The 144,179-nt window shown below is 49.4% G+C and overlaps 1 protein-coding gene across 1 annotated transcript; it reads right to left on the reverse strand.

Annotated features, from left to right (window-relative positions):
- Positions 1-16,241: 16,241 nt before the first annotated feature.
- On the reverse strand, positions 16,242-103,190 carry BMP7 (bone morphogenetic protein 7). The gene is made up of 7 exons (XM_027558980.1): positions 102,226-103,190; positions 69,494-69,686; positions 45,479-45,627; positions 27,192-27,389; positions 21,956-22,032; positions 19,999-20,109; positions 16,242-18,280 (listed from the first exon to the last, which is right to left on the reverse strand). The coding sequence occupies exons 1-7, from the start codon at positions 102,641-102,643 to the stop codon at positions 18,131-18,133; spliced, it is 1,296 nt and encodes a 431-aa protein (XP_027414781.1). The 5' UTR covers positions 102,644-103,190; the 3' UTR covers positions 16,242-18,130.
- Positions 103,191-144,179: the final 40,989 nt, after the last annotated feature.

Here is a 144,179-nt window from a genome sequence, read left to right on the forward strand (position 1 = left end):
TCCTCTCCCCAAAATGAGGTAGAGAACGTTTGAATCAAATAAATACATACATGGGGTCCAAGATTCAGAAGATTCAATACAAGATAGAATCAGAAAGAATCCTGAGGACACAGGGGACCCAGGCCAAGAGAACACTGAACCCACCTTGTCAGAGAAGTCTTCAGGAGTAATTTCTTCAAGAAGACAAGCTTAACAAAACACCCAATGTCCCTGAAGATTTTGAAAGGAGACTTAAATAAATAAGTGTTTGGATTTGAATTACTGTTATGTATATAGAAAATTCAACCAACATAAAACATTGAAAAATCATTTCAGTCCAGGAAAAACAAGATACACTGGAAAAGACAAAGTAATCATAATATACTACCTTTGAATATGGTTTACCTTTGAATAGACAGCATGCTCTTGTTTAGTTGATAAGTCGTGTATGACTCTTCACCATCCCTCGGACTATAGCCTACCAAGCTGCTCTGTCTGTGGGATTTTCCAGGCAAGAATGCTGGAGTGGGTTGCCATGTCCTTCTCCATCATTCACATTTTTTTAGATAAGGAAACTGAGGTTCGGACAGGTGGGCTGACTTGGTGTAGGGAATTGGCTGGTCTGGGAGCTAATCCAGCTCTTTCTGACTGTAAAGCCAGGGAGGTTTATTTATTATTTACTCTCTGCCTTTATATTCATCATTGCACTTGATTCACAGCAAACCTGTGAGTAGGTACTTTCATCATTTCAATTTCTGGTCAGGGAGCTAAGATCTCACATGCCTCATGGCAAATATATATGTATATATACATATATATATAAAGCAGAAGTAGTCTTGTAACAAATTGAATAAAGACTAAAAAATGGCCCACATCAAAACAAAACAAATCTAAAACCACAACAAAAAAGGACGTCACACATCAGCACAGATACCCCTGTTTATTTTAAATTGGTACGTAATACTATGGTTTTTGAGTGCTGACTCTATGCTGAGTGCTAACAGAATATACTGTTTAGCTTAATCTTTCAAGCACCCCTGAGAGGAGAGTACTACCCATGAGCAGATTTAGATGCAAAATTGAAGACTTGGGGTTCTGTCACCAGCTATGGCCACACAGCCCTGAGAGTAGGAACTGGAGTCAAACCCAGGCACCCACACCCAGAAGGCAGCCACATGGAGGCGCTCCCTGGTCGATGGCCACAGAGCTCTAACTCCTCCACCACGGCCTGTGGCTGGTGGCTGGGGTCTGTGGGTGCATGGCGTGGCCCTGTATTGTCCCTAGAGACTCATGCCCTGCACCAGCACACCACCTCCACTTTTAAATGTTTTTCAAAATATTTAGCAACACACAGCCTGAGTGTGGTGCTGGCTGTCCCACTGGGTGAATGCTGTCCCTGTAGACGTTGGGCTGGGGGAAGTGCAAGAGGCACATTCAAATGGCTCTTTGCCGACTTGCAACTTTTGGCTGCAACCAAAATGAAGACCAGCTCAATTCTTCTTCAAGAGCAGGCAGGTGCCAGGATTTCCTGTGTCTCCCCAGGTGCTGCCTGCAAGCCCTGACTCCCAAGCCTCTTCAAATGCAGAGCCTCAGGCGGGAGGACAGAATCTGGAAGATGCTGGGATTGTGAACAGCTTTGGAGAAGTAGCCAAGGGGATATGGGTTGGGATGGGAGTAGGGGGTAGGCTCTGATGCCTGGCCCTCCATGTGCAGGGCAGATGCAGGACGGGAAACAGGAACCACATCAAAGTGGTGGGAGCCCAGGCCAGAGTGGGTGGGGGCTGAGGAAGTGTACAGCACGCTGATAAAAACCCAAGCCCCACAGAGCCACCTCCATCTGCAGGCATGGAGCCTGGACCAGAGGCGTGAGCCCCAGTGATGTCGGCAGGTCCAAGATGGCACTGAGAACTCAGGCTTCTTGGTCAGGGGGTCACCATTGCCAGTAAAGGAGCCCGAGGGAGCATGTCCTGCAGGGGTTAGGATCACAGGCTGTGGATCCAGAGGGCCTGGGCGCAAACCATAGCTCAACAAATTGCTAGGATTGTGGTGATGATTGCAAAACTCTGTGAATATACTCAAAATATTGACTTGTGTGTTTTAAGTGGGTGAGTTGTATGGATGTTATGTTTAAAAGCATTAGTGACTCAGTCATGTCCGACTCTTTGCGACCCCATGGACTGTAGCCCGTCATGGTCCTCTGTCCATGGGATTCTCCAGGCAAGAATGGTGGAGTGGTTTGCCATTTCCTACTCCAGGAAATATTTAATTATACTTAAAAGGTGCTTTTTAAATTCCAAAGTGCTGGACAGTGGCTGTTATGATGATGATCACAGCACAGCACTCACATGCATGTGCTCACACACTCACATTCACATGCACACACACAGTCCTGGCTGCCTGAGTGCCAGACCTGCGCCACTCCCCTGCTGGATTCTCCCTGTTTATTCTTCATCTTTAGGAAAACACATCTGCTGCCAAGTCCTCCAGGGAGAAGCCCTGAATAAATACACCAACTAGGAGGAATCCTTCCTGCTGCAGACTTCATTCTGTGATCTGCAGCAGAAACTGGTCATCAGGAGTCTGGTGGGACACGTGATATGGACCCTCCAAACTCTCCCCAGGGCAGGGACAGCTTGCTGACCTTATCAGGAGGTGCACAGCTTTCTTGCCTTGGTTCAGGCTGCAGATGACTGCTGGCTGAGGAGACTGGTGCCCAGATACAGGGCTCCCCAGAGGAGTCAACATTCAATTATGTTGCGGAGACTCAGTTGGGGGCATCTCTTCTCGTCCTCTCTCTTTCTCCCTCTTACCCCTCTCTCTTCCCTCAGTTTTTGTGTGTGTCCATCTCTGACCCTCGGATTCTCTTCCTATCTTTTCCCATTTCTCCTCTCATCAGCATGTTTGTAGCTACTTTCATAGCTACAAAATGGCTGCTGTACCTCCAGACATCACACCCACATTCCAGGCAGGAAGGAAAGGCAAAAGGGACATTAAGCAATGCCTCAAAATATTTTGCAGGTATTTATGACAGAGACACAAATCAGTAAATGTTTGAATGCTCCTTCTTTTACCTAAGCACCCCAGAACCACCACCACTAAGGAAGATTTTTAAATTTCGCTTGCTCAGTGTTTTCCTTCTTCTTTCCTGCTCTATAAAGTGCTCAGCCTATTCCGGGGCTTCTGTGAAATAGAAATGGAAGAATAGATAGAAGCAGAGGAACTGGCAAAGCAGGAGGCACAGGAAGGGGAGAGGGAGGGACTGACCCGGCTTGGGAAGTCTTGGCAGTTGTGACAGTTCTGGCACTAAAGCCCTGTGGGCTTCCACCAAACCTGCACTTACCCCACCGACAACCAGCATTTTAGCTCATTCATTCATTCTTTCTTTCTCTCAATCCCCCATTGATCTCTCCCTTACTTCAACAAGAACTAAGGGGTTCCTCTCTCAGATGGTGATGTGATAACCTTGGACTTGTGAGCCTCCCCCAGAAGACTGTCGGCTCTTTTGGTTCCTTTGAGACTGGGAGTCCAGCATGCTGTCTGTTAGACAAATGAAGGAATGCAGGGATGTGCCACAGTGCTTCTCGGAGAAGGACCCTGGGTGAAAAAAAAAAAGCTCAAATAGTCAGAAATTTTCTCCATGTCCCCTTGATGTTGGAATCTTGCTGTGATACTCTGGTCTGGTTCTCCTCTGTGGTCAGGACCCAGGAAGCCTGATTGGACCATCTTATAGCACCTGTGCTGTTACAAAGCCTGGAGCATCACCTTGAGGGGATGGAGGCAGGTAGACATGCCTCCACACTGGCCAGCCTCTTCCCTCCCACAGGACCTGTGGGGCAAGTCCTTGCTTGGTCCTCATTTGTTACTGGATGTCAACGTGTCAGTGCTGGGGGAACCAGGATTCCAATTAACTGTGGTCTCACTTGGCTGAAGGTTGGCTAAAGACCTGCTCTTTCCTGTACCTCCTGTGTCAGGTGGTGGCAGTCTACACCAGGGCGGGGATAATTTCCACCTTGAGCAGGTGGGTCCTCGAAGAATGATAAGCCTGATAACTGTAATAACAGCAATAATAACACCAGTCATCATGTACTTATGAAGTTCCATACTCCAATGTGCTAAGCACATGATATTTATTTTTCTTTTTAATTTTCACTCCAGCTCTATGAGATAGATGCTAATAATTATATCCATTTTGCAGATAAGGAAACTGAGGCTTGGGGAAGCCAGATAACACAGCCAATAAGTGGGTGGCGGTGGGACTTAATCGGAGGCGTATCCACCATCAAGGCACACGTTTTGGTCCATGCTCCCCACCAGTCACCCTTCTGCCTGCCCTCTACCGACTGCCTGGTGTTGCACTTTCCTTGCTTTTCATGGGAGTTAACGTACTCTAAAGCTAAGCTCAACTCATACAAATATTTACTTTTTAATTTTAAATGCTAGTTTATCCAAATGCATATGTAGTTGGTAGAGTAGAGGGTGCGGACGTGTGTGGTCAGTCACTTCAGTCATGTCGGACTCCTTATGACCCTGTAGCCTGCCAGGCTCTTCTGTCCATGGAACTCTCCAGGCAAGAATACTGGAGTGGGTTGCTATGCCCCTCTCCAAGGGATCTTCCCCACCCAGGGATTGAACCCACATCTCCTGCGTCTCCTGCATGGCAGGTGGATTCTTTATTGCTGAGCCACCAGGGAAGAAGCAACTTACAGAGTAGTAGTGACCAGACAAAAAGGCACCTTCCCTGTGTCAGTGCCCAGGGATGAGACTGGGGTGCAGAGGAAGACCTGCTGACTCCCCTTCTGTCTTACACAGGCTGTTGCCCTAGAGACAGTGAGAACATCACTTCCAGCTCTGCTAGGTTGTGAGTAAGCCCTTCCAAGCTCTTCCATGGAGACTGTTCCTCTCCAGCCCTAATGACCAGCCTGCTTTCTGCATTTCCAGGTCTTGTTTGGACTGGAACAATTTAAAATGCTCTCTCGTAATTACAGAGGTTGTGCAGGCGGGGGCTGAGCCTCCGGGAGGCCACTGGACCTGCACGTCTCCGCCACAGCCAGCAATTTCAGTAATGATAGTCATGCCTGCCGTTTATCTTTGGGGTTTCCAGAAATACAGGGACTTCTCCAGACACTTGTGACTGTCTGTGATATGAGTGATTCAGTCTGCGTCATCCTCTGAGGCCGTGAAGACCACCGTCTGGACAAGCCAGAGCACTTTCAGTGGCCATTCAGGGAACATCAAACTTAGGTGAATTCAGACAATTGACAGGGTGAATAAGACTTCAAAGCTGCAGCTGGAGAAAGACAGTTTTTCCAGGATTCAGGGATTTCCTGGGATGTAGGACTTCCAGTTTTAAAACCAAGAAAGTCCTGGCCAAAGCAGAATGATTTTGTCACCCTATTCCTGGTGAACCCAGGGAACTGAACATACATTTTTCTTTGCTCCGTCCATAAACTGTGTTAAAAAGGTAAAAATAAGTTTTAAATAAAGATATGACTCAGATGGTAAAGAATCTGCTTGTAATGTAGGAGACCTGGGTTTGATCTCTGGGTTGGGAAGATCCCCTGGAGAAGGGAACGGCAACCCACTCCAGTTTTCTTGCCTGAGAATTCCATGGGCAGAGGAGCCTTGGCGGGCTACAGTCCATGGGGTCGCAAAGAGTCAGACACGACTGAGTGACTGACACTTTCATATATGAGAATAAAGAGCTGAAAGAGTGAAAAGAAAGAGTAGTTTCTTCTAGAAGGCACTAATGTCCAGATTTAAGGTGCCCATGTCCCCATAACAATAAAATTCAACGTGATGAGTATTCAATTCATCTGTATCCCCACTGCAGGTAAGAGCCAGTGCTGAAGAGGTGGGTAGGTCACAGCTGATCTTTATTATAAATCTGGTATTATAGTTTAGCTCTTTATTTACCTCTGCACTAACAGAAGCTAAATTTAATAAGTAATAAAAGGAGAGTTTTCTATGGATAAGAAAAGGAAGAAAAGGAATTGATTTTGTATACATCTGCAAAACAGGGGGTGGTGGCTGTGTGGTCTACTTTCAAGCACAGCTGGATTCCGCAGCTCAAGTGACGTCACCAAAGGCTAGGATGGCTATGCAACCCAATTTGGGACGTTTGTAGTTTTAGCCCAGAAGTATCCACACTCCAGGGAAAGCTGTCTCTCCCAGGCACGCTGGGCCGGTTGGTCACCCCTGCAAGAGCCCAGGTTTTCTGTCTCTCTGCCCTGCCCTTCTTGGGGTCGGCATCTCTCAGATCCCACAAGGCAGCCCCTCAAACGTTTGTGTCAGCCCATGCCGGGTGTCTGCCTCTGTTAATGTCACTACCTTTTTTTTTAATATTAAAAAAACCTTCTTACTCCAATTTTATTTTAAATCTTCCTATTTTTCGTGCATGTAAGTTTTTTGTTAAGCTTCCCAGCAAACCTTTTTTTGGGAAGCAGTCCATCTATAAATCCTAAGTCAATAAATACATCACTCTCCTTCCCACAGCTGTCCTGGTGGAACCAGTGTTCACAACAGACCCGCCAGGCTTCCCAATGGGATGGATGGGACCCACTGAGCAAAGTGAACTCTAGCCTGAATGATTGCATTTGCTCCTTTAGAGCAGTCAGTGAGCAGGACATTAGATACTTTTGTGTGATTGTGAATCCCTCTCAAAAAATTAATTAAAATTAATTTTGAATTAAATATTAGTTCAAATTAATTTTAAATCCATTCAAAATTAATTCAAAATACCAAATTCAAAATTCAATAGAATAGCTCATCAGCATACGTAAAAGGAAAAAAAAAGATATATCAAATATTGGTGAGAGTGTCCAAAAAATGGGATTCTTACCCATTGGTGGGGAGAACGTAGCTTCAGTCACCTGGCAGAATCAGCCAGAGCAGAGGATTCACAGATCCTGTGACCCAGCTCTGCTAGTCTGTTCCTAGTGGGAGACCCACCAGAGTTAAGAGCGTTCACAGCAGCATTTTCTAATTAAACAGAAACTGGAAACTACCAAATTCCCATCAACAGCAGGATGGCTGGTCACACAATTCAATATTATATAGCCACGAAAATGAAACAAACTGCTACTAAGCACAGCAAGATGGGTCATAATGTTGAGAAAAAGAGGCCAGTGTTGTGGAACAAGTATTATACTATTTTGTTTGAATAACTTTCCAAAACTGGCAAAACCAACCCATGGAGTGAGCGTTTCAGGCAATGATTACTCTGCGAGGTGGGGTGATGATGTGAAGGGCACCTCTAAGGATCATGATCCTATGGCTTGATTGATTTTGGGTGCAGAGACTCACTTTTGGTTCATATTGTGACTATCCTGCATAGCTATCATACTCCAGTAGAAAACTGAAAATAACTACATGAGCGTAATCTTGATCATGTTCCCCTTGTCCAAGGGTTGTGGGGACCAGGCTGAGAGTGACCCCCCCCCCCCCAATTATCCCATCTCAACTGAAATGTCACCATCACAGCCCCATGAATTCTCTATGGACCCCGTCATTATCTCTCTGGGGGGTGCTTTCTCTGGCTGGTGGGTTGTCACTCGCTTGTCTGTTTCCATTGGTTGATTGTGTTGTCTCTGCTTTGCCTCCTCGCCTATTGAGCGCGGGAGAAGAGGAGGCTGTCTGTCTTCCTCCTGCTCTGTGCTCTGTTTCCAGAACAGTGTCTGGTGCAGAGGCAGAGCTGAAGCTGAAGCAGTCCTTGTAAGGGCTGGATGTTGAAAGAACTGGTCAGGCATCTGTCCACAGAACAGAGGCACGGAAGTGTGTGCAGTGTTTATATCCAGGGAGAGGAGAGCATGGAATAGGTGGGTGATGTTTCACCTTTTCCCGTACGCAGTTCTTTATTTTCAAATCTGGGATCAGGAATAATCACTGTTAACCAAAGGAGCATTCTGAGGATGAGTCATAGGCAGCCAGAGAAAGGCTTAAGGAATGACATTGATGGTGAGCACCCTACAACCAATAGTAGGGACGGGAGGTCACAGCTGAGCAAAGGCTGGGAAGAAATGCCACCTGGGTGAGTCCATCCTGTGTCCCTGGCACTCACAGGCCCTGTCTGGTTGAGGATATCTGGGCAGGAGCTGTGGCAGGTCTCTATACACACGTGACTTTCTGTGGGTGTCACAGACCAGGCACGACAGACTCTGCCAATGTCATGCCTGCACACGCAGGCCTCCAGCCCGCCAGACTATTTATACCCCTGGAATGTCACTGGGCCCCCAGGAAGCAAAGACCCCATCAAGGTCACGGCCGCTACCCTGTCTCGGCCCTGGGCATCTGAGAAGCCCCACTCAGGGTTATCACCAGGCCCCTCAAGATAAGGAGCCTCCGCTTGGCCCCACTAATGGTATTATTTTAGGGACCACTCAGAAGGACAGGCTGGGATGGAGGCCCGGGTCATCTGTCATCCTTGCCTTCATTAACACGCAGAACAAGAATGGAACAAAGACCAGTGCTTGTGTGAAGGGCTGGAGAGGCTCCGCTGAGCTGGAAAGTCATTCTACCCAAAGACACTTGGGAAAGACATTTGCTTAGAGCAACTCTCCATCTGCCCCTGGATGGCCCCACCCCCTACCCACAGGCCAAGTGGGTTGCCAGGTGGAGGGGCAAAGTCATTGCTTCCAAACTCAGGGCTGGACAAAAGGCCTAAGATGATTTCTGCTAAAACATCCTAAAGTTGATCAGATCTGGATTCAGTTAGAAGGGTCAGAGCTCAGATATGTAGTTTCTCTGTTGGCTTTAGCTATCCAAACCATTTTTATTCAGCATTTCTATAACTTCAATAAGTTGGACATGCACACGCAAGCATCAAGGACAAGGACATGGGCCTCTGAGCAAGTTGTGACAACATCTCAACCCCACCTTCACCCCCCACTGTCCCTCACTCCCACCCCACACACACGCACAAGCTTTTCTTGGAAATTATTTAGTCTGTTAGTCAGCTCATGGCATTAAATAATGACGTGAGTTTGGAAGAAGACGGATCTGAGGTCAGAGTCATCCTTCTTAATCTCCCCCAGTCCCTTCCTTTCCCAGAGCAGGAAGAGAGGAAGAAACTTGAAAATCAGAGAGTCACTTTCAATGCTCCATTAACACATGCTCCTGGGCACTCCTGAGAAAACATCTCACAGATGATCCCAAATTGTGACCCAAATGCCAAAGAGGACGATCAGGTGGAGCTGACAGACAGCCCCCAATCTAATCTTGATCTGAACTGCCAGGCCCCAGGGGCTAGGGTTAAAGCCCTCTCCTACCAGGAACAGAACCCAAGTCTCCTGATTCGCAGCCTGTTAACAACATTAAAGACATTTATTCACCAAACCACGTCAAGGAAGCTCTGCTGTGTGTCAAACCTTGGGTTGGGCATGGAGGACACCGCAGCAACCTAGAGACCAAGATGGACAACAGCCACATAAATAAGGGAAGCATTCAGTTCGTCAGGTGGTGATGAGCTTTACAGAGAGAAAGCAAGCAGGAAAAAAGACAGGGAGGGCCAGGGCAGAGACTGTAAGTCACCCACAGGCATCAGAGGAGGCTAGCAGGCAAGCTGATTTGGGACAAAGACCTGAAGGAGCTTAGGCAACTGCCTGCAGCTGTCTGGAGGAACAGCTTTCATGGCTGGGTGGCAGGGTGGGGTCGGGGGTGGGTGGTGGGGAGCAGGCACAGCCAGTGCAAAGACCCCGAGGCAGGAGTGCACACTTGGCATGTGGAGACTGGCAAGTGGTGTGGGGCACCTGAAGTGGAGTGTGTGAGGGGAGGGGCAGCTAGCAGGGGTTACAGGAGGCTGATGATACCCCCCCAAAGATGGCCAGGCCCTAAGCCCTGGAAGACGCAAATGTATCACCTTGTAGAAGGTGTGACATAAGTTGGTTTGTATCAATTACTTTCCCTCACAATACTTCTGACACCAAATGTATGGAGGGCTGGAGCGGTTTCTCTCCACATCAACCAGTTCTCCAAACCTCTTGTTGTTCAGTCACTGTCGTGTCCAACTTTTTGTGACTCCATGGACTGCAGCATGCCAGGCTTCCCTGTCCTTCAGCATCTCCCGGAGTTTGCTCAAACTCATGTCCATTGAGCCAGTGATGCCATCCAACCATCTCATCCTCTATTATCTCCCTCTCCTCCTGCCCTCAATCTTTCCCAGCATCAGTCTTTTCCAATGAGCTGGCTCTTCGCATCAGGTGGCCAAAGTATTGGAGCTTCAGTTTCAGCATCAGTCCTTCCAATGAATATTCAGGGTTGATTTCCTTTAGGATTGACTGATTTGATCTTCTTGCTGTCCAATTGTCTCTCGAGTCTTCTCCAGCACCACAATTCAAAAGCATCAATTCTTCAGCGCTCAGGCTTCTTTATTGTCCAAATCTCTGGATATCAACAATTCAATTCAATTCCAACACTATCTCCCCAGAGAGAGCACAGACCCCAGAGTTTAAAGATTCAGGCACCAATCGGAAACCCCAGGTTGTCACCTGCACTTCTATAAATCAGGGGTTCCCACAGCCCCTCTTTGGGTTCAATAATTTGCTGGAATAGCTTTTGCAGGGGTCCCCAGTCTCCGGCCCACAGACTGGTACCTCCTGTCAGGTCAATGGCAGCATTAGATTAGAAATAAAGTCACAATAAATGTAAGGTGGTTGAATCATCCTGAAACCATAACACACCTCAGTCCATGGAAAACCTGTCTTCCACAAAGCTGGCCCCTAGCGCCAAAAAGTTTCGGGACCACTGGGCTACAGAACTCAGCAAGGTGCTTTACTTACTATTACCAATTTATTATAAAGGATACAGCTCAGGGTCAACCATGGGAAAGAGATGCTCAGGACAAGGAGATGGCGGGGAAGGAGCACGCGGCCCCCAGGCCTCCTGAGTTGCCACCTTTCCAGCACCCCCATGCACTCACTCACCTGAAAGCTCTCCAGCCCCTCCTCCAGGTCAGGGCCGGGGCTGAGAGTTCCAACCCCCCAATCACAGGGTCCTTTCCTCTGCTCAGTCTAACTAGCTCATTTGCATAAACTCAGGTAGGGCTGAAAGGAGCCAGTTATGAAAAACCTAAACTTCCTATTCTTCCCATCACTCAGGAAATTCCAAGCCTCTTACAAGCTGTGTGCCAGGAACCAGAGACCAAATCCAAATATTTATCTTTTATTATGTCCCTCCTTGCAAAGGATAGAGGATGTTGAGATGGGGAGATTTCCTAGGTTGTGTGGGTGAGCCCCAACGTAACCACAGGGTCCCTGGAAGAGGGGAGGAGGAGGGCTGGAGAGAGTTGTCAACAGATGCACAGATGTCCCAAACGTCTTCGTTGAACAATGACAGTGGCAGAGGGTGAATCAGACCCTGGGCAGTACTCCTAAGTTCTCGTTCTGTCCACTGGACATGGGGCCAGCTACGGAAGCCTGGGGACCCTGAGCAACATGGAAGCACTCAGAGCCCCGGGCTGCCACCCAGGCCACATGCCCTCCCTGGGGGCAGCTGATACAGTCTTACAGCACTGGCCACCGCTGCTAGGACATGACTGTGGCCACGCTGCCATTCTCGCAGCCCTGAGGCAGGACCAGCCCCGGGCCTGCATTCCATGGAGTGGGGGGCTTGAGACCTGGCTCCACTCGGCTACCTCCTCTGCCACCAGAGAGCCGTGGCCAAGATGGGGCGGGTTGGAAGGACCCAGCGCCAGGGAATAAGGCACTGCCCGCCTGGCCCAGGTGCACTTCGCCTCTGTCCAAACAGCTGTCATGACTCCAGAGACTTTGGAGAGCTCTGTGTTTTTCCCCTTCTATTTTTATTTCCTCAAATCTAAGCCCAAGAGAGGCCGGTGCCAGAATCCTGGAGGGACGTGAGCCAGGAGGACCCGATCCACAGGCAGAGGACACCGTGTCTGGAAGAGGTCACTGTGAACATCCCTGGAAAAGATGGATGGCCTCCAACCTGGGGCTCCGAGAAGGCCTGGGTCCTGGGAGAGGGCAGGGGAGGTTGCCCGAGGGGGAAGACCCTGCAGCTGATTAAATAAGGGAGCTGGACTTTGAGCTGGTGCTGACTCCAGGCCCCTCTGCCCAGAACACACGCCCTCTGTGTAATGAGAATTCACCCCTTCTCAAATAAACATTGGTAAGAAGGCAGCCAAGGTCTTCTCCCAGGGGTGGTGAGAGAGCCTGTTCTCAGCTGCCTCTGTGTGTCACCTTGACCAGATGCTACTTCCATCTCAAAAGTAAGATAGAGAGGTCTGAGTGCTCACCCCACTTCCACCTCTGCATATGAGGAGCAGAAGAGGATCACCTGGGGCAGGAAAGATTAAAATGCCACTTTCTCTTGGAAGCCCTCCCGTATTGCTTCATCCAAGCCCCTGTCCTGGTCTTCCTATCGCGTCCTCTCTTGCTCTCAGCATGTTCCATGACCCTGTCGCAAGGCCCGTTTGCGGTTTTCAAAGCCTTTATCTTGCTGCCTTCATTGCTGCCTGACTCACTCTGCTCTGGCTTCCTGGCTGTTCCTCTAGCCTGGCAAACAAGTCCTTCCTCAGGACATTTGCACACGCTAATTCTTCAGGCAAAAATGCTCTTTCCCCTGGTGACCCCATCGCCTTTCCCTGACCACCCTTTCTGAGAGCCTGGCCGCCGACACCACCCTCCCTTCCCTTGCTCATCATTGTTGTTTTTAGTTGCTGAGTCCTGTCTGACTCTTTGTGACCCCAGGGACTGTAGTCCACCAGGCTCCTCTGTCCATAGGATTTCCCAGGCAAGAATACTGCAGTGATTTGCCATTTCCTTCTCCAGGGGATCTTCCCGACTCAGGGATCGAACATGCATCTCCTGCATTGCAGGCAGACTCTTTACCACTGAGCAACCAGGAAGCCGCTGCTCATTATTACCACTGAATGGGAGGCACACCAGACACTATGCTCGCTACCCACAGTACTCTTAGGTGCCTACAAAAAATACTTTAATATTTTTTAAGGAGAAGATAAAAATATGATGCAGCCTGATTTATATTCATCTTGATACCAACACAGTCATAATGGAAAACCTGTGTTATTTTGTTTGGAGGAAGAAGCCCAGGTGGCCACGCTGTGGTGCCAGACACTATTGGTTTCCTGTGGCCCCGGAGGACACATGCTTCCCTAAGCAGAGGCTGTGCTTTGCTCCTGTAACTCCAGAGGACACACAAGGAACTAGTGAGTGAGCGAATGAAGGCTTCTGGCCAAAAAGGATGCCTGTGCTGCCCTCAGAGACACCTTTGTGCCTGCAAAGGGAACTGTGGTGTGGACATTTTTGTTTATAGTCTTCCCTCCACTCCACAGCTGACCAGCCTTTCCCCTGTGCTGCATCTGGGTCCAGCATGCCTGGGTGAAGGCTTGGAATGGGTGGGGGAAGCTGGGCTGGGCTCCGACAACACCCTTCCAGTCGTGGGGCAAGGAAGGAGCTGCAGGGCTCGCACAGCAGCACTCACGGCAGCTGGGGGCACAGTGAGGACCACGGAGGTCGGCCAGGATGCCCAAATTCTGCAGCAGGAAAGCAGGTCAAGGTCTCAGGAGAGGGACAGGCAGCTTCATGATGAGGGCTGAATGGTGGTCCCCTCAAAAGACACATCTGCATCCCAATCCCTAGGATATTGGAATGTGACCTGACTTGGAAGAAAGGTCTTTGCAGACGTAACTAAGGATCTCAAGGTGAGATCATCCTGGATTATGTGGGTGAATCCTAAACCCAGTGACAAGTGTCCTTCTAAGAGACACACAAAGGAAGGAAGGACGCAGAAACTTGGAGAAGCCATGTGAAGACAGTGGCAGAGACTGGAGAGGTGCAGCCACGAGCCAAGGATGTCAGCAGCCACTGAAGTGGCAAGAAACACAGCAGGTGCCTTCCCTGAAGCATCTCAGGGAGTGCGGCCCTGCTGACACCTGGCTGACACTTACAACCTTTCAGAACAGTGAGAACACATTTCACAACGGTGAGGACACATCTCTATCATCCTTTGTGATGGCAGCCTTGGGAAACGGATACATTCAACTTCTCCAAAAGACATGAAGAGAGGGAAGGACTCAACATGTACAAGTGAGAATTTTCTGAGCACATGGCCCCATAACCACTGCTAACCCTCCCAGCCTCCCAGCGAGGTCCACATATTGTCATCATTAGGTAACAAAGCAGAAATCAGGTCAGGTAAGCTATACTGTATAGCAGGTGGGGCTATTGGGCCCAGCCAGCAGGGAAGCTAAAGGTTCATCATCATATTCACAGATGAAGTCCCTCAAGCCACTTGGAAGTGGAAAGGAGACCCAAAACCTGAGCTTGTGGTCCAGGAACTCAGCGTGCATTCAGAGACAGATGCAGGGAACTGGGGAAGGTCATTTGGAGAGTTAGGGCTGGGGGCCAGGCTTCCCCACATTTCACAAACAGACCTAGGAGGCTGTAAGATAAACATAGGGTCAAGCCTAGGTGTTGGGTCCAAGCAATTATTATCTGGTGACGTTGAGTAAACACCTTCACCTCTTTGTGCCCTCTTAGAATGGACACTGACAATATCACGCCAAGTGGTGGGAGCCATGGTCCCTGACACAGGTGCTCAGTGAGTGGCACGAGGAGATGAGGCTTCAAGGTGACAAAGAGCAAGAGAGGTGGGAACCAGGAGGGAGTAAGGTGCAAGCCAAAGATGATGTCACCTGCGGCACTTCAGCCAGACACACCTGCCTGTAGGGATCCAACTGGCAGTCTATGGGGAAAGTGAGCCAGAGAGGAGCAAAGGCTTGTCCTCTTCCCCGTGAAGTGTGGCTCATTCAGTCCAGCTTTTTAAAAAATTACTTATTTATTTAATTTTGGCTCCACTGAGTCTTACTTGCTGCATGGGCTTTCTCTAGTTGCAGCAAGTGACAGCTACTCTCCAGTTGCAGTGCAAGGGCTTCTCACTGAGGTGGCTTCATTTGCAAAGCAGGGGCTCCAGGGTGCACGGGCTTCAGTAGTTGTGGCCCAAAGTCTCAGTAGTTGCAGTTCCTGGGTTGTGGGGCACGGGCTTAGTTGCCCCATGACATATGGAATCTTCTTGGACCGGGGATCAAATCGATGTCCTCAGCATTGGCAGGCGGATTCTTAACCACTGGACCATCAGAGAAGCCCTCAGTCCAGCTTTTACTTTCCTACTCTTAATAGAGACATGGGCACACATCAACAGATAACCTACACTTTTAAAAACAGCAGCTGATGTTTGCACCTTCCTGAGCTAGACAACAGGGAGCAGTGAAGACTGCGGCTATACTGCGCTTGGGCTCCAGTCGGAGCCGCCACGCAAGAACAGGGCCTGGGAGAGGCCAGATCTGCCAACTGCTCAGAAGCCAGAATTTGAGATTTTTTTTCACCCCAGCCTTCTGATTTTCAAAAACGTGTTGGCAACGAATTCACTTTTTAAAAATGTATAAACACCATGCACGCAGGAGGAATAAGACACGTCTGCAGGCCGCATCTGGCCCTCTGGTGTGCGGCTCTGGTCTCCAGCCTGGAAGCAGAACAAAAGCTGGATCACGCATCGGGACAATGACAAGAAGGTTTGGAAACCAGGGGCTGGAACTTGTTAGGAGCGGCTGCTTCATTTGAGGCAACAGGGAAAGAGCAGGCAGCCGGGCCAGGGAATGGGCCCAGATTCTAACATCCATCAGGTGACCTCAGCATGCACTTCAAAGCGGAAAGGGACCCGAGCGGCTGCTCCACACCGCATGGCTGCGGGCTGCTGCGTGCTCAGCAGGCCCCTGGCTGCCTTCGCCAGGCCCGCTGGGGGCCATCCATGGCTCAAGCCGGGAGCCAACAGCAGCCCCCAAACCACTGAAATAATTTGCACTGGACAGTGCTGGGCTCTGGGGCCTGCGCCGCTTTAAAGTTTTGGGTGTACACTCCCCCACCCCCATTACTATTTCTTTTTCTTTCTTTGCCTCTGTTTTATTGGGATGACTAAATCTTTCAACTATGTTAGCAGTAAACATAGCTAATTTACCCCCTGCCTCTTTGAAACAGCTGCTGACAGCTGCACTGTAATTCAATCAAGGATCTTTGTAGTCAAGCCTACCAAATTCACATTTGTTGTTTGGTTCCATCTCTCCTGCCCGGAGCCCCGCACAGCTGTACCGAATACTGATGAGCGTCCCTTTCTCCCCCAGGCCTGGATGATAAACAGCGTGTTAATGGTGGAGGCTAAGGCAAAGAGTTCTCAGCAGACCAAGAGAACTCCAATATCCAGGCATCGAGAGAAAAAACAACACAGACATACACAGGCCCAAAACCAGAACCAAATGTCTCCTTTTATTGCAAAGTCAAAACCCTTTTTATTTTGTCTATATACAGCATTTTCTCTGAGGACTGCTCTATGCAATGGCTGAAGGTACATCAGTCTGACCATTTAATAAATAGTCTTAAATAAGAAAATAAACAGGTTGGAGGAAAGCAAGCTTGTTGTCCTGAACAAGGGATTGGAGAGGGTCTAAAATGAGCTTCAGATGACATAAATAATTTCTTTGTTTTGTAACAGCTATTTACAGGTTTCAGTGTACAAATGATGCTAGGGGTGTACGTGGTGTGAAAGCTTGCAGCAAGAGGGAATCTCGCCAAATCCCCAGATCTGTCAACAGACAAAACAAAATGTAACAAAAACAGCGACTCTTCCCCACTGACCAGGCAGAGTGAAGGCTGCAGCCCAAGCTACTGAAGAAGAAAAAATAAAAGAAAATTAAAACAGGGCCCCGTGTTTCCAGGAACTAACTTAATCAACATGGAGAGACAGTTCTTCACTAGACCAGATCCAAGGGGCTGCAGGCGTCACCTGGATAACCCTGTTTTTTGTTCACAGACAGCCTGGTGGTCTCCAGGGCCCATGGTGCAGCTGGAGGCTGGGGACCTTCTGGCTAAGGTGAGAGAGGCATGTGCCGAGGGCCATGTCAGAAACGGTACCTTCCAGTCAGGACACTCTCAAGACAGCTTCCTCAGCCTTCCATTTGAGATGCATATCTGCACATCCTGCTCCCAGCAGACCTCCCACTGTGTCACCTTTCCCTTGCTTCCAGGGGCTGATTCTTTTGCAGGGTCCTCCCGTAGGGGTCTGCGAATGAAAATCGGTGACTACAGAGGCCCTCATCAGAGCCCAGACTCTAGGATGCTGCTATCAACGGCCAATAGAGGAGTCTGCTTGGGGGATGGATGACCCTCCTGCCCATCCACCCGTTAAGAGCTAGTGTGCTTCTTAAAATAGAGCTATGGTGGCCCTAACTCAGGATTGAGCTGCAAGTTTTGTCCTGACTGCTTTTTTCCTCCAACTGCCACCTCTCACTGACTTCCTACTGGGGGGAGAGTTGGAAAACCAATTCCAAGTGTCTGCCAGTACTTCACACACTTATCTTAATTTCTGCCACCAGGCACCTGGCTGAACGATGGAACCTATTTATCCTTCAAGGTCAACACACTCCCAACTCCAAGGATAAATTTTCCCTCTCCTTCACTGGACAAATCTTGGCATTGGGGTGAGCCTACATAAACAGTGGGCCTGGGCAAGCCTCAGAATGAAACTGGAATGGCACAGAAAGGGGGCCTCCACTCCCTCTGCCAGCTACAGCTTCTGTTTATGAAATCAGAGTAAACCAAGAAATGGGGATAAATTGTTTAGGAAAATATATCTGTACCATCCTAACCATTTTCATTCATTCGTTTTATTGTGACATTTATTACAGGGACTTCTGCATTCATCTTCCTCTCACACAAACAAGAGCATGCCCACCCCTGGCCACACCCCCTTCCTCCCACTGCTGGTGGCCGGGCTGAAGGGTGTCGTAATTACCCCTGGGAACGAGTTGGTGCACGGCTGAGACTTCACAGCCAGTGATCGGGGCCCAGCAATTTTTCTTGATATATATATATTTTTCCTGTTAGGTTTTGCCTGCAGCAGCTTGTAGGATCTTGTCCGTAGGATGCTGATGAAAATCGGATCAAAAGCCATCTGCCTCTCAAATTCCTTAACACTCCTACAGCATTATAGTTGGGGAGAGGGAATGGGAAGGCCTCACAAAATGCAGGTGGTCTGCTGGCTCCTCGCCCAAGAGGTGGGAGGTGCTGGACGGTGAGAGACCCAGGATCCAGAAAAACGTGACTCGAAAGCGTGTGACTTCCGGGAAGAGCTAGTGGCAGCCACAAGCCCGGACAACCATGTTTCGGTACTTCTTCAGGATGACGTTGGAGCTGTCATCGAAGTAGAGCACAGAGATGGCATTGAGCTGAGTCGGAGCACAGCAAGGCTTGGGCACTGTTTCCGGGTTGATGAAGTGCACCTGAAACACACCCGAAAACGGTGGTGGTGGTGAGACCTGGAGAGTCACTCCTCCCTGGCCTCCGTATTCCTGTACGGAACAGGTACTGCTTGGACAGAATCCCCACTGGTCACACTCACTGGGCACTCCCAGTTCTAAGCACTTGATGGCTAACTAACTCAGTTCCAGGGTTATCCTGGATTTACAGATGAGAGAACCAGAGCATACAGGGTCACATGGCATACAGCTAGGAAGATACTGGGGGCCGGGTCATTCTCCCTCATGAGGCTGTCCTCTTTGACATTCCAGGATGTTTGACAGCATCCCTGGGCTCCACTTCTAGAAGTCAGAGGCATTCCACCCCCACCCCTCAACTGTGACAACTAAAAATGTCTCTGGACGTGCATGTCAAGTCGCTTCAGTCACCTCTGACTCTTTGCGACCCTTGGACTGTAGTCCACCAGGCTCTTCTGTTCATGGGATTCTCCAGGCATGAATACTGGAGTGGGTTGCTGTGCCCTCCTGCAGGGGATTTTCCTGACCCAAGGATCAAACCCATGTCTTCCGCAGCTCTTGCGTTGTAGGTGGATTATTTACCGCTGAGCCACCGAGGAAGCCAGACATTGTCAAATATTCCCTGGGAGGCAAAACTGCCCCAAGTTGAGAACCCCTGGGCCAGACAAGGGTCGGCCTGCAGGTCAAACCCTGCTCTGCCACATGTTTTTATAAATAAAGTTTTGTTGGCACACAGCCACACCCATTCATCACACAGCGTTTGTGGCTGCTTCTGCATTATAACAGAAGAGGTGAATAGCTGCAACAGAAACTTATGACTCTTAAAGTTAAAAATATTTACTATCTGGCTGTTTTCAGAAAAAGATTGCTGGCCTCTGGACCAGGCCTGTCCTGTCCAAGAAAAACAAATGCAAATCACAAGTGTAATTTAAAATGTTCTAGTAGCTATACGCTACAAAATGAAAAAGAAACAGGTGAAATAAATTTAAATAATATAATTTAACCCTGCATTTCAAAGCTATTATCACTTCAATATATACTTAACATAAGTCATGAATGAGATATTTTATATTTTTTTATACTAAGGCTTCAAAACTCAGTGTGTATTTTATAGTTGCAAAACATCTCAGTTGAGATTGGCCACATTCAAGTATTCAAGAGCCACATATAAAAGTGGGTACCATATCGGATGGTCCAAGTCTAGGCTATATTAGATGATTCTGCCTCAATAAACACCCTTGAATGGCTGAGCCATGAAATCAAGGCTAGGAGGCAAAGATGTGAACTCTAGGAGGGGACCAACTCTCAAGGCTGCCTCACCTGTAGGAAGCCCAGACATTGTGGAGCAGGGGATGGGGGAAGCCTAAAGAGGTAGATGCTGACTACCAGGAACAACCCAGACTGAGGCAAGGCCAGGGCAACTGCCCTTAGGCACAGTGTTGTTTATTTATGATACTTTTAGGAACTATTCTAGCTGCTTTTAAAACTAGGAGAAATAAATGCACTTCAGGGTTGAAGATCATACACAATGATTATACTTATATCCTGTTAAACATACTTTTTATGGAGGAAGGGCCCAGGAAAGCAATAGGGCCCAGGGCTCCAGAAACTCATAACATGTTAGAGACCTGCTGTGGCCCCAGCTTGGAGGGACATGAGGCCGGATCTGGTGGCCCTGCTGCAGCGGCGGGCCACACCCCGGACGGCACGCAGGCCACACTCACCAGCGTCTGCACGATGGCATGGTTGGTGGCGTTCATGTAGGAATTCAGAGGGAAGGCGCACTCCCCCTCACAGTAGTAGGCGGCATAGCCTTCGGGTGCGATGATCCAGTCCTGCGGGGAGAGATCAGAGAGCATGAGGAGGCATGGTCAGGTGAGGGGCGTGGTCAGAACAAAGTAGGAACGGCAGGGTCCCACCCTCCAGGCCGAAACCCTCCTCCTGTGGGCCAGATTCCGAAGCTCCCAGAGGTCAAAGGCATAGCCCACCTCCTTCTGGGCGGCTGGGGCTTCTGCAGAGGCAGAAGAAACAGGAGGCAGCCTTTCTTGGTCTAGTGCGTGAGTGCTCAATCGCTTCAGACTCTGAGACACTATGGACTGTAGCCCTACAGGCTCCTCTGTCTGTGGGACTCTCCAGACAAGAATACTGGAGTAGGTTTCCATGCCCTCCTCTAGGGGACCTTCCCAACCTGGGGATCGAACCCGAGTCTCCTGCATCTCCTGCACTGCAGGCAGATTCTTACCTACCCATTGAGCCAGCTGTGAAGCCCTTGTCCCAACAGACAGTAAAAATGAGGGAAAAACCAGGGGGCTGGGCTGAGCCCAGAATGGACACTGGCTCTTCACTGGAAGGTGGCACAGACAGAGGTGACCGAGGGTATCAGTCTTACCCCTGCTATGTGGTAGCATGGGCCGTCTGTTAACAAAGCCTTCAGACCTCGCTTCACGCAGCACAGTGCCTGATACACTGTGTGACTCAACAAAGGATGCTTTGTGGTCAGGTCAGCACAGAAATGGCGCTCTAGCAATGACTACACCCCTCAGGGACTCAGTGCACCTGGGGGCTCCATTCCACACTAGGACGTGAGCAACCCCTTAGACTGTGGATGGTATCCTAAGAGTGAGGACAGAATCCCAGGAGGGCTCCAAGCTGTCTGTGTGCACAAGAGCCCTGAGGGCGTATCTGGGAACACTGTACTATCCTCTGGGAAGAATCTGGACCCTCCCACGGAAATACAAGCTCTGTGAGGGGAGAACAAAACCATGGCCCTGGTAATTTCATGACAACACCCTTTCCAGGGATATTTGGGCTTCATGAAGGCAGGCACCTTGCTATGCCCAAAGCTGCATCTCCAATGCCTAGAAAAGGCCCAGGAGGTCATAGAAACTCATCAACAGTTGAGATACTGTTTTTCTAGGATTCATCCCTTGCCCTTTGCCCTGCTTCAGCTAAATGGTTCCAGAGGGGGCCAGCCATGGTCCTAGGACATGATCCCAGCCCTACAATACCTGATTGGTTCAGGAACAAGCACCTAGCCTAAGCTGGGCCAATCAGCCCCTTCCCTGGGAATCTGAAGCACAGATGGGGGAAGGAGGGGCAGAAGGCAGACAGACACCACAGAGGGTGGGGGCCCGCCCTCCAGGTGGCTGGATTCCAGCACATGGACTCGTCCATATCTGAGGGAAGCAGCCAGTGCAGGGTGCCAATGGGGTTCACGCGGAGAATGAGGTTCACAGTCCACAGTGTTTGGGCTTCTGGTTCTAGCCTGAGTCTCTAGCAGAAACCAGGTTTCTGCTCCTGGGTTTCATGAGGCATCCCTGCAGCCTCTAGTTAGAACATGAGGCTTCCCAGGTGGCTCAGTGGTAAAGAATCAACCTGTCAATGCAGGAGACGTAGGTTCGATCCCTGGTCAGGAAGATCCCCTGGAGGAGGAAATGGCAACCCACTCCAGTATTCTTGCATGGGAAATCCCATGGACAGAGGAGCCTGAAGGGCTACAATTCCATGGGGTTCAAAAGAGTTGGACACGACTTAACGATTAAACAGCTGGAATCTCAAGAGATGAGAACCACGGCTCACTGCACATAGGGGACCCAGTCCCACCGCCATGGTGGGGAGCACAGGGAAGCCCATACCAGAGGTTCCCAACACCGGGGCAGACCCAGCCACCCTCCCCCTTACCTGCCAGCCCAGGTCCCGGAAGCTGACGTATAGCTCATGCTTCTTACATGCCTGCCTCTGGTCGCTGCTGCTGTTTTCTGCAGTGATGGGGAGCAGAGGTGAAGTACCATGGGGAGGAAGAGGAAACACACGCATTAATGCTTCCTCAGTCTAAGGCAATGGCACCCACTCCAGTACTCTTGCCTGGAAAATCTCACAGACGGAGGAGCCTGGTAGGCTGCGGTCCATGGGGTTGCTAAGAGTCAGACATGACTGAGTGATTTCACTTTCACTTTTCACTTTCATGCATTGGAGAAGGAAATGGCAACCCACTCCAGTGTTCTTGCCTGGAGAATCCCAAGGACAGGGGAACCTGATGGGCTGCTGTCTATGGGGTCGCACAGAGTCGGACACTACTGAAGCGACTTAGCAGCAGCAGCAGCAGCAGTCTAAGGCAGTGGCGTGACCCCAAGCAAACTTTGGGAGCTGGACACAAAGGTCATTCAGGCATCTGTAGCCTCAAAACTCATTTCTGCCCCCTGAAAATGGCCTCTATAGGGGTGGTACCAAAGCCCCCATCTCTCACACAGTCTTAGTTCACAGCTATCCCTGGATCCTCCTGTGCACGCTGTTTTCTCTGGTTTGGTTGCTGATGTCTGCCCAGATTCCACGTGGGAATCCATGTCCATCTGCATCCCGTCATGCCTGAATGGGGGTGGGGTAGGGGGGTGTGCTGCTTCCACTCAGGCTCACACCTCGAGATGCTCAGCCCCATGGAGGGAGGCAGGAGAAGGCACAGACAGGGCCTGGGACAAAGCTCCCACCACCGAGAAGACACGAGAGGGCAAAAAGTCAAGTCCCATTGACCTTTCAGAAAAACACAACACTGAGGTTCCTCTGCGGAACGAAAATTATGCGCTGGGGTTTTCCAGAAGTATGTAGAGTTGGTAGGAATTTGGGGTTTGTAACTGAGCGCTTGTAAACATGCAGGAATATCTGTTTCTCTGTCTCTCTCCTTGTGTCTATCTCTTTCTCTGTCTCCCTTTCTCTCTGACACAAACACATACTCTGCTGCCACTGCACAATCTTCCCTGTACCCAGGAGCAAGAGGGATTCATTTTTTTTTTTTCTTAACCACAATCTCTCTCTCTTCCATCTAAAATTTCCCATGGGCTTTCTATTGGCTTTTGTGAACATTCCTAATTTTACACACATCTTTATATCTAGGGTTGAGAGAAGACATTTTCAAAAATGTACAAACCAGTGAGGAAATGACAATTGATTATGACAGAATGGCCTATAAGTTTCTAGGAGGGAGGGATCCTGGCCCCTAGGAAACACTCAGAACCAGTGAGATGATCCCAATGAGGGCGGCAGGGAGCACCGGGCTTTGGGTGTCTCAGGCCCTCATTACCTTGGTGCCCAGTATATCATTCATTCATTCATTCATTCGTTTGTTCATTCCCACAAACTGTTACAGAGCATCTATGGGTTTGCAGATACTGGTTTGGGCACTGGAGCTACAAGTGTGAATGAAGCATCGAGGGGCTTATCTTCCAGCAAGGGAGGCAGACGATGACCAAATGAGTAAACACCAATTACGTTCCATCTAGACGAGCATCGAGGAGGAACTAAGGGAGGAGAGGAGGACAGGAACAATGTGCTGGGGGCTCTGTGCTGTCTAACCAAGAGCCTTCAGAGGAAGTGGTGCTTGTGTAAGAACCAAAGGAAGTGAGATGGTGGGCCAGGTAGGAGATTCCAGGATAAGGACAGGGTGGGATGGAGAGGAGGGTTAGAAGTCAGCAATAACCAGGACAGGAGTGGTGGTGGGCAGAAGGATGGGAATGAGGCGGCGATGCTGGGGTCGGCGGTTGGCAGCGAGGAGGGGAAAGGTCCGCACTGAGCTCCACTGCTGGGGGTGAGGGAGGTTAGGGAGGATGGAGCAGGAATGGGAGTCCTGGGCCCCTCTTCCTCACCTCAGGACCTAACCTGAGGGCTGAAAGAGAGCGAGAACGCCAGCTATGAGGGTAGCAGGGCTGCTGAGGGCCCGGTGGTCATTCATATGCAAAGATCAAGGCCAAGGGACCCCTCAGAGGGGAACCGAGCAACCTCCTGGATCATTCACACTGTGCCATCTGGAAGGCACAGACACAGCGGAAGTCCAGGAAAGCCTCCATCGCTGTGACCACGCCTGTAACCCCAGGCAGCAACTCCACAAGGCTTCTTCCCCTCCTTCCCTGTAGACAGGCGGAAGGGAGATGGGAGAGACAGGAGCAACCTCAGCTGTGATGCTGTGTGAAGGAGCCTGAACAAGACAAAGGTCTGAGCACTTTAGCCTGGGCCAGGGGTGTGGCAAAGAAGCTGTGTGTTGAGAACTAACATTGCTGGCTGTTTGGTGCCCTGAGTAAAGAAGAATCTGAAGGTACGTGCAGGCTCACTGAGAAGAAAGTGCCTTAATTGATTAGCAATGTCTAATCAATTACGAGTAGGGGCCTCAGTGCAGTTTCCCCAACCCTGAAAACAAGGCAATGATATTTGGCTTAATGTTGAAGCCCAAGGCCCCACAGGCCAAGGCCAAGAGCAGCTCCTGAAGCTAGCTGTGGGCACGCCAGTATGGGCTGGGCCCTGACTCTGCCCTCAGGGACCTCAGACACCTGGCTCCTCCAGCCTCCCCTGGAACACAGCTGCTCTGGGAGGAAGTGGTCAGAACTATTTCACTCTGACCTCTTCTTAACAGAAAGACAAGGAAAAGGAAGAAGAGATGCTCAAAAAGTGGACTCCCAGCTGGCCTGCCCTCCTGCCCTGCCCCACCCGCCCCCAGCCGAAGCGGGCAGGCAAGCAGGAGCTGCTTCATCCACCTCCACAAGCCCCGCCTGAGCAGCTGCCTGGACTCAGCTCCCACCCCCACGGGTCATCTGGTGAAGATGGCTAATGACCAGGGGAGTTGGGTCCAAATGGGGGTGGGAGAAGGAAGTGGAAGGGAAGTGAGGATCCCAGCTTCTCACCCCAAACCACACAGTCTGAAGAGCAGTTGAAGGCCTTTGGGGGGCAAGGCATGTCAGCAGAATATGTCCAGTCCCTCCAGCACACACAGGGCTCCCATGGGGGAGAGGCTTCTACTCGTGTGCCCCTGCAGCAGGGTTCTTAGCCCATCACGGGAGGTGTGTGTGTGCTCAGGCGCTCAGTCGTGTCTGACTCTTTGTGATCCCATGGACGCAAGCCCACCATGCTCCTCTGTCCATGGGAATTTTCCAGGCAAGAATACTGGAAGGGGTTGTCATTGCCTCCTCCAGGGGATCTTCCCGACCCAGGGATTGAACCCATGTCTCCTGCATTGGCAGGCAGATTCCTTACCACTGTACCATCTGGGAAGCTGTTATGGGAGGAGGTAAAGCACTTTCAATGGGAATGTGCAGGCAAACACACCCTCCGAGATTCTGGTTTTTTAAGACTGTGGTGGGGCCCAGGCTTTGGTATTTTTTTTTTTTTTTTAATTAAACTTCCAGGCAGGATTTAAGTGAACTTCAAACAGGACCAGGAAGTAGAAATCTAGAGCAAGAAAGCAGATCCTAGCCAAGGTAGAAGAGCTGTCATGTGCGGTAGTGAGGGCCCCGTCCTGGGGGTTATGTAAGTGGGGACGATGGCGGTTTGGTAAGGATGTGGTGGGGAAGCTGGGTGTGCAATTCTAAGACTTTAAGGGCAGTCCCTCCCCTTTCATTGCGTTGGTCAGACCATTACACCTGACAGACCTCTGACACATGGGAGATTTTGCACGGCTGACATTTGCCAGCACTTCCTGCCTGCCTGACATGGAAAAGCCTCTAACAAGTCTCCCTACGCTGACCCTCCCCAAGCGCCCCACCCTGCTCCCCACCATTCTCAGAGCAGCCAGAATGAGCTGCTTATCAACCCCACCCCACATCACAGCTTGAAACCCTGCAAAGGCCTCCAAATTTGCTTTGGATGAAATTCAAACTCACGATGTGGCTCCCAAGAGGACACTTGACTCTGCTCACTCCCCAGCCGCACCCTCCCTGTCCCAGCCACGTGGCTTGCCCTCCACTGCCCGCCAAAGCTGCCATGAAAACTCCCTCCACTTGTGCGTCCCACTGTCTGGAGTGCTGGTCTCCAGCCCACCCAGCCTCACCTTGGGGGCACCAGCTTGCCCCTGAAGAAGTCTCCTCTGAACCATCCCCTAAAGGGTCCCTCATCACCATCTCCTGGCTCCCAGGGCTGTGATCAGCGTGCCTGTGAGTGACAGCCCCCTTCTGCCCACCTTGCATGAACTGTGGGCCATGGCTGGGCTTTCGCTGTTGAACCCCAACCCCCGAGAACCCGGCATAGAGCATGCTTAAAATACAAATGAAGAGATTTTGTTGCTTTTTTAATTTGGGGGATCAGATTTCACTTGAGCAGCCTAAAAAAGAGTGGATGCACCTGCCAGAAAAGAATTCTTACAAAATCTCTGCACACAAACTCTGGAACCACACAGACTCACTGGAGTCCATCTGGCAGGGCGCCCTGCTCTTAAAAAACATCACCAATCACAGTAACTGTATTTTTGCTTTTCCCTGAAAAGGAAAATGAACAGCAATTTCAAAATTCTGGAAATGACCTTCCAGGTAAGGCAGAAGAAGCTATTGACAATATATGTGGATCTGAGAGTGGGGGCTGCTCTGCCACACCCCCTCACCCTTCTAAACACCCTCACGCTCCTTTCCACACTTGCTCCCACCAACCCCAGGCCTTTTCCAGCTCATGATGAACCCAGAGCTGGGAAGGCTCTATAAGAAAATCTTACCACCCATGTTCAACAAGTGTTAAAGTTTGCCATGAGTTTCAAATGCATTTCACTTGAAATAAAATGAAAGATACAGCAACTGCCCTTCGCTTTTTCTCCCTGCCTTCCTCAGGACAATGGGGTGAAGTCTTCCCTCTATGTATGTTTTCAAAGTTCTCCTTTATTTATTTGTAGCTCTTGTTTTGTTTGTTTAGAAATTTCACATGATTTGGCATCCTGTGATACTCATGTTCCGCTACTTGCATTTCGAAATGAATTTATAAGACAATTTACACAATGAAGATGGGGAGCTCTGGGCAGGAAGGGATTCTGTGGGTGGTGCTTCCTGCTGCATGGGTTCCAGAACCATCTGTGGAGCACATGCACGGATGTTGAGCCACCCCCGGCTGGAGTCCTGCAGGGGGCTCCCTGTGGGCTCCTGGGGGTCCGTGGAGTAAACCCCCCACCCCGGTGTACCTGCGACGTTGGCCACCCGCAGGGCTTCCTGGTTCTTGGGCGTCTTGGAGCGATTCTGGCTGCGCTGCTTGCCCCCCGTGGAGCGGGTGCTGCGGAGGTGGACTTCGGTGGCCTTGAAGAAGGCCACCATGAAGGGCTGCTTGTTCTGGGGCCCCTGCCGCCCGATCAGGCCCGCCAACTTGGGGTTGATGCTCTGTCCTATACGGGAAGCAGTCAAATGCACAGAACAGGTGGTTAGTGGGAAGGGCTGAACAGATGTCACGTTAGCGAACCTCACAATGTCCATCCGTGTACTTGCCACTCCTCCATCACCAGCATGGCCTCAGCTCTGACTCTACACCGGGTTGTCCTAGGAACTTGGAACACAGTGGGAGTCACAGAGAGAACTCCCTGGCCTCTGGGCGTGCACACTGGTGGGGAAGGCAGGCAGGAATCATGCAGGGCAGGGAGCCCGTGGTGATGTGTGCGCGGAGACAAACGGAGCCAGGAGGGGTGTGACACAGTGTGACTCAGCGGCTCCCAACTGAAACCCCCACCTGACGCCCAAGGGAAGAGGGAGGGGGAGGTGGGCAGGCAGTGGAACCTCTGAGTCCTAGTCTGACTCCCCATCCCTCTTCACCTGGGCCCAGCCACATCTGGAATCAACTTCACCAGCAGGAGAGACAGCCTTGGAGGCAGGACAGGCTCTGGCCCTGGGCCTACCTTCCTGGGTTCACATTCAGCCTCTGACATTCGACACACAGATGCTCCCAGCAGACCTCTGCACACCGGAAGTGCTCATTAGATTAGATGCTAGCTCAGGACAGTGGTCCAGATCAGACAAGCGACGTGAGGGCTGAGCCCAGGGGCCCTGTCTCCATCTGAGAGGTCTGGGGAATGCAACAGAGGCTGTGCACAAGCACTGCTCGCTGGCAAAGGATCTGAAGGAAGCCAGAACAAGAGGAAGAGGGATGCCAAGAGAATTGGCAACCCCGGATACTGGGTGAGAAGGCGGCTGAGGCAGTCAGGGTGTTCTGTGCTCTGAGGGTGGGTCCGGTGTGATGGAGGCTAAGAACAGGCTACCAGCTGCAGCAACAATGAAGACATTGGTCAATACATACTTAACTCATTATTGAGACGTATTAAAACGTGTTGTTACTCCAATGTTAACTGATCAGAGACATCTCAGTATTCACTTACATAACAAATTGCCAGTCACAAGTGTTAATTTCTGCAGAAGTTTCCCCTGGTCAATAACCACTACCATGCCCAGTGGTGATAAGTATTCCAAAGGAAGATAAAGCAAGAAGACAAAACAGCTCAGAGAGGCTGAAAACTTGCCCAAGGACAACGAGCTTGGAAGTGAGGGAGCTGAATTTGAAACCAGGGCAGGCTGCTTAATCATGACAGATATGGTCCCTGCACGTTTGGTGAAAGGGGTTGGAGGCCAGCGAAGGCACTGGGCCCAGTCACTCTGGAATCAACTTTCCCTGGAGCTCTCCAGACAGGCCAGATGTCCACAAACCCAGATGCCCTAGGACCAGCTCAGCATCAGGGGCATTTGCTTTAGCTGTATTACAGCAAATGTTCAAAACAGCTCCCCCACCCACCACTACTTCACCTTAGTCCCTCTTAACGCCAGCTTTCCTGCATTCTTTAGCAGGGTTTCCTCGAGTTCACTCATCTATAATTTGAATGATTCTATAAAAGAAACCATTAAAGTCGAGCCCCTAGGAACTGTGCACCACCCTCCTCCCCCTGGAAGGCTGTTAGGGCAAAATAAAAATGCCTCCCTGAAAACCTGATGCTGTTTCAGATCCACTAAATGCAGTCACTGCACCTCTGAGGGAGGGTGTCTGGCTCGCTTTGGCCACTGGCAGTACAGCCAGGTCCAGGGTCCCACAGCCTCAGCTGAGAAATAGGAAGACAGAGGAAAGAGGGTCTCCAGGTGGCTGAAACCTACATCTGCTGGTGACCAGCCCATGAGGAAGCTGCATGCTGGGGCCTCTATTTCCTCATCTGTGAAACAGGGGCAATGCCAATTGTCTCATCCATGCCCTCTCCCCCGCACCCCATTTCTTGCTACTCAACTCAATTTTTATTTAGGCAGCTGTGCCTTAAACTGACTCCAGCCCGGCCATAGCGGGCGGGGCCTGTATTCTAATACTCAGCAACCAACCCTCCAACTATAGTGATTGGTTCAAGTGACTCAATTGAGCCAATGAATGGAAGTTTCCAAGTGTAGGGTTCAGAGCAACCTTCTCTTTCCCTGGACAGCATTGAGGGAGGAAGGAGAGCCCAGAAACAGCCACCATCTGGCCACCATAGGTGGACTGCATCATCAAATGGGGCTGAGCTGGTGGAAGGAAGAGCAGACAGAACAACAGACACGTGATTTCTCGTATATCACTGGATCAAACCAGTTCTAAAGCTGGCCGGATTCTTGCCCCAATCACCCAAATGAATAAACCTCTTTGTTTAGTCCGAGTTGCCATCTTAGGGTTTTTCTTACCCCCTTCACTTAGAGGCTTGGGAACTAGAGAATGGGGTAGCAAGTTATCTTGGGCCTGGTGGAGCACAGGCACTGAGGGTGGCTATGGATTATTCCCCTTCTGTCACCAAATATGAGAAAAGATTAAGGCTTAAAAGGTAAAAGCTGTGTCACCACAAAAGACATTCAGCTTCAAAAGCAGGAGTATGGAAAACTACAGTGAAATGTCACTTTGCTCCCACTAAGATGGCTAAAATAAAGGCAGACAAAAAACGAATATTGGTGAGGATGTGGAGAGAGTAGAACCTTCCTATGCTGCTGTTGGGGTTATAAAAATGTTGCAGGTATTTTGAAAAATAGTTTGGCAGTTCCTCAAAAAGTTATACACAGAGTTCTCATACAACCCAGCAATTCCACCCCTAAGTATACGCCCAAGAGAACTAAAGACATAGGTTCACAAGGGTTCACAGCAGCATTATTCATAACAGCCAGAATGTGGAAACAACCCAAATGTCCATTAGCTAATGAATGGATAAATAAAATGTGGTGTATCCATACAAAGGAATAGTATTCTCCATAAAAAAAAAAAAAAAAAAAAGAAGTACGGATCCATGTTACAGCATGGATGAACTTTGAAAACGTTATGCTACATGAAAGAAACCAGTCACTAAACATCACGTATTATATGGTTTCATTCATATGAAATGTCCAGAAGAGGTAAATCCATAGAAACAGAAAGTAAATTTATGGTTTCCAGGAGCCTGGGGAAGGAAGGGCATGGGGTGAGTGCTAATGGACAGGAAGTCACTTCTGGGGAAGACCACCAGACAGCGGATGACTGTACGAGAAGGTGAGTGTACTAAAAACCACTAGATGGTGAATTCCACGTTTTGTGAGTTATACGTTAGTTTTTTAAAGTACAAAAAAAGAAAAAAAAAAGTGGTAAAGAACCCGCCTGCCAATGCAGGGGAAACTGGTTTGATCCTTGGTTCGGGAATATCTCACACCCCTCAGAGCAACTAAGCCCACGTCACAACTACCGAAGCCACCTTGCTGTATAGCCCGTGCTCTGCAACAAGAAAAGCCACTGCAGTGAGAAGCCCCAGCACCAAAACGAACAGTAGCCCCCACCTGCCACAACTAGAGAAAGCCTGCACGCAGCTGGTCAAAAATAAATAATACATAAATTAATTCATTAATAAAAAAAAAACAGGGGTAGGAATGATCCATCCACTGAATGCTGGGAGACAGTTTTTGTTAATAAATAGTATAAGGATGTCTATCACAGTGCCTGGCACTCATGGATTTAATGACCATTTATTAAATGAACACATAAATGCCTTCCATGCCAACAGCGGATGGAGCACTCAGTCCATCCAACCCTCTACATGGTCCCACAGAACAGATATCATGATGTCACTTTATAAAGAGAAGAAAGGTTACACTATGAAGGCCTTGCGACAGGTCAGTGGTGGAGCCAGGATTTGAACCCTGTTCCGTTGGAGCCAAAGGTCAAGTTCTCAGCTGTGACATCAGCATGTCCCAGAGCTGCAAATACCCCAGTCTCCCTCCTGAGCTGCCCTGTGAGCTAAAAAGAGGTCAAGGTTCCCTAACACAGGGTGGAGGCTGACGTGAGCTTAGAGGCCCCCTTCACTCAGGGCCACACCTCAAAGAGCCACCCAGGGGTGGGGGAGGAGACAGCTCTCTCCCAGACTCGTCTTCTCCCTGGTGTTCCTTGAAACATCAACTATGTGACCCTGGCAATTGGGAAGAATGAGGAATGAAGGACTCCGAACTGGGTCCATCCCCTGGCTTCCTCTTGGGGTTGTTGTTGTTCAGTCGGTAAGTCAATGTCTGACTCTTTGTGACCCCATGGTCTGCAGCATGCCAGACTCCCCTGTCCTTCACTATCTTTTGGAGTTTGCTCAGATTCACATCTACTGAGTCAGTGATGCTGCCTAACCATCTTATTCTCTGTCACGCCTTTCTGGTTTTGCCTTCAATCTTTCCCAGCATCAGGGTCTTTTCCAATGAGTCAGCTCTTCACCTCAGGTAGCCAAAGTATTAGAGCTTCAGTATCTGGCTTTCCAATGAATATTCAGGGTTGATTTCCTTTAGGAGTGACTGTTTTGATCTCTTTCTTGTTTAAGTGACTCTCAAGAGTCTTCTCCAGCACTGTGGTTCAAAAGCATCAATTCTTCAGCACTCAGCCTTCTTTATGGTCCAACTCTCATACTGGGACATGATTACTAGAAAAATGGAACATTTGACTATATGGATCTTTGTCGTTAAAGTGGTGTCTCTGCTTCTTAATATGCTGTCTAGGTTTGTCATAGCTTTTCTTCCTGTTAGGGTGGGAGGTTATGAAAACACTACCTAGTGATATGCTGTCCTTGCTATTTCACAAAAAAACTGGTTTGGGGGCAACGTACTGTGGACATCTTTCCTTGTCAATGAAATGCATGTTGATCTCATCTCTTGTGGCTGCTGAGGGGTCCTGCATCTGCAAATTCCTTTGCCTTGTCCCCTTCCGTCCAAGGTTTGAACAAACAACGTGCTTATTCATTTAGTGGTTCAATCAACAACGATTCATGGAGCCCCCACTGTGTGCCAGGCACTGTGCTGTGCTGATGCTGGGCATAGCACCAAGCAAGGTGGCAGCCCCCACAAGCTGAGCAGAGAGGGAGATGCGCTCAGGGACGAGCGGGCACTGGTCAGCGGTGAGTCACATGAGGTCTCAGTGGGGGCTTGGGATCATGTTCTAGGTGTAGGCTGTGTTAGCAGCCCCAGAGGATGTGGCAGGGCCAGAGTTCTGTGGCAAGAGGCCCACTAGGGCTGGTGTGTGGGGAGCAGATAGAGTGGGGAGAGGGGAAGCCAAGTGGGGGTCCAGAAACAAGCCCCCATCCACCATGCCCTCCCCTGGACCCCCATAGTGCTCAGGGCAGCCTCTCTGAGCCCTGAACACACATTGTCCTCCTACAAATAATCAACAACTCAGGGCAGGGATGGTCCTCTGCACCCACTGTTCCCACACAGGCTAGAGCTCTCAGACGGGACCCAAAGCACGTTTCACCAAAACTCTGGCCCACAGGCAGGAGAGATCAGAGGCAGGACTGGTCACCAGCCCTCAGACTGCCTGTCTGTGCAGGCAGCTAGATCCTGACCAGTATGCCACCTGTGGTGGTGTCATACTTAAGCACGTCGTACTGAGCCCACCCAGCATTTACACGTTGAAACTTTTACCTTTTTACTGCATTTTACAGTGTGTGAAAAAACCCTAGTCCAGTTAAACGGATTTTTCCAAAATTCATACCGCAAAGTTTGCTAAGTCCGTAATTCCGTAAATAGTTTGAGCTTTTCCTTCTAGTCTTTTCTCTTCTTACCCATGCACATATTTGATAAAGTTGGAATCATACTTTGGGGGAAAAAAGCATGTTCACAAAGAAGGTGATCACAAATACAGCCGCCTCTCTATCCAGCACTGGGCATTTGGACTGATGGTTCTCTGGGGCACTGTCGTGGGCATGGTAGGCTGTGTTAGCAGCATACTTGGCTGTTCCCAAAATGCATCCCCGACATGTTTGCAGACCTGGCCACATGAACCCTGGGAGGCAAAATGTCCCAGGTTGAGAGCCAGCAGTTATGTATACCCTCCCAAAAGTAAGTCAGGCAACACAGTCATGCCAGAGGGAAGTCACTGTGGTCAAGTTTTTTGATGTGAAACCCAGAGACGATGTGATGCTTTGTTAAAGCAGGACAATTGGATGAGGGGGCACAGCATGGAGTGCCAACCAGCCACCTAAACAATCCATTCATCTATTTACAAATATCCCTGGTGCCCACATGTCCCGAGCCCAGCACGGCTCTGTGCCTGGGGGTGGAGGGGTGTTCCGACAGGAACAAGACAGGTCTAGGCTCTCATGAGGCCGACAGAAGGAAGGGCTGCCAAGTGACAGGCAGAACATGATACGGTGTGATTCCACAAGGGAGTAAAGAAAGTTAAAGCATATACCAACATACGTGGATATGTACATACATAAAGTTTATTTTTGTTTTAATATCCCCACAAAGGGCAGAGAAAGGTTATATTGGGGGAGAGGACGCGTGGGTTGGCTGGGAGAGGAATTCCTTTTCATTTTATGATGTTACAATATATGGGCTTCACTTAGCACTTGCAAGGATTTGTTTTATTTGTCTCTAAATGTCCAGGGCAAACCACACTGAATAGAGAGCCAAGCCAAACGTATCAGGCAGAGGGATTGAGCTGGGTGACATTCATCTAGGCAAAAGAGACACGTCTGATTTTAACATAGGTCTGTATCTTTGGGAAAGATGAAAAGAATTTATATTCTAGACAAGTGTTAGTGCTCGTGTTCAGTCACACAGGGGTGCCCAACTCTTTGGACCCCAGAGACTGTAGCCTGCCAGGCTCTTCTGCCCATGGGATTTTTCAGGCAAGAATACTGGACTGGGTTGCCACTTCCTCCTCCAGAGGATCTTCCCGACCCAGGGATCAAATCTATGTTTGTTGCATCGACAGGTGAATTCTTTACTACTGAGCCACCTAGGAAGCCTTAGACAAGAGTTAATAGGTTTAAAAAAAAAAAAAAAAACCTGAAGATTTGCCCAAGGATGGGGGTTATCACATTTTGCAAATAAAAGTACAAGATGCTCAGTTAAATTTGAATTTCAGATAAATGAATAATGTTTGCAATACATGGGACATACTTATATTATGTAGTGATTTGCTGTTTATCTGAAATTCACATTAAACCAGGCCATTCACATTGAACAACCATCTGTGTTTTATCTGCCAAGACATGCTCCTTTAGTCAAGATAGAAAGCCTTTCCTGGCATGTGATGGTGACTGACCCCGCCACAGACTATAACAACCACAGTGGGGAGGCCTCCCACCCACCCAACAGGTAGGTAACAACTCTGCCAATTGCTGATTTCTTCATCCTTAGAAGAATTCATGGCTTGCCTGTCTATGGGGTATTCTGTTTCTCCCTTTTGACCTTCCTTAAATTTTTGTTTTCAAATTAATGTATAGGCTCCAACATTTTGGCCACCTGATGTGAAGAGCCAACTCATTGGAAAAGACCCTGATGCTGGGAAAGGTTGAGGGCAGGAGGAGAAGGGGGCAACAGAGGGTGAGATAGTTGGATGGCATCACCGACTCAATGGACATGAGTTTGAGCAAATGCTGGGAGATCCTAAAGGACAGGGAAGGCTGATGTACTACAGTCCATGGGGTTGCAAAGAGTCGGACGTGACTGAGTGACTGAACAACAAAAATCGACCTTCTTTTGGTAAACAGATCTGTTTTAATGTGTGTATGGGTTCATCTCAGCATCACTTCTATCAGGATACAGGGCACTGCCCACACCCCAAAGAATCCCCTTGTGCTGCTTAATCTCAGGGCGTCCAACCAGGGTTGAGCCTGCCCCGTCCAGGGGACAGTGGCAGTTCTTACAATTTGGGGCAAAGGATGCTGCTGGCATGGAGTGGGTGGAGGCCAGAGATGCTGCTAAACATCCAACAGCACAGAGGATATCCCCACCCCAAAAAGCACACAGAAAATGCCAACAGTGCCAAGGAGGAGAAAGCCTGCTTTCTCGTCACTCCCTTCCCCGACTCCCAGACTCTAGCGATGACTGACCTTTTTGCATCCTTACAGGTTTGCACTTTCTAGACATTTCATACACAGGCACGCCTAGTTTCTGTGTCAGCTTATTTCAACCCACGTGTCTCTGAGATGCTCTCACGGTGCCATGAGCTTCACGGTCCACAGTGTGGATGCACGAAGGCTGGTGACGCATCAGCACCTGAAGGACACGTAGGCTGTTTCCAGCATGGGCGAGCACAAGCGTCATGAGATGTTTCCGGACAGGTTTTGTGTGGACCTACATTTTCATTTCTGTGATGTGAAGCAGAGGTGCAATCCTTCATGTTGCCCATTCCCCACACTCTTTGCACACTCTCAGAGTCCATCAGAGCTGGTATCATCCCGCCTGCCATCTGGAGAGGCCAGGGAGGCTACAGAGCGGCTCTGCTTCCCTGGCAGGGCTGGGTCCACTGCTAACACTAACCAGGGATGGCCAACTAAAGTCCATGGGCCAAATCCAGCCCTCTGCATCTTTTTGCAAATACAGTTTTGTTGGAACAAAGCCTTGCACATCCATGCACACATTTACCATCTGCTTTAGTGCATATATTTACTGCCACTCTAATGACCAAGTTGAGGAACCTCACAGAGAGTGTCTGACCCACAAAACCAAAACATTTATCATCTGGCACTTTACAGAAAGAGTTTGCTGATCTCTGGACTAAATGACCCAGATCCATATAATTCTAGACTTGTAAAGAAAACCATAAAATGTCCCCATGAGATAAGATGCCTTTACTGTCTATTATCTGCCAAGGAAAGGGTTCCTGGAAGAGTGGGCTCTACCCATTGCTGGTTCACAGCAGATTATTGAGTATGTGCTTCATGCCAGGCACCGTGTGGAGCCCATTCTGTGTACGGCTCCTGAGGCAGGACTACTGACTACTGTGCCATGCGCTGTGCTCAGTCGCTCAGTTGTGTCCGACTCTTTTCAATCTCATGGACCGTAGCCTGCCAGGCTCCTCTGTCCATGGGGATTCTCCAGGCAAGAATACTGGAGTGGGTTGCCATACCAGGGGATCTTACCAATCCAGGGATTGAACCTGGGTCTCCCGCATTGCAGGCTGATTCTTTACTGTCTGAGCCAACAGGGAAGCTCACTGACTACTAGCTATTCCATTTACAGATGGAGAAAGATGACTGGAGGCTACAAACTTGACCACTGAGCCTTTGCCGAGCGCAAGTGGCTGGAAAAGCAGAAAGGAGAGGTTGCCCAGGCACGGACACAGACCACTTCTGGGGCCTCCAGAAGTTGGAGGGATCCATGGAGGCTCGAAGGGGAGATCCTTACAAGAGGCGGGCCAGGTGGGCAAGGGTGTGGATGTTGGACTCTGGGAAGTGATTTGAGGACCAGGGATGAGCCAGTGCATCAGGCCATGGCTGGCAGGTCCCAGTGGCCTGAGCAGAAATGGCACGCCCAGCCCAGAAGAGCCCAGGAGCAGACAAGAAGCACAAGATGGGCCTCCCAGGAGAGGAGGGAGCACAGCTCAACTGCAGAGAGTAGTGGCATTTTGGTTTTCTTGTGGCTTCTTTGTTTTCCAGGCCTACAGCTATTGGGTGCCCTTCAGAGTCCCAGAGCATTAAGAATGCTCCTCCTTCATTGTGCAAAACACATTAATTCCAGCCACTCCTCTTGATGGACCAAGGCCTAAGTGACCAGTGAGAACACAGTTAATGTTTGTGACATCTCCTTACCCCAATTTCCCAAGGCCACCCCAGCTGCCATTGTCCACCAGCCCTGGAAGGACCCACCCCAGCCTCTCAGTCATCAAGGCCTCTTCCTTGGTTCTCTCGCTCTGGCTTCTGAACAAACAGGATGTGAAGCAATCGCAAGGACAAAGGCACCTGGGAGCCAGCTGTGCCTCGGGTGGACTGCTCGCCAACCTCAGCTTGACGGGGCTTAGTCTCCTCGGCCTCCGTGGGCGATTGGCTCACTCCTGGGGCTGTCCCCAGCTGCTGCGGCCGGCGCCACACTTGCACAGCATATGCCCTCAATCCTTTAAGTGCCTCGCAATCCCATTTGATCCCATCTGGGATGATCAAGAATAGGGATATGTACTCTTGCGGCCCTGGAGAGAAACCCGAGGCCCTCTATGTACATAGAAGTCCAGCACGAGCCCGAGTCTGCCTCCAGAAGGCAGAGGTGGGTGGGTGGGAGAAGAAGGGGCCCTTCTGTTCTTGGAGCTCTGGGGCAGTCAGGAAGCTGGAGGTCCCCTACGAGAGAGTATGAGAGGGGAACTGAGACCCTCAGATTATATTCTTGGGTCAGGGAGCCAGGGCCGAACAGTGCTGCCCTCCCGAGCCATCAGTGATTTCTTAAGCAGACAAGGGAAAGAAGGAGGATCCTGTAAGTTAGGACAAGAGGTTGGAACAGATGTCTTGGGAACAAAAAAGTAGGTGCTTCTGTGTCTGCAAAGATGTAAAAGTCTCCAGCCCAAATCAGTATTCACTTCGCCGTTGCTTGGCGATGGGAGGCAGTATCAGGAATGCCATGTGCAGGAACCCCCCCAAGCTGTCCTCAGGATGGAAGAAGCCTTGTCTTGTTCAAGCTGGAGCAGAGTCTGCAATAGCCCCCTGGCCCATCAGAGCTCTACACAGATGTTTGTTGAGTGAATAAATGTGCTTTCAACATAGGCCAAAAGGCCCTTGATGGTAGGAAGCTGGTTCTGACCACCAGGTGCTGGGGCTCAGAGGGTTCATCATCACTCCCAGGCTGGCATGCAGGCCCCGGGCTGACTTGACCATCAGGCCCTGTGGTCAGGCCCACGGTATTTTTAGGGGCCCAGGAAAACATCCTAACGTCTCTTAAAATCAGAACACAAAACATGGGGTTTTTAGGGCTGGACACAGTGTTTTCATTTTTAATCCAGCTAGGATTATATTCATCGTTATACCCAGATGGTTATAAACATAATTTTTAATATTTTTGCATGGAGGGAGGACCCCTGGCCACTTCAGTGACACTGGCTCCTCTAGTTAGTCCTGTGGGAAACCCACTGTCTTCTGAGTCCTTTTTCAAACTCTCTTCTCAGGAAAGGGGATTTGGAGAGAACAGCCAGGCAGAAACCAAGACGCTTTAGGGTCCTGGGTTCTGTCTGGATGGCCGGCTGTGCACCCAGCAGGAGCTTGTTAATGACACACTGCCCCCAGGTGTGGCTGCTGGTGACGTCACTCCGCGGACAGGGTGCTGGCCCAGGGCTCAGCATTTTACATGAATTCACTCTTTTCTTCCTCCTAGCCATAATCATGCCCAAGGAACAAGGGACATGGATGGATGGCATCAGGAGGTTGGACTGAATCCCAAAATCACATGAGGCCTCCCTGTGGAGCACCAGGCTCCTGGGCCCTGGAGTGAATGTAGTAGCCGCAGGCCTAAACCCCCTCTGTTCCTGCATGAGACTCCCTGGTCCAGGCAGGCTGTGAGGGTTCAGCTCTCAGCAGCACCTCCGGATAGCCCCCTTGCCAGCTGGCAGGCCCTCCACACTAGTGTCAGGGTCTCCTCTGCTCAGGGGGCCTCTTCTCCCCTCTCTCACCACCCCTGGAGGGTGGGGGACCTGCCCAGCCTTTGTGGCTGGGGCGGGGGAGGGGCTTCCTGTCCTCATCTGTGCAAGGAGGGACAGCAGACACCAGCCCTCCTTCCTGCAGCATCCCATCCTCGGAGACGAGATGAGGCTCCCCACTTGGTTCCTGATGAGCCCCAGGTGCCCGAGGGGTTTATGGGCTTCTCCCACAGGGGCTTGCTGGCTGGCGGAGGCCCCAGCTGTGCACACTCTCCGACAGGAGGGCTGCAGCTGGACGAAGAGGAAACAGATACACGCTTCCTGGGTGGTCTCAGGCGGCATTTGGAGACCCGGGCTCACCTCACCTCGCACCAAACATCAGGAAAGGAGGTCTGTAACCCCTGTACTTCACAAGGATGAAAGTGAGCTCACCGTAAGACGCTGCACGCCTAGCCCAGGGCCCCATCCCCTCTCCTCCCAGATGGGGCAATGGGAGTTGGGCACGGGTGCCACGCCCTGGAACTCGTCCCCTCCAGGTGCTGTCCAAGGCAGCGACCCTCACTGAGTTCATATTACAGCTAGTGGTCCCAGGGCAGGGACCAGGCTGTTTCCACAGGCCATGCAGGGCTGGCCACAGTATCTGCCCACTAATCTGCCCATCACATGGCATCACCCCAGCATTCATGGACTCCCCAGCAGGCCCCGCTGATCTTTCACCTGTGTAGGCATCCAACATGAAAAGGTTGGAACTCACGTTTAGATGTGGCCAGCCTGAGCACCATCTTATAAACAGCGTACCCCAAAACACGGGGCATGACTTCACCAGAATCTTATCACTGGGCCAGATTCCAAGTTACTGAGGAGCTTGTGAGAAAAGGCAGATTCCTGGGCCCATCTTCGGGGACTCGCCATCAGAGGGTCTGGAGGTGGAGCCTGGGAATCTGTATGTTCAATGTGCCTGCCACCCTGAGGATTCTGATGCAGAAGGAACCCCGTGGAGGAAAAGTTTCCCAGCCAGGAGCCTGTGGTCTCAGAAATGCTGGGCCCTCTCGCTTCGTATCTCATCCCCCCGTCAAAGATCCAAAAACTCACATGCCCAGCTGCCCACTGAATATTCTGCCCCTCCCAGATGGTGTGGGTGGGTGGGCCTTCCCTGACTCGGGCAACCAGACCAAACTTGCTGCCTCAGCGTGCACAGCACCTGGACAAGTCAGGTCCCAGGGCGGCAGCATCCATGCCCGGCCCCAGGGCCCCATTAGGAGGGGAGGAGGTGAGGCACCAAGTCAGGGGCCCAGCATCGGACCCTTACCCTAACTCTAGACAGCATCCTGCGGCCACTAGGCTATACTCCTCCTGCATGGAGGCAGCTGATGGAATATAGAGACTCAACACCCCTCAGGGGCCTCAGTTCCCTCGCCTGTCCCATGGAGATGTTAATAATAGCATCCACCCAAGTGGTAATGGTGAGGATTATAGGAGACAATGGCAGAAAGCACTTACTTTGTGCTTAGCAGCTACCACATGTTAAGCAATTAAGCTTTTCACTGGCATGAGCTCATCTAATCCTTCACAACCACCCTGAGAGGTGGAAGCTATTATTAACCCCATTTTCCAGATTAGGGACATTAAGTGACTCACCCTGGGTCATGTGGCTAGAAACAGCAGAGCTGGGACTCAAACCTGGGGAGTTAGCCAGCTCCTGAGCCCAGGCTCTAACCATCGGGCTACGACACCTCAATAAATGCCAAGCCTCAGCAAAAGGTGGGGGACAAAGACCCTGGGTGTGGGGGAGAAAGGGGTTGGCAGGCTTGACACTGGGTTGAGTGTCACTTAAGAGAAAAACCAAACCTAAGCCATCCTGAGCCAGAAGGGTAGGCAGGACAGAGGAGCACCAGACCCACTGAGGTCAAGTTAGCAGGTCAAACCCATATCCACAAGTTCAGGGAAAAGGTCACTCTGAAGAAAGCAATCAAGTCTCCCTCAGCCTCATTTGTGCCCCATACCCAATATGTTCCACAGGGACTTTTAAGAACAAAGAAGAACTGAATGAACCTATTGCCAAATAAGTTTGGAATTCGGCTATGCAGTTGACCCTATCAGGAGATTCACAATGGACATTGGCAAAATAAAGGCTCTGATAAGTCCTGCAGTGAAACCTGCTTAGTTCATCCAGCCTAGCCTTTCTTGCACATAACTGATCATGATTCCTCACAGAACACAGTTTAAGAAATTCTGGTAGTGGCAAACTCCTTCTATAAACAGCATTTCTGCAAATAATATTTCCAGATTTCTGGGCCATAGCGTTACTGTCACAACTACTCAACTCTGTTGTTACAGCACAAAAGCAGGCTCGGGTGATGGCATAAACCAGTTAGTATGACTGTGGAATACGAAAACTTTATTTATGGACACCAAAATGTAGATCCCATATAATTTTATGTCACAAAATAGTCTTTTAAAAATTTTTCTCAGCCATTTAAAAATTTGAAAACTATTCTTAGCTCACAGGCACCCCAAAACAGCTTGGAGGCTGAATTTGGTCCACCATGCATAGCTTGAAAATCAGGTATAGAACAACAGGAAACTACAGTACCTCCTAGGACCCCACTATAAAGTGTTAGGGGCACGGAAAGGGGAAGGAAAGTTTGGGGTGGGAGGGAAGCTTGGGGAAACCGTCAGTAGGAAGAAGACTAGACTGGAAAGAAGACAAATGTGGCCCTAAACTCTGTGACCATTCTCATATAGCATGTGGCCATAGACAGATAAGTCTAGAGAAAAAATTATAAAATGTATCTATGCTGTCTAAATCTACTTGGCAAAACCCAGCATTAACCACAGTAAAAGAAAAACTAAAAACTGGAACAATATTTACAGCTCAATCACAAAGGACCAAATGTCCCTAAAATGTAAAGCAGAAAAAGCCCAACACCCTCTGCAAGCAATGGACAGAGGAGACAGACAAGGAGGAAATGGCAAATTCAGAGGAAGGGCTCAGCCTCGCTCAGAGGAGAGAAGAGCAAGGCAAAACTATGAGATCCCACGTGTCATCTATCGGATTAGCCAAGACAGGTAAGTTTGAAAGCTGATGAAGAATACGCCTGCCACTGCGGGAGATGCATGTTTGATCCCTGGGTCAGGAAGATCCCCTGGAGGAGGAAACACCACACCAGTATTCTTGCCTGGAAAATTCCAAGGGCAGAGGAGCCTGGCAGGCTACAGTCCATGGGGCCACACCGAGTTGGATACGACTGAATGACTGAGCATCTTCCTTCCAACAAAGAAGGGGCACCGGTGCCCTCGTACAAATGGAATGACCTCTCAGGAGGGCAAACTGACAATACTGATCAAAACTACAAACAGACAATGTCACTTTTGGGAACTGTGCCTAGAGTCACACTCACTCAAGGGTCCAAGGACGTACGCACTGCAGCCCTGTTGGTAAGAGTGAAAGACGGGAAACTCTAGACATTCATCACAGGGGGACTGGATGAGTCACTTTTGGTGGTAGTAACAACTTCTAGGACATGTGTATTACGAGCCAAGTCCTCTTCTCAGCCCTTGCTACTCAAAGCACAGTCTGGGGACCAGCAGCTTCTGCATCACTTGGGGGGGTGTTTGGACCACAGCCTCCTCTTTGCCCCAGACCTGCTGAATCAGAATCTGCATTTTCACAAGAAGCCCAGGGGATTCCTGTGTGCCTCAGGATATGACTTTTATTTTTTAATTTTTTCTGGTATTTTCTTTTTTTAATATAAATTTATTTATTTTAATTGGAGGTTAATTACTTTACAATATTGTATTGGTTTTGCCATACATCAACATGAATCTGCCACGGATGTACATGTGTTCCCCATCCTGAACCCTCCTCCCTCCTCCCTCCCCGTACATCCCTCTGGGTCGTCCCAGTGCACCAGCCCCAAGCATCCAGTATCGTGCATCAAACCTGGACTGGTGATTTGTTTTATATATGATATTATACATGTTTCAATGCCATTCTCCCAAATCTCCCCACCCTCTTCCTCTCCCACAGAGTCCAAAAGACTGTTCTATACATCTGTGTCTCTTTTCCTGTCTCACATACAAGGTTATCATTACCATCTTTCTAAATTCCATATATCAGCATTATTATACTGTATTGGTGTTTTTCTTTCTGGCTTACTTCACTCTGTATAATAGGCTCCAGTTTCATCCACCTCATTAGAACTGATTCAAATGTTTTCTTTTTAATGGCTGAGTAATACTCCATTGTGTATATGTACCACTGCTTTCTTATCCATTCATCTGCTGATGGACATCTAGGTTGCTTCCATGTCCTGGCTATTATAAACAGTGCTGCGATGAACATTGGGCTACACGTGTCTCTTTCAATTCTGGTTTCCTTGGTATGTATGCCCAGCAGTGGGATTTCTGGGTCATAAGGCAGTTCTATTTCCAGTTTTTTAAGGAATATCTACACTGTTCTCCATAGTGGCTGTACTAGTTTGCATGGGACCTAATTAAAATTAAAAGCTTCTGCACAACAAAGGAAACTATAAGCAAGGTGAAAAGACAGCCTTCAGAATGGGAGAAAATAATAGCAAATGAAGCAATTTACAAACAACTAATCTCAAAAATGTACAAGCAACTCCTGCAGCTCAATTCCAGAAAAATAAATGACCCAATCAAAAAATGGGCCAAATAACTAAATATACATTTCTCCAAAGAAGACATACAGATGGCTAACAAACACATGAAAAGATGCTCAACATCACTCATTATCAGAGAAATGCAAATCAAAACCACAATGAGGTACCATTTCATGCCAGTCAGAATGGCTGCGATCCAAAAGTCTACAAGCAGTAAATGCTGGAGAGGGTGTGGAGAAAAGGGAACCCTCTTACACTGTTGGTGGGAATGCAAACTAGTACCGGACATGATTTTTTAAAGTCTTCTGTATTAACTCACTCAACCTCAGAACAACCCAATGGCTCAGGCCCTCTCATTACCTGAGTGTTGGAGATGAGGAACGGAGGCTCTGGGACATGAGGGAAATTGTCCAGTCACACAGTGAGAGAGCAGTAGGGCTGCATTCACTCCACATGCACACATACACACAAGAGCCTTTACAGAACGGGAAGCACTTTAACGGCGGAAAAAGACCAGCCTCCGAGATACATTGTCAGGTGAAAAAAGCAAGGTGAAGGACACTGTGTAGACTATGCCAGTATTTGTGGGGGGAGGAAAAAGCAGACTCTATACATTTAATAGCTTAGATGCCCAGAAGGCATCCTTGAAGAGAAAGTAACTCAGTCGTGTCCAACTCCTTGCGACCCCATGGACTATACAGTCCACGGAATTCTCCAGGCCAGAATACTGGAGTGGGTAGCCTTTCCCTTCTCCAGGGGATCTTCCCAACCCAGGGATCGAACCCAGGTCTCCCGCATTGCAGCTGAGTCACAAGGGAAGTACCCAATAACTCAGACGTAGCTGCCTCTGGGGCGTGGAACGCAGCAGCTGGAGGAAGGACGTCAGAGGGAAACTATTCAGTGTTGCACACATCTGGAACTTAAATTTGGAGCCTAGAACATGTATTGTTAATACCTATACTACAATATGGGCTTCCCTAGTGTCTCAGACAGTAAAGAATCCGCCTGCAATGCAGGAGACCCAGGTTCGATTCCTGGGTTGGGAAGATCCTCTGGAGAAGGAAATGGCAACCCACTCCAGCATTCTTGCCTGGAGAATCCCATGGACAGAGGAGCCTGGTGGGCTACAGTCCATGGGGGTCACAAAAGAGTTGGACACAGCTGAGTTACTAACACAACATAACACGCTAAAATATAAATTTTTAAAAACTGGTATAAGAAAGATGTTGCACATCCTAAAACCACCCCCACTTCATAAGAAATAGACTTTGCGGAAGGAGAAACTGGCACAGCCAGGCCCACCCTACTGCTCCACTTGCCTTCTTGTCTGCCCTTCTCAGAAAACATGGCCGTGGCATGTGGGAGAGATGCTGGGGGTGGGGGGGTGGGGACAAACAGTAGCTTCTCCAAGTATTCGGGAGTCGACACTACATTCAGTCTCTTGGAAGGGGGTTCATGCCTCACACCAGTGCAATGTCCTTCACTGGGGTGATTTTGCCCTGCAGCGGACATCTGACAATGTCTAGAGACATTTTTGGTGTCACAAGTGGGAGAGGCGATTGGCTTCAAGTGGGGAGAGGCCAGGGAAACCATGAAACATCCTACAAAGCCCAAGACACCCCAGGATGTCCTGTGTCCTGAGTTTGAGGGGCCTGCGTCAGCACGGCTCAGATGTTGCATGTGCGAGCATCACTAGGGGCTCAGCTGAAGTGCAGGTTCAGATAGGGCAGGCCTGGGATGGGCCAGAGAGTCTGCATTTCTAACGGCGGGGGCCACCTGTGCTGCTTTGGAACCACACTTGGAGCAATGAGGCCTTACCCAACCCAGCTCTGGCCAACAGTATAAATGCCATATGAAAAAGGGGTAGAGACTGCTTTCATTTGGATTAGAATGCTCGATAGGAAGTGCTGATGGGGAAGGGAGCAGAGGAAACCTGGTCCTAATAGACATGAGTTGAGCTCCCCCCAGAGTCTACAGTTGCGGGCTGCATCAGCATGAGCTGGGGTGCTGGCTGGGGACTTACCGTCCAGAGTCTCCACCGACAACTGCAGGCCCAGGTTGTGCCGCGGGTTGACCACCCAGTGGTTGCTGGTGGCTGTGATATCAAAAACGAGCCAGCCCTCCTCTGAGGCCCAGAGGGTGCGGCTGTCGAGCAGGAACAGGTCGGACTCCCTGCAAGAGAGGAGAGAGACACAGGCTCCAGGTCAGCAGGTCGTGGCTCGGTCACCCCCGTCAGCCAGTCAGCCACTGGTGCATGGCAGAACTTTGTGAGTGGGGGAGCTGGCAGGAGGTCCGCCAGCCCGTCCCCCAACAAAGTGCGTTCATCAGACCAAGATCCAGCCGTGGAGACCCCTGATGGGAGACAGAGTGCAGAACGGGGGTAAAGAGATACACACAGGAGACAAGGAGCTGCTACGAGACAGACGTGCCCTTCAGATTTGTTGGGGGTGACAAAGGATGAGATGGTTGGATGGCATCACTGACTCAATGGACATGGGTTTGAGCAAGCTCCGGGAGATGGTGAAAGACAGGGAAGCCTGGTATGCTGCAGTCCATGGGGTTGCAGAGAGTCAGACACGACTGACTGAATGAACAACAACAACAATGTTGAGGGGATACTAGTGGGACAGAGCACAGGAAGGCAGGAATCCCACCATCTCCATGAGGCTAGAAGTCTCAGGGAACAGAAGTTCACCCTTGTTCACTTATTCACCACTTGCCAGGCACTGTCCCAAGAGCTCTACACACATTGTCTCATTCAGTTCTTACAACACTAAATTGTGGGGGTATTTCCATCTCTGATGGATCCACGATAAAACCATGACTTGCCCAAGGTCACTTAGCCAGGAAGATGCTAGACTGGGGCTTCAGCCTGGCATCTGAGCACCAGTGCAGAGATGCTCCTTATTTCCATACTATATAATTTCTTCATGAGGCCACCAAGCATTAGGAAGTGGACCCCCAGCAAACATCATTAGTAGAGGGAGTACTTTAATTCTCTTTCTCAGATTTGTAATAGAAAATGGTTAAAACCACAAATAACCTTGTAAGGATGGAGGGTGAATGGATGAAGATGGATGGATGGATGGATGGATGGATGGAAGATGGATGGAAGGATGGATGGATGGTGAATGATGGATGAATGGAAGAAAGATGGATGGATGGATGAATGGATTTTTACACTCCTAGATAGTAGAATTCTAGTATATGCTGCTGCTGCTAAGTCACTTCAGTCGTGTCCGACTCTGTGTGACCCTGTAGACGGCAGCCCACCAGACTCCTCCATCCCTGGGATTCTCCAGGCAAGAACACTGGAGTGGGTTGCCATTTCCTTCTCCAGTGCATGAAAGTGAAAAGTGAAAGTGAAAGTGAAGTTGTGTCCGACCCTCAGCGACCCCATGGACTGCAGCCTACCAGGCTCCTCCATCCATGGGATTCTCCAGGCAAGAGTACTGGAGTGGGTTGCCATTGCCTTCTCACAATTCTAGTATATAAGATATCATAATGTCTCTTTTGGAACTTTTAATGATAAGAATTCGAAACAAAAATTTTGAGTCCTTTGACAGCCAGTTAGTATATTTTAGCTCCTATACTGTACCAGGCAGTGGGTACAGTGATGAACAACATCCAACCAGTTCCTGCTCCAAGGTATTGACAATCTTTTTCATGCTGGGGGGAATCTAATTTTCCTGGGAAATTACATGGCTCAGTCGGTAAAGAATCTGCCTGCAATGGAGGAGACCCAGGTTCAATCCCTGGGTCAGGAAGATTCCCCGGAGAATGAAATGGCAACCCACTCCAGTATTCTTGCCTGGGAAATGCCATGGACACAGGAGCCTGGCAGGCTACCATCCACGGGGTCGCAAAGAGTCAGACATGACTGAGCAACTGAACCACCACCACCATGCATGTGATTGAGATAAGACTTCTGAGCTTACGGACAACAAGCGGAGCCACAATACAAGACGGTGCCTTGTCTCTTAGCCAACCAAACCACAGTCTCTTGTGACTGTAGGACACTCACTGCCTCTGTAATACAGAGAGATCAGAGGAGCAAGCAAGACCTTTTAGAGCCACAGAACATTTTGAGGATGCTGTTCAACTTTCACGGCCAAACTGAATTAAGATAAGGAGACAATCTTCCGTGACCCATTTACTTCTCTTTTTTCCCGGGGCCCTTTCAGATGTAGCTTCAAAAAACTGACTTGGAGAAGGATGTTCACACAGATCCCAAATGAGAATATCCACTCTCTTCATCTCCAATTTGCCTTGATGGCTTTCCTAGCTATGGAGAGTTACCAAGACTGTCAACGAACCAGTTTGCTGCTCTCAACAATTAACAGATGAGAGAAGAAACACACTCCGAAACAATCCCCTCACTCGCTCAGGCTCCCAGGGCCCCAGCAGGAAACCGCCACACTGCAGCACAGAAGTCATCAACCTGGGTGGCGACTCTGCCAGAAAATTGTTATTTGCAGGAAAATGTGACCAGATATCCGGATAGGCCCTGATGGACAGTAAAACAATGAATAGTAACTCAGGGAACAGAATCAGGCCTTTGGAGAGAGAACGCTTTGCCAAACGATACTAAACATTCTTTTATTACAGCCGGGACACCGAGGGCCAGATGTTACAGGCGAGCATTGACTCATTGTGAATCAACGTGCATGTGAGTGCAGTCTCCCTCCCCTGAGTCCTGGTTCGCAGTGTGTTCCAGCCTTGCTGAGAAGAGCCAAGCCTTCATGGAAGGCATTGGGACAGGACAGCCCTGTCGAGGTGGGGGAGTGGGATGCTCACACAGGCTCCGCTTTAAGACGTAGGGCTCAGCCCCAGGTTGGTCCCATGAACGGGACAGGCGGGAAATTACTCAGCAGCCATGTCCAGACAGACGGCTGGGAAAGTGCGAATTTCTCGACACCACCTGGAGCATCTCATTAGAAATCAATGGTTCTTACACCAGGAGGAACGAACAAGCCCTTTATGATATGTGTATTCACCACGAACACACCAACCTTCCTGACTCAGCCCAGGTGACAGCAGAAGCTGGACACGTCAGGGTGGGGACCCCGTGTGTGCCAAGTCACTTCAGTCATGTCCAACACTTTGCGACCCTGTAGATGGTAGCCCATCAGGCTCCTCTGTCCATGGAATTCTCCAAGCAAGAATACTGGAGTGGGTTGCCATGCCCTTCTCCAAGAGATCTTCCCAACACAAGGGCTGAATCCATGTCTTTCACAGCTCCTCAACTGGCAGATTCTTTGCCACTAATGCCACCTGGGCTTCAGGGAACCTAAATGCCCTCTCTCCCCTTTGCCACTGCTGAGAATCTAGGTGCTTTCTGTGTACCAGCTCCCTGATCTCCAACAATCAGGTTACTGTTCCCATTTTATACACAAGTAGAGTGAGGTTTCGGAGAAGGTAACTGCACCCCACTCCAGTACTCTTGCCTGGAAAATCCCATGGACAGAGGAGTCTGGTAGGCTGCAGTCCATGGGGTCGCTAAGAGTCGGACATGACTGAGCAACTTCCCTTTCACTTTTCACTTTCATGCATTGGAGCAGGAAATGGCAGCCCACTCCAGTGTTCTTGCCTGGAGAATCCCAGGGACAGGGAAGCCTGGTGGGCTTCCGTCTGTGAGGTCGCACAGAGTCAGACACGACTGAAGCGACTTAGCAGCAGCAGCAGAGTGAGGTTTAGAGAGGGGAGGACAAAAGTCCACATTGATAAACCTTGAAAGTGAGAGAACCAGGACACAGTGCTGGAAGCGTGACCTGAGGACTTGGGCACTTGAGCCCCATCACCTCCTTAACGCACCCTCTCACCAAGGGGCAAGAGATCAGAAGCGTGTTCAGTCCTGCACGATGCATGTTATTGTCACAACATTGTGGGGAGCAGAGAAAATATTAGAGAAGGGGCGTGGGATGAAGTCCAGGCAGCAGGGAAGGAAGAAAGCAAGTAGGGCAAGCCAGCTGATTGCACAGCCTCAGTTTCCTTCTCTGTAAAATGGCCAGAATGTCCTCTCCTGCAGCAGGTGAGGGAGCTGAGGGAAGACTACTCTAAGGATAAACTCCCAAGGCTCTTGGAGCATTTCTATAGTTACTCCAAGTCATGCCAGTGTTGGTGCACAGTCCCTGCTAGACAGCAAGAAATTCTAGGATGGGGACTTTATCCTGGTCCCAGTCCTTATGTGATTTCCTAAGATCCCCAGAACAATAGACCACATGTCCACTCAAACAACGATCACCTTTGACACCAACATTCATCAAAGTGTATCAGGATGTTCACAGTCATGCATTGTCTGCAAACATGACATCAACAATTCCTCCTCCCCCTCCCCACAAGCAGCGCTCTCATAAATCAGGAAGTCTGCTCGCACCTCTCACATCTGCAGTGACCATCTGACTCGCTGCAGACCAGTGGGAAGGAGGCCCTGCCATGTCCAGGGCAAGAATGCAACAGGCTTCTTGGATCTGCTCTGCTGCCCACTGGACTGGCAACCCTGACTCCTCTACTGCAGAGAAGGCACGGAAGGGGAACAGGGCAGCAGCTGTGGAGGAGGAGGGTCTATGAGGGGAGAAAGAGACAGAAACCAAATCAGCCCTCATGGGAGGTGCATCTAGGGTGTTCCGGCCCCAGCCGAGCTCCCAGCTTCACTGGGGACTACAACAGACGCTACCAATAGTAGAAAAACTGCCCGGCTGAGCCCTGCCCAAATTCCTGGGCAATTAAACATTGTTGTTCTAGCCACCGCGTTGTGGGTGGCTTGTTCACCACAGAGGTAGAACCCAAACAACAGTCACACTGTTCAGAACAGAAAAATGGACAACTAACCTTAATCTATTGAGAGGGACAGACGAGTGAAAACAGAGAGCACACCCCACTGCTTCACAGCTCCATCAAAGCATGTACTTGTTGACAACGGGGATATATGGTATTAAGTAAGAAGGTGTCATAAACAGGATGTGTAATTTGCAAATTTCTGGGGAAATACAATATGCTAACATTGGTTAAGAAAAAAGAAATAGAAAATTTGAGTCAAGTTACTAAATATGTACTAGTGAATTGAGATAGGAGTAAAACACCTTCCCCAATCCACACCCAGATGCTTTGATACTGTATTTTTACCAAATTCACCAAATTATTAAGAGAAAATTGCTTCTTATAAAAACTGGTCAAGAAAACACAAGAGGCAAATTGAGAAGCTATATTGTAAAGCTAGCATGATTCCAAAGGTGGAGAAGGCCAATTTGAATAGACATTTCTTTAAAGATACACAAATGGCCAGGGAACACACAGACAGAGGGTCAACATCATTAGCCACTGCTGTTGTTGTTTAGTCACTAAGTCCTGTCCAGCTCTTTGCAACCTCATGGGCTGTAGCCCCCCAGGTTCCTCTGTCCAAGAATTCTCCAGGCAAGAACACTGGAGTGGGTTGCCATTTCCTACTCCAGGGAATCTTCCTGACCCAGGGATCGAACTAGCATCACCTGTGTCTCCTGCATTGGCAGGCGAATTCTTTACTACTGAACCACCAGGGAAGCCCCTTAAACAGCACAACTCTGAATATACTAAAAACTAATGAATAATACGTTTTACGAGGTTGACTGGATGATGGTATGTGAATTATATCTCAGTGAAGCCATATTTTAAAAAGGGAATAAAGCCAACCTAAGTTCAAAATATAGAGCACAGTGTCACGATGCTAACAACTTTTTCTAAGCTGGCACACCTACACGTGGGGAACCTAAACACAAATACTCCGGAGCTGCAGCAACAGTTCCTTCTGAAGGGTGTTTCTCTCCGCTACACACACATCAACGTTGGCTCAAGTCACCAAGCACCATCTGTTTCTCAAAGAAGTGAGACAGTACGAGTTTGCGTATTTCCATGTTTTACTGGGTCAGTGGAGCAAACCCCGGCACGGTGGCTGGCCTGGCTTCACCTCCTCTTTGGTGTGGGGACAGTTCTGCCCACTCCTCCAGGCTCATAGGGGCAGCCGGGCTGGTGAACTAATTTAACCTTCCAATGAAAGAAACACCAGAAGACCCCAAAAGCAGATTTCTCCCCTCCTGAAACCCAGGCTCCCCCAAATCCTTGCTCTGTGTGAGACACAAACCACCAGTGATCCCAACTCTGTGGCGGGGAGGGCTGTCAATATTTAACCACCGGCCTGGGGACAGAGTGGGCTTCCCTGGTGGCTCAGATGGCAAAGAGTCTGATTGTCATACAGGAGATCTGAGTTCGATTCCCGGGTCAGGAAGATCCCCTGGAGAAGAGAATGGCAATCCACTCCAGTATTCTTGCCTGGAGAATTCCATGGACAGAGGAGCCTCGTGGGCTATGGTCCCTGGGGTGGTAAAGAGTCTGAAACAACTGCGTACCTAACACTTTCACTTTTCACTGGGGTCAGAGTACTGCTGGGGCTTGCAGGCTCCCCCTCCCAGGGACACCCAGGAGAGTACCTGAAATCTAACCCACAGCGGGAAGCAGGAGGAAGCCCATGCCATCACCTGACCCAGTTTCCAGCATCTCAACCCACCTCCCTCTGGAAAGTCCTACTATGACAGAAAAGTGGATATTTTAAAATCTCCAGCGTGGGAAGGTGGAAAGTCCTTTTCTTTCCGCCCCTTCCCTGCCTTTTTTTTTTTCCTGCCCTGTGGTTCCTTAGAGACTATTTAGAGACTGTGATCTCAAGGAGGGCCTTTGCCCACGACCCATTCCTGGAGCAGTAGAGCCCCACGCAGGATGCAAGATGCCAACCACTCCACCCAGGGCCTCGGAGAAATCATTAACACTTTGCACACACTTAGCTCCTGGGAACACAAGCCTGAAACTGGCAGGATGGGAAGCCTGAGGATTCCTCTGGCCCCTGGGCTCTGCGGGGAGGAGCGAGAGCTATGGTCCAGGGGCTGTGAGTGCATCTCACCTGAGGACAAGTAAACCCTGAGGAAGGACCCTCAGGGTGAGCAAGACAAAGGAAAGCATCAGATTCGAGGGGTGAGGCTGTCCAGGGAGGTCATTCCTTGAAAAGTGTCTCCTGAGGGAGGCCAGAAAGGTGAGCAGGGCTGATGAAGCTCAGGGAAGGAAGCGTGTTCCAACAGAGGGAACAGAATGTGCAAAATCTCATGAGAGAGGCAACCGTGGAGGGGCTGTGGGAGCTCGGTGAGCACAGGGGCGGGTGGTGGCACGAACCTGCAGGGCAGCCTCCAGCCACGGGAAGGTTCCGATGCTGGGAGAGCTGGGCGGCTGGCAAGTTTTAAGCAGGGAATGTAAATAATTGGCTTTGGGTAGACTCTCCATAGGGCTTCCCAGGTGGCTCAGTGGTAAAGAATCCACCTGCCGATGCAGGAAACTCAGCTTTGATCCTTGGGTTGGGAAGATCCCCACTCCAGTATTCTTGTCTGGAGAACCCCAAGGACAGAGGAGCCTGGCAGGCTACAGTCCATAGGGTTCACAAAGAGTCAGACATGGCTGAGCACTAAGCACAGCACACAGACTCTCCCTCAGCCCTGCTCTGACCCTCACCCTCACCCTATGGCTCTTTGGGAAACTGCAGGGCTGGACATTTTACTTTTAAAACCCTACATGTTGTAAACGGTTTCTGGGCCTCGTGAACACTCCTCAGAAGGCAGTAAGTGATGGAGAGGCCAGAGCTTTCCCAGACTAATTCGATGTCACGGAGGGGGAGCAGGCGATGGCGCTGCTAAGGATGAGTCAGGCTGGGAAGGCAGCAGCCCCGCCACCATGCACCTGGAGTCTGCCGGCAAACATCAGCCCTGCAGGGAAGAGCGGAAGGAGATCAAAGGAGCCCACAGAGGAAGTGGGGCGTGGCTGCCCTGAGGCTCTCGGTCCTGGGAGTGCCCCTCTGGGCAGGGGAGGACCCAGCCCAGATCCCAGCACCCCACTGGGCTTCAGGGAATGCCCCATCTCTCTTCCAAGTCACCCAGACAGTCCCTGGTGACCCCAGGACGGGAAGATGAAGTCAGGGAGGTCTAAGGCTTTTTTTAAACATTTTTTTTTCTTAAGGCTGCGCCTATCCAGGAAGCCTAAAATTAAGTCATTTGGGGGAGAAAGGTGGAAAAATACACACACTAAAGCACAATATCCTCCCACAGCCAGAACACGAGTCACCAGCCCACAGCTTCGCCACCCCCAGGACTGTCTGTCTATCTGTCTCTGTCTCCCTCCTCTCTTCCCTTCCCCATCCACCTACCAGGGCATTCACAGGAGGGTCAAGGACACTCCTTCCCAGAGCCCAAGAGGCCTATGTTATCAAAGTCAGGACACAGATCAGCAGCCATTAAGGTCTGGGTCTCCGTTGCCCCGTGTGCAAGAGGAAGGGTTGCAGTTTGCCAAACTCTCAGAAACAGTCTCCCACAAATAAAGTATTAAGAGAGGAAAATGAACAGGTTGAAGACCACAAAGTTCTGTATTCAAATAAGACCAGAAAGCACCAAGAACAAGCACCAGAAGGCACTAAGAGATTTCACGATGCACATCAGCTCTTGAGAGGTTCTGAGAGATCCTGGACTATAAAGAAACTATATATAGTTCTTTGGACTATAAAGAAAGCTGAGCACTGAAGAATTGATGGTTTTGAACTGTGGTGTTGGAGGAGACTCTTGAGAGTCCCTTGGACTGCAAGGAGATCAAACCAGTCCATCCTAAAGGAAACCAGTCCTGAACATTCATTGGAAGGACTGATGCTGAAGCTGAAACTCCAATACTTTGGCGACCTGATGGGAAGAACTGAGTCATTGGAAAAGACCCTGATGCTGGGAAAGATTGAAGGTGGGAGGAGAAGGGGATGACAGAGGATGAGATGGTTGGATGGCATCATCAACTCAATGAACATGAGTTTGAAAAAGCTCTGGGATTTGGTGATGGACAGGGCACACTACAGTCCATGGGGTGGCAAAGAGTTGGACATGACTGAGTGACTGAACTGAGAGATCCTGCTGCAAAGCACTGTCTCCTCTGGCCATGAAGAGTGATTACAGAGGCTCTGAACTTATGTACACATGCAGATCATGGGGGCCGGCAGTGGAGAGCGATGAGGACTGGAACTAAAAATGGGATGCAGCTACCAGCTGGAGAAAACAGCCAGGAGGTCTAAGTGGAGCTCAAGATTCTCCCCAGGGTAGATCATACTCTGAGGAGGTCAGGGATGTAGAATTGTGAAGTAAGGCTTTGGGTCCTAGGAAAGTTGAAATCAAATCACAGCAGAGTGATCTTGGGAAGGCTCTTCTGTTTGGAAAGTGGAGATAGCAATGAGCACTATTCTAAGGATGCATTAACTGAGTTCAGTTGAGATGCCTGCATGGAGCTGAAGGCTCAAGGCTCCAGGATACAGCAGGGCTCACTCACAACCACATCGTTCTGCCCCTCTGAGAGGCAGCAGTCTTAGAACAGGCCTGGCATGGAAATGGCCCATTGAACCCCATGATACCTAAGAGGCAAGTCCTGTTGTCCCTTTCACAGGAAGGAGAGTGAGGTTCAGGGGAGCTTACAGAGCTCCTGGGGTGGAGGGAGAGCAGCCACCTAGAGGAAGCTCAGCATCTTCTTTCCACCCTTCTGGCCCCTCCCTGCTTCCGTCCCCAGCAGCCCTGCTGGGCCTTCAGAACCTCCATTCTGAACAGATCACCGCCCTGCTCTAAGCCCTTTATTAGCTCTTAGAATAAGAAAGCCAAATTCCCCAGTGTTTCATAAAAAGAGAGGCTGTAACTGCTGGTCCAAACTCGGAAACACTGGGGAGAAAAAGGAGGCACTGTTAACTCCAGGTGGGCACAGGGGGGCATTTTATCACCCTTCCTATAGGCTCTGGGGGGGTCTGGTCCCCCTCCCTCTCCAACACCTCTTGCCACCCCACTGTTCTTCTGTCTGCCCCCCAGGGCTCCAGCCACCCCAGCCTCCTTTCAAGCTTTCATCTGGGCCAGATTCCGCCCACTCCAGGCCATGGTCCATGCTGTTCCCACTGCCTGGAACACTGTTCCCTGTCCTTTTTCCCCTGTCACACCTGGACACCGTGCAACCCCCCAGGGAAGCCCCTGCCTGATGGGCGCACCCTCTTCCAGCCTCACGGCCTCTCCTTTGCGGCACTCAGGTTGGAGCTGAAATGTGCTTGTATGGTTCTCAGGTTTTCCTCTCACCCCAACACACTGTAAGCTCCTCGGCGGCAGGAACCAGTCCTGCTTTGCTTACCTCTGTTGGAGTCCCAGGATCTAGCAACCAACACAGCACACAGTAGGTTTCAAAGACCTTTGAATGAAGGTGCTGCTAACTGGAGTTTCGTTTCAGGCAAGGAGGTTTTCTGGTGTCACTTTCTGTAGTTTTATGTTACTCAAAAAAAGGAAGAGTGAGTGTTCTTTCTAACGATTCAAGTGCCTCTGGGCTTCTCTGGTGGCAAAGCGGTAAAGAATCTGCCTGCAGTGAAGGAGACATGGGTTTGATTCCTGGGTCGGGAAGATCCCCTGAAGGAGGAAATGGCAACTCACTCCAGTATTCTTGTGTCGGAAATTCCATGGACAGAGGAGCCTGGTGGGCTACAGTCCGTGGGGTCGCAAAGAGTCAGACACGACTGAGCAACTGAGCGCACACCCACACAGGTGCCTCCAGAGACGGATTTACCTCCACCTCCCTGGGCCTCGGGCCACCATCCACTCCATACCCACTGGGAGTCTTCTTCCAGCTCAGGGGCACCAGGCTGCCTGGTAACACAGGCTGGTCCGTGCCCAGGCACCTCCACGTCCCCCACCTTGCACAGGGCCTGCCTGGGTAGTCACAGGGTGGCCAAATCACCCCCAGCCCATCCCAGTTGGAGGCTGCCTGGCCGCCTAGGCTTCACCTCCTCCACTTCTGTGTCCTCAGCCCTCGGTCAAGATAAGCTCCTTGATCTGAATGTTGTCAGGAGAAACCCAGAGGACATAGACAGGCAGGGGACCTCGACTAGAAAGAAAGTCAACCTCCAGTTTACTTTGGGACCCAACTCTTGTTCCTGCTTACTTTAGATTCCAGGGTTTGGGCCACAGAATTCCCAGAAAACTGGTGGTCTGGAATTCTGTTCACCCTGGGTATGGTCCCTACAGAAACCAAACACTGAGAAGTGAGCCATGCTGGGTATTTCAGAGCTCAGAGGTGAGACATAAAGGCCCCTGGGTGCTCCCAGAACAACCAGGCCTTGTGGGGCACGTTGTGGAGCTCTGAGATGGGAAATCCCACGCGCCAGGCAGCTGCCTGCGTCTGGCAACCGGGGGCGGGTGGGCGAGACGCCGAGCATGGGAGACTCATCTTTCGAGACTTTCCCCAGTTGCTCCATTTCCTCCAGCCTCCAGCTCCAGCCCGAAATAGCACAAGGTAAATTCAGCCTCCTTCACGCACACACTCAAGGAATAAACAAACACACTCATGTTGGGTCATCTTTCCTACCTATTTTTTCCCCCCCAAAAAAAAGAACCACAGGCTGTTTTAAGATTCCAAACCCAGACGCAAAAAAAGTTAAGTGAAGCTGGGAAAAAGGAAATGAACTCAGCAATGGAGTTTGCAGACAGAGCAAGTGTTGTGAGGACCACAGTCCAGGTTTTCAAAAACAAAGACCAGATCACGATGCAGAGCAGGGAGGGGTGCTGAGAGGTGACAGGGAGCGGGCAGGCTGAGGACACACCCCTGTGCCAGGCATCACATGTGCCTTATGCCACTGTACCCCTGCCAGCCCTACCAGGTGGGCACACTTGTCCTCTGTTATATTTTGTCCCTCCCCTAGGAGAAGATAAACGGTAAAGTGTCTGCCTGCAATGGGGGAGATCCGGGTTCGATCCCTGGTCAGGAAGATCCCCTGGAGAAGGAAATGGCAACCCACTCCAGTATGCTTGTCTGGAAAATCCCATGGACAGAGGAGCCTGGTAGGCTATAATCTGTGGGGTCACAAAGAGTCAGACACGACTGAGTGACTTCACTTTCTTCTTTCAGGAGAAGATCCTGAGTCAAAGGCTTGAATGCAAGTGGTTTGTCTGAGAAGTGACCCCAGGAACCACCAGGAAGGGGGTGGGAAGTAAGGCAGGGATGGAAAGAGGTCAAAACATGAAGCTGTGGGCATCTGGGGCTCACATCCGCCAGGCGCCCCCGGACGCTGTCTGAACACAGCTCTGCGTGGTACTTCCTGGGGCATGAGGAGGCTGGAGTCAACATCCACTTGCCGTTGCCCACCTGCGATGGAAGGATGCTCCGGGGGCTTGACTCTGCAGTGGGTTGCCTGCATCCGGGGGTCAGAGAAAGCCCCGGGGCAGGAGAGGGCGGTGCCGAGCAGAAGCATCTAGACTGTGGCTCCAGCCAGCCATCACAGGGAGGAGGCCTTGTCCCAGGTCACCGCTGGCGAGGTCAACACAGCAGGAGTGCCCATCCTGGGCAGCCAGGGACTCCATTCCCGTGATGATCTATAGGGGGCGCCTGTGGGCGTGGGACCTTGGAGAGAAGACCCAGGGATGAAGGGGAAGCTGGTGGGTGGTCCCTCTTACAGGAATCAAGACTACAGACCTCATGGATTCTTCTCCTAGGAAGAAGGAGGGATGTGCTGCGAGCCCTGCACGTGTGAAAGTCACTCAGTCATGTCCGACTCTTTGTGACCCCATGGACTGTACAGTCCATGAAATTCTCCAGGCCAGAATACTGCAGTGGGTAGCCTTTCCCTTCTCCAGGGTATCTTCCCAACCCAGGGATCAAACCCAGGTCTCCCACATTGCAGACAGATTCTTTACCAGCTGAGCTACAAGGGGAAGCCCAAGAATACTGGAGTGGGTAGCCTTTCCCTTCTCCAGGAGATCTTCCCAACCCAGGAATTGCACCGGGGTCTCCTGCATGGCAGGTAGATTCTTTACCAGCTGAGCTGTGAGGGAAGCCCACCCTGCATGTGTAACGCTGGGAGACGTTCTCCAGGGGCTCTGCTGGAAGACGCTCTCCAAGGAGACACTCCATTCTTCTTCCTTCGACAAGGACTGGCTTCTCTGGGAGCTGTTCCTTCGAATGCTTGTCCCACCTGAAAACCTGACTCACAAACCACCCCGCACCCCTGTTCCCCTGGCCTGTGGACCCAACCCTGGAGCCAAAGGTTGAGCCCAAATCCCTCACCCACAGCATTAAGGGGAAATGAGACATCTGCTTTCGGACCCAAGTGTCATCTTTAAAAGTCCCTAACTAGGCTCTGAGGAAGAGCCCCCAAAATTTAAAGTCCTACCCGCTTAAAGGCTCTCACCATCTAGTTTTCACTCAAGAAGAGGAACCACAGGATGTGTGTCAGGCACCAGGGGTGCAATGGTCGAAGGCCCCAGAGGCCACAGGCTGAGGACCTGGTGATCTTGACCACCTGCGTGCAGATTTGGAGGATGCGGGTGTCGAGTTGGATTTTGAAAGAGGTCAGGTTGAGACAGATGAGCAACAGTAGCAGAGGATTATGACTAAGTGCTCTGTCTAAAGCTGGTTGATTGTCATTGTCACCAGGAAAAAGCAAGGTATAAGAAACCCACAGGCAAGAGGTGCCCAAGGAGATGTGACGACCAAATGTCATGTAATGTCGTAGAGCGGAAGAAGGACACTGAGAAAAAAACAAGAAAACCTGGGTCAATTATTGACTTCAGTTCATAATAATAATGCGTCAACATTGGTTCCTTAAATATAGCAAATGCACCAAACTCATGAATGTCATTGGGCTTCCCAGGTGGCTCAATGGTAAAGAATACATCTGCCAGTGCAGGAGAGACAAGAAGACACAGGATCAGTCCTTGGATGGGGAAGATCCCCTGAAGGAGGACATGGCAACCCACTCCAGTATTCTTGACTGGGAAATTCAGGACAAAGGAGCCTGTCAGGCTACAGTCCCCCGGGTCACAAAGAGTCACACATGACTGAAGCAACTTAGCACACATGCGTACATATGGGGGATCTTAGCTCCCTGACCAGGGATCGAACCATACCCCTGCAGTGGAGGGCAAAGTCTTAACCACTGGACCACCAGGGAAGATCCACTCCTCCAATTGCCCCCAAATGCCCAAAGACCTGGGCACTATCGAGGGAAAAGAAGAAAATGGTGCTGTTGCAGGCTGGCAATTGGAAGACAAAGGAGGAGCCAATGTTTGGAAGCATGCTGAGCATTTACCCAAGTGCCAACTTCCACCCTGAACTTGAAATAACCAAGGGCTTCCTTAGTCATGGTTGACTCCTTTAAAACATCCCCTTCCTGGTGAGCCTGCATTTCCCATCCTTACTGAGTTCACATCTGAACAGGCACTTTTCTTCCCAGCTACAGATGACTGCTCATGACCAAATTGAAAAATATTAATTCTCTCTGTCTCCTGCCAAAAAGGCTAAAGCAATTACAGGCCCTGATATGAAACACAGATGTTAATACATTTGGAAAAACAGACTCCTATGGACGAGCAGAGGTCCAAGTATGAAGTGCTTTTGGAATTAAAGCACCGGGATCAAGTTATACAGCCAGCCCCCAATACTGAAGCCCATTCTTCCAAAATTCATTCCAGCATAGGGAACCCGGGGCCAGGGCATACAGGCTGACATGTCCCCTACTTGCAAACAAGAACCAACCCACCCTTGGGTACCCACTGGCACACAAACTCAAAATAATATAATTATAATCATCAGAGGGAAACTTCCCTGGGATCGAAAAGTATTATAATTATGGGCAATTTTCACTTTTTGGAAATTGGGCTCAGATGCTGAAGAAAGATTGCAAGAGAGGTGTTCTCGGGTTTCAGTTCTGGAAGAGAGAACACATTGGAAGGTTTGCGAGGATGGACGGGCCCAAGGCTGGATGCTCGGGAAGTGAGAGAGGGGCACCGGCAGGTACCTGTTTCACATAGCCTTGTGCCAGCCGCTACGTCTGGTGCTAAGACTCCTCGTGAAAGACGCTGCTACCGTCAGTCCATTCAGGAAGCCCACGGCTAGGAGGCTAGATCCCTCTAGCTCCATTCATGCTTATGTGTCTCGCTGAGCACCTACTGTATGCCAGGTTCCAGGCACACAAGATGGAACAGTGAGCAAAGCGCACCAGACGCCTGTCCTCATGGAGAGTTCGTCCCTGGCTCTGCTTCTGGGTCACCATGATGGTCTCCACACTCCCACTCAGATCTTCGCTGATGAGGCTCATGGGGGCTCACGAGCCACTCGAGTCCATGTGGATCCCAAGCCCTTGGTCTTTACTGACTGTCCACACAGCATTTCTGAGACAAGCAGGGCAGCTCTTCTGTCTTCTCAACCTCAGTTCCCTTGTGCAGAAAATGTTTCCCTCCCATTACCCAATTCCTAGGATTGCCATGAAGAGAAAGGGGATGTGTGTATCCACCAGCCAAGGAGGAAAAACAGATATGATCGGGGACAGATACAAACGTCCTTTCCTTAACCCCTAACCCGCTACTGTGCCTCAGTTCCCTTGCCTGCAAAATGGGGTGAATGGTGGTACCCCCCTCGGGGGCTTGGGAAGGACAGTGACAGCACACTGCGTGCCCTGAGCAGTCAGCTTTGTCATCGTCACCGTTGGGCAAAGACAGACAACTCTTCCCTCAGTTTGCAGAGGTGTTACCCAAACCGGAGCGTGCAGATTACATCGCGAATTCGGAAGACATCAGCCAAACGAACAAGATGTAAGGAAGTGGCCCTTTCTATGAGGTGGGTCTGCAAGGGGCTGCCTCATGGGACACTTGATCACCTTGACCTTTGCATTCATTAAGCATTCAATCCATGCAGTGACAGGAACAGGGCAGAGAAGCAACTCCTTATAAAGGCTCCTCAGCATCTCTATTTAGAATCTTCTCTCCCAGAAAGGTGTCTCAGCTGCCACCTGCTCATTCTGGGGAATCCGACACCAGTAAAGCATTGTCCTGGGAGAGGAGGCAGGGCAGGAGTCTCCACCTGCACTGAATGGATGATAGGACTCCCACAAGGTCCCTCAGATCCTCAAAGAAGCAGGAAAGAACAAGGAACAAGTCCACTCTGGGGATACTCAGACTTGTTACATCAGAATTCTGAGGGGGGGTGGAGGGGGTTGGGGGACGGGGGTGGACCCAGCATTTGAAATTTTACTTGATGCCTGGTTTTGAATTCCACCTTTAGTGTGTGGCCTCGGGAAGGTCATCTGACCTCTCTGTGCCCCAGTGACCCCATCCACAAAATGGGAAAATAAGACATCCTGAGGATGTCGTGAAGACTTAGAGAGGGCAACTTGGAAGCACTCGATGCAGAGAATTTGCCACCACTGACTTGTGTCTTGCCCTGTGAAGCCAGTTTGGGGATGAGTTACAAAAGGAAATGGAAGGCACAAAGGCTTTAAAAGGCACCAAGGCCCACACTGGCCCTGGTCCACAGGACAGCGGGCCAACAGACAAGTGGTCCCAGGCTGCAGAGCAAGGCAGGCCAGCTGCGACTTGACCAGCACAGCTTGAGCCCAACACAGCTTGTTCCACTCAGTGGGGGAACTGCTGGATGCAGGTTTTTTTTCCAGTGCAATCCCTCTGGGCACGTGAGTTGACCCCAAGGGCCCCTGAGTCCTGCTGAAGCTGCTCTGAGCTGGGATTCGGAGGAGGCCCTAGAGGAAGGTGGCCAGGAGTGCCTGGGTGCCCTGGACCAGGCTGCTGTCCCCTGACTTTCTAGGACATTTCAGCCATGCCTGGACAGCCAGTGCTCCCTCTTTGCCCTCTGGGAAGCTGAACCAGCAACTCCCAAGAAAACAGCTCAAAACCAGAGCTCACACTCTGGGGCGGAGGTACTGTGGTGCGAGGTGAAAGCCAGGAGACGCAGAACCAGGCACGTAGGCCCTCTGTGGGAGCAAGAATACTTCAGGAGCTCCCGGAAACCTCTACAAGCAGCGCCCAGCAGGACCTCTCCATTCAGCCTGCCCCTGCCCCTGTGCCACGGAGCAGTCAGTCAGTCAGGGCCTGGTCCACACTCGGGCTCAGTCCTCTGGGAAGGAGACAGTCTTCTCTGAGAGACCGAGCCAAGAGGAGTCCAGGGGCCTGGGCTAGAGGAAATCTCTCCCCCTTGCTCTCCTGGGCATGTGTGATGGCCCACAGAGGAGGGAGAAGAGAGAGCTCAGACAACTGTTCTCAGTTTGGGCTACACAGTGAATCACCTGGGAGTTTAAAAAATCCTGATGCCCAGCCGTACCCCAAACCTCAGTCGTGTACTAAGTATGTACATACTTTGCGACCCCTTGGACAGGGCTCCTCTGTTCATGGAATTTTCCAGGCAAAAATACTGGATTGAGTTGCCATTTCCTCCTCCAGGGGATCTTCCTCACCCAGGGATTGAACCTGCGTCTCCTGCATTGGCAGGCGGATTCTTTACCATTGAGCTGCCTGGGAGGCCTGGTTATGCAGGTGATTCTAATGAACAGCCAAGGGTCAGGACCACAGCCGGGAACTGGGAGTCACCCTGTTTGAGCCTCTTTCCTCCAAGGTGCTGCTGTGACCAAGAACTCAAGCCCTGGAATCCAAGAGACCTGAGGCTGAGTCCCAGCTCTGCCCTGTTGGAACTGTGGGGTCTCAGGTAAATAACCTCCCCTCTCTAAGCCAGTCGCTACACCTGGGAAATGGGGATATCAAGTCTCTGCAGGGTCATCTCCAAGGTCCTCAATGAACGTGAAGTGCCCTGCAACGCGACCATGTCCCTCTGTCCACTGCTCACAGTGACTGAAGTCAGATAAGAAGATAACGAGCAGTCTCATTACCAAGTCCTGACACGACAGACTTGGGAAGGGTCTGATGACCCACTGCCCTAGGGCTGCCCCAGGGCATGGAGACTGCAGTGCTGTGCCCACAACACCCCCTGCCCCCTGCTCCCCATAGTGGGACGTCCTCTCCCCCAGCAGTTCCCCTCCCAGTTCTGTGCATCGCTTCCCCGGGAGCTTGTCAGACACACAGAAGCTCAGGCTGCACTCCAGCCATCTGACTTGGAACCTGCATTTTCACCGTGTCCCTCTGAGGTCACCCTCCCGGCAGCCAAAGTCCCTGAGACACACAGAGGGACATTTTTTATCCTGCTGCCAGCTTCATCTTGACTTTGGCAGTGACGGAGTCCCCACGAGGGGGTTCTGCTGGCCGGCTGCCGCCAGGGTGTCTCACTGACCAGCTGCATCTCCTACAGGTGGGGCAGATCTGCAGGGACAAAGCGTGGACCCACAAGGAGAGGGGAGGGGAAGGGGGAGGCTGGAAAATGTCCAAGTTCCACAAATGAAACCCATGAGCTTTTGGGACCAACACCTTCACCCTGGGTTGGAACCAAAGCTAGAGCCAAAAGGGACAGAAGTGGCACCAGCTCCTGAAAGCCGAGCCCCACTGCCCAGCCCCTGGTCCAGCGTTCAGAAAAGGAGGGCAAGACTCTAATCCCTTAGCACCTCCCGCCACACCTCTTCCCCAGCAAGGCCACTGAAGCCAAGGCCACCTTCCCCAGACCTGCTTCTCAGCCCCCACTTCCCCCACAGCAGGCCAAGGGCGGCCCCAACACGCTTCTCCAGCTGCAAGCTGAGCCCGAGGGCCATGGAAGGCCTCCAGCTCGGCTCATTATCGGAATTTAATCTGGATTCCAAGAGATCAAGAGGACTCTGTGGAAAGTGGCTGCCACAGGGGGAGAGACGCAGAGGCCGACCCAAAGCCGGCTAATCCCCAGCACCCCGAGGGCTTTCCTGGAGCTCAGGCAGAGCCTCGCCAGATGTCCCAGCTCCAAGCTCCGCACAGCTGGGCGGTCGGTGTCGGGGAGGCCACAACTCCCTTAGCAGAGGGAGCAGACAGCTACACGGCGAGGCGGCGGGGGTGGGAACAGGGCTTCTCTCAGGGTCAGATCAGCCAAAGGCCTTCAGCTTGAAGAGGATGCATGACCCAGGTTGGGGAAATGCAAACTAGGGCTCCACTTCCAAGCAAGCTCAGGCCTATATCCCCATCAGATACTGCAGAATTAAGGGATTTAGCATAGATGGTAAAGGCAGTCCCACCCCCAAAACCCAGAGTCCTTCATTTTCCGAAGCAGGTCTCTGCATTCCCAGAGATGAAGGTGAGGATGGTAGTGGTGATGGTGGTGAGGATGGTGATGGTGGTGAGGATGGTGATGGTGGTGAGGATGGTGACGATGCTGAGAGTCATGGTGATGCTTCTAATATCTGCCAAACCTTCACTGAGCACTTACTATGTTCAAAGTAAATTTGTCAACTCCCTTTATCCTCACCACAAGCCTGGGAGGTAGGTTCAGTTATTATCCCCACTGTACAGAGGAGGAGGCTGAGCCTCTGAGGGGTTACTACTTCCCAAGGCCACACTGGTACAGAGTGTCGGGATTTGAATCTATACTCTGGTTGTTTTTTTTTCTTTGTTTGGCCATGCCTTGCAGCATGCAGGATCTTAGTTCCCCAATCAGGGCTGGAACCCACGCTGCACAGTGGGTGTGGAAGCACAGACTGTGTGGAAGCACAGTCTTAACCACTGGACTGCCAGGGAAGTCCCCAAATCTACACTTTAAAGAGCTGGACTGTCCTAGCTGAGGAATTTATGTCATAGGATCGTTTTGATTCTGGATTCAAAAACAAAACCCACCCAGAAAAAAAGAATAATTTTTTGAAAAAATTGTTTAACCTTTTAACTTTTGGAGAATGAGGGCCTTGCTTCTTTCTTTCAAGTACTATGGATAAGAAGTTTGGAAGTCTAAGGCAAGTAGCCTCTCCTGCCCACTGGCTGCCTCTGTCCACTCCCTGCTCTACATTATGCTTTGCACCTGCCGTATCATCCTATGTCACCTCCTCTGTCTGAATGTCACCTCCTCGAGGGGCAGGGACTGGGGTCCGGTCACATCCACCACTACCCAACACACAGCAGGTGCTCAAACGCCTGTTGATGGGGAACTCGGTTTCCCAGCAAAGCCCAAAGGCCCCTGAGGCAGGAACGCAGAGCTGGGCTGAGCACCCCCAGAGATGGCCTATGGCTAAGCTGCTCATCAAGACAACCTGCCACGCTAGCCACAGAGCCACTGACAGCTGTCCTGCCCATTCCTCTTCCAACCACAGTGACTCAGGCCTTCTCTCTTTCCTGGGCCTCTGGATTCACCCCACGGATCTCAGGCAGGGGTGAGGAGGTGGCCACTTCAAACTACGACGGAACCAGGTGCCCACGAAGACCGCAGGCTGACACAGGCAGAAAGACGAGGAGCTGCTGGCAACCACTGCGGAAGCCAGAGGCTGGTGTTTCATCTAAGCGAGGACCTGGCGGCCCGTCCCACCCTGGCATCACTGCCTCCCTTGTGTCCTTCCAACAACCCACGCTTGCTTGTCTCTACCTCAAGACAGTGGCCCCTACAGTTCCCTGAGACACCGTCTCCTCACCCCATTTCAGATCCTTCTAGTCATTCAAACATCCCCAGCTCAACAAGCCGTCTAGGAACACCAATCGCCTTATCAGGCCAGTGGATCTACTTATTTGCTAAGTTGTTGATTGCCCATCTTCTTCACCCTATTATGGATGGAACTGCATCTCCTACAAACATACACTCCAGTCCTACCGCGGGGACCTCTGATTGGGACCTTCTTTGGAATTAGGGTCTTTACAAATGTAATTAGGTAAGTAATGAAGTCGTGCTGGAGCAGGGCAGCCCCTAAGCCAAGATGACTGGTCTCTTTATCAGAGGAGGAGAGGCATGCAGAGAGCACGCACAGCCATGTGACAACAGAGGCAGAGACCAGAGCAGTGCAGCTGAGAGCCAGGGATGCAGTCAAGGGCCAGTCTCTTCCAGAAGCTGGAAGAGAAAGGAAGGATCCGTTCCTGCAGATGTTAGAGGGAGCACAGCCCTGCTGCCACCCGGATTTCAGACTTCCAGCCCCCAGCTCTGTGAGAGAGCACATTTCTATTGTTCCCAGCCACCCCATGTGTGGCGCTTTGGGAGGGCATTTAAAAATGCCCGATGGGAACTTCCCTGGTGGTCCAGTGGCTAAGACTTCGCCTTACAACGCAGAGGGTGACAGTTCAGTCCCTGCTCTGGGAGTTAAGATCCCACATGACTCATAGCCAAAACAAAACAAAGCATAAAACAGAAGCAATATTGTAACAAGTTCAATAAAGACTTAAAAAAAAAAATCACCCACATCAAAAAAAAAAATTGAAAATAAAAAATTGCCCAGCTTTGAGACAAGGTCCCTGCCCCCATGAGCTGGGCTGGTTTATCCCAGTGGTTTAACAGAGGTGGTTGAATAAGTGAATGGCTGGACTCCCATGGATCTCTCCAAATGCAGTGGCCTCTGTGTCCTGTGGGGGAAGCTCGTGCCCACCAGCCCCCTCTTGCCATCACTGAGTCTCTGCTGCTCTTCCCAGCACATGGACGGGAGGGAGAAAGCCCCGCAGGTGCTTGGGGTGCTAGTTGGGGTGCTCCTCACATCAGGGGCAGTGCCTGAGGACGCTCCAGTCCTGAAACGAGCTCCACCCACATCAGCAGCATCCCAGCTGACCCCAACGACCCGGCCAGGGAGGGGGAGCACATTCCTGCCTGGAGATCTTGGAGGAAGAGCCACCCAGGCAACACCAATCAACCATCTCTGTCCTGCTCAGCCAAACCCAGTTGGGGCAGCCACATTCCTGAGGTTAAACCTCTTGATGGAGGTTTCTGAGGCAGGTTTGGGGAGCCTGCCAGAAAGCCCAGAGCATGAGCTGGGCTCGAAGTTTGTACAAGTGGACTGATCAAGTGCCATTAACCAATAGCCTCTGGGTACCTGCCTGGCCCCCAGTACATCAGCCTTCACTAAAAAAAACAGTCAAACATATGCTCTTGTTCAAGAGCCCCAGGAGCTTTGTGAGAGCATAGAGCAGACATATGTCACCCTTGGGGAAAGAACTCAATGCTTCTTGTTGTAATTGGGTCTGGGAGTCAGGGTCCAGCCTTCCAGGGTTAACTGGGGCTTCTGAGGGCCTTCAGCAAGATTTCGAGGTGAATGACAAGGCTATCGCTGCCTGCCCAGAACCATACCCACAGTCTCTCCCCGCCGGAAGGGTCTGTCATCCTCTCCAGCAGGGGGACGGTATAGGAAAGTGCAGACAAGTGGGGACCCTAAAATGCAGATATAGTCCACACTGAGCTGCCATTTGTCACCCATCAGACAGAGTAACAAAGATCAGAACGGTTTGATAAGACCATGTTCGGGAGCCCATAAGGGCCACAGGCTTCCTCTATGTGGCTGGTGGGAGTATAAACTGACAGAACCTCCAAAGAGAACAGTTCAGCCAAATCTATCAGAGTTACTGACGTGTGGGCCCTTGACCCCACAATTCTGTTTCTAGAACTGTATCTGACTGATAGACAAGTGTTGGCCACACAGCCCATGCTGTTTATAATTCATAAAAATTGAGAGCTCAGCGTGTGCACACAGACAATTGGCTAAATACCCTCCAGCACAGCCCGCACGATGGGAGATGCATGGTGATGAGAAGAACAAGGATACCCCTGGGTAGCAATGTGAAAGGATCGACAAGTTTCACTGTCAAGATCATCAAGGTTTAGCAACAGATGTAGGTGCAGGAGACACTGCATGATGAGACACCATTTGTAAAAATATTTAAATGCACAAATATACTTGCTGATTTGAAAGAACTCAAGAAACTGCGGGCAGAGACAGTTAACTAAGGCAAAACACTGGAAACACTCAAGAAAAACTTGGTTTTCTAGTATTTAAGATGACCCCCCAAGTGACAGGGCTTGCCAAGCCAAATGTGCTAACAGGTTTCCTTTCCCACTGAAGAGGCCAGGACAGTCCAGCAGAAAGGAGGCACCCACACTGTCTTCCTTCCATTAATTACGATGAGTGGTAGGGAGGGGAAGGTCTGACATCCCAAGATGTCCGAACACTCAGCCACTGGGTAGCACGACCTAGGTCGCGTCCACCTCCGGACTTCAGAATGTCCCTGTTAGGGAAATGTTCCAGCTCATTCTCTTAACCTTCTCACCCCTTGGAGGACTTTGAAACAAAACTAAAAGGTCTCAAGAAATTAAAGTCTTTCAACAGAAGCTTCCGGTTCCTGACCTCAAGATTCTTGGAAGGCTAAGAGTTCTCTGCCTGTTTATTTTTCATTTGTGGATTTTTATCCCCTAAACATTTCATTACAAACAGCCACTTTCATTGGTGGCCTTACATCACGTGTTGGGTTTCAGTGATGCGTGGGAGATAGGCAGACTGTCAAAAATGCTTCTTCCTCTTCTTCATCCCCCTAAAGACACACTGACCCAGACAGACGACCCATAAATATCCATAGGGGGCCACACAACCACAGGCTCCCCTGGCTGTCCCTATTCCTAACCCAACCTGCTGATGGTGATAGTTTTAAGAAATGGTGACATACACCATTGTTGTTGTTTAGGCACTAAGTTGTGTCTGATTCTTTGTAATCCCATGGACTCTAGCCCACCAGACTCCCCTGTCCATGGGATTTCCCAGGTAAGAACACGGGAGTGGGTTGCCATTTCCTTCTCCAGGGGATCTTCCTGACCCAGGGACTGAACCCACTACTCCTGCATTGGCAGATGGATTCTTTACCACTGAGCCACCAGGGATGCCCAACCTACACCATACACTTTCTCTAAAAAAGATAAACAGCCTGGCATGTGGTTGGTGCTCCCTCAGTCAATCCAAAAGGAAATCAATCCTGAATATCCCTTGGAAGAACTGATGCTGAAGCTCTAATACTTTGGCCACCTGATGTGAAGAGTTGAAGCATTAGAAAAGACCTTGATGGTGGGAAAGATCAAGGGCAGGAGGAGAAGGGGGAAAGAGAGGACAAGATGGTTGGATGGCATCATGGACTCAACGGATATGAGTCTGAGCAATCTCCAAGAGATAGTAAAGGACAGAGAAGCCTGACGTGCTGCAGGCCATGGAGTCGCAAAGAGTCAGACACGACTGAGTGACTGAATAACAATAACATGGGAAGTAGCCACGACAGACCGTGCCTCATCCTCTGCCGCTGCCTCCTCTCAGGAGGAGCTCAGGACCCCGCCCAGGCCCCAGGATGGTACCCACCTGCCCAGGTGCTCTTGCAACACCTGGTAGACACTGATCCGGAATGTCTCATTGTGGAAGTGTTCCCGGATGTAGTCCTTGTAAATGCGGAACTCAGCTGCAGTCACGGCCTCCCCTTCTGGGATCTTGGAGAGATCAAACCGGAACTCCCGGTGGTGGTAGCGCGGGTGGAAGAACTCTTTGTCATGTTCCACTGGGAAGGGAAGGAAACACACATGGGTACCAAGAGCTCATTAGTGACTGGGTTTCACTCTCCAGCTCAGAGTCCAAGCATCATGCCTATGCTTGCTAGAGACCTGCCCATAACTGGCAACCCCTGGTGATGACTGCCTGTTCCGGGCCAGGCCAAGCCGAGAGTGGGGGTGTGGACCCCCAGTTTACAAATGAAGACAGCTAAGGAACCCAGAAGTACAAAAATGTATGTTTGCCCATTGTGTGCTCTGTGATGGGTCTCACACTGAGCACTCTTGGCCATCACGTGATAGAACATGGAGGCAGGATCTAGCCCCATTTTACAGATGAGGAAACTGAGGCTCAAGGAGGCCAGGTAACTTGCCCAAGATCACAAGTTAGGTGAGTGGCTGAACTCTGAAACCCACACTCTTAACCTTTATACTTCCAGGAGCCAGGCGGCCTGAGACTAAGTAAGTTGTGCCAGTTGAGGTCTTAGCCAAGTTACTTGACCAGTGTGTGTGCCCCTTCCTCCAGGGTTAACACTGGCCTTTTCTCATAGGGAAGATCACAGGAGGTGGCGTTTAGGGCAGAGCCAGCCAAATGGAAAATAACTGCATTTGTCATAGTTACAGAGCCTCTCAAGAGAAACAATCACATAAGAGAAATAAACTGTGCATGCAAGTATTTACATAGTTCAGCTACGATAGCATTATTTGAAAAAAATTACAATAGATCAAATGGAAAAGAAATGTTTGAATAAGCATGATATTAACACAGGTACAATCACTTAAATCACAGGCAATGAAGAAAGAAAACTTAGACATATAATCACAAATACGGTTTGCTGCAGCAGGTGTATATACAACTTTTTTTATGTGCAAAATAAAACGTATTTTAACTGCTAAGACAGGTAAGATATCAGGGTTATAAGACTTCTTTTGAATAAATTGTCCAACTAAACTTCTTTAGGATCCTTGGAATGACTTTCTAAGTGAATTTCTTTCATTAATTATTTTAAGACAATGAGAGGCATGAACCATGACATTATTCTGTTCTTCCTGAAACCCAGAGAATCTGGTGATGTATCAAAGTCAGAATAGTCATTTCTTAAAAGAAGAGCAGTGACTAATTCAAAGTTCAAACCAAATCCCAAATCTTACCTTCTCAAGCTTTCCATTTTATATAGAAACCACTCCACAGTGTGAAATCTACACAATTTCAACCTCAGGGATCAAGACAGTTTAACAGTCACCACTAAACTATTAGGGAGGGAGAAACTTTTAGGGAGAAAATTGTGTCTTTACACTCTGTTGTTAAATCACTGTAGTTGATGACCCAAGACTTGAGTTAAAATAAATGTCCAGAGTTGATATGTCCCTGAGTTCATTAAGATAAGCTACCTAAGGAGACCCAGAACCTAGGAATCCAGTTTTTTCCCTCCCACAGCCCCTTGTATTCCAAAACACCACTGACTGAGAGAGCTCACACCCATGAACATAAAACTTTCACCTTCAAAGGATTAAAAGGATCCAAATCCCTGAGAAAGATAAGTCCAAAGAAAGTGGATTATGGAAAAACCATCCTGACAGTAACCAGCCTCATGACGGTCCCCAAAGCCAATTAATTCTACTGTCCTTCTTTGATAAAAGCCTGAAATAATTACCCCAAAATTGGCCCTGGGAGGGGAAATTCTGAGCTGGAGGGTGTCAATAAAGGGTAGAACAACAGGAGGCCCCTCAGCTGGGTGTCTCCTCTCTTGACCTTCTGCCACGTCAGCCAAGACCTCTGCCCCACATTCAGGTCAAACCTGATCCCCAAGCATCAGTCAGGAGTGTCTTGCCTCCTCTCCACGTCTGGGGTTCCTCCTCTCAGCACCTGGGGTGCCACCTCTCAGCATCTGGGGTGCCTCCTCTCAGCATCTGGGGTGTCACCTCTCAGCATCTGGGGTTCCTCCTCTCAGCATCTGGGGTTCCTCCTCTCAGTATCTGGGGTGCCACCTCTCAGCATCTGGGGTTCCTCCTCTCAGCATCTGGGGTTCCTCCTCTCAGTACCTGGGGTTCCTCCTCTCAGTACCTGGGGTGCCACCTCTCAGCATCTGGGGTGCCTCCTCTCAGTACCTGGGGTGCCACCTCTCAGCATCTGGGGTGCCTCCTCTCAGCACCTGGGGTTCCTCCTCTTAGTACCTGGGGTGCCACCTCTCAGCATCTGGGGTGCCTCCTCTCAGCATCCTCCCATTATAGTCACACAAAACATACAAGTGTGCCCCTTGCTAAATTAGTGTCCTCTGCACACGTGGATTACGATAAACAAATGCAGTTCACATTGCTGACTTGCAGAGGGCAGCAACATTTACAGGGTTCCTAAGTGCAAGTATTCAGAATAGAATAGACCTGGGTTTGATCCCTGGGTCGGGAAGATCCCCTGGAGGAGAAAATGGCAACCTGCTCCAGTACTCTTGCCTGAAGAATCCCATGGACAGAGGAGCCTGGCAGGCTACAGTCCCTGGGGTCACAAAGAGTCAGACACAACTGAGCGACCAAGCACACCACGCATCATCAATACATAATAATACACAAAGATAAACAGATACTATACATCCTTATGGGGCTTCCCTCATAGTTCAGTAGGTAAAGAATCCACCTGCAATGCAGGAAACCCTGGTTTGATTCCTGGGTCAGGAAGATCTGCTGAAGAAGGGATAGAATGTGTAGACGTCCTTATACATATGAGAAAAAATATAGAAGATACAGTATTTCTCCTGCTCCCTAGAGGATCATTTCGTGCCAGGACACAGCTCACTGTGATGTCACCGGAAGGTGCCACATCCATACCATCTCTTTCTCTTGGAGAGCCTCTTCATGGTTCTTCCAATCAAGCCACATGGTCCCAAGGGAGCCGCCATCTTGTCCCATGACCCCCTTCTCCAGAGTTGGGGGATGGGAGAGAATGAGCCCTTCACTGGGCCAAACACAGGATTTCTTTTATTTACTGGTACCTGGTGGGAAAGAGTCCTGTTTGTTTTCTCTGCCTTGAACCCTAAGGATGCAATGTCCTGGGCAGACACTCATTGACACTGCCTCACAGAGAAAGCTGATCTGTGAGAAAGAAGATTCTGGATGGGGAGGACAGAGCTCAGAATTGAGGGGTATGCCTTCCAGGTTCAATCCCCTGGCCTAGTGGTCCCCACACTTCCTGAAGTTCAAGGTTTCAGTCCTTCTAATTTGTGAGTCCCATGGAGATCCTTCCAATAAGACTCTGGTAAATTAATTAGAGTCAGGTGGCTGTCCTTTGCAACCAAGGCAGTTCTGAGCAAAACAACAGAGCCCAATTATATATAGTATAGTGTTAGCCACTCAGTCATGTCCGACTCTTCGCGACCGCATGGGCTATAGCCTCCAGACTCCTCTGTCCATGGGATTCTCCAGGCAAGAATACTGGAGTGGGTTGCCATTTTCTCCTCCAGAGGATCTTCCTGACCCAGGGATCTAACCAGGGTCTCCTGCATTGCAGGCAGATTCTTTACCATCTGAGCCACCCACAGATCAGATCAGATCAGATCAGTCGCTCAGTTGTGTCCGACTCTTTGCGACCCCATGAATTGCAGCACGCCAGGCCTCCCTGTCCATCACCAACTCCCGAAGTTCACTCAGACTCATGTCCATCGAGTCAGTGATGCCATCCAGCCATCTCATCCTCTGTCGTCCCCTTCTCCTCCTGCCCCCAATCCCTCCCAGCATCAGAGTCTTTTCCAATGAGTCAACTCTTCACACGAGGTGGCCAAAGTACTGGAGTTTCAGCTTTAGCATCATTCCTTCCAAAGAAATCCCAGGGCTGATCTCCTTCAGAATGGACTGGTTGGATCTCCTTGCCTGCAAAACCTGACCAATTATATACACAGCTGGAAATGGATGGGCAAGAAACATGTCCAGGTAACAGTGGGGGTGTCCAGGTGGCCATCCACTGTGAAAGCTGCTTTCTTCAGACGCAGATAATGTACAAGTACAAGCTGACCCCCTGACCAGCTCTGGGGCCAGGGGCAGTGACTGTCTCGATCCTGAACCTCCACTGTCCCGCACAGCCTGATGCCTAGTAGGGCTCCATTAGTCTACTGGATTCAATATATTAATCTTCATGTAATTCTCGGCTAGTCTTAGTCAACAATTTTTTAAAATAGCATACATGCAGTAAAGCACACAGACCCTAAGTGTTCATGAAGTTCTTTGAATTTTCTCAACGCAAACGCCCCCAGAGCACAACACAGCACATTCATGACTAGCGCCAAAGACACCCCTGCAGGGCCCCTCCCTAATACCAGACCCTCACTTGTCCCCAAAGGTGACCGCCATGCAAACACCCGACAACACAGACTCACTTTTCCCACTTGGGGTTTCCCCACCAGAGTCCATGTCCTTCGATCAACCATGTGTGCCCCCCCACCCTCTTTGTGGCTACGTGGAGCAGCAAGTCACTCATTCAGCTGCTGTACTGGATGTCACTGAATGGACAGGCCACAGCTGACTTTTCGATAGGCATCTGGGTAGTTTCCACCTTGGGACCATCACAACTGGGGCCATGATGGACATTCTTGCTTTTTGGTGAACACAGTTCTATGGGGTAAACACCTTGAAGCAGGGCTGGGAATGCACAGAAATCAAAGATTGGTCAAAGGTAAGCATTTTGAAGAAAGGGGCATGGAGAAGGGTCCCCGCGTGTTAGCCTGGACTGCCTGGAGTGCAGTGATGCCAGCAGTGGATGTAACCGGGAGGAAGAACCCCACAGATGAAGCAGGAAGGAAGAAAGCACATGTGGAGGCAGACAGGTTAAACTCGAGGTGACCTGCAGGAAATCCAAGCGGGAAAGTTGACTGGAGTTTTGAGAGTTCAACTGGGGACTATTGAATTGCATTTATGGATCACATTTTGTGGGAGAAAGGCACACACAAGAGAAAGATGTAGTGGCCTCGGACCACTACGGCATGAGAGATGGAGAACACGGCTATGAGAAGAACTCAATCCAGGGGAAGAAGCAAGACTAGAGACAGGCAAGATAAGACAACCAGCCTGTGGCCAGACTCAGATAACAGGGGCAGGGTGACCATTCACAGGATTTGGTCATCAGCTGCTCAGAGACACCAGGCAATGGTCATGGTCAAGACAGCCATGCAGAAAAGGCAAAAAGAGCAAGACTGTGGCCAGCTGCACACGAGAGACATTTGCATCGTGGAGCGGGGAGGGGGGACGGTCCGCCCATACAAGGCTGTCTCCACTCCCTCCTCGAGCAGCTCTCCTGGCCAGGGCTAGGAAAACTTGATAAACAGTAGTAATCATGTTAATGGCCCAGCTGCTCCTTCCAAAAACTTTATGGTTTTTAGAAAAAGCTTAGTTAACTTTCCAGACTATGCGATCCTTTCACTGTTCCCTAAGATGCTGCTAATCTATGAGAGGGGACCCAGAACTGTACAAGCAAAGGAACACTTTCCAAGTAAAAACTGTAAGTCCAGCATCAGAAGTCTGTTCCTCGCTCAGGAGCTCAGTCTGGACCACACAGCTCCAGTTACGGGCCAGGGGCAGACCCTTGAATCCCTTTCAAGAGGCTCTGAGAACCAGCAGAACCAACCAAAGTCCACAATATAACCAGAAACTAGAGCTGAGTTTTCAAAGACCCCTGACTGCTGAGGATCCCCTGGCCCAGTATCCCCACCCGCCAAGCCGATTTCACTCTGGAGCTTTCAACCCCATCTCCTTCCTGTCCTAGGGGGATATGATCCATTCGGAAGATTCTGGCACACGCCAGAATTCACTGGAGCTGATGTTACCAAGGCTGCTGTCACCTAGTCATCTACGGCCCTGCAGCTTCAAGGATGTGAAATTCGATGATGGCTCTTCATTCATTCCAAGATTTACATGGCAAGATTAAGGAGCTTGAAAAAGCTGCCAGAGGCATACCATAAATCGGGAGTTCTAGAGAAGTGAACAGGCATAGCAACGACATTACAGGAAAATGCTCTCTTAATAACATGAGCGTTAATACACTCTGCTGCTCTTACAGAAGAAGAGAGGAGACGGTCCTAAACACAGTGAAAAGCAATATCGTGTAAAAGTCTAAAATGATAAACCCTGCCACGAAAATATTTCAATGTCTCCTTACCCCCCAGTGTACTCATTCTACAAGAACTTCTTGACTGCCCAATATGAGGGAGAGAGCCCTGTTGAGAGAGAGGAGAGAGACTAGAGGAGAGAGCTAGAGGAGAGAAACTGATAAAAGCTCACTTGGATTGTAACTCTGACACCCACTCAAACCCCAACCTAGGTAAGAGCCATCATTTTTTAATTTTTATTTTTAATTGTGGTAAAAATGCAGGGCTTCCCCCGTGGCTCAGCAGTAAAGAATCCATCTGCAACACGGGAGATGTAGGAGACATCGGTTCCATCCATGGGTCAGGAAGATTCCCCCCAGAGGAGGAAATGGCAACCCACTCCAGTATTCTTGCCTGAGGAATCCCATGGATGGAGCAGCCTAGTGGGCTACAGTCTACACGTCACAGAGTAGGACACGACTCAGTGATTGAGCACTCTCGCAGGCACCAACAGCACGCAAGTGTCCTAATTTTTCCACGTTCTCTCACCAACACTTATTTTCTAATGATCTGTTCTGATAGTAGCCATCTTAATGATGGGAGGTAGATGGTCACCAGTCTCAAAGCCCTCCCATTGGCCTGAATGCAACATCACATGTTACACATACACATTTCCTCAAATTCTTATAAAACCCCTGCTCAGAAGTAAGCACATGCATTGTGTCCATTTTACAGATGAGGTCACTGAGGCTCAGAGTGGTAAAGTTGCTTGTCTATAGCCACACAGCTGGTCTGAATACTTCGCCACTCAGCCACACTCTCTTCCCTCATGCCAGGAACCACTGCCAACCTCTTAGCCGGGGAGACGATAAAAAAAAAGACACCCCTAGGACTCCCCTGGCAGTCCAGTGGTTAAGAATCCATGCTTCCATTGCAGGGGGCGCAGGTTCGATCTTTGGTTGGGGAACTGAGATCCTTCATGCTGCACAGTATGACCAAAAAATTAAAATTAAGAAAAAAGACCTCCCTAAAGTATACTTCAAGCTCTCAACACACATGACATGATCACAACAGTGATCTCCTTAAAAGCTAAATTCAGAGTGAAGACTGCATCCTGCTCAGGTCCCTCTTTGTAAATTTCGCTCGTGCCAGAGTCACCCCAAGGGAGGCTGACAGCTTGAAGGTAGGGTAGCATTTCCTCGTCTCCCCATCATCCTTCCCCAGCCCCCCAAATCAGGGGGTGGGCCCCGCCTGGCAGAGGGCACACAAGCAGCATTGTCTCCCCTGAACCGCCTCTTCAACTCTCGAACTTTCCACCAAATGCTTTGGCTGCCAATAGGACCACCTGGAGCCCCAGCGCCGGGCGCTCCGAGAGGGTCTTCAGAGACACTGCCTCCTTGTTAGATGTCAGGGGCTGCATCCCAGGACGGGGGGCGCGGAGGCGAGCCCACTGGCGGCCAGGCTTTTTGTCATAAGCGTGGCAGCCGCACAGATGTGGGGTGGGGGTGGGGCAGGGAATTACTGTACCGCAAGATTAAACACTCCGGTGTCAACATGTGTGCAGTGTTGCTCGAACAATGTTATCATTGTGAATTGAATGGACCAAAGGGTTTAGGGGATGGGGTGGGGAGAAGGAGAAAAGATGGGTTTAATTATCTCTAGGGCTGAAGCCAGTTGTTTGCCTAAAAAGCCCCAGACGCTGCTAGAGCTGCAGAGAAAAAAAGGGCTATAAGCTTCTATCAACTTTTCTACCATAAACTAAGGCAGACAGCCTTCCCCCATGAGTACCCCATCTCCCCAGGGGGGAACCCACCCCCAGGGATCTCTAGGTCCCCACTCCCTCTCCATCCTTGGCTAATGAAAATGAAGGGAAAGAATGGAAACTAGTTACTATTTCGACTAAACTAGAGATTCTCAGCCTGGGGCAATTTTGTCCTGCCCTTACCCTCCTTGAGGGCTATTGGGCAATGAATGCCTGCCCATTATTGGGCATTCTTCCTGCATTCTTCCCCCTACTCATCCCCTGTAACAATTTAGGGAGTGTGTGCTACTGGCATCTGGTAGGTAGTGGCCAGGGACAGGTAGTGGCCAGGGACATTGCTAAACATCCTCTGAACTACAGGGGATGGTCCAGCCCCGACTGTCAACCAGATAGAGTTGAGAATCCTGGAGCTAACAGACACATAAGCCTCATGAAATCTTGGTTTCAGTCCCAACTGGGCTCTCATCTGTCTAGGTGGAACCTCAGGCTCAGTGGGCCTCAGTTCTTCCCTCTGTAACAAAGGAATGGATTTAATTGTTCTGAAGTCCCATTTCACTTCTGTTGTGTGTATGTATGTGTCAATCACTCAGTCATGTCCACCTCTTTGCAACCCCATGGACTGTAGCCCGCCAGGCTCCTCTGTCCATGGAATTCTCCAGGCAAGAATACTGGAGTGAGTTGCCATTTCCTTCTCCGGGGGATCTTCCTAACCAGGGGACTGAACCCAGGTCTCCCCCACTGCAGGCAGTCTTTACCCTCTGAGCCACCAGGGAAATCTTCACTTCTATTAGGTTATACCATAAAGAGTTGGGAACTTTCTATCGATTTTGACCTATATGTGGTTCAACCGAAACTTTAATTTTACACCTTCACTGTCCAGTATGGTAGCCACCAACTACATGTATATACTGGGCGCTTGCAATGTGGCTGGTGTGGCAGTGTTTATATTTCTTTCAGAGTAATTGGTTTAAATTGAAACAGCCCCATGTGCCCAGGGGCACCCATACTGGACAGCAGATACAGAAAAGCTCAATGATGGTGGAACTTACAGAAAAATTCAACCATGGTGGAACTTTCAATTGGACAGCATGGCTCTGCAGCATCAGTGGGCTGGCTTCTGATGGTGACATGATGATATAGAGCTTATCGCTAATAAGGGTCAAATACATGTTCTCAGAGATACACCAGAGGTTGCTCCTCAGAAAGTTCCCAGGGTGAGAAATTGCATGGATGGGGTCGCAAAGGGTCGGCAGGACTAAGCGACTGAACTGAACTGAACTGAGGGAGGGCTTGGCTTCCCCTGTGGCTCAGCAGTAAAGAATCCGCCTGCAATGCAGAAGATGCAAGAGATGAGGGTTCCATTACTGGGTCAGGAAGATCCCCTGGAGAAGGGCACGGCAACCCACTCCAGTATTCTTGCCTGGAGAATCCCATAGACACACTCTTCATTTTCATGCATTGGAGAAGGAAATGGCAACCCACTCCAGTGTTCTTGCCTGGAGAATCCCAGGGACAGGGGAGCCTGGTGGGCTGCCATCTATGAGGTCGCACAGAGTCAGACATGACTAAAGTGACTTAGCAGCAGTAGCAGCACAGGGGAACTTAATTCCAGAGCTGTGGGAGAGGCCTGGAGTGCACACAGATGGGTCCCAGGCTCTCAGTTCTGTCTATAAAAACTGGCACGATGACGCCTGCCCCAGTCACAGGGCCACCTGGGAGCTTGTCCCTTGGTGAGTGACTTCAGGCTGGATAATCATCAGACCCACCAAGTTCAGGGCGCGGGGGCAGGGGCACGGCACCAAGATCCCCTCCCCTCCACTGTGTGGGCCATTTACCCTCCCTGAACACCTCCTCCCCTCCCATCCTGTTCATTTCCTTCCTAGGAATTCATGCTCTGCATTCGTGATTGATTGGCCTGTTGACCTGTTTGTTAACTGTCTTCTAGCTTTTAATTTCTAGAGTAAGACCTGGGAGAGGGCACAGGGCATATGAGGCTTGAACATGGAGCCAGGATGGGGTTTGAATTCAGGCTCCATCACCCATGGGGCCCTTGGGCAAGTTACTCTTTGTCTGTCAAATGCGAGGATGAGGAGACAAACCCTGACTTCACTAGGTTGGCATAGGATTAAAACAGACCACGGATCCTCAAGCTTCAGTGTGTTCCAGAATCGCCGGGGAGCTTGTTAAAACACAGACCACTGGACCGACTCCCAGTCTTTCTAAGATGGGAGATCTGGGGTGGGGCCCAAGAACCTGCATTTCTAACAGGCTCTCAGGAGACACTCATGCTGCCAATCCTCTGTCTATGCGATTTTCCAGACAAGAATAGTGGAGTGGGTTACTGTTTCCTTCTCCAGGGTATCTTTCCGACCCAGGGATCGAACCCGTGTCTCCTGCGTCTCCTGCACTGCCAGGCAGACTCTTTACCACTAAGCCATCAGGGAAGCTGGGCTCCCTTAGTGGGGTAGAAAAGCCCCTCGCGGCCTTGCTCAGCTGGAGAAGCAGCCGAGTTTGGGCTGAGATGGGGCCTGACAGCTTGGGTTGACTTGGGTTCTGCCAGCAGTGACTTGGGACCTGCGAACCCATCTTCGTGAGGCTTAGCTTCCCCTTCGATAAGATGGGGACACAAAGAGGCCCCCAGTTATGGGGCCGTAGTGAGAATTCGAGGAGACAGAGGCCAGCAATCATGGGACATAGCAGGGACACATGCCAGACTAGAGCAGGCCCCAGGAGTGGCTGGGGCGGGAGAGGCACCACGGGAGCCCGCGCCCCCCCTCCCCCAGGACAGGAGGGTGCCTGCCCAGACTTCCCCCAAAGCAGGCAGAGACTCCTGGGTCAGCTGGGCAGGCACAGCTGGTTTAAGGTATTTTAGAGGCAAATCAAATCAAATGAGAATTTATAATCCTTCCTGAGGTCTGGGTTCCATCAACCTAAACTCATTAGGCCCGAGCAGCGCAGGTGCAGCTAAGGAAGAGATTGTTCCGCGTTTCCTTCATGCTGAGCGCCCATCTCCCTTTCAAAATAAGAGTCTTCTCTAAAACCCCACATACTTGGAGCAAAACTCTCATTACAGAGGCATCAGCTTCCATTTCTGCAAATAGGATAATCAAGAGACGCGCAGAAGCCAGTCCAGGGCCCGGCAGGTGGAGTCTGGCAGAAACCAGCAAACCAAAACCCTCATTCAGAGGACTTCCCTGGTGATCCAGTGGTTAAGACTTCGCCTTCCCGTGTAAGGATTATGGGTTCAATCCCTGGTTAGGGAGCTAAGCTCCCACATGCCTCATGGCCAGAAAACCAAAACATAAAAAACAGAAATGATATTGTAACAAATTCAATAACGACTTTAAAAATGGTTCACATTTTTAAAAAATCTTAAAAAAAAAAAAAAAGACCCTCATTCATTTCATGCTCACATTTTAACAAACTGAACTTGCCTTCCCAAGCTGAACTATCAAAACATCCTGAAAACTGCATTGCTGTCCCTTGAAACTATTTCTGGTAAGGGAGGGAGAATCAGAGATCAAACCAAACAATGGTTCTGAAATTACAGTGTAAGTCCTCTGGTGACTGTAACTGCAAACAGATTTCCAATGTGACTGTCCAGTTTACATGAATCAGGTCTGAATAGGGGTCATCTTTCCAACTCATTGGAAATGATTAGTAGGATTTAAGAAGTACGAAAGGGCTTCCCTGGTGGCTCAGAGGGTAAAGAATCTGCCTGCAATGCAGGAGATATGGGTTCGATCCCTGGGTCAGGAAGATCCCCCTGGAGAAGGGAATGGCAACCCACTCCAGTCCCATGGACACGGGAGCCTGGCGGGCTACAGTCTATGGGATCACAAAAAGTCAGACAAGACTGATTGACTACTGTGCAATCAAATGGATAAAGATTTAAAACAGGCAAAACTGGTCTATGGCATTAGAGGATGGGACAGCCAGCTGCCCGTGAGTGAGGGTGCCACAGGGCTCCTGGCAGCTAGTCACGTTCTGTTTCTTGCATCTGGGCACTAGTACTCAGATACCTGAGTGTCTGAAAGTGTCTCACTTTGTGAAAATTCCTAACTCCTCTAGATTTGTGCACTTCTGTACACGTTACACTTCAACAAAATTTTGTTAATAATATCTATCAGCTGGCTATATCCATCTCCAGTTCTACTCAAGAAGTATTTGTCACCATAGTTCCCCTATTTTAGGAGGTGTGATTAATTTAATACCAACTCTTTGGGGAAAAGATACTAACATTTTTATTGTTTTTTTTTATTTGGCTATGCCAGGTCTCAGTTGCAGCTTAGAATCTTTAGTTACGGCATTTGAACTCTTCGTTCCAGCATGTGGAATCTAGTTTCCTGACCAGGGATTGAATCTAGGTTCCTAACCCTGCATTGGAAGCATGGAGTCTCAGCCACTGGACCACCATGGAAGCCCCCACCTTTATCAGTTTTAAGACTTCTTGGTTTCAGAAGCATCAATAATCAAAGAAATGGAAGATTTTACCTAAAGTAAACAATTGGGAAAAGCTTGTGTGGCATCTACTGCCCTGACCTATGACCCTATGACAGCAAAGCTTTATTCACTTGTTCTAAACCCCTCCTTGAAGCCTGAGGTGCAGCTCGGGATCAAGATTAAGTAACTGGATTCCCAAATTCAAATACACTTTCTGGGCCAGCTGATGCTTCTCTGTGCTCAGTTTTCTAGTCTCCAACATAGGGGGGACCACCTGAAATGGCTCATATGGGAATTAAATAAGCAATAAAGGCCAAGAGGATAACGGGTGCTTAGCACCCTTGACAAATGTTACCTACTAAGATTATTACTATTATTATGACTAACTTAGCAATAATTGGATAGTATACAGGCCTCCAACTCCCCAGTCTAGCCACAAAGGATAACTCTCAGAAACCTTATTTATGTAGCATGGTCTACCTCCTAGACCCGACTGATTCATGAGTGAACATGTAATTCAAGCTGTCTAAGAGTCCCTAACCAGGAACTTTAGTTGGGTGCAGTAGCTCAATTGAGTCCTCAGGAACTCAAGTTTCTTCTATCTTTTTGCCCTGCCATTGTCTGCATGTTGACATTTAGTCCTTAGGCTTGTTGCCTAAGGGTCACAAGATGGCTGCCACTGCTCCAAACATCCCATCTTCACAGGACCACATTCAAGGTAAGAAAAGGATAGAGTGTTCTCTTTGTTTATCTGTCACTCACCAGGAAGCAAAATATTTTTCAAAACCACCTCCCACCCCTTCTACTCCCAGCAGATTTCCTCTTATATCTCACTGGTTAGACCAGCATCTCATGGCCATTCCAACCCACTAGGGAAGCTGGTAAGGCAAATATGTGACTAGCCAGAGAGCCATAAATACAAGTTGGTGTGGGTGGCATCTTTCTCCCAATAGGCAGGGTGCCAGAGGAACATAGTGAGGCAGAGATGATAGACATAGAGTGAATAAACCCTTGGGCTCTCTAAGGACCTGTTGCTGTTATGTCCTTTCCAAAGTCTTGTTGTTGTTCAGCCATGAAGTCTGACTCTTTGCAGCCCCATGGACTGCAGCACACCAGGCTTCCCTGGTGTGCTTCCCATGGGACTGGAGTGGGTTGCCGTGTCCTTCACTGTCTCCTGGAGCTTGATCAAACTCATGTTCATTGCCTCAGTGATGTTATCCAACCATCTCATCCTCTGTCTCCCCCTTCTCGTCCTGCCCTCAATCTTTTCCAGCATCAAGGTCTTTTCTAGTGAGTCAGCTTTTTGCATCAGATTGTCAAAGTATTGGTGCTTCACCTTCAGCATTAGTCATCCCAAGTCTTAGGCATGCATTGATTTTCTTTTTACTCTCCTTAAACTAGTTTGAAGATACATTTTTTGTCTGCAACCAAAGAATTCTGTTACATATAATGTTATTCACAGCAAACACACACTCTGCCCAGAAACAATTTCTGAAAATACCTCTACATCCTTTCCCCCTGATCATCTCTTCCAACCAGAAGCCTCTCGTGTCCATCTCTCTTGGAAACAAGCAGAAGTAACCCATGTGCCCGGAACCCACTTATGGGAAAAAGTTCTTACAGGCTTTCAGGATACAAACAGGGTTTCGACCAGGATGGGCAGGCCTTGGGTCCGAGCAGCTCTCTACCCTCGGCTCATAAACAATGACACAGATTCTTAAAGTGTCTTAAGTCTCTTGATCTGCTCATCCTCTTCCCAGAGGGAGATAGGAGCCTCCTATCCCACAAGCAGAACTCAGTCCAAACCCTACCTGGCCTCTGCTTCCTTCAAGGGGACATGATGCTGACCATCTCAGATCACTTTTAAGATCTTTGCTACAAGTCTAAGGAGATGGTGATAAAGTAGTTTTCAGCAAACAACTGACTGTTGGCCAGAATCCCACGGAGTCTTCAAAATCAGGGTGAGATGTGCACCTACTTACAGGTTTGAGTTTAAAGAGAAACTGAAGTCTCTCCAGAGGCTACAGAGGGTCTGGTTGAATTAATGCCAACATGCAATCCACTTTCTGTATATATTCACTGTGGCACAGTATTATATGGAGACTTTGCAACTAATTTGTTAAATATGGAAGCAATATATTGAGCATGTGCTCAGTCGTGTCTGACTCTTTGCGACCCTCTGGACTGTAGCCTGCCAGGTTCCTCTGTCCATGGAATTTTTGAGGCAAAAATACTGGAGTGGCTGCCATTTCTTTCTCCAGGGGATCTTCCTGACCCAGGGACTGAATCCCTATCTCTTGAGTCTCCTGCATTGGCAGGCAGATTTCTGACCACTGCACCACTTGGGAAGCAACCAGTTTAGGGTTCCAATTTTTTGGGGCATAGTGCAGAGTTGAGTCAAATCATGTGCAAATAACCTGTGTAAATCTAACTATACATCACATAGAAAAAACAAAGAGGGAGAGACAAACAACTTAGATTATTAATATTTGAATGTGGTTACCCAATGACCACTTCCAACACACTTTCCATCCCCACACTTTCCCTCTTACTGTGTGGGCCAGAAGCCACTTTCATACCTTTCCATCCTTCCTTGCAGCAAGATCAGGCCTTGTGAACCAGTTTGGGCCAGGGGACTTAAAGAGACACCTTCTAGGGAAAGCCAGGAGACAGGCAAGCAAGGAGAGCTCTTTGGGCCCTTCCCCTTTCTCTTGCCTTGAATGTGGGAGTATATGAAGATGTGATGTCTGGGGCTGCAGCAGCCATCTTGTAACTGTGAGGTTAGCCATAAGGTATCTGAGGATGGTGAAGGCAAGGAGGAAAGTTTATGGATTCCTGGATGATATCACTGAGCTGCTACCCCAAACTTGGAATCATGTCACTGAAGACTTGCTGTTATGGGAGATACTAATATGCTTTTGGAGCCGAAGCCACTGTTAGGCAGGTGTATTGTGACTTAGAACAAGTCCTAAAAGAGACATCATTCCTGTCCACAGAAGCAAGGAGTAGCGTTTGGGAGGCATATATCTTGCAGTACTTCCTATTCATGAAAGTGGTGCGAGTGGTGCTAGTGTTTACAAATAAGTGTGTTGGTACAATACGGCACTACACTAAAGCTACTTGTGTCATCGCATGTGTCATGGAAGAAGCACAATCTATCCCAATGCTGGAAGAAAATCCAGCAGTAGGGACTTAACATACAGAGTGTGTCTGTCTCCAAAGTGGCATCTTCCTAAGGAATTCCAAGGGTAATTTTCACTCTGCCCAATTTCTGTCTGACCCACTACCTTTAGCCTAGCCCATACAAAAGGGCAAATGCAGCATCACACTTCCAAAACATCTAGGCCTCGTCAAAATCTATAATGGGAGATGAATAAATAATATAAATATAGTTTTTCAAGTGTAAAACTACTTAGGTGAATGTACTCAGTCGGTCAGTCCTGTCCAACTCTTTGGGATCCATGGACTGTAGCCCACCAGGCTCCTAAGTCCATGGGAGTTTTCAAGCAAGAATACTAGAGTGGGTTGCCATTTCCTCCTCCAGGGGATCTTCCCAACCCAGGGACTGAACCCACATCTCCTGCACTGGTAGGCGGATTCTTTATCACAGAGCCACCAGGGAAGCCCACTTAGGAAAATGCAGAGTCTTCAGTGTGAGGACTAAGTTGGACCTGGAGAGGAACTGAGAGGCATCCGCAATGAGGACAAATCAGGACAACAGGCCATCACAGAAGGACCATGAAGAGACTCTGCAGCCAGTCTGGGCTCCAAAGGCAGTCCCAGGAGCAGCCCCCATTTACTGAGAGATCATTGCTTTCATCCCATTTAATCCTGGCTGCCCTGGGCCCTCAGCCACCCATGTACGAGATAAACTGCTATGAACTAAATTGGCTTGCGTGCATACATGTTCAGTTGTGTCCAACTCTTTGTGACCCCATGGACTGTATGTAGCTCACCAGGGCTCCTCTGTCCATGGAATCTTCCAGGCAAGAATACTGGAGTGGGTTGCTGTTTCCTCCTCCAGAGGATCTTCCCAACCCAGGGATTGAACCTGGGTCTCCTGTATTTCCTGCATTGGCGGGAAGATTCTTTACCACTAGCACCATACAGGAAGCTCTGGGCCCCCCTAAATTCATATGTGGAGCCCCAACCTTCAACAGAAGAGTATTAGGAGGTGGGGTCTTTGGGACATGATGAGGTTTAGCCGAGGTCATGAAGGGCTGGGAAGACAGGCAAGTGGCATCACTACCAGCCGCTAATGTTATGTGTGGGGCACCTACTGCCATGTGGGCACCGTGCTCAGCTCTCTTCCCAGATCCTCACAACAGCCCTTATAGAAAAAGGAAGAGGCCTGAGCTCTCTCTCCATCTTGGGAGGATACAGCCAGAGGGCAGCCGTCTATAAGCCAGAGACAGAAGAGAACCCAGACAAGCAGGCACCCTGATCTTGGACCTCCAAAACTGTGAGAAATAAGAATGTGATGCTTCAGCTCCCCAGGCAGCGCTGTTCTGTTCTGGGAGCCCAAGGCAACTAAGACAGAAGCTGGGGCCTGGAGCATCTGAGTGCTTCAGTCAATCGCATGAGGTCACACACCTTTCCCTGGGACTCCAAGCCAGGCAGACCTGCTGTCCCCAAAGCTGAGCAAGTGACTTGTCACCCCCAAGCTCCGGTTTCCTCACACATAAGAATAAATGTGGAAATCGTGCTATTTGATGAGTGACCGGTATATGGGTAGGTCCTCACTTCAGGTGGAGAAATGTCAATCACCTCCAAAAACGAGGTGAGACAAGGAAATGCTGGGCTTCCCAGGTGGAGCCAGTAGTAAAGAACTCGCCTGCCAATGTAGGACGCATAAGAGATGTGGGTTTGATCACTGGGTTGGGAAGATCCCCTGGAGGAGAAAACGGGAACCCACTCCAGTATTCCTGCCTGGAGAATTCCATGGACAAAGGAGCCTGGCGGGCTACAATCCATGGGGTTACAAAGAGTCAAACACGACTAAAGCAACTTAGCACACACACACAGGAAATGCCACTAAGTCCGACATGGACAGAGTTCAGAAAAAAAGGTATAATTTTACTATAAAAGCCTTATTATTCATTTTTAAAAATAGGCCAGTCCATAGTCATGTTTGTGTTGTAAGCTGGAGGGCTTACCATCCAGCTAGTCCTGACCATCGGGTGTTTCCTTCAAACTCCGCATCGATAAACAGATTACCATCAGCAAGAAGCAACTTTCTAGTGTAACAGGATCCGTAATAAGAAGGGCAGATTCCTGGTTTGCCTCGTGCTCAGTCAACAGAGACCAGCTTTGCACTTCACCACAGGGCATCCAGCCAAGGGGAGGACCACCTGACCCTGGGTCCCACAGCGCTCAGCAGGTGGGATATGTATCTACACAGCTCCCACCCTCAGAAGGAGGCAGCGGTGCATCCCACCGCCCCACATGCCAGGCAGAGGAGCAGGAGGACCTGCATGGGCCGGCCAGCTCCAGAGCGGTCCAAGTTTTGGCCGGGCAAGTAACAGCATCACTACCAGCTGCTAATGTTATATATGGGGCGCCTGCTGCCCTGTGGGCACTGTGCTCAGCTGTCCACCGCCACCGCCCCCCCAACCTTGGAGGGGACAGATCCTCCCAGCAGCCCAGGAGGCAGGCGCCAACACGAATTCAGAGGAGGAAATGGGGACCTAGAGTCTAGTAACCTGCCCAAGGTCACAGAGCTAACAAGTAGCAGAGGTGGGATTTAACTCATGTCCGACCCCAGAGCCAGTCTTAGCTACCACCTGAGATGTTTTAGGAGATTAAAAAAAAAAAAAAAAAGAGGATGGGGAGGGGGCTGCTGGGATAAAGTAAATTTAGGAAAAGCTGTGCAGTCTACTTGATCTCCTTGATGGGAATTCATGATGCCTGCCCCACACGAGGGGCTTCCCAGGTGGCGCTAGTGGTAAAGAACCTGCCTGCCAGCACAGGAGATGTAAGAGATAAGAGTTCAATTCCTCGGTCAGGAAGATTCCCCTGGGGGAGGGCATGGCAACCCACTCCAGTATTATTGCCTGGAGAATCCCATGGACAGAGGAGCCTGGCAAGCTACAGTCTATAGGGTTGCAAAGAGTCGGACACGACTGAAGCATATATGCATGCACACCCCACATGAGAGATGCCAGAAAGTGCTCAAATCTGTTTAACTAAGAGTTTGTTCAAACTCAGAGGAGCCCCTCCAACATCCTGGAAGAGAAAGCGTATCTGTGCGTCACTGGATGTCCACAGAAAACAAAGGAGGCAGATAAAACTCGGTTTTTCCTTTTTTACTATTTACCTTTCCCCAGGAAGAGGGTTATTGATGTTCTAAAGCAGGAGTCAGTAAACTTCTATAACGGGCCAGATAAAAAATATTCTAGGCTTTGGAGACCATGCCATCTCTGTAGCAACCAGTCAACTCCGTGGATGGAGTATGAAAACAGCCACAGACAAGACACAAACAAAAAGAGTCCCAATTAAGCTTTATAGATACTGGAGCCTGAATTTCATCTCATTTCCACATCATGGAATATTCTTCTTTTACCACTCTTTTTTAAAAAATGAGCAAGTCATTTTTGCTCACAGCCTGCACAAAAATTAGCGGGTTTCCCTGCTTTATTTACTACAGCTCTGAGCTGCCTTGAGAAATAGAAACTGCTGCTTCTGTGCTCCAGCACCCCCTTGCTCCTGGCAAGTTACCTGCTGGAGGGAAACAAGAGAGAGTAGTGAATAGTGAAAGTCACTCAGTCGTGTCTGACTCTCTGCGACCCCAGGGACTGTAGTCTGTCAGGCTCCTCTGTCCATGGGATTCTCCAGGCAATAATACTGGAGTGGGTTGCCATGCCCTCCTGCAGGGGATCTTCCCAACCCAGGGATGGAACCCAGGTCTCTGGTTCCATCTGGTAAGGCAGATTCCTTACCCATCTGAGCCACCAGGGAAGCTTCAAGAGAGTTTTTCCCTGTTTCCTCCAGAGCAAAGTTTGGGGAAGGAAACAAAGAGACCAGTTCTAAGTGTGTATTCAATCATTTTTTAGTATCACTGGGCAGAAGGTGCTGTAAAAATATTTTGGCTCCCAGGAGACTTTAGAGATCTGACCTCCTTTTCGTCTCCAGGGTGTTTCAAATCCAGGCAGAGCTGGGATCCCAGGACAGGGCTCACATTTTGATTGCAATCTGTCTTCCTTTCAACTGGAAAATGATCCATCAGTCTTGCCCCAACTCATCACCATGGGCAGATGGGTTTGAAGCAAAAGTTCTCAAGTCAATTTCCAAGTTTGAGGAAAGGTACCCTTAACCAGGGCTTCCCTGGTTGGTTCAGTGGTAAAGAATCTGCCTGCCAATGCAGGAGACAAAGGTTCGATCCCTGGGTCAGGAAGATCTCCTGGAGGAGGAAATGGCAACCCACTCCAGTATACTTGCCTGGGAAATCCCAAGGACAGAGGAGCCTGGTGGGCTATAGTCCAGAGGGTCGCAAAAGAGCCGGACACGACTTAGCGACTGAAACAACGACATCAAGCCTAAACCAGTGGTTCTCAATCGGAGGCCATTCCCTGCAGGGCACCTCTGATAGATGTCTGGAAACATGCTGTTTGTCACAACTTCTGACAGCTCGCGTGTAGGGCTCAGCGATGCTTCTCAACATTCTACTATAGCACACAGGACGCTCTCCCCCACAACAGAGAAGAGTGAGCTGAAAACATCAGCAGTGCCGAGGCTGGAAACTCAGCTCTAAAGCTACCTGAAAAGGCTGCTTCCAAGTTCCTAGGGTGTTTGGGGCACATGAGACCCAGAGATTTCTGGATCCCCTTTCCCCATCCCCCAACCAGTATATTAGGACAATTAAGAGCTCAGGGGTAAGTAGGTATAAGGCAAGTAGCTTCATTTATTGTTTCCTCCTAAAGGAAATGACCAACCAGTGCCTCCACCCTATAAACATTTACTAGCCCTGGAAGGTTCTGAGGCCCCCACTGCCATTTTTAAGGGCTTCTCCCTCGTCAAATGTTAGGTCAAGTCAGTCAGAAAAAGGAACCTGAGAAGGGAAGATGCGGGGGGAGCGCGGGGGGCACATTTCACAAAGTTCAGGACCAAGAAGAAAATTGAAAGACCTGATACGACCCACCCACCCGCTCCCTTTCTTGCTTATAAACAGAGGACTGCTTTACACAGGGCATCTCTTGAAGGGAGGCAGAGAGAGTTTTAGAGGTCTCAGGACACTGCCACGTGGGGCTTTCATTTGCTGGCTGAGGCCCCGTTGAGTTAATGGCTCTGTGGATTGATGAGTTGTTGGTCTTCTGGGCGTGATATCCTGAGCACACTCTAAGACAGCTCCCCAGGTCCACACCGCCAAGAGCCACCTCAGGGCTGAGCTGCCAGCGAGGACTTTTCTGTATCCAGTGGGAGAGCTTTCTGGTTCACTGGGGCTTGGAGAAATGTAATCACAGAGAAGAATGCAGAGGGTGGTGGTGGTTTAGTCACTAAGTTGTGCCTGACTCTGCGAAACCATGGACTGTAGCCCGCCAAGCTCCTCTGTCCATGGAATTATCCAGGCAAGAATACTGGAGTGGGTTGTCAGTATCCCCTTCTCCAGGGGATTTTCCTGATCCATGGATCGAACCCATGTCTCCTGTATTGCAGGCAGATTCTTTACCGTCTGAACCACCAAGGAAGCCCCGAATGCAGAGGAAAACGTAACTAATATCTAGGTACCCACAACTAAAAACTTGCTGTTCAGTCGCTAAGCTGTCTCCAACTCTTTGCAGCCCCATGGACTGCAGCACACCAGGCTTCCCTGTCCTTCCCCGAAACTCCACTTTCTCCCGGAGTTTGCTCAAATTCATGTCACTGAGTCTGTGATGCCATCCAACCATCTCATCCTCTGTTGCCCCCTTCTCCTCCTGCCTTCAAACAACTAAGAATTAGCAGGAGTCAATATCACGGTTGCTTCCTTCCCCCCCCCCCCCCGCCCCCCGTAAAGTTCTTGTTTTAGAAAAACTTTAGATTTATAGAAAACTTGCAAAGACAGTATAAAGTTCTCGTGTATACTCAATCAGCTTCCCTCAAGATTCACATCTTCCATAACTGTGGGACACTTGTCAAACCTAAGAATTTAACATGGACGGATTACTATTAACTAGATTCCCAATTTTTTTCAGATTGCATCAGTTTTTCCATTATTGTCCTTGTTCTGTTCCAAGATCCAACCCAGAATACCACACTGCACTTCCCAATGGTTTCTTATTATTAAAACACATTAAAAAAAATTTGCTTCTAAAAATTATTCATTTACTTATTTTTGGCCATATTGGGTCTTTGTGGCTGGGCACAGTCTTTCTCTAGTTGTGGGGAGCGGGGGTTACTCTCTAGCTGAGGTGTATGGGCTTCTCATGGTGGCAGCTTCTCCTGCTGCAGAGCACAGACTCTACAGTGTGAAGGCATGGTTGTGGCTTGTGGGCTCAGTAGTTATGGCACGCGGGCCCTGGAGTGCTGGCTCAGTAGTTGTGGAGCATGGGCTTAGTTGCCCTGCAGCATGTAGAATCTTCCCAGACCTGGGATCGAACCCATGTCCCCTGCATTGGCAGGTGGATTCTTAACCACTGGACACCAGGGAAGTCCAATATTACTTTTCTTTTTTTTTTTGGCAGGGGGAGTCCAGTCTTATTATTAAAATAATGGAAACAACCAGAATAGTTGAAGTTTATTTGAAATTTCTCCCCAATCCCATCCCTTTCCTGCCTCCCTAAAGGCAGCTGGTGTGAGTTCTGTGGCCATGTTTCCATAATATGTGTTCGCCCAACGATAGACGGTATTATCTGGTGATCTTGTGTGTGTCTATTGTGACACCATGAGGAATGCTTACACCCTAAACATCCTCCTATACAACTGGCCTTCTTTCTCTTGACACTCTGTTTTGAGTCTAAGTTGATACATAAAAAAAGAAGTTCTTGCATTTCCCTTCTGTTTCATTACACACGTATAAATAAATTTATCACAAATTTATTTCTCCAGTCCCCCACTCATGGATATTTAGACTGATGGTGATTTGATGTTATTACAATCAGTATGCAATATTTATTTCCATACATGTGGTAAAAACTACTCCTCCTTTCCATACAGTGTCTTGAGGTATTGCTATTAAAATATCAGTCCCTAGCTGCCTCTGGAATTTTCCCATCAGTGGGGTGTGGGGTGTACATAGGAACCCCAGTACATAGGCACTCAGGGCCCTGGACCCTGTCAATAATTCTTAATGCACAGAGACAGAACAGAGGGGAGTTTCCACAGCAGGGTGGAGAGTGAAGGGGAAGGTGTGAGTTGCTTATCTTTATCTTCCTCTTCAGAGCACAGAGCCACAAAGGCAAGGTCAAGGGCTGAGAGGCTGTTCTGGTGGTCTCATCACCACTGCCCTTGTGCTCCATCTCCACCCTTCACACACCTCCACTGGGCCCCCGGAGGAAAGCGTGAATAGGTTTACATTCAGCAAGAGCTGGATTCAAAGGCCAACCTCACCACTTCCTAGCTCTGTAAATTCGGGGCCCTTTAGCCTCTTCCTCCTTAAAATGGGAATGATACGACTTGTTATGCAGAACCAGAGAGAGTGGAACCAGATAAGGGAGGCTGTTATAAATCCATTAGTGCTACAGAAAGATCTCAACCCTCCCACGTTATCACTATGATTTATTTCAGCGATGCATTTAGATAATGAAGGAGTCTCTGACATTTAGTTTCTAGATTCAGCTTTGCAAGACCCTGCCTGGAGACCCTGCCTGGACAAGGAGGTGCCTCTGAAGGAAAAGCTGGACCTCATGATAAGGCAGTCACCTGCATAGCTGGGACAAACACCAGCCAGGAGGGCAAGAACCTCTTGAGCCAAGATGAGCGTCAGGCTCCTTGATTCTCTGGCTAGTGAACCCGAGGGCAGCTGAAGCGTGCTTTTGCTGAAAGACAGGTCCTAAAGAGGCGAGTCATTTTACAAGGGAAGGGAGAGAAGCGGTTATTCTTGTCCAACCACGTGAATACTTCAGTGATTGGGACACTTCCAGAAACACTGTTCTCCAAAATGGGGTGCAAGGATTTAGGGTAGGCAAGAGGGATGCAGTGGGACACAGGGCGGGAAACAGCATACTCTCAACTAAGTTTCAAGAACTGATGAACGTCAGGGAAGATGGGGATTCAAAATATCTCTGCATAACTAAGTGGATGAGATTGAAAAATACAGACCTTATTACAGTAAGGCGGCCAACAGTTCACCTGCTCCGTTCCCATAATTTCATCTGGTGAGAGCACCTTCGCTTACAACAGTGTGCTCATCATGAGTGCCATTTCCCAGTTGTCTCTTTCCAAGCTTGGGGTGAGACTGTCATCTCCTGCCACTTTGGGTCAGGTCTGGCCATGTGACAGGCTCTGACCAATGAAAAGTGGGCAGAAGCACCCATGTTGCTTCCAGCTGGAATGAGGAAAAGCCCATGGACAAGCCATGCTGTCTTTCCCTTTGGTACTGTAACTGGTGACATTCAAGAGGGTGGCATTCAAGAGGGTGGCAGCTCTATCAACCTGGAGTCCTGAGCACCCTCCCTCCTGGCCGAAGTGCAGAGCACCCTGCCAACCCACAACGTACCCATAACAAGAGAATAACAAGGCCCTGTGATTTCAAACTACCAAGATTTGTGGGGTTCTTTGTGAACTCTTGATGCTGACTAGACCAAGGATCAAAATAATCAAAATTTAGGACCAGACCTTTAGCTCGCTGCCTCCAAACTGCTGAACTGCAAGTTTTGAAAGACCAAACTCCATCATGTTGAAAATTTTAATGGTAGCAAAAATTACATTTGTCTGGCTAATGAATTAAACTTGGAATCTTTGCACTAATTACTAATGATGCATTAGTTAAAATGTGTATTAGTGAACATCAGAATTTTGTATTTTTTTATCTTTAGTGCCTCCTACTTAGATTTCTCTTTTAGTCTTTGTTTTATAAAGTACAAACCTAAAACAGGAGTAATTATATGATCTATTTCTTCTTTGGGTGAGTACTCAAAGATTTATTAGTAGGGATTCAGTATTAAAAAAACACTCAGGGGGACTTCCCTGGTGGTCCAGTGGGTAAGACTCTGCACTCACAATGCAGGAGGCCTGGATTTGATCCCTGGTCAGAGAATTAGATCCCACATGCTGCACTAAGACCCAGCACAGCCAAATAAATAAATATGAAAAAACACACACACACTCAGAAGACACTGCCTTAGAACAGCTCTACGTCTTTCATGCACACAAACTGCCAATGTCTGAACGCTTTCTGTGCCGTAAGAATTCTGCAGGGCAGGGCAAGAGTAGGCTAGAAGAATGCCTGAGAAAGCAGCCAAGAGGAGACTCCTTTATTGAAGGCCAGAACACAAGTCATCGAAACTACAGAATAACCTGCCTGCCTTTGAGTGCGTGGTTAAACCACTGGGCAGACGAGCGCAGGGACCATTCTAGGTGGATGGCCATGCTAAGTGCTTGGGTTCTTTTTTTCCTCCAAACTACGTGAAAGCAGGAGAGAGGCTGGCATTACAAGATGGTACAGGCCTAACTTCAATGTTTAAAAACGTGCAAGTCTGCAATTTTGGAAACACTGCAAGTTTTTATTCACAGCCAAATTTAATTAAGCCAGACAACAGAAGATTGAAACTTGAAAGCTACTCTGGGGAAGTAAAGAAGTGAAAGAATAACACGTGACCTCAAAGATGTGGGGAACCTTAATACTCGCTAAGTCAAGAGTTTTCAAGTGGTGTAAAAGGAGCTGAAGAGAATTTATGGGAAAACTTGGGTGAGAAAACCCACCCTGCATCTCAGGCCCTGGAGACCCTTGCCGTCCACTGATCTCCAGAGGCTTCCAAACACACTGAATCCACTCAGGGATTTGTTATCCCAACCCTAGCTGGGGGAATGCAGCGGGGCGGGGGTGGGGGGCAGCCTTGCACCTGCTCCCATAAAAAGTGGGGAAGTTGTACCGGTCTGTTAATGAATGCTCTGGGCTTGTCACTCCCTCTAAGGAAAAGACAATTTGTACTTTGACCGCTTTCCAGGAAGGGATGGGAAGAAATATGTCAGTAATGTGAGTTTTTGAAATAAAAAAGTTTTTATTTTGGAATAATTTTCGATTTACAGGAACGTCGCGAGGACAGTACAGACAGTTCCTGTGCAGCCCTCATTCAAGTTTCAGGTGCCCGAGGAAGAAAATTTTTAAATAGCCATCGATGCTAAAATCGAGAGCAAGTCAGCATTAGGCTCTGCGTGTGTGCTCAGTCACTCAGTCGTGTCCGGCTCTTTGTAACCTCATGGACTGTAGCCCGCCAGGTTCCTCTGTCCATGGGATTTCACAGGCAAGAATACTGGAGTGAGTTGCCATTTCCTTCTCCCAGGGATCTTTCCAACCCAGGGATCAAACCAGGGTCTCCTGCATTGGCAGGTGGATTCTTTACCACTGAGCCGCCTGGGAAGCCCCAGCATTAGACTCCACCTATCCTCAGATAAGTTTGGTGTGCTCAAATTTCACTGATCTCTAAAGAAGAAAATGAATGTGTGAGGGGTATATGGGTGTACACAAAGATGTACATCTTTAGGGCCATTTTCTTCATATCCCTAAAACAACATGGGTGGTTTAATCTTGGTATTTTAAGATCAAGTACTTAAAAACTGAAATTTGGACTATTATACCAACGTGAATGGTGATCTGGCCACCAAAACAGAAACAAGGTTCACCATTTATTGTGCACCTACTGTGTACCAGACTCTACCCACACGAGATTTGATTTTGTCTTTATGAGGGTCTGTGGAGGAGGAGATGCCTATCCAGCTTTCTAAAATGAAGAAACAAACGCAGAGACATTAAGTAACTTGCTCAAGGTCACACAGCTAAAATGCAACCATAGTGGAAACAGACACAGGGGTTTAAGCCGTGTCTAAAGAGAATCAGTGTGGATGCCGAGCCGTTCTCTCCCGCCAAGTCACACCCTCTGCTGTCACCAGGAACTTCCGCTACACGGCAGTGAAGCCCCCCAACCCCCCACTCCATATATCACCCAGAATTAGCTGCAAAGTGTCAGGAAACTTGGCCAGGCAGCCCCAAGCATCAGTGAGGGCTGGAAGCCTTCACCGTGAAGCCCTTTATAGAAAGCCGCAGTTGGCAGCCCCTGCTCCTGCATGGGAACAAATTAACATTGGCATTCCAAACACAGGAAAGGAAGGAAATTGGAAACACAGTTTATACTTGGCCAGCTCTTTGAAATACTGTACCATGCTACCGACATCAATTAATGAAAAGCAGGGTTGTGCTGAGAGGCTCTGGTTTGCAAATGCATTAACACACGTTAAACATGTTTGTACAGGAACCAGATTATAAGCACCCTGGCTCCAAAACAATAAAGCAATTACCCTAAAACTGGTGCTCTCAGAGTTGTCATTAATTCAATCCACTCCACTCGGATCAGCTAAGGCTTTTCTCGGCTCCCAGCAATGCCTCCCGACACAAATGTTGAAAGGACAGCATCGCACATGCTACTCTGAGTTTCACATAAGTAAGTGTCAAGCTTCATGCACTGCTAATATCCCCCCAAATCATAAACACTCCACTTTGGGGGGGGCGTAAAACACAGAGGCAGCCCTGGTATTCATCCACATTGCATTTCACGTCAGGTTTGGGCAACTTTTCCCCACAGAAGGTTAACTGGGAAGTATCTGTTCCACATTAAGAAATATCGAGTCACATTTTTTGTCAAATAATATTTGTCAAATGCCATTTGCTGCAAAACCCAGAACTCAACTGCAGCTGAACACACAACTAATACTGAATGGTTCACATAATAGCTGTGGTTGTACATGGGATCATTTGCAGCGAAAGCACCCCCCTTCCTCTATAAACTGTTTCAGGAATTGGAAAGAAAAGCCTCTGAAGCTCTGGAATAAATAAAGTACTGTGCCTTGAGCCGCCCGGTACAAAGGACCCAGCAGGCTGGGAGAACAGACTCAAAACAACCAGGAAGGCAGAGAAAAGATTTTAGATGACGGGGGCGGGGATGAATCGCGGCAGGTCTGGCTTGCAGAGTCAGCCTCGGCTAGTTTCTTGAAAGACTTGCACCTTCACACACTGCGCTTGTGGGTCCAGGCACCTGTGAGCACATCCTGGAGCCAGGCAGCAAACATCCCTAATGTGGCGGTGCCTCACTCAGGTGACATCGCCGCTCACCGCCATGCCGATCTGGTATCCTTCACATTGTCGGAGCAATTTGGGTGTGCAAAGCTAAATGCATTCTCCTTTGCACCACAAATTAACAGTTTCTATGTAAATATTGGTATTTCCTCACCCCAGGAAGGCGAGAGGAGGCAAAATGACACCGGCGCATTTGATTGAAACTAATTAAAAGCAGAGGGTCAAGCAATTCAAGATATTGATTTTACCAGTGGGACTTAAATCTTCTATAATAAGTGTACACAGCTGCAGTGTTCTCCCACCGCCACGTTTTAAAGGCTAATCCTCGCATTCCTTCTGACAATAACATGACAGGTCCCACACATCCCTGCCTGTGCCCTAACCCCGGTGACACTGCCAGAGCGAATTAAAGCAAAGCACTCCAGCATCCCCCGCCACAAACCAGCCATGCCGACAGCCCCCAGCAAGGTATGAAGAGGTAGTCACCAAAAAATGAACGGGGTCAGCCGCCTGGTCCAGAGGGCTCTCCATTCAAAATGTGCAGCTGGTTAAATGGGCGGGCAGGCTGGGGAAGGGTGGAGACGGGGAGAGTGTTAGGACACTCTGATTCTCGCAATGGGCCAAATATGACCTTACCCAATGGGGGGGGGATGATATTAAAGCGATACGGGTGATCAATCAATTTAGATGAGGCTCTCCCTGGAATGAAGTCATCACTCTCTCCAAGTTCAGCAGACATGTGATATTCGCTCACATCGCAGGCACGCCGGTGGTCAAGGGATCGCGGGCCAGCTGTGTTTATCTCGGCAGAGGCTTGACAGGCAGCGACGCGATGGAAGGCCCCGACCCAGAGCTCACAGGAGCTGCATCTCAGAAGCTGTTTCCTCTCTCTGTGCACGCAGAGAACCCCTCTCTGCTTCTCCAGGTCTCCTCTCTCACCCCCTTCAAGGGCCACCCTGCAACCGAGTGACAACTCTGGAATCAACCACTCTGGAATCAAACCCACAAACAGCCATGCGAGCTGGCATCCAGGGCTTGGCCTTAACCTGCTCTGATTCCAGAGGGGAACTACAAAGACGATCCAAAAAGTTCAAATCTGGGTCACATATATCCTTGGGAGGAGGGTGGGGGAGAAGATCTTTGATTTATATAAGCAGGAAAATGAGGTTTAAAAGAACTGATGTTGAAAGGGTTACTGAAAACACAGCTGTTGGTGCGCTCCTATAGCGAAGGCGCTCTGCAGAAAAGAGAGAAAGAAAGAGAGAAGGAGGGAAGGCTGGGTGACATCTATATTAACCTCTGGCTGCTCACCAGTGAAGGCCGGCGCTTGAGCGCTGGAATGCGGGACAGCCCTTTCCAAATTTTAACACAAGCCAGGTTACAGCTGCGAGTGCCTGCAGCCCGTGCTCCCTCGGCAAGCACTCCCTGAAGGAAATTTTTAAACTGTAACTGAATCTTTTTCTAATACTCTACAGTGGTAGGGCCTGTTCTGAAGGGGCAAAAGGAGAGATCTTAATGCCAAACACTTGTCAACAAAAAGGATCACCAGATGGTATAAAATAAAAGTAAAACGGAACGGCCTTCTCCCTGTGCCTCCTCCCTGTGCCTCGGCTACATTAACAAAAGCCACTTCTAGACCCTGAGCCCAACAAGGACAGGTTTCCAACTTCCTTTTTTTTTTTTTTAACCTTAACTTCAAAGATGAAACAAATTTTGTTCCTTCATAACCTGGACCAGAGACAGACATGTACCACACACCCCCAGTGCCACGGGTTTCTTTAGAAGATTCCAGAAAGAGCTGCTGAATTTCTCCAAAGAAAGAGGGTGGGGGGCAGCTATAGCCAGATTCGGTTTGCAGAACTCACATTGCCTGGGGACAATTTAAGAGCGGGTAGCCTGTTTTGAATTCCAAAATTAAGTCTACACAGAGGAGTTGGGGGCTTGTTAATCCAAACCAGTTTACAAATCTCGCCATTGAACTTAAGAGGCCCAGGCTGGGAAGATGCGAGTCTCCGCCTGGCAGTTTAGCTAGCGTTACATGGGCTTTATTGTACAGGCTGGTCTTTGTCACAAGGTGCGGTCTGAGGTCCTCATTCTCAGCACCTGGTTTTGTCATAAATCCTCCTCTAGTTCCCTCTCTAGTTTAGATCCCACTCCAGCCTGGCAAAAAGCTTGAATTCTGAGGAGAATGACTTGCAGGAACAAAAACCAGTCTGGCTGCAGACAGAGGGAAGAAGAAATGTACCAGGTCTGCAAAAGCCTTCAGAATTCAGGCTGAAGTCCCCCAAGCACTTCAGGACAGCAGGGGTATGTAGTGATGGAGAAGAGGGTGGTGGAAGGAGGAGGGGGCTTTGGGGCAAGGATCGGGTGGTGGAGGTCAGTCTGCCTTCAAGGTCTCTGTCGACAATCCCCAACGGACCCCTTGGGTCCCCTGCATGATAACAAGAGGTAGCTGCATATGAATAAATGACATTTTCTCACTTTTAGGTAAAGTGTGAGACTAAACACACTCCTTTAGAAAACTTTGTATGTTACAAGTCAATATGAACTGCAATCCAAGGAAAAACCGTGTGTTTTCTCTCAGCCTCCAAGCAAGTCTCCTACATGCCTCCCTCCAACCCCACTGCTACCCCCAGCCCCTCCTGAGCAAAATCTCGGAACCCCTACAGAACAGAAGAGATCGGAGGTTAGTTCCCATACGCTGCGGAGCAGAAATTAAAGGGCAACCATAGAAACATCTACAGGAAGCGTCTTGCCCAAATGCGGTCCAGGTCTTCACCCAACTAATTACCTCGAGTTTTAGGGGCCGAGAAAGAAAGAAAACAAGGTCAGGGCACTCTGTTAAAAGCCACTCTGCCATCTAATTTGGAGTGATGTTCCAGAAAGCAAGACCTGAGAAAGTCAGGACTGTCCCACAAAGCCCAAAGCCAGCCCGACTGATTAAGAGGCTCAGACAAGCCGGTCTTTGTCCTTTCAAGATGAAAGAAATGTGGCTAACGGGTTGAAAGGTGTGTGTACAGCCAGAGAAGGAAAACCACCCAGCTGTGGCCTTCCCAAACAAGTTCCAGCTTGCTCCCCACTGCCATGGGGGAGCAAACAACCCTGCCCCAAGTTTCCCAGAGGTGCCCAGTTGGCAACCTGGTCCTTTTTTGGCATGCCGGGAGCCCGGGTCTGGCCAGGCTGCTGGTCCGTAAATCGTAGGGTCCTTTCCAAAGCTCTGGGTTTGCAGAGCCCTCCACAGAAGCCAGGGCTTACAAATACCTTTCGAATGACCTCAGCCAGGCTCTGAAGGCCACCACCGGGACCTGCTGCCTTCACTGAGAGTCGCTGGTACCCAACAGAACAGAAAAGATACCACAAATCCCCAGCCTGAGAAAGGGCCCTGGTTAAGCCCTGGCTTCAGGATGGCTGCAGAACTCTGCTTTAACTGATGTATTTATATGTACATATTTGGGATTTTTCTTTAGTTTCTGGTATAGGTCACAAATACACGTTGAGGGGGGGAAAAGTCACACAGACAGAAGTGCAGACAATGAAAAAATCTGGCCTTAACTCCCAATCCCTAAGGCCCCAACCCAGTTCTGCCCTGCCGCACCCCCCCCCCACCCCAAACCCCAGTGAAATCTATTTCCAGTCCATGGTGTCTTTCCCAGTGGGAAAGGATGATATACCACATGTATGTAACCTCACTGATCTGCACCTTTCTTTTTTCCACCTCATACATCTTGGAGATTGTTCTAAATCAGGACATATGGGGTTGCCTCATTCTAACAAGCTGCCTAGTATAATTTAAACTTTCTTGAAGTCATTTTGGCATCTAAACCTCCCACCCCTTGCTCTCGTTGAAACTCGTTTCACTATTTGATTTGGGGCTATTATTAAGGACAGACAATGGCGTCCGGGGAACTCCAGGGACCTTATCTGGTGCAAGAAGCGCTAAGGTTGATCCGCGCTTCCCGCCGCCCTCCATCCACGCCCCGGGTGCCCCGCGAGGGGCTTTAGGACAATTATTTCCCTGTTGACACAGCGCCGGTGGGCGTGAGTTTGCTGTCTTGACTTCGTACGTATTTTCGCAGCAAGTTACACATGTAGAATGAAAGCGGCTCAGGAAACAGCGCTATCGGGGCGTGTTATCTCAGAAACCAAATATTTGATCATCAGCCCGACAGCGCACAGTCGGGGGTTAGTTTGAGCAAGCCTGGTGAGTGTGCGTGCACAGATGGAAGGGGAGCACCGCGCCCCCGCCGCAGCGCCAGCCTCGGGGTCCCTGGGGTCGTCGGGGCTCTGGTCAGAAGCCGGGTCCCCTAGCCTACCCCGGTGGCGTCTGCTGGGAGATCCCTTGCCACCCATTAGCCGAAAGCCATGGTTTGCGCGCCACACGTGATAAACGCTGAAAACGGATTCTGCTGGTCCGGGACCTATCATTAAATATTTAAAATAGAAAGCTCGCAATGGCCATGTTTCTTCCCCAGCTCCAGCCAGGAGAGCTGAGAGCGAGGGGGGCGCCCAGCGGTCAGGAACGGGGCCCCCGCGGCGCCCGGGGCGCGCTGCACGCTATGGCGGGCGCACCGGGAGGAGACAGGTAGGGCTAGCCAGGGCCGGGATGGGAGGCAACGCCCGAGATGCCAGGGACGGGCAGAGCAGAGAGGGGCTCAGAAAGGGCGGGAAGGCAGCTTCGCGGAGCAGGGCCCTTTAAATCCAGGTAGCGCGGGCCGAGCCGGCCGGGCACAGCTCACATGACCGAGCCCCGCGCTTTGAACTGAGCCGCGGCCCGCCCGGCGCCTCCTGCCCCAGAGGTGCGGCCACCGATTTAACCCGGAGAGGGCTTCAGACCGGTCCTCACTCCCCCCAAACTCCCACAGGCCAGTTGAGCCCGGCTCGCCCCACCTGCGGGGCGCGCGGCTAGGGGTCCACTAAGGCAGGGGGTGGGAGACCCTTGGCCAAGCGCTGCAGTTTTGCTAACGACCAAGAGTGGAGAGATGGGCGGGCTGGATGTTAAGAAGCGGCCCCCTCCCTGTCCCAAAGCGACTCCTGACCCAGAGGCGCACCCCCTCCCTCCCGCCTCCACTCACCGAGATTGACGAAGCTCATGACCATGTCGGCGTCGGTGAGGAAGTGGCTATCTTGCAGGCTGGCCAGAGGGGGGCCTTGGGTACTGAAGACGGCCTTGTAGGGGTAGGAAAAGCCCTGGCCGTCGGGCCCGCCGCCCTCCTCCACCGCCATGGCATTGTACAGGTCCAGCATGAACATGGGCGCCGAGTTGTGCTTGCCCTGGAGGTGGGGGCGCGGGCGATGGGGCAAGCCCAAGATGGAGAGGATCTCGCGCTGCATCTCTCGGCGCTCCTGACTGCGGAGGCGCCGGTGGATGAAGCTCGAGTGCACCTCGTTGTCCAGGCTGAAGTCGGCCAGGGCGGAGCGCAGCAGGAACAGCGGCGCCCAGAGCGCCACGAAGCTGTGCGGCGCCGCGGCGCGCAGCGAGCGCATGTGCATCGCGCCGGCTCTACGCGCGACCCGGGCTCCGGGCACCCGGCACCGGGGCCCCGCGCCGCCCCAGGTGGCAGAGGGGGGCAGGCGGCCGTTCACGCCGCTCGGTCACTTGCTGCAGATGGGTCCCGCTGCGCCCGCGCCGGACATGGCCCCTCCCCGACCCGCTGCGCTCTGCCTGGACCCCCGCCCCCGGCTCGGCGCTGGCCCCGGGGCCCCTCGCCCCGCACTCGCCCGGGCGCACCGCGGGGCTGGAAAGCCGGCTCGAGCGAGCGAGAGAGCGAGCGAGGAGGCGGGCGCGGGTGGGAGGAGCAGCCAGCAAACCCAGGAGCCGGGAGAGCGAGTGCCGGGGAGGCGGCGAGGCGGCTGGCGAGCGGGCGCTCCTTCCTCTGGCTCCTCTCGTGCTCTTGCTCTCGAGCGGCAGGGACCCACCCTCTTCCTAACTCCGGCGCTCAGAGCAGGGGCCTCAGGTCGCTCACCCAGCCCCGCGCGCCCTTGATCGCACGAGAGGCCGCCTCAGGAGCCTTAGAGTGGTACGCGCTGGGGCCTGGGAGGAGGAGGAGGAGGGGGAGGAGGACGGGCTTCCAAGGGCCCCTCCCGCGCCCGCGGCCTCCCACCTGCCCTCGGCCCCGCCCTCCCCCCAGCGGCGCCCAATGGGTTCATTCATTCCTTCTAGTGCGCTCTACAAATATTTACTGAGTGCGCGCTGGGTGCCCAGCGCCCGGCTGGGCGCCGCGGGGATGCGGAGAGGGGAATACGAGCCGGCCCTGCCTTCTCCGGACTCGCTGTCCGGACAGGGTAGGAGGCCTGAGCGGGACCCGTGGGATTCGCGCTGCGGTGGAACAAGCTGGAGGAGATCGGAGGAAGCTCGGGGATAAGGAAGGCTTCCTGGAGGAGGTGGCACTCGAGCCCTTCACCCTACTTGCCCCTTCCATTTACTCCAGACACGCACATCCCTCCCTGAACTTGTTGCCAGTTTGCCTTTGTACTTGCCAGTCTTTCTGCCTGAACTCTCTTCCTTACTTGTCTCTGTCCCCACCCCAGCCATCTGGCCAGCCCTCCATCTCCAGGTGCCACTCAGGTGCCACTTCCTCCCAGACCAGCGCAGATAAGGTTCCTTCCCCTCCTCATCCCCACACACCTGTTTTCTTTAACTCCTCCTCCCTCCCCTGTCTGGAATGACTGTTCGAGTTATTTGTCCTGTTTTTATTGTCCTGTCTCCCCTCTAGCCAGGGAGCTTCCTGGGGGCCCAGGCCCGTGCTCTCTCAGATGCCCTTGAATCCAGGGCCTGGAAGCCACTGTTGCTACACAGTCATGATTGTTGAGTGACTGAAATTTTGTGGGCTAGAGAATTCCTCCCCACCTCTGAGACTAGATAGCCTGGCCCACTGGCCTTGCATGCAGTTCACCTCTGAGCCATAGACCTTGTTACACGCTCCTGGCCTTCTTTCTTCTCTCCCCTCATTCATTCATTCCACAGATGACACTGAGTTGCCCACTTGGGGCCCAGCTCACACTGAGCACGGCATACTGGCACCCCACACAAGTCAGAACTGTGGTGGGACCTTGAGTGAACTACTGCTCTTTGGAGCCTCAGTTTCTTCACCTGTAAAACCAGGAGCAAAATCACACTTGACCCAGAATGGCAGCACCATGGGTCAAGTTCAATCTCACCTCCTTCCTTTCCTGCCCCAAAGAGTGTGTCAGTCTCTGAGTTGTGTCGGAATCTTTGTGACCCCGTGGACTGTAGCCCACCAGGCTTCTCTGTCCATGGGATTCTCCAGGCAAGAATACTGGAGTGGGTAGCCATTCCCTTCTCCAGGGGATCTTCCCAACCCAGGGATCAAACCTGGGTCTCCTGCATTGCAGTTAGATTCTTTACCATCTGAGTGACCAGGGCAAACCCACAAATCAGTGGTTCCCAGATGGTGGGCTAGGTGAAGGGTGACCACAGGGAGTCTGGGATGAAAGGTAAAGGGCTAAGTTTGGGGACAATGGTTTCCTTTGAGGGGAGGGGTCTGGCTAAGCCTCACTTCAGAGAGGCAGAAAGCTCCAGGGCTGATCAAAAGGAACCTGATCTTCTGAGTTTTCTGAAGGAGAGGTGGTTCTGCCATGCAGCCCCCTTTGGGGGCTTTTGGACAAGATGGCAGTGTGAGGGGCCACATGGGTGGAGGTAGGCAAGGCAGAGTCCAGGTAAGGAGAAGAGAAACACAAGGCTGCAGGTCCTAGCCATTCAAGGGGCATCCTGGCCTTGTTACGCAGGCCCCAGGCTGCGAGATGGAATAGGTCCTGGGCCCCCTGGCCCCGGGCTGTGCCTCTGTCCTGTTAGTAAGGTGCTATGAAAACCCCCTCCACCTGCTTTTGTCCATCGACTTGTTTTTTCAACAAATGTTTGTTGAGTACTTCCTGGGAGTCAGGCAGGGTGGGCTTCATGGGCATGTGACCTGGTAGGAAGGGTCTCACACTTGGCTTAAAGCTCTCCCGTTGCCATATTGCAGCTCTTCATGATACATGAACAAAGGGGCCCTGATTTCATTTCGTGCTGGGCCCTGTGAGTTATGAGGCCCATCCCAGTGCCAGCACAGTGCTGGGCTGGTGGGGACAGGAGACAGCGAGCTCACACGGTGGCCTCCACCACCTTCCAGGCCAGGGGAGACAAAGCAGGAACCTTACATGTGGTTTGGGGGTGGGAGAGGAAGCAGTGCTCGGCCATGGATTCTCTCAGGCAGGACACAGCATGCTCCCACAGGGCATGTGGGAGGGTCTGGGGGAGTGTCCTAGATGGGCACAGTGGAGGGTGAGAAACAACACAGGGACCAGCCAATACAGTTGGAGCAACACTGGCTGGTCCAGTGTCCACTTGGAGCATGTGCGGCCCAGCTCACAGTGGCCTGTGATAAGTGGCAGGAGTGAACAAGTAGGGAGAGGTGGAGGCAGGTGGGAAGGGGATCTCCCAGGGGAGATGCCTTTGACCTGAGTCCTGGAAAGATGAGAAAGAGAGGGCTTTCCCCGGGAGGAGCAGGAAGCACAGCACAGACCCTGCAGAGAGAGGAGCGGCCAGCAGTCTCTGTCTCCCCAGGGCTGCCTGTCCCCCCTGCTTAACCTGGAGCTGGCCTTCCAGGGACAAAGACACTGCAGCGGCTGTGCCACCTCCAATACCAGCTGAGATAAAGGAGGTTGTTTTCTTCTAAAAGCTGAAATACTAGTCCTTTGCAGCAGCTCTCTCTGCTTTAAATCTGCTGACAAATCTTTTTGGGGTGAGGGATTCTAACAAGCAAGTGAGGCTAGGGGTGGGGACCCCAGGTATTGGTGCCAAGAGTCTAAATCTGAAAACAACTGATTGGGCAGCATCTACCCTGTCCCCCAAGGAAAGGCCCTGAGGCCCTGAAGCAAGGCAAATAGATGGGGGAAAAGTGGAAGCAGTGACAGATTTTGCTTTCTTGGACTCCAAAATCTCTGCAGATGGTGACTGCAACCATTAAATTAAAAGACGCTTGCCCCTTGAAAGCTATGACAAACCTAGACAGCATATTAAAAAGCAGAGACATCACTGGGTCGACAAAAGTCCATCTAGTCAAAGCTATGGTTTTTCCAGTAGTCATGTACGGATGTGAGAGTTTGACCATAAAAAAGGCTGAGCACCGAAGAATTGGTGCTTTTGAACTGTGGTACTGGAGAAGACTCCTGAGAGTCTTTTGGACTGCAAGGAGATCAAACAAGTCAATCCTAAAGGAAATCAGTCCTGAATATTCATTGGAAGGACTGATGCTGAAGCCAAAGCTCTGATTCCTTGGCCACCTGATGCGAAGGGCCGACTTATTGGAAACGACCCTGATGCTGGGAAAGACTGAAGGCAGGAGGAGAAGAGGGAGGCAGAGATGGTTAGGTAGCGTCACCCATTCAATGGACATCAATCTGAGCAAACTCCAGGAGTTAGTGAAGGACAGGGAATCCTGGTGTGCAGCAGTCCATGGGGTCACAGAGTCACATACGACTTAGCTTCTGAACAACAACAACGACAATCCCACTGAGCCTGGCACACGGCAAGCGCTCAGTAAGTATCTGTTGAATGAACAGCAGTAGGCATCACCGTTACCTAAAGGGTAACGGTGGACCCAGGGCTGAGTGTGCAGGCACCAGGCTGTGACATCTCACAGAGCCCTCACCCCGCCCTTGCTCTGGATGCCATCTCTTCTCATCCAAAACAGAGACAATATGCTTTTCATACCTGAGACCCAGAAAAGACCAGATTTCCTCTGAATTCCCCCCACCTCCTATTTAGCCATCTATTTCCAGTGATCCATGCTGGGAGTAGTGGGAGGTGGCTCTTTATCTTTCCTGCTTCCTCCCTTAAAGGAGTCCTTAAGACTGCACCAGGCCCCCAGTGAATGCCTGCTGGATTGCTCAATGAATGAACGAATGCACGCCACGCAAACAAGAATATCTGACTAGGAGTACATGAGATGCCAGTTTGAAAGCCGAGGCAACCAGCAAAGGCTTCAGGATTGTTTGGAGAAAGTCTTGGGTAGGGGAGCTGGCAGTCTGGTTTCACACCTCCACCCTGCCACTTGCAGCCCCATACCAGGGATTTGCCATCTCTGTGCCTTAGTCCCCACATCTATATAAGGGGGAAGAACTAAGACCGCCTGTCTTCTAGGGTTACTGGGAGGATTCAGAAGTTAATTCAATTCATGTAGCTGACTTCACAAGGTGGCTGGGGCACAGAGAAAGCATTTGATAGATGTTAGTTACCATCTGGATGAAAAGGAAACTATGTTAACAGGAAAGCCTCCTAAGCTTAAAAATAACAACACAACTTTTCAGGAGGGTCTGCTTTTTGGCGAAGCACTGAAAGCAAATGTATCCTGACTAGGAGCGGATCCAGAGCAGGGGTGAGGACAAGCCGAGAGGACGAGCCGAGAGAACAGGGCAGAAGGGGAGAGTGGAGCAGAGATGAAAGGGTAATTCGTGCATTCCAATCCTCTCATTGTCCTCCAGCCGCTTCCCCCATGCCATCCAGGGCCCAGGAACTTCCCTGGGGCCTATCTCATTTCCCCAGCAGACAGCCCCCAGCCACCCACCCCCAGTTGAGGTTCCCCCAAGCCGGGGCACCCAGCTCGGGGCTCCTGGGCCTGTAACCTGATCTCCCCGGTCTGCTCCACATGGGATGAAAGATGGCCTGGAAATCTGAGGGGTGTTATTGTGTCTGGCCAGCCCCGGCTGAGTGTCCACACACTCGCTCACCGGCCGCCCGGCTCTGGGTAAGGAGTTTTCATTTCATACATCATCAGTCACATCTTGCAGAAGTGATTTTGACCAAGTCAGCATATGTCTCTAAAGCAATAAAAAGAAGAAAAGAATCCCGCTGACACACACATTCAGTGGGAGGTCGGGACCTCATCCTCAAGGGCAGGACTCTGCTACCATCTGCCCTGGAGGAAGCACAGCAGGCCTGGGGGCTCCCTGGGGCCCCAGAACAGCCAACGGAACCTGGGGCCGCCCCCTCTGTCCACCCACCTGGCCAAGGCCTGGTAACCTGGGCCTCAGAGCCCAGTAGGGAATAGGGGGCCAAAGCCTCCTCATACATGGGCTTTAAAATCCTTGTGTGCAAAGAGATCTACGTTAGAGAGGAAATGATTTTAGCACACCTGTAATTCAATGTTGCTTTCCATGCACGGCTCTCATTGCGCTGGAGATGGAGACACATGCCTGCTCACGCTGGGACTTTTCTCTGCGCAATTTTTTAAACAGAGAAGTAAGATACTAAACAGTTTCTATCAGTGTTAAATACATGTGGCAGTAGCCACCGCTCCAAATGGAAAACATGAACATCAGAAAGACACACACACACATACCCCTCCAGAAAAAGCTGATGCCCAAGGTGAGATTTCCAGCGTCTCCCAAACAACTAATGGCAAGATGTGGTTTTATCACTAGCTTGACTGTGATTTCTTCCTTGATTGGGAGGCGATCTGAATGGGTTTTGAGAACTAACTAGTCTCAGTTCAGCTTTAGAGGGAGCCCTTTCTCCCTCCCAGACATGACTAAGAGCTCCGACTAGTCCAGAGCTTTCTATTCCACTGGGCACCTGCTAAGCCCTGCACTGCCTTAGCCCATGTCACCCTCTGACACAGAGGGGTTATATTCTACTTCTCAGACTACAGGAAGGAGACCGGGACTCTGAGAGTGCCTTGCCCAAAGTCACTCAGCTCACTCAAAACCACATCCATCTACACAGCCCAGGCTCCTCACCTTCTAGTGGTTTAATGGTCTGGGAGGAGATCTTTTCTCCTCTGCTTGATTCTAAAGTGACACTTCTCCATTGCCACTGTGCACACATCCCTGGGGAGCTGTCAAAATGCAGATTCCCACACAGCTGGTCTCACTGGGGCCTGAGATTCTGCACTTTGACCCAGTACCCAGAGGGGTGCGATGCTGCTGGTTCAAGGACCCCGAATGTCTGAAGTTACAACTAGCTTTCCCCTTAATTCCACTAAAGGGGACCATGAACATAGACATGATGACAGCTAGTAAGGAACCCCAGACCCAGATACAACAGGGGAGGGGTGGGAACCAGAGTGAACCATGGCTAATACCTTCTGGGAATTTGATTCCAATTATACCAGGTAGTTCTAATTTTAAAGATAAGCTGGGAATTCAGGTTTGCATGTGACCACTCTGGATGAGCATCTGTTGGCAAAGACTTGCATTTGTTTTTGAATTGTGAGACCAAAGAAAACCCCCTCTACCAGTCAAATTCGGAAGGCTGCTTGCCTCTGGCCTTATAAAAGGCTCTGCTTGTTTGGGAGGACTAAAGCAGCCTTCCCCTAACCCCAAGCCAAAGGAGCACCATGGCTAGGGCATTTCTAAGCAGATTCCTTTAATCCACTGTTCCAGGAAGAGGCAGAAAAGATAGGACCTGCCACTTCCTCACTCCCAGGCAGAGTTCAGCTCCCTCTCCAACTGCTTTCCTGATAAATTCACCCTCCCCCTCACCCTGGGTCAAAAATCACCTAGAAACTTCAAAACCCAGAATTCTTTCTTTAGGAGCAAGGATATTGGTCTTCTAAGCATCACCCTCCTTCCAGCTCTATCTGAACCCTTTCTTAGGTTTGGAAATTTCCCATCTTGGGAAGCAGACCCTGCCCTCCATTCCCCCCACCCCCAAATAGGAGCTGAACATCCCGAGATGCACTGTCCCAGCCTGCTTTGCAGCCAGAGCATTGGCATGTGATCAAGTCTCAGCCAATCAGAGGCATCCACCCCAGAAGCTATTATTCTGCAGAGCAATTTGGGGCCATGTTCCCAGCTGCAGAGCCCCCAAGCCCTCAAGGTTCTCCGGCCTTCCTGGGAATTCTGCAAGCCTCCCAAGATCCTCTGATGGACACTTTTTCTGCACCAGTTATCCCCAGATGGTTTCTGTTGCCCACAGCTGTGAACCCTGCAGGATACAGCATCAGGGAGCTAAAAGGGGCCATGGCTATCACGTGATCTAAAGTTTACAGACCTCTCTTTTTTCAGCAGCTGAAAATTTTGGTCAAGAAGCTTTCCACAGATGGCCAACACAGAAAATAGAAGCACAGCTTCTCTGATTCAGTAGAGCAAGAAAGCAGGTAGGGTTGTTACACTTAGCAAATAAAAACATAGGATGCCCAGTTACATTTGAATTCCAGATAAACAAAGAATAATTTTTAGTATGTTGTTGTGTCCGACTCTTTGCGACACCATGGACTGCAGCACTCTAGGTTTCCCTGTCCTTCACTATCTCCTGGAGTTTGCTCAGACTCATGTCCATTGAGTCAGGGATGCCATTCAACTATCTCATCCTCTGTTTCCCCCTTCTCCTCCTGCCCTAAATCTTTCCCAGCATCAGGGTATTTTCCAATGAGTCAACTCTTCGAATCAGGCAGTCAAAGTATTAGAACTTCAGCTTCAGCATCAATCCTTCAATATCCAATGAACATTCAGAGTTGATTTCCTTTAGGATTGACTGATTTGATCTCCTTTCAGCCCAAGGGACTCTCAAGAGTCTTCTCTCCAGCATCACAACTTGAAAGCATCAGCTTTTAGTATAAGTATGTCCCATGTGTTACGTGGGACATATTTATGCTGAAAGTTTCTTTGTTTATGGAAAAACATGTTTGATGATTTAAACCCAGTTACAACCCAGAGGAAAACTGTGGAGCCCGATGTTGTACAGTGAGTCAGGGCAGAGCTTGGATTCCAGTTCAGGCTCCTGGCTCCCAGAGTCCCAGGAGATCTTCAAAGCTCTGCACCATGCTTCTCTCTACCTCTCTTTCTTCTTCCTTCTCTTCCCTTCCTCCCTGTGTTTCTGACCTTTTTTTTTTTTTTAAGAAAAATTATTCTTTCCTCTACTTTGGGTTTTAACTTTACACAACAAGCATCATATGTGTCCTCTCTCCTGCAGGCATACCCTCACTCTAAGTAGGTTAGCCCTGACTCATGTGAAAAGATAAGTTGGAAAGATAAACAGATCTGAGCTCGTCTTTTGCATGATGTGAAGACTAATGAGAGTTAACATTAATGACACTGCTGCTTGGTGTTGAGCACATTACAGATTATCTTTTTTTTTTTTGACTGTGTCATGCAGCATGTGGGATCTTAGTTCCCCGAATGGTGGGATTGAACCTGTATCCCCTGCAGTGAGTGCCAGGTCTTAACCACTGGACCGCCAGGGAAGGCCTATTACAGATTATCTTGAATCTTCTAATAACCCTGAAATCAAGTGCTGTGTCTCCCATGACACAGATGAAGACATGGAGACACAGACATCAAAAAACTTGATCAAGACCAGTTGGCTAATGAAGGCCAAAGCCAGTATTCAAATCCTGGGCAACCGGACTCTGACTCCCTTATTCCCTCCAGCCACACCTCTGCATTAAATCCAGCTCACAACTTTTACTTCCATAGCTTACACGATGACTGACTGCTGAGTAAGGCTGCCAGATTTAGCAAATAAAAATTTAGGTCACCCAGTTAGATTTGAATTTTAGATATACATGATTAATTTTAAAATATTATGGCCCAAATGGTGTGGGACATATCCTAAAACTTAGTCATTGTGTATCTGAAATTCAAATTCAGTTTGAGTATCCCGTATTTTATATTTGGCAGTTCTACACTAAGGGGCTCTTCTGAGTAAAGCAAGAAGCATCAGTTGTGTCCTAGGTTCTGCCTTGTGGTAAAAAGTGTACCTCAGGACCTTTGCACCTGTTGCACCATCTGCCTGGAAGGCTCATCTGCCAATATTCTCATGGCTCCCTCCTTCACCTCCTTTAATCCTCTGCTCGAATGTCATTTAACCACTGAAGCCTTCCTCACCCACCCTACCAGAAATCACACTGTCTCCACATTCCTGTCTTCCTACCTTCCTCTCCATGTTTTTTTCTCTACAATACTTGCATACATTTGTACTCAGTCGTGTCCGACTCTTTGTGACCCCATGAATTGTAGCCCACCAGGCTCCTCTGTCCATGGGGTTTCCCAGGCAAGAATACTGGAGTGGGCTGCCATTGCCTTCTCCAGGGGATCTTCCTGACACAGGGATTAAACCTGCACCTTTTGCATCTCCTGCATTAGCAGGTGGAATCTTTACAATTGTGCCAGCTGGGAAGCCCTCTACAATACTTACTACCCCCTGAAATATCATACAGTTACATGTTTAATGTTTCCCACCCTGCACAGACTTGGGGCCTATTTGTTCACTAGAGCCCACAAGAGTGTCTCATGTACAGTTGATGCTCACGCATACTTGTTGAGTAAATGAATCCATTCCCTGAGCGCAAGTCTTGGTTTCTGTCTGGACACTGCCTGACTCAGAATCAGGAGCTGGCAGCCTGTCCCCAAGGCAACATCCCTAATGTCACCTTTTAGGCCAGCATCGTGGCTGACCAAACAACCTCCACGATGGCTGCAGATTAGAAAAGCCGTGTATTCAAGTGTTCAAGTGTGGTTTCCCCTTCTCATCCAAGGACTTATGCCCCCAGACAACTGAGTCCTGGGAATACAAACCCTAAAAGTCAACTTTTCCCATTTTTTAAAATGTTTTAATTAAAAAACCTTTTTTTTAACTTTTTTTTTACCCAGTATTCAGAGTGTGTGCAGGCTGCCTGCCCCCAGGAACACTGTAGACAACAATGTAAAGCACTTCCATGTCAGATGGAAGGAAAACACTGACATACATTCTTATCAACAATAAGCTAAATAGTCTGGGTTTCCAGGCACATTACCTGCATGACTACATCTAATCATCAAAGCTCTTTTGAAATCAGTATTTCGAAACCAGCCTTTTTTACACATGAGGAAACTGAGGTTCAGAGAGAGTAAGCAATTTTCCCAGAAAGCAATGGAATCAAATATGAAATCAGAGAGCCTGATATCAGGCTCTGAGCCCATGTTCTTATCTGTAAAACAAATGTAATAACAGTTCTTCCCGGCTGGGATGTTGTGTGCAGTATCTGCATGGGTCTCAGTGCCCACCACAAGCAACTCTGCCCCTTTTCCAATCAGAGATGATTATGCTAGAGGTGGCCACCAAAGGGCCACCATTCCAGGCTGGCCAGAGTGATCAATGGCATGGCTTAGAGCAAGACTTATCAGACGAGAGCAAGGTTTATCAGATTCACTCTCTTTCGTATTCAAAGTAGAAAATTCCTGAAAAATGAGGCTTATCATGAGAAAACGGTAGTGAGTCCAGGCCAGGAGAGAGAAAGTGAAGAGAGCATAGCTATGATGGGCTGCGGGCAAGCCGGCATCACAAAGCTCAAGGCCACGGTGTCCAGAGGCACAGGTTATACGCTGCATTCCCCTGGATTCCCAACCCCATCCTTGTCTGAGAGTGCTGACCTCCAGTCTTCTGCAGTGCACACCCTGAGTAACTGTCTCTGGCAGCCCTGGGGTTTTATTTATTCATGATTTGTTCACAGTTATATACTGGCCAGTCTCTATACAAGCCCTGCAGTAGCAGCAGTGGAAAAACATTCAAAATTTCTTATATTCTAGTTGGAGGAGACAGACAAGAAATAAGAGTGAGTGACAAGTTCCAAAGAGGAAAATAGAATCAAGAGAGAGCTCAGAGCACCAGGAGGGGGAGGCCTCTCTGGAAAGGAGATGTCTAAGAACAAACCAGGCGTGTGACCAAGTGCTCCCGGTGGAGGAAACAGCAAGTGCAAAAGCCCCAAAGTGAGTCTCGAGAGCATCCTGGCGGCTTGACTCCAGAAATCATTTCTAACTCCACATTTTCCTGGGGTGTGATGGTTCCCTGTGCCCAGATCCCCAGACACTAGTGTCTTTAAGATCCCCACGTATTCCTTGGGTTGGATTAAGCAAGTGCCTAGTTCTTAGAGCTGAAAGAACTCAGCCTGAATCAGCCTGGGTCCCTGTCCCCAAGCAGAGTTCAGACACTGTGTTGCTGGGTACTCATTCATCTCTCCTGGTCTGAAGCTTACCAACCTCATCAGCCAGAATCATCCCCAGCTGCCTGTACAGCCCGTGTTCCCAGTACACTATCTGCAGCTGGAAAACCAGGAAGCATGATGTTCCCGGACATCAAAGAGGTTACAAAGATTGCAGTCACCCCAGAGCCAGACCTTTTCCTGCAGCTGCTGTTTAGATATTGAATCTGACATTTTTTCTCCAGGGCTCTAATGAAGGCTAGAAGCTACCAATGTCCCCAGCTGCCACTCCCACCCCCACCATAATCTGGGGCTCCCATGTCCCTCCACATCTCTGGCACTGTGGCCCTGCTTTTGGTTTTATGGGGGTAATATTCTTTGATTCCCAAATACCTTGTGGGAATTTGCTGGGGCTGGGAGGTGGGAACCTGAGAAACAAAAGGATGATTTACAGTCGTTCAAAGGCATCATTCTAACCAGAAAATTTAATTTACAGACTTTCGGTTCTTTCATTTCCATTTTTGAAAGAGAAAATAGAAAATCAATTGAGGCACACTGAGTCCCTCTTGCTTAGAGGTTAGTTCAAGGCATCTGCATCTTCAGAAAGCCTTCTTGGCATTAAGCAATAAACAGGCCAAGCAGATAAAACCACCCTGTGTTTAAAAAGCTGGTCTGTCTCCGAGGCAGAATTTTTATAGATAAAACAACGGAATGTGACTCAGAGAAGTCATCTTGTAAAAATGGTCCCACGTCGACACAGAGCTCCTCACTCAGGAAGTGAACCCTATAAGAGATAGGAAGGTTTGGGGGGATTTAGATAATTCTTGACTTTTGGCTTCAAGAGACTACCTTAAAGCCCTGTGTCGCCTAGATGCATTTTTATGTTGCAAATATTTCCTCCACACCTCTGCTGTCTCATCACTTGAAATGCCCCCTCTCTCTCTCAGATCATCAAAATGACCCAATGGATCCTGCAGAAAAAGGAATGTCTGGTAAGGAAGGTTTAAGAAACGATGAGTTCAGAAAGCATCAGCAGGCCTCTTCACTGCTGGTCCTTCACTGCTGGCTCCTCAGTCTTTAATTAGAGTGCATGGTTTCCCTGAGCTGTGACGGCAAGTCAGGGGGCTGGCGGGGGCCAGTGCTATGAGTGCAAATCCAAGTGGTGCTGCTAAAAGGGAGCTCCATCCAGGACGTGCTGGGCCAGGGTCTCATGGTGCTTGCTTCTCTGTGCCTTTGTTTCTCTCTCTCTCTTCTGCTTCAGCATCTGTCTAAACGTCCATTATTTCCTACCACAGACAGGCTTCATTTGCATGGCAGGAGGTCTCAGCCACAGATGCCTCCAGTGCTGGCTGGTAATCCTGGGTAGGGTTGGGGTGGGAGTGGCATCCCACTTCAAGGAGAGGATATCCAGGTCTTGGTCACCTTGTGGACCAGGAAATGGTCACCTGACTGCCCCTGGGTCAGGGTAGGGGTCACGATAGGGGACCGTATGCTTACCAGACTTCAAAAAGTACGGCATAGGGACTTCCCTGGCGGTCCAGTGGTTAAGACTCCGTGCTTCCACTACAGGGGGCTCAGGTTCTATCTCTGGTCAGGGAACTAAGATCCCACATGTCCACGTGTGGCCAAAAATGAAGAAGAAGGGTTAGGGTTTGGACTAGAAGGTGATGTAAGTTGGGATGTGTTTGGCTGCAGGGAAACTCTGGCTGGTGTCTTAAATAATATGATCTTAAACATCATACTATTCAAATACTCAAATACTATCAGCTATTTCAAACCTAAAAGATGATGCTATGAAAGTGCTGCACTCAAATATGCCAGCAAATTCCAATATGCTGGAAAACTCAGCAGTGGCCATGGGACTGGAAAAGGTCAGTTTTCATTCCAATTCCAAAGAAAGGCAATGCCAAAGAATGCTCAAACTACTGTACAATTGCACTCATTTCACGTGCTAGTAAAGTAATGCTCAAAATTCTCCAAGCCAGGCTTCAATAGTATGTGAACAGTGAACTTCCAGATGTTCAAACTGGATTTAAAAAAGGCAGAGGAACCACAGATCAAATTGCCAACATCCGCTGGATCATAGAAAAAGAAACAGTTCCAGAAAAACATCTATTTCTGTTTTATTGACTATGCCAAAGCCTTTGACTGTGTGGATCACCACAAACTGGAAAATTCTGAAAGAGATGGGAATACCAGACCACCTGACCTGCCTCTTGAGAAATCTGTATGCAGATCAGAAAGCAACAGTTAGAGCTGGATGTGGAACAACAGACTGGTTCCAAATAGGGAAAGGAGTACGTCAAGGCTATATATTGTCACCCTGCTTATTTAACTTATATGCAGAGTACATGGTGAGAAACGCTGGGCTGGATGAAGCACAAGCTGGAATCTAGATTGCCAGGAGAAATATTAATAACCTCAGATATGCAGATGACACCACCCTTATGGCAGAAAGCAAAGAGGAACTAAAGAACCTCTTGATGAAAGTGAAAGAAGAAAGTGAAAAAGTTGGCTTAAAACTCAACATGCAGAAAACTAATATCATGGCATCCAATCCCATCACTTCAGGGCAAATAGATGGGGAAACAGTGGAAACAGTGACAGACTTTATTTTGGGGGGCTCCAAAATCACTGCAAATGGTGACTGCAGCCATGAAAGTAAAAGACACTTACTCCTTGGAAGAAAAGTTATGACCAACCTAGATAGCATATAAAAAGCAGAGACATTACTCTGCCAACAAAGGTCCATCTAGTCAAAGCTGTGGTTTTTCCAGTAGTCACGTATGGATGTGAGAGTTAGACTATAAAGAAAGCTGAGCCCCAGAGAATTGATGCTTTTGAACTGTGGTGTTGGAGAAGATTCTTGAGAGTCCCTTGGACTGCAAGGAGATCCAAGCAGTGCATCCTAAAGGAAATCAGTCCTGAATATTCATTGGAAAGACTGATGCTGAAGCCAAAACTCCAATACTTTGGCCACCTGATGTGAAGAACTGACTCATTGGAAAAGACCCTGATGCTGGGAAAGATTGAAGGCAGGAGGAGAAGCGGATGACAGAGGATGAAATGGTTGGATGGCATCACCAACTCAGTGGACATGAGTTTGAGTAAACTCCGGGAGTTGGTGATGGACAGGGAGGCCTGGCGTGCTGCAGTCCATGGAGTCGCAAAGATTCAGACACAACTGAACAAATGAATTGAAACATCATACTATTGTATGTATATGTCTGCATGCTCAGTCGTGTCTGACTCTTCGCAATCCCTTGAACTGTAGCCCACCAGGCTCCTCTGTCCATGGGATTTCACAGGCGAGAATACCAGAGTGGGTTGTGATTCTTTTCTCCAGGAAATCTTCCTGGACCAGGGATCAAACCCCCATCTCTTGCATTGGCAGGAGGATTCTTTACCACTGAGCCACCTGTGAAGATCATACTATTACATGATCTCAAATATCAACAGGTAAAAAGGTAAATGGTTTTAGAATCGGCTCAGAAATTCAACATAGTCACTAAAGACTCAGGCTGTCTCCATTTCCCTTCTCTGCCTTGCTCACTGGGTTGGCTTTTCTTTCTCTGCTTTGTTAACTTAAGGTCACAAAGGGCTGCCACAGCTCCAGGTACTATGCTGTCACACAACCTGCTCCAAAGATAGAAGGGAGTGGGCATGGAAACCACTCTTCTGCCTCTCTATCTTTTTATTGGGGATGAAAATTTTCCCAGAAGTCCCTAGTGAACTTCCCTTTTATCCCATTGGTCAGAGCAGATCACATTGCCATGCCTCGATGCAAAGGAGGCTGGGAAACTAAGTACCCTGTTTATCTCCTCTGTTGTAAGAAGCAGGTAGAGAAGCCCTGCCAGATGGATAAACAACAGTGATGCCATGGGAATGTATTAGTCAGGGTTCTCCAAAGAAAAGGCACCAATATTTATTGAGATTTATTATAAGAATTGGCTCATGAGATGAGGTGGTACAATGGTAAAGAATTCATCTGCCAATGCAGGAGTCACGGGAGATGAGGGTTTGATATCTTGGGTAGGGAAGATTCTCTGGAGAAGGAAATGGCAACCCACTCCAGTATTCTTGCCTGGGAAAGTACATGGACACAGAAGCCTGGCGGGTTGCAGTCCATGGGGTCTCAGAGTCAGAGATGACTGAGCGACAAAGCACACACACATACATGATGCAGGTTAAAAGCCCCACAGCCTACCCTCTATAAGCTAGAGAAACAGAAACACTGGGGGTGTAATTCAGTCTGAGTCTGAAGGTCTGAGAACCAGGAGTGCGAATGTCCAAGAGAGCCAACGTTTTCCCCCAAGTTGAGTCCCAAACAGTAAGTCTTGTTCCTTTGGCTCTTTTTGTTCTGATCTACTCATGAGCTGGAAGGAACATGGTTCTGAGCTGCATCAAACTCCCCACAGCAAGAAGAGCCCACAGCCCCATGAGCTGCCCATCCAAGAAACACCCAAAGAGTCTTGAGGTCGAAAAAGATGAGCTTCTGAACCTAGCATCCCTAGAAATTTAATTTTTTCCAATACAGAAAAAAATAGAATTAAAAACTAATTTTGTTGTTATTCAGCCTCCAAGTCATGTCCGACTCTCTGTGACTCAATGGACTGCAGCACACCAGACTTCCTTATCCTACTCTATCTCCCAGAGTTTGCTCAGCTTCATGTCCATTTATTTGATGATGCCATCCAACCATCTCACCCTCCATCACCCTCTTCTCCTCCTGCCTTCAATATTTCCCAGTATTAGGATCTTTCCTGATGAGTTGGCTCTTCACATCAGGTAGCCAAAGTATTGGAGCTTCAGCTTCAGCATCAGTCTTTCCAATGAATTGTTGTGTCCAGCTCTCTGTGACCCCATGGACTGCCGCATGCCAGACTTCCCTTTCCTTCACTATCTCCCTGAGTTTGCTCAAACTCATGTCCATTGAGTTGGTAATGCCATCCAACCATCTCATCCTCTGTCGCCCTTTCTCCTCTGCTGCTGCTGCTGCTAAGTCGCTTCAGTCGTGTCCGACTCTGTGCGACCCCATAGACGGAAGCCCATCAGGCTCCCTCGTCCCTGGGATTCTCCAGACAAGAACACTGGAGTGGGTTGCCATTTCCTTCTCCAATGCATGAAAGTGAAAAGTGAAAGTGAAGTCGCTCAGTCGTGTCCAACTCTTTGCGACCCCATGGACTGCAGCCTACCAGGCTCCTCTGTCCATGGGATTTTCCAGGCAAGAGTACTGGAGTGGGGTGCCATTGCCAGAGTCTTTTTAGAAAACCCAAAATTTTAAAATAACCTCTTTCAGGTGGTCTGCTATAAAGGATAGGTGGCACTGAGCTCTTCTCATGTCCCAGAAAGCTGGCAACAAAAATGCCCATCCACCACGACACACAAGCAGCTCCATTTTGGGGCAATTCTCTCCACTTCTGGAAGGTTCTGGAGGCTTACCACAATTGCCCCTATCTGTTTGAATCTTCTTGGCGGCAGAAAATCACTGACCACAAAGCTTCCAGGGCAGGCATTTAAAATCAACCCAAAGACACTCCTTTTCACATGCTTCTGCCTCCGTGTACTTTTTTTCACAGTTGAGCTCCACACCTTTCCTTGCAGACAGGACTGGCATCCAAGCCAGGAATTCTTTCAAGGCACTCTGTATGCATGAATATGATCACCTTGAGCTTGGGCAGGAAAAGGAGCGCTCCAGTTACCAGGGGCTTGGGAAGGCTTTTAATAGGAAACATTTGTGCCAAATAAAAAGCCTTCTCCTCGTGTTTTGCTTTCGTGGTAAATTATCTGCTCCAAGGATCCATCCTGAAGTCCCTGTGGAGGGCAGACTCCGAGGCATGGCTGAGTCCAGATTTGTGGCTTCGTGCAGATAGATTTTCAGCTGTTGCGTCCAAACTGCAACCAGGGGACAATACGAACAGAACTGCTTTTGTTCTGATTAAACTGTTTTTAATGGTCCCTTCTCAGCCAGGCCTCAGTGGAAGTCTCAACAAGGCCACTCATTGAGCCGTCCTTGAAAGAGCCAAGTGGGGCAGAGCACGCGGGAACCGGCGGGAGGGGCTGGCGGCCCTTTACTCAGCCCTGGTGGTCCTGCCGCAGAGGAGGACTGGGCTGTTTTATTTGTCTAAAATGGAAAAGGGAAGGGGGCTGGTGTGAGGGGGACTGTCCCACAAATTTCCATAATTAGTGCCATACTCAAACACACACACACATGCACACGCATGCACACACACACACAAACAAACACAGTAACGTCAAATATCCCAGACGGACAACTGCTACATCTGCGTGCATGCTCCATCATGTCCAACTCTTTGCAAATCCATGGACTGTAGCCCACCATGCTCCTCTGTCCATGGGATTTTCCAGTCTAGAATACTGGAGTGGGTAGTCATTTCCTTCTCCAGGGGATCTTCCCAACTCAGGGGTCAAACTCTCATCTCCTGTGTCTCCTGCACTGCAGGTGGATGCTTTACCACTGAGCCACTGGGGAAACCCCTCCCAGAGGGACAGGGTTCCCAAAAGCTGAAAACCCAGGATTTGATAGAACCAATGCAGAACCGGAACATGTGTTTCCCTGGCCAAAGACCTCGAACTACGTCGGGGAGCCACATTCTAACCACTGTGTTTTCATCTGGAGGTCTCAGAAGTCCCTTTGGTTCCTGCAGGATCCAGAATGCAGAAGGGAAGAAACAGGCTGAAACGTAGTAGCTGCTCACAGGGCACAGCATGCTGCCTGCTCAACACCCCTATTAAAACCCAGGATCCATGGAAGGTTGTTGCTGTCTCCGTAACAACAAGGACCAGAGAGACAAGAAACAAAAGCTATGATTTCTCCCTCTGAGGAAGTTTCCCCCTTTTTAATTGTACATGTGCAAGTGAGATTTCAAATGTGCTTATTTGTTCTTTTCTAAGGAATACATGTTGGTTTCCCCCACATCAGTGAAGTCCAGATGAGTTGTTCTCAGCCTGGGGTGAATATTCTGCCCGTCAGTGTTTGGGGACTTTGTTAGTTATTCACAACTGCAGGGGGTGCTACTGACATCTGGTGGGTGAAGGTCATGGGTGCTGCTCACTCTCCCATAGGGCATGGAACAGCCCCGCAGCAGAGAAGCGTCTGATCCAAATGTCCACAGTGCCAAGGCTGAGGGACCCTGGGCTAGAATAAAGTGACCCAGACTCATGGCCAAGACTGAAAGGGCCCAGAGCCTTGCTTAGTTAAAAGTTAGGAAAGATGGAATTGCTGTCTGACGGGCGGGAGCACAATTCCTCCCTTCCAAATGTGTCAGAACAGCAAGGGAAGGGGACTGCTGCTCTTTGAAGCAAGGGCTTTGGGGTTAGCCTTTATTTGGCACTAAATCATCTTAAATTGCATGGGGAAATGGAATACAATTCAAGTTATATTACTAATCAATCTTTCAGTGGAATAAATCACGTGGGACGAGATTCTATTAAATCTGTAAGTAATTAAAGGTCACGGTGGACTTTGTGGGAGAAACTCTGGACTTTCATCAACCTTCGCTCATGCTCACCCCCACCCCAGAAAACACACCTGCTTCTATCACAGGGGACTGTCGGGAGGTAAACCGCGCTTCTTATGTGACATATTGATTTATTAATCACATCCCTTTTTCTCCAAGACGTAATGGGAAGGGGCTAATAGCAGAGAATTTTGAACAGAGAAGAGGGAGAAGCTTAGGATCAAATCCTGAGGTTTGAGTCTCGGCCCAACCAGCTGTGTAATCTTGAACTACCTGCCCACCCCTAACCCCACACAGGCCCCGAAACTTTGGGTTTTCTCATCTATAAAAAGGGAATAAAAATAATCCCTTTCTCCTAGGGTTCTTACCAAGATTAAAATGAGATCAGGGATTTAAACAGCTTAGCATACTCCCCAGCCCTGGGAAGAGTTCAGGAGATGCTGGTTATCTTTCTGGTCCGGCTTTGTCCTTCTGCAGATCCAACAAAGTCTGGAGTAATGAGGTCCCCTCTGTATTCCGGGGGCACCCTGCTTTTCTACATCCACTTAATTATATTGGTCCTGAGGACACGTGTGACTTGGAATCTCCTTTCTCCTCGAGAACGTAAGCTGTATGAGAGCAGACCAGGTCTGCTGTAGTGCTAAGCATAAGAACACAGTAAGCACTCAGTAAATGCTTGTGAAATGAATGAACAGTGAAGAGAATATCTGAGCAGTATCAAGAGCCTGGACCACAAGTCTTTTCTCTCCAAGTTACTAGCTGTGGACTTGGAATTTCAAAGACCACAGCCTTTTCTTTCTCTCTCGAATACTGAGTACATCAGGAGGTGTTGCCCCCTCTACCTTCAAGGTAGGTTCTGACTCTATCCACTTCTCCCACCGGCACCTGGACTCCGACCACCATCACCTCTGCCTGGACAGCCTCCTGCAGGAGCCCAGGTCACACTTCGAAGTTGCTCCACCCTTCTGGCTGCCCTTCTTTACTGCCCTTGCTCCATTCCAGATGTCCCAGCCATCCTGGCCTCCCCCAGTACCAGCACCCAGACCACCCATCAAACACAGCCTCTTCTACTCTGCAGTTTACACACTAATGGTACTGCCCCTGAGTTAGTCACTCTCAAATTTCCTTCTATTTAAGGTTCTTCAGGAATTGGATGACACTGATCCACAAGACAACTCCTTTCACGCTATCCCCCTTGTTTTCAAACTTTTCTTGGTTTTTCCCTCCCCTCATAATGGACTAGTTTCTTGGTGGCTAGAGGTCTTGGGGGGGTACTTTCTGTGGTGCTCACATAATTTTTCCTTTTATGGGTGGCTTTGAGGGTGGCAACCAAGGGCAGACTGACTGAAATCTGAGCTTTGTCTCGTGTCAAGGTCCAATGCAGTGTTCTAATTTCATTTTAGCTATTACAGACAACAAAAACCAAAGCATTATATATCTTGCTTTTTTTTTTTCTTGAAAGTGAAAGTGTTAGTTTCTCAATCATGTCCGATTCTTTGTGACCCCATGGACTGTAGTCTGCCAGGCTCCTCTGTCCATGGGATTCTCCAGGCAAGAACACTGGAATGGGTAGCCATTCCCTTCTCCAGGAGATCTTCCCAACCCAGGGATCAAACTCAGGTCTCCTGCACTGGCAGGTGGATTCTTTAACATTTGAGCCACCAGAAAACACAATTTCCTGATGCATACAGTAAGCTAACCTCCCAGGAGTTAGATCCAACTCTGAATTCCATTAGCAACCTTTATCTTGCTGCACTCTTGCTGTTCCACACCATAGGTGACCATGTGGTCATCCAGGAATCAAAATTTCCTCATCCCACACCCTTTCATCTTCTCTTCTCAAGCCACATGCTTCCATGAGCCAGTGCTGGGCTAATTAATACTGCTTCTGACACCAACTATATGCTCTGTTTGTACTCTCAGCACTTCTAATACCAAATGTGTTTGTGGGTTTTTTCCTACACCAACTAATTCTCCAACCCTCTGGATACCAATTGGGTATCCTACAGTTCAGTTCAATCCTGATATTAACACCTGGAATTAGACCCCATATATTAAGGGCTCAGTCCCAAAAGACTAACCTGACATTAGATGTCAATCACAAGTCCTGGACCTCCTGCACTTCTGACCAACCAGCTTTAAATTGGGGGTTCCCATGACCCCCAGGCTCAATAATTTGCTGTACCTGCTCACAGAACTCAGAAACACATTACTTACATTGACTGGTTTATTACAAAGAATAAAAATGAACACCCAGCTGATGAGGTACACAGGGCAAGGTTGGGAATGGTCAAACTAGGAGCTTCTGTTCCTGTGGAGCTGGAGTGCTCCCCCATCCCAGCATGTGAATGCATTTGAGAACCTGGACATTTCCTGGACATCATCATTTAGGGTTTTTTTATGGAAATTCCAGTCTTCCCTGGTGGCTCAGTGGTAAAGAATCCACCTGCCAATGCAACAGACACAATTCGATCACTGGTCAGGGAAGATTCCCCTGAAGAAGGAAATGGCAACCCACTCCAGTATTTTTGTCTGGAAAATCCCATAGACAGAGGAGCCCGGTGGGCTACAGTCCATGGAGTCGTAAAGAGTCGGAAACGACACAGCAATTGAACAACAACAGCCATGGAAGTTTCATCACGTAAGCATGATCAGTTATTAACTCATTCCCCAGCCCCTCACCGTTCCCCTGAGATTGAGGGGTATGGCTAATAGCCCTAAGCTTCTAACCAAGATCAGGTTTTTCCAGTGACCAGCCCGCATCATGAAGCTACTTAGGAATCTACCAAGGGATGCCTCAACAGAGCAAAAGATGTTCCTATCACAAAATTCCGAAGGATTTAGGAGCTCTGTGTCAGGAACTGGAGTCAAAGGCCAGATAGTAGGAAAAAAAGATGCTCCTATCATCCCTATTACTCAGAAAATTCCAAAGGCTTTAAAAGTTTCCCGTTATATGGAAGCCTCTCCACTCCACTCCTTATCTTCCTTCCTGTTCCTACCAGTATCTGTAATGGTTTGTACTCATCTGCTGTATGTCATCTTTCTCCCTCATGGGAGCAGAGACTTTATCTTCCTTATCACTCTATTCCTAATGCCTAGACATTGGGACCATTTTTAAAAATCAAGAAATATTTATTGAATGAATACAAAGATTTTTAAAAAAAATAACTGATGATTGATTACTTAATGATGAAGAGCTTAATTTAGGTTTGGAAGCCAGACTGCTTGAGTTCAAATTCTGGCTACTCTACATCTCATTGAATGTCCCAGGGTATGTGATTCTAGCCACAAGAACCTTGGTCTCCTCAGCCATAAAATGAGGAACAATAGCATCCATCCCTGAGGTTGTTGCAAGGATTAAGCAGTGTCCCCAATACATGCTGACAATCTAGTACCAGCATGTTGGAGACATTCAGGGGATCCCTGTGGAATAAGTTAATGTCTGTGGTGCTGGAGAAGGCTCTTGAGAGTCCCTTAGACAGCAAGAAGATCAAACCAGTCAGTCCTAAAGGAAATCAAACTGAATATTCACTGGAAGGACTGATGCTGAAGTTGAATCTCCAATACTTTGGCCACCTGATGTGAACAGCTGTTTTATTGGAAAAGACCCTGATGATGGGAAAGATGGAAGACAAAAGGAGAAGGTGGCAGAGGATGAGATGGTTAGATGGTTATCACCAACTCAGTGGACGCAAGTCTGAGCAAACTCCGGGAGATAGTGAAGGACAAAGAAGCCTGACGTGCTACAGTCCGTGGGGTCACACAGAGTTGGACATGACTTAGCGACTGAAAAACAATAACAAAATCAGTACAACCCTTAACCACTTTCAAAATACTCCTGTTGCAAGAAGGGGGACCCCTTCCAGGGCCTGAAACTGGGCTCTTGTCTAACACTCAGAAGTGAATTTTCTGAGGAGACACATGTGCTGATAAAGCAAGAGATTTTATTGAGAAAGGGTGCCTGGGCAGAGAGCAGTAGGGTAAGGGAACCCAGGAGAACTGCTCTGCCATGTGGCTTGCAGTCTCAGGTTTTATGGTGATGGGATTAGTTTCCGGGTTGTCTTTAGCCAATCATTCCAACTCAAAGTCCTTTCTAGTGGTGCATGCCTTGTTCAGCCAAGATGGATGCCAGAGAGAAGGATTCTGGGAGGTGGTTGGACATGTGGTGTCTCCTTTTTACTTTTCCCGAACTCTTCCGGTTGGTGGTGGCTTATTAGTTCCGTGTTCCTTACCAGGACCTCCTGTCGTAAAACAGCTCATGCAAATAGTTACTATGGTGCCTGGCAAGGGTGGGTGGTTTCAGTCAGTGCGCTTCCCCTAACACTCTTCCCTTTTTAACTGATTCAGGTGTTAGTCACTCAGTTGTGTCCGACTCTTTGCGACTCCATGGACTGCAGCCCAGCAGGCTCCTCTGTCCGTGGAATTCTCCAGGTAAGAATACTGCAGTGGGTTGCCAGGGATCTTCCTGACCCTGGAACCTGGGTCGATAGAGAACCTGGGTCTCCTGCATTGCAGGAGGATTCTTTACTGTCTGAGCCACCAGCGAAGCCCCAGATTCAGGTAGAACCTTATGGAATTACTGATATTTGGCCATTTTTGACCTACACAGAGTTCAGCCTAAATATGTAGGCAGAATAAATACATTACTGATCCTGTTTTGCACATAAGTAAGCGTTCCTGGTGGCTCAGACAGTAAGGCGTCTGCCTGCAATGTAGGAGACCTGGGTTCGATTCTTGGGTCAGGAAGATCCCCTGGAGAAGGGAATGGCAAACCACTCCAGTATTCTTGCCTGGAGAATTCCATGGACAGAGGAGCCTGGCATGCAGTCCATGGAGACACAAAGAGTCGGACATGACTGAGTGACGAACACACACACAAAGTCACAGTCAAGCAAAAGCCAGGGACCTTTCCAGGCCATGCAACTGGGAAACACTGGAGTCAGTCTGAATCCAGAACTTCTGCTCTGTGTTCTTATTTGGACCTTTGTGCCTTTAGGAGAAACTGGCATAAGGTGCCAAGAGAACTTCAGAATCCCTTTGTTCCCTCCTGGGTGCAGGAAAGAGGCAACTGCCCAAACAGAGGTGCCAGCAAGGGGTGGGGGCAGCTGGAGGAGGGCCTGGCAGGGCCCTCCACTTTCCAGCTGAGTGGGAAATGAACTCATTCTGTGATAAGCAGAGATATCCCCCCAACCCCATTCCAGCCCCCAGGAGAACCCCAGCAGCGTCTAAGCACATCACAGGGCTTCCTTTCTTCCCGTCCCCTCCCTCCCCCATCTCTCCTTCCTCTCTCTTTCTTTCCTTCCTTCCTCCACTTCTTTCCTTCCTTCTTTCCCTTCTTCATTTTTTAATTAAACAATGACAGGATTCCTTTCTAGCGGTTTCACAAGAGGGGAAATCACTTAGCAACCTTCATTATTTTCAACTTAATAACTTCCTGGGGTGGTGGAGGGGGAGAGGCCAAGCCCCCGGTGGGTGAAATGCCTTGCTGGGTAAGCGGCTCAGGGGCCGGCTCTGCAGCAAATGAAGCATTTGACCAAATACTTCTCATATTTTCCCTCTCCCTGGTAAGCGGCTTTGTTTGGAGTGAACGTTTTTTTTCCCTCCGTGATAAACATGAGTGACTACAGTTGACTGCAATTTTTTTCAGCTGGCTGCAGCTTCAAAGGTTTTTGGGTTTTGAATTCCAGGCTTTTTAAAATTATTATTTTTTTTTTTTTTTGCTCTCAGACACACCTATAGTAGATAGTAGAAATATGAATTTCATCTTCAAATAAAAGAGAAATAGGGAGGTGTGTTTTGGGGAAGTTGTTATTGGTGAGGTCAGATTGGCATGAATAGTTTCTAGTGATGAAAACCCTGTAGATCATTATAACCCACTGAGCAATGGATGGTGCGGGGGGTGGGGGTAGGGGTATGCCAGAGTCTAGCCCAAGGCTGCCAAATAATAACAGAAAACAAGTCCTGAGCCCCGACCATGAGCCCCTCATGGAGATATAAAGTCATGGATCCTCAGATCACTTAGGAGGTAGGTGCCAAGATTATCCATCAGGAGCTGAAGCACAGAGAAGTTAAGCAACTTATCCTGGGTCACACAGCTCCACAGTTGAAGCTGAAGCTGAAAGTGGTTTGCTCCAAAGCTGGGCTACCTCCCCAAAGTCACTCCTTGTACTGAAAGACTAACACTCTATGAGCAAGCAGCTATAAATCAAGACTATTAAAATACCTACTTTGAAGTGCTGCCATGGTGATTCAATGAGATAAAGGCATGAAAGATTCTGGTACGTGATTCCTTAAGAAACATTTGCCCATTTCCTGCCTCTCCCAGCTGGCAGGACACATTTTTAAATACCAAAGATTCAGACAGATTAGGGTTCAAACTGGGCACTCATCCTTTCCTGGCCATGTGATCCTGGGTGAGTCACTTAACCCTTTCTGAGCCTCAATGATCCTCATCTGCAAAATGGAGCTAATGATGGTGCAGACCTCATGGGGCTGGGGTGAGAATCAAGGCAGAGAGATGAGATAAAGGTCATTGGTATTTTTTTTAAAAAATCATTAACAAGCTGGCAAAACTCCAGAATAGGGCTAAGAGCACAGGTGTCAGGTTTGATGAACCAGAAATCTCATAAAGCAGCCTGGAGACCCCCAAAGTTCCTATATTCAGCATCCACTTGTGCCAGCCACTGTGCTATGCTCTGATTCTCTCACTGAACCCTGGTAACAAGTCTGGAACCAGGTCCAGGTTTTAGCTCCGCATTACAGACAAGGAGACTGAGGCTCAGGGAGAAGTGAGTTCTGATCACACAGTGAGGGGGAGTGAAGTGAGAGTTTAAACCCAGGCCAGTCCACTGCCCACCCCCTAGCTTTTGGACACTCCACTATATCACTGTCTGCCACATTTCAGTTCATGAAAGGCTCAGTATCCACTGTTCTCTGTTGGTTGCTGAGTGACCAGACACCAGCGTCAGACAACACAGTCATGACATCCTTAGCTGATCCCTTTGCTATTTTCAATAAGGAGCAGATCTGAGGGAAGACCTCTGAGGTTTTTTTCATAGCTAAGTGAAGTGAGTCAAAGTCGCTCAGTTGTGTCTGACTCTTTGCGACCCCATGGACTACACAGTCCATGGAATTCTCCAGGCCAGAAAACTGGAGTGGGTAGCCTTTCCCTTCTCCAGGGTATCTTCCCAACCCAGAGATCGCACTCCCTTCCTAATACAGCTTGTAGCTGTCAGAGGTGAATGTGGGTCAGGATTCTTAAAAAAGACCTGAATCCCACAAAGCAGACTTGTGCAGATATGCCCTCACCCTCCACCCCAAGCAGAGTAGAAGCAAATCCCTGAATTCTTACAGTTCCCTACAACCTCCCCAAGAGCAGGTCTGGTGGGATCTTCCAACCTCCTTGCTGGCGTAGGGAGACCCGGCCGTTCTTTGTCATGTTAATGAATCATGTTAACAGGGTGTTTTAACAGAAACATTCATCACCTTTTGTGCAACAAGGCTTTCCCTTTTTGTTCGACTTAAACGGTTAAGTAGGTAATAAACGCCTATCAGCTCCACCACTACAGGCTGGTAATCCCTCCAAACCATAAATCTTCCCAAAGATTATTACTGTCCTGATAAATTAACACTTGGAGGAAACTGGTAAGCCAGGGTTTGGGGCTGCCTGTCCAAAGGAGCAAGGAAGAAAACCTGGGTTCTCTCTGAGAGGTAGATCTCCTGACCAGTGCGGGTCTGGGAAGAGAAGGTGCCCCTCCCGCCCACCTAGGGTGGGATGCCAGCCCAGCGGTGGTCACCACTCTCTCCCTGCAAACTCCGACCCCTTCTGTCAGTTACAAAAGGCCCTACAGTGTGCTGGGCACTTTGCTAGGCCTGAGACAACAGAGAGAAGGAACCAGATGGCACACTCCTCTGCCAGAGAGAATGGGTTCCAGGGGAGACTGGAAACGATGCCCAGTGACTCGAGGCTACTTAATCATGCATGGTTGACCCCAGGAAGGAGCTGGGCAAGGGGCCCACCTCCTTGAGGTGGTGACGGTCATCTAAGAGGCTGGGTGGCTCAGATCTGCTGGTGTGGCTAGGTCAGGACCTATCTCCTGGAACTCTCTTCTCTGCAGTGGCTGGATGGGAGGGGAGGTCGGGGTAGGGGGATACATTCATTTCCTGCAGCTGCTATAATAAAGCACCCAAAACGCAGATGGCCTACAATGACAGGAACTTATTCCCTCGCAGTCCTGGACACTAGACGTCCAAAATCAAGGTATTGGCAGGACCAGCACTCTTAAGGGAGGATCCTTCCTGGCCTCTCCCAGCCTCTGGTGGCTTGGGTATTCTTGGCTTACGGCTACATCTCTCTGATCTCTGCCTCCATCTTCACATCATCCTCCTTTACACATCTGTGTCCAACTGCCCCTCTCCTCTTAAAACACCAATTCTACTGGATTAGGAGCCCATTCTCCTCCAAATGTGACTTCATCTTATTACCACAATCTGCATCAACCCCCTCTCCAAATGAGGTCATGCACTGAGATCCTGGGGGTTAGAGCTTTAGCATACCTTTTGGGGGGACACAATTCAACCCATAATGAGAGGTTGCCATCAGCCCCCTTCTCCTGGCTCTTCCTTTAACTCCTCCAACTCCCAGACCAGGCATGGGTTCAGCTCCCTGGTGAAGGTCTCGGCTGTGGCAGGACCCCATCACCATGGTCAGAAGGGACAAGAACCAACACGAGTTCCAATCTGTCCCTGTGGGTGCCAGCTTGTGCTGTGGGTTCTAGCATATTCCCCCCGCTTCCAGTGCAACATTCACTTTGCCTTCCTAACCATCCCTCCTGCAGACCCAAGTGCCAGCATCTGCCCAGGCCTCCTCAGATCCCCTTTTCAGCTCTGTGCTCTCCTCCTGTCTCCCCGAGGCCCCAGACCTGCCACTGTTTTCAGAGCAAGGCACCTGGGCTGCTGTTTCTGCGCTGCCGGCAGGCATAGTGAGCTGGAGACACCTGGTTTGTGCTGTCCCAGTGGCCCTGAACTAATGATCAAAAGTCCAGCTCCCTGCCTCCAGGCAGGCTGGGATCTGAGGGTCACTCACACTCCAGAGCTCCCTGTAGGCGGGGTCCTGAGCTTAGCGTGGTGTGTGCCTGAAACCACTTCATGCTTGATACCTTCCCACTCCTGTCCAGCTGCCCCTGGACATACATCCTCTGGAAATCATGGGCACATGAATCCATGTCTCAGGTTTTGCTTCAAGGGGACATGACCTAATGTAGTGACATTTAGCCAAGTGGTTTCAAGCTGCAGGTTACAGGTCAAACTGGTGGCGTTAAAGTTTTTTTCAATAATTTATTAACTTTTGGCTGTGCTGGGTCTTCATTGATGCATGGATTACTCTCTAATGGCAGCGCACATAGGGTTCTCGTTGTGGTGGCTTCTCTTCTTGCAGAGCATAGGTTCTAGGGCATGAGGGCTTCAGTAGTTGCTGCAAGTCCAGCTCAGGAGCTGCAGTTCCCAGGCTCTAGAGCACAGGCTCAGTAGTTGTGGTGCAGGGGCTTAGCTGCTCCACAGCATGTGAGATCTTCTTGGAGTAGAGATCAAATCTGTGTCCTCTGCATTCACAGGTGGATTCTTTACCACTGAGCCACTTGGGGAGTCCCTGGGGTTGGGGAGTAGGTATTCTGGGAAGATAGACCAACTTGTGCAAAGGTACAGAGGAGAACGCATAGAGTCAGCTGGGTGCAGCTGAAGGTTGTATTTATGAGGGGGAGGTTCAGAGATGCTCAAGGTGGGAAGGACTGTAGCCCCAAGTCCACTGTACTGAGCAGTCTGGACTTTATGGTAGACGGGGAACACCTGGCGGCCTCTCACACCCAGAGAGAGAGAGGAAAGAAAGTGGGCAGGTGAAGATGTGCCAAAGAGGAGACACAAAGAATCCACAGAGAAGCTGGGCCCACAGGACCCCCGCATGGGGTGGGGTCACATCCTAACTGGGGTGGCCAGGGGCCTTCCTGACCAGTGTGAGCAGTCACCTCGCCTCCCCGAGGGCTTTGCAGTCACCCGAGGGTCCAAGCCATCCCGAGGCCTCTGCCTTCTTGGGTAAACTCCACCCCAACCTTCTTCCGGAAGTGGTCAGAAAACAGCCCTGTCTCTTCCCTCCAAAACAGCCCTGCCTCTTTCCTCCTCCCTCCACTGTCCACCACTTGGTCTCCACTGCTTAGCCGTGGGCTATCTTCCCTCAGAAGTCAGTCTGTCTCCTCTCAGATAAGCCACTTGGGAGGCGTGGGCATCCAGGAGGCAAGGTGCTGATCTAATTAGCCAAGTAAGGCAATCGACACTCAGGTGTGAGCACCCGCAGGCCACAGAGGGCCATCCAGCGGAGAGGAGTCCAGACCAGTGTGTGTGCAGCAGAGGGACAGGGGAGGGGGCAGGGCACGGAGGTGGCTTTCCCAGAAATGCTGGAAACTCCCAGAAAAAACTCACCTGGTTGTTTTCCGGAAGTGAAAGGTCACTCCCCTCTATCACATTTGCAGGCGTTCTCTGCCCTGACCCCTTCCTCCTGAAGGATAGAAAGCCTTACCCTGGAAAGAGTCCTGCCCTTCCAATCTTGAAACTCTTCCCACCTCTGTGCCCAAGTCATTCCCAGCCACCCCTAAAGACCCCTCAAAGGCACTGTCACTGCCAGCCACCAACCACACACATCCACATATTCAGGGAATGATTAGGGAGAGGGTCATCAGAGTGGCGGGGGAGGGGGGCGGGGGTGGGGCGTCCAGGAAATCCTTCGGTGGCCACAGACTTCTTAAGACATTTTCACAAAAATTTTCTTTAATTTGAAAATGAAACAGGTGTCATCATACCCAGTCCCTTTGTGCCAGCTGGGTGATTTCCAGCAACCACTTAACCTCTGGGCTTTGTTTCCCCCGTCATAAACTGGTATAACAACAGTTCCTGCTTCACGGGGTGGTTGTGAAGATTGCAACAGGATGATACATAGACAACTGATGAAGCTCTGGGTAAATATGATCTCTGGTCCTCAGTATGCCCTGATGGCAGGGCATACTTGGAAACAATCTTTCTGAAGATCAATATCAGAATATAGGTCAAAATATAAAACCCGCTTCTTACCAGCTGTGATCAAATACAGTAAAGCCCCATGCATATGAATGAATTCTGTTTCAAGAGTGCATTAAGTCCAAAAATGTTAGCCTACTAAGACAATCATCTATATAATACTGTAATAGATTTATAATACTTTTCACACAGATAATCATAAAAAACAAACACAAAATATAAAGAAAATATTTTTAATCTTATAGCCCAGTATCTTGAAAAATACAGTAGTACAGTTCCAACAGCTGGTATACAGGGGCTGGCATCAAGTGAATAGGCAAGAAGAGTTACTGGAGGTGGCAGAGGAGGTGGGCGATGGTAGAGCTGAAGGGTCATCAACAACAGGAGACGGAGGGCAAGCTGCAGTTTCACTCATGCCTGACGGTGATGGAATGCACATTCTCATCTTGGAAGTCTAAAACTTGAAGGTTTGTATGTAGGGGACTTACTGTCCTTTGGCCTCTCTGTGATTCAGTTTCCACACCTATAAACGGGACTAATAACGACTGTTTCAAAGATGGCTGTGTCTCCTGATTAATATTAGGACGGTTATTTGAGCCAATGATTTTCCTTTCCCAATTCCAGTATTCAATTTCACAATTGCTCAAGTGCTTCACAATAAATGCATAAGGCTGTTCGCTGCAGCAGTATTTGTAACAGCAGAGAATTAGCAACCACCTAAATAGCTACCCACAGGGGCGGGAATAATATAGGTCATCCATACAATAGATTCTTTGCAGCCGTTAAAAAAGAATGACTTTGATTTGGAATGACATCCAAGATGTCTCTAAATGAGGTGGATGAAACTGGAGCCTATTATACAGAGTGAAGTAAGCCAGAAGGAAAAACATAAATATAGTATACTAACGCATATATATGGAATTTAGAAAGATGGTAACAATAACCCGGTGTATGAGACAGCAAAAGAGACACTGATGTATAGAACAGTCTTATGGACTCTGTGGGAAAGGGAGAGGGTGGGAAGATTTGGGAGAATGACATTGAAACATGTAAAATATCATGTAAGAAACGAGTTGCCAGTCCAGGTTCGATGCACGATACTGGATGCTTGGGGCTAGTGCACTGGGACGACCCAGAGGGATGGTATGGGGAGGGAGGAGGGAGGAGGGAGGAGGGTTCAGGATGGGGAACACAGGTATACCTGTGGCGGATTCATTTTGATATTTGGCAAAACTAATACAATTATGTAAAGTTTAAAAATAAAATTAAAAAAAAATATGTACCTGGCAAAATGCCTAGCAATAAAAGGAGCTCCATAATTGTTAAAAAAAAAAAAAAAAGGAAGTAACTAATCTGTAGAGTGTTATCCCACTGTTGTTTAAAAAAAATCATTAGAATACGCAAAAAAATTTCTAAGAGAATTTTCACAAACTGATTTCTGAGGAAAGGGATTTGCTGTGACATTCATGTTTCAGTATTTTTGCAGTGAGACCACATGGCTTTTGTAATCTAAACATAGTCATATAATAAAGAGACATTGAAATGAAAATGGCTGTAACTGCCCTCCTCAGAGGAGGCAGAAGCTGAGCTTCTGGGAGTTGGTGGGAACCCATAGGCAAGAGGCTGACTCTGGAAAGGGGGAGAGCTGGGCTCCAGGGGTCAAATTCCACTGCACTGACCTGGAAAGGGCTGTCGCATACTTTGCAAAAGGAACCTCCAGTGCATCAAGTGTGACTTTGCCCTCAGAGATCCTCGGGCCAGGCCAGGAGACATTTCGATATTTAGAGGTGCAGGAATGGGGCGTGCAGTGCCCGGTGTCAGTCGCTCCGGCCGCCTAGAGAGGCCTCTAGGCTGCTCAGACCAGAGAGACCTCAGGCTCAGAACTGGCAAACCAGCTTCCTCCACCTTGGCATGTGGCTGTTTCAAACTGGGAGCAGAGAAAGCAGACAGCCGGACAGGGGGCCAAGGAGGTCACAATCTTCCTCTCCTTTCCACATCCCTCAGACTCTCCTTTCCAACCCCAACCACTCAGAATCTGCGAGATGGCACAGAGCTGTCTAGGTCACAATCATAACCAGAGCGAGGGTTCCTGTGGGCTTTCTTCAGACACGGTGTGCTCAGCAATTTTTATGGCTCATTTTATTTCATCTCCTGAATGAGGAGATTGGGGTTTGTTTATTATCTCCTTTACATAGTCAAGAACCTGAGGCTCAGAGATTTAAATACTTCATCTCAAACCACACACACTGCAATTGTGGGAATTTACAAATTTGTAATGTGTACATGTTTTTGTACATATTATCATTTTTACTACTTGTAAAAGCTAGAATTTAAACTCATCATATGTTGAAACCGTCTCACATACACAAAAAAACTAATACATATTAATAAACCAACATCCAAGAATGTCATTGCTAGAAAGTTCTTTAGAGAGTCACATCATCGTTTGACAAATATTGATGGAGCGTCTTCTACGTACAATACACTGCCACCTGTCCTAATCTGGAGATGCCTGATAGTACTTTAAACAGTGTCTGACTCCTAAAAGGACTTCAACAAGTGTTTCTGAATGAGTGAGTGAACGAATAAATGTGAATGAAAATTTTTACATATACTTTTTTTTCAATATGGAAGAACCTTTCTTTCTTTCTTTTTTTTTTTTTCACCAAATAGCACTTTATTCTGTTCAGTAGTTTGGTTTTTTTTTTTAAATTATTTATTTGGCTATGCTGGGTCTTCATTCCTGAACGGGCTTTTCTCTAGCTGTGGCGAGCAGGGGCTATCCTTTGGTTGTGGTGCCTAGGCTTTTCACTGCTGTGGCTTTGCTTGCTGTGGAGCATTGGTTCCAGGTGTGCAAGCTCCAGTAGCTGCAGCACGTGGGCTCAGTAGTTGTGGCATAGTTGCTCCTCGGCACGTGGGATCTTCCCAAACCAGGAATTGAACCCGTGTCTCCTGCATTAGCACGCAGATTCTTTACCACTGAGCCACCAGGGAGGCCTGATTTTTACATACACTTTTTACACTGAAAATCTACCCTAAAATTCCTGTGTCAAAAATCTGGTAGATATGCCCTTTGGGTGGGAAAGAGATAGACTTGTCCTAGGAGACTGTGACAGCACATAGTTCAAAAATTTAAATGAGTGGATAAAATAACTCTCCACTCTAGTCCTATAAACCTCAATCTATCAAACTTAGCATTTATCTAAACTTTTCACAATAACTTCTGAAACTGGGCTTCCTGGGAATTCCCTCAAGGACCAGTGGTTAGGATGCTGGGCATTCACTGCCGTGGCCCCAGATTCAATCTCTGGTAGGAAAACAGAACCCACAAGTTGCCAAAAAATAAAATAAAACTGGGCTTCCTTACACTAGTGTCTGCAAGCTGGACAGTTAATGAGGAAAAGTAAGTTTCAATTCAGTTCAGTTCAGTTGCTCAGTCGTGTCCGACTCTTTGCGACCCCATGAATCGCAGCACGCCAGGACCCCTGTCCATCACCAACTCCCGGAGTTCACTCAGACTCACGTCCGTCGAGTAAGTGATGCCGTCCAGCCATCTCATCCTCTGTCGTCCTCTTCTCCTCCTGCCCCCAATTCCTCCCAGCATCCGAGTCTTTTCCAGTGAGTCAACTCTTCGCATGAGGTAGCCAAAGTACTGGAGTTTCAGCTTTAGCATCATTCCTTCCAAAGGAATCCCAGGGCTGATCTCCTTCAGAATGGACTGGTTGGATCTCTTTGCAGTCCAAGGGACTCTCAAGAGTCTTCTCCAACACCACAGTTCAAAAGCATCAATTCTTTGGCGCTCAGCCTTCTTCACAGTCCAACTCTCACATCCATACATGACCACAGGAAAAACCACAGCCTTGACTAGACGGACCTTTGTTGGCAAAGTAATGTCTCTGCTTTTGAATATGCTATCTAGGTTGGTCATAACTTTCCTTCCAAGGAGTAAGCGTCTTTTAATTTCATGGCTGCAATCACCATCTGCAGTGATTTTGGAGCCCAAAAAGATAAAGTCTGTCACTGTTTCCACTGTTTCCCCATCTATTTCCCATGAAGTGATGGGACCAGATGCCATGATCTTTGTTTTCTGAATGTTGAGCTTTAAGCCAACTTTTTCACTCTCTACTTTCACTTTCATCAAGAGGCTTTGTAGTTCCTCCTCACTTTCTGCCATAAGGGTGGTGTCATCTGCATATCTGAGGTGATTGATATTTCTTCTGGCAATCTGGATTCCAGCTTGTGTTTCTTCCAGTCCAGCATTTCTCATGATGTACTCTGCATATAAGTTAAATAAGCAGGGTGACAATATACAGCCTTGACGTACTCCTTTTCCTATTTGGAACCAGTCTGTTGTTCCATGTCCAGTTCTAACTGTTGCTTCCTGACCTGCATACAGACTTTTCCACAGTTTATTGTGATCCACATAGTCAAAGGCTTTGGCATAGTCAATAAAGCAGAAATAGATGTTTTTCTGGAACTCTCTTGCTTTTTCCATGATCCAGCGAATGTGGGCAATTTGATCTCTGGTTCCTCTGCCTTTTCTGAAACCAGCTTGAACATCTGGAAGTTCACGGTTCACATATTGCTGAAGCCTGGCTTGGAGAATTTTGAGCATTACTTTACTAGCGTGTGAGATGAGAGCAATTGTGCGGTAGTTTGAGCATTTTTTGGCATTGTCTTTCTTTGGGATTGGAATGAAAACTGACCTTTTCCAGTCCTGTGGCCACTGCTGAGTTTTCCAAATTTGCTGGCGTATTGAGTGCAGCACTTTCACAGCATCATCTTTCAGGATTTGAAAGAGCTCAACTGGAATTCCATCATCTCCACTAGCTTTGTTCGTAGTGATGCTTTCTAAGGCCCACTTGACTTCACATTCCAGGATATCTGGCTCTAAGTCAGTGATCACACCATTGTGATTATCTGGGTTGTGAAGATCTTTTTTGTACAGTTCTTCGGTGTATTCTTGTCACCTTTTCTTACACCTGGAGTAACAGGCAAGTTTGGTCTTGGAATATGGAATGAAGCAGGGCAAAGACTAATAGAGTTTTGCCAAGAAAATGCACTAGTCATAGCAAACACCCTCTTCCAACAACACAAGAGAAGACTCTACACATGGACATCACCAGATGGTCAACACCGAAATCAGATTGATTATATTCTTTGCAGCCAAAGATGGAGAAGCTCTATACAGTCAACAAAAACAAGACCAGGAGCTGACTGTAGCTCAGATCATGAACTCCTTATTACCAAATTCAGACTTAAATTGAAGAAAGTAGGAAAACCACTAGACCATTCAGGTATGACCTAAATCAAATCCCTTATGATTATACAGTGGAAGTGAGAAATAGATTTAAGGGCCTAGATCTGATAGATAGAGTGCCTGATGAACTATGGACTGAGGTTCGTGACATTGTGCAGGAGACAGGGATCAAGACCATCACCATGGAAAAGAAATGCAAAAAAAAATAAGTTTAGTAAATGTTAATTATGAAACTTAGGCCACGGCACGTGTGTGCATGCTGAGACGCTTCAGTCATGTCTGACCCTTTGTGACCCCATGAACTGTAGCCCACAAGGCTCCTCTTCCATGGTATTCTCCAGGCAAGAATACTGGAGTGGGTTGCCAGGCTCTCCTCTCAGGGATCGAACCTGTGTGTCTTATGTCTCCTGCGTTGACAGGCAGGTTCTTTACCACTAGCGCCGCCTGGGACATTGGCCACAGAGATATGGGCAATTGCTATGTGATTTATCCCCCTGCTTTTCTATATAATCTACCAGATGTCAGTGGAAGCTGCTGGGCTGGGTGTCAGGAGAAAACCTTTGAAGAGGATTGGCTCCCTGGATACTACCCTTCTGCCCCAGCCCCATTCTTCCTCGAGAAGGAGACTAAGGCTAAAACAATACACCAAGCTGGGGAGGCTGTCACACGTTGCCAGTGGTACAGTTCCTCTGGAGGGTAATTTGGGAACATCTATCAAAATTTCAAGTTCACATGCCCAGCCATGCCACTTCTAGGAACTAATCCTAGAGATCTCCTCTCACATGGCAGCAAGATCACTTCTGCACAAGCTTATTAAATGTAGTTCTCTTGGGAACAGCAAAAGAGCAACCACAATCTAAATATATCTAACAAAGGGGGCTGGTTATATGACACATCCACACAGTCAATTTCTTCATGCATTAAGATGAAGAGATCCACACAGAGAGAAGCCTCGGTGAACACCTGGACGCAGCCTTGCCTGAAGGCACTGGCTCTGCACTTTTAAGTTCTGTGAGCCCATATTTATTTTTCTGTTAAGCTGGTTTGATTAGGTTTTCTGTCACTAGCAACCTATAGAGTCCTGGCCATCCTGAGGCAGAACGCACAGGATGGCTTTTGATGTTGCTTTAGTGCCGCACCTCCGTGATCTGCATTGGGAGTTCCGTAGCCAGCTGCCAGCTCACGCTCCTGCCCGACAGGCTCGGGCTTCTCTGGAAGCCTTGGGGCAAACCATCAGGGCCACCCAACCTGGCTCCCTAACACCTGAAACCCTTTCTTCCTTTGATCCTCTTGTCCCCCACCGCATTTCTTCTCCCTCTTCCCTTTTTCAGAGGCTGTCTTCTTCCTGCTTTCCTAAGAGGAAGAATTAAGGACGAATGAAGGCTGAGTGTGGAATCCGGAATCATATACGTGAGATATCAAGCATCTCAGCTGTGTGACGTGGGCAGATTACTTAACCTCTCTGAGACTTGGTTTACTTTTCGGTAAAATGGGGATAATACTTCCTACTGTTGAGTCTTACAAATACGCTGTGTCACTGCATGGCCCATAGGAAGTACTCGTCCATGTTGACTACTATTATTAATCTTGATGGCCTCTCCCCAGTCCTTGGCCCACTAATGCCCATAGCCACCGGTGACCTTGAGGATTTATAAAGAGGAGATCAGCCCTTGGCCATCTCCCAGGCGGTCTCCATGAAGTCATCTGCAGACACTGTTAGTCAATGACCTAACTCTCCAAACGAGGCCCACCCCAATGAAATGCCTGCCTGCTCAGCCAGGTTTTAAGAATATAAATACCACCATCGGCAAGATTCAAAGGCCAGGGCCGGGTAATGACTACCCCTTATGGGCCCTTAGTCTAAGGCATGTTCCAGCTTGCTAGGCGGGGCCTGGAGCTTCTCTTAGGTGAGGCTGTAGCAGAGAGCCTCGCCTTGATGGAGCATTTCACCTCCACTTAAGGAATAAGAAGCGCGCGGGAACTCTGATGCCGGTTCTCTCGGCCCCCAGGCTCTGCAGAAGTGGAACAGTCAATGAATGGACATTGGCCAGAAATGCAAAGAAACCCATAACTGAATTTAGCTTATGAGAGAATTGGAACAGCACACCCACCCTAAACCATCACTGGGGCTGCTCCTTGGCTGTGAGCATCCTGGGCTGTGATATGTATTACTGGAGCTTTTTCCACTCACACTGCACTCTTCAAACATCCTGCTGCTTGTATGAGATGCTCACCACCACATGACACTGAGGTCACACCCAAATGTCCTTGCATAACTGAGATTCTCTTGAAATGACATGGATCAGTCCAAGGCGTACTAGAAGTCATGGAATACAGTTTCGTGAGCTGGGTGTAGGCTTTGGAGCCAGTCCCTCTGTAAGAATTGGGAAGCGAGTAGTAAAAATGAAGTATATTGTTTGCATTTGACCCTCCACTACACTGCAAATCCCTGAGGGGCAGGGTGGGTCTCATCTGACTCTGTCTGCTCAGGAGCATGCTTCGTTTCCCCATCTGCTACATGGGGATTCTGGGGGTTCCGGCTTCATATGACAGCGGTCTCTGCTGAGCATCTATCCTATGCAGGGCATCTTTCTAAGTGTGTTACATGTGTGGCCTCATCTAATCTGGGCCACATCCCAATGGGACAGGTACTAATGTTATCCCCAGGTGAGGGGGATTTACAGATGAGGAAACTGATGCAGAGGGGGCCTGAACAACCTGCCTGAGGTCACAGACCTAGCAAGTTCTGGGGCCAGAACTGAAAACCAGGCATTTGGACAGTGGAGCCCAGCTTTCTGACCACTGGCCCCACCGCTCCCGAGTTCAGTATTATGATGGATGTGAAACACATACCGCAGAGCATCTGCACCAGGCTGTCCATAAACCGTAGTGTTTGATAGGTGTTCCTATCCTCCACAGGACTCCACACACATTGTGGAGCATCCACTGGTCAATATTTAGTGGATGGATTAATGCAATCAGTCATGAAATACTGGTTGAGCCCATGGCATGCCCAGGGTACTATTCTATACCCCGAGAATGGAGCAACCAAAAGACTTGCAAGGTCTCTGACTTCCTGATGCTCCCATTCCAGTGGGAGGAGACAGACAGTGGCCTGAGAGTCACCTACATTACATTACAGTATAATGTCGGATGTGATGCCAAGAAAAATAAAGCTGTCCAGTGGGCTTCCCTGGTGGCTCAGACAGTAAAGAATCCACCTGCCAATGTGGGGGACCTGGGTTAGACCCTGAATCAGGAAGATGCCCTGGAGAAAGGCATGGCAATCCACTCCAGTATTCTTGCCTAGAGAATCCCATGGACAGGAGTCTGGCGAGCTGCAGTCCATGGGGTGGCAAAAAGTCCAACATGACTGAGTGACTAACACTTTCACTTTCACAATGGGCAAGAGACAGGAGCTGAAAGGGAAATAATTTATAGTCTGCTTGAAAATGTGGGATTTTTAGAATGAGAGGGACACGGAGCAAAGTTCCAAAGGGGATATATTTGTGACTTTGTCACGCTTTGGTCAAATTAAATGCCAACATGTAGCAGTGAGAGTTGTAACGGGTATTGAAATGGCAACAGAGAGGGATGGTCGATGAGGTCAATTAGGGGTGGGCTCCTTAGATCCTACCCCTGCCCGCACAGACTTTCAGAGCCAACGACACAGGGCGAAAACAGGAACAGCTCCCAGCAGATGGCATCCACGTGGCCACCCTGGCCCACTTAGCCAACTTGGGAAGGGGCCTCTGAATCCTATATCGCCTTCTTTTAGGTGAGTGGTCAAAAGCTCAGCATAATCTTGATTAGGACGCTCTTCACCTGTGACCAGCACACAAGCGCCAAGAACTCCAGGATGGAATTTCAACAGGATAAATAAAATGTAGACGCTAAACCCCGAGTTGCAGCAGCTGGATGAGTGAGAAGCCAGTGGACACAGGGATTCACAGGCAGAGGACAGTATGGCCAACTTTCCTGGTCACAAATCATGCCAAAGGGCATGGGTATTTTAGATCTGCAGGTTTCCCTGGTGGCTCAGACAGTAAAGAATCTAGCTGTGATGCGGGAGACCCAGGTTTGATCCCTGGATTGGGAAGATCCCCTGGAGGAGGGCATGGCAACCCACTCCAGTATTCTTGCCTGGAGAATCCCATGGACAGAGGACCCTGGAGGGCTACAGTCCATGGAGTTGCCAAGAGTCAGACATGACTGAGAGACTAACACTTTCATCTTAGATTTGCAGGACACTGGACAAAGCAGAAAGAGAACTCAGGTCTGCATGCAATTGTCCCCCGACAACAAGTCTTGGGGCTCAAGAGCTGTGTCCCATGGAGGCCCTGGTCTGCAGCCTCTCAGCTGCTCTCCCCTGCAAAGCCTCCGGGAGTTCAGTGGTGACCTCACTAGCATTGCGTCCTGTGCTCCGGCAGGAGTCCGCCTTGCAGGGTCCATGCTGAAGCCAGCCAAGAAATTCTAGAAGAAAGCCAAGGACAGAATTGAAAGCCAACAGAAACAGCAATTTCTGACCCGGGGCTCCCCACGGTCTGTGGAATTCCAGGAAGCAGGTGATGTTAAGGTGGTCAAGGAAGACCAGCAGGGGCCCCTACTCCAGATCAGTACCTGCTGTCCCCGTCATGGGTTGATCAGACCCCCAAAGGGGTAGGGCCGCCACACAACATTATATCCCTGCAAATGGGGCGCTTGCAAGCTGACAGGGAGAGTGGCCTCAGAAGAAGGGGAGAAGTGACAGAAATGTGGGAGGAAAGCCCAAAGTTATCAAAAACTATCAAAACTTCCCCACCCCACTCCCCACCAGTGAAGCTGGATTTGGAGTGCAAATAACAGGCCCCTCTCTGCCCGCCCAGCCCTGCAGACAAAGTGTCAGCTATGATGACACAGCGTGTTTGTCCTCTGCCTCTGGTGGCTGAGTACGTGGCTTGCTTGGCCATCCCCAAAAGAACTCCATCTTGACAAGAACATTCTAATTCTATTAGAGAGGCATGTGAACCAGCGTTTTTGGCTCGTCCCTGCCTCTCTGGGGAGCACGTCAGGACCAGCCATAACTCAGGGAGGAGCAGAAACATGATCAGAGGCCCTGAGCTGAGATCTCCAGGGGCGGAGGGGCACTTGATTCTGCAGGGTTTACTAATCACACAAGTCCTTCCACTTGGGAGGGGAATCAGTAGGGCTCCTGTCCCAAGAAAACCAGCCCAGTGCTGCGGACAAGCTCAGCGTTAGGGACCGGCAAGGATTCAAGTCCCAGCCCCACCTCTTTCTTGCTGGGAGCCCTGGGGCAAGTTTTTTAACGTCTCTGAGCCTCAGGTTCCTGTTGTGTGAATAACACAATAATAGCACCAATCTCAAAGGACCTTTAGGAGGACTCACCAAGAGCTTTTAGTTGGAAACCCTTCCCCGTTCCTCCCTACCGAGAGTGCCTCTCAGTCCCCGTTAACTTTGACTTTTACTGTGGTTACAATACTGAAGGGGCTTCCCAGGTGGCACTAGTGGTAAAGAACCTGCCTGCCAATGTGGGAGACATGTGAGATGCGCATTTGATCCCTGGGTTGGGAAGATCCCCTGGAGGAGGGCAAGGCAACTCACTCCAGTATTCTTGCCTGGAGAATTCCATGGACAGAGGAGCCTGGAGGGCTACAGTTCATAGCGTCACACAGAGTTTGACACAACTGAAGCAACTTAGCACGCACAATGCTGAAGGGCTTCCGTGTTCTTTTGACTGTAAAGCTTGCCCTTTGTCCAACTCTCTCAGCCTCCAGGGATCGTGCTAAGCATTTTACAAATATCATTACCTAACTTAATTTTCCCAGCAAAGATACGACATTAGGATCACTGCAACACTTCTGACCGCGGGTCACAGGTCAACCAATTCAAATCAGATGGAATAAGAAGGAAACTGGACTTTGTCCCAGTACTTGATGTCTGCTGGCAGGCTGGTCCAGGCAGGATTAGCATCCCTGTGAACTCTTTAAGGGCCCAGGCTATCTTCATCTGCTTGCTCCCCCACTGACAGCAGACCTACTTCTTCCCTCATGGTGACGAAAGGCTGCTGCAGCTCCTGTAGATGTGGCAACATCCTGGTGAGAGATATTTGTCTTATCTATGTCTATTAGGGATGGAAGATTTTCCCCTAAACCTAAGGCACAAAGGCTCTTGGGTGTCATCTCCCAGGACTGGGGCACAGCCTTCCATTTAGTGCCGCTGTTCACTAGCAAGGAGTTAGCCTGAGTGTTCACCTTCCAGGGTGAGTGCCAGAAAGGAGGGGAACTGGGGGAGGGAGACAGTTGATGGTGTCTTCCCAGATGCTCACC

The sequence above is a fragment of the Bos indicus x Bos taurus genome, chromosome 13 (genome assembly GCF_003369695.1).
Source record: "Bos indicus x Bos taurus breed Angus x Brahman F1 hybrid chromosome 13, Bos_hybrid_MaternalHap_v2.0, whole genome shotgun sequence".
Lineage (NCBI taxonomy): Eukaryota > Metazoa > Chordata > Mammalia > Artiodactyla > Bovidae > Bos > Bos indicus x Bos taurus.

Coding starts and splice junctions, on each gene's coding strand:
- BMP7 (XM_027558980.1), bottom strand. CDS start 102,643: ATGCACATGCGCTCGCTGCGCGCCGCGGCGCCGCACAGCTTCGTGGCG. Junction 22,033..27,191: donor GCGGGTGGCCAACGTCGCAG/GTACACCGGGGT, acceptor CCATCACTGCAG/AAAACAGCAGCAGCGACCAG. Junction 20,110..21,955: donor TCCGGGACCTGGGCTGGCAG/GTAAGGGGGAGG, acceptor CTCTCCCCGCAG/GACTGGATCATCGCACCCGA.